At 46.5% G+C, this 144,179-nt stretch overlaps 1 protein-coding gene across 1 annotated transcript; it reads right to left on the bottom strand.

Annotated features, from left to right (window-relative positions):
- Window positions 1-53,810: 53,810 nt before the first annotated feature.
- LOC143975937 (uncharacterized) lies at window positions 53,811-139,841 on the bottom strand. Its single transcript, XM_077478469.1, has 4 exons — window positions 139,484-139,841; window positions 73,892-74,180; window positions 66,243-67,061; window positions 53,811-54,212 (listed from the first exon to the last, which is right to left on the bottom strand). The coding sequence occupies exons 1-4, from the start codon at window positions 139,828-139,830 to the stop codon at window positions 53,811-53,813; spliced, it is 1,857 nt and encodes a 618-aa protein (XP_077334595.1). The 5' UTR covers window positions 139,831-139,841.
- Window positions 139,842-144,179: the final 4,338 nt, after the last annotated feature.

Genomic DNA, 144,179 nt, shown 5'->3' with positions numbered 1-144,179 from the left:
TCACCCCTGTATAATTTGTTTTGTCGTCCATCTTTTTTCATCTCACTTGCTGTTGTCTCCTTCCGTTTGCAAGTAGGAGATGTTTGTAAATTGGATGTTTGAAAGTAGGGGCCTGCCCTATATGCTCTGCAGAAATAGCAGAACAAGGTGTTGGTTTTGCAACAACATTGTAAGCCCTCAAAGTGACTCTTGGTGGCCGCTGGAGCGCCCTGCTGTGAACGATTATATCAAGAATTGTAATTACATGCCATTGTTGAACAGTGGTAGAAAAATTGACCTTTGGTGGTTGTGGTGCTGGTGCCACAACACTATAAGTCCTCACAGTTACTCTGGGTGGGCACAGGAAGGGGCCCTCCTGTGAAATATTATATCAAGAATTGTAATTACATGTCCCTGTTAAACAGGGGCAGAAAAATTGGGCCTTAGGCACTGGTGCCATCACACTGCAACCTCTGCCATACACTCTAGTTTTATTGCAGGAATTAGCCCTGCTGCAAAGCATTGCATCAAAAATTGTACTTAAACGCCCCTGTTAAACAGGGGCAGAAAAATTGGGCCTTAGGCACTGGTGCCATCACACTGCAACCTCTGCCATACACTCTAGTTTTTTTGCAGGAATTAGCCCTGCTGCAAAGCATTGCATCAAAAATTTTACTTAAACGCCCCTGTTAAACAGGGGCAGAAAAATTGGGCCTTAGGCACTGGTGCCATCACACTGCAACCTCTGCCATACACTCTAGTTTTATTGCAGGAATTAGCCCTGCTGCAAAGCATTGCATCAAAAATTGTACTTAAACGCCCCTGTTAAACAGGGGCAGAAAAATTGGGCTGCTGGCATCATCCAGAACCAAAAATGTCCTTCCAACATATCAGCGGAGGAGGAAGAGGATAGACAATCAACATAACAGGACAGTCACTCAGCATCAGCATAGGCAGTCTTGAAGGGATGTGGTATTTCAAAAAAAATTATTTGGTTACATCAGCTTCAGGTGCTTGGTAGCTGTGGGTGATCCAAGACTGATTCATCTTGATGAAGGTCAGTCGATCAACTGATTCGGTGGACAGGCGCACCCTGTGATCGGTAACGAAGCCACCAGCAGCACTGAAGGTGCGTTCCGAAAGAACGCTGGATGCAGGACAGGCCAGTAGCTCAATTGCATACTGTGCAAGCTCTGGCCAGTGATCCATCCTCAAGACCCAGTAAGCCAGAGGATTTTCAGTGGGAAAGGTGTCCAAGTCTGACCTTGCCCCTAGGTATTCCTGCACCATGTAAATTAGACGCTGGCGATGGGTGCTGGAACCAATCATACCTTGGGGCTGCGGACTAAAAAATTGTCTGAAAGCATCAGTCAGACGGCCACCTTCTCCACCGCTCCTTCTGACTGATGCCTCAGCAACACGTTGTCCAGGACCAGGAGTTTGTGACCTCCCAGTCTCTGGGAACGCGTTGCACAGAGCTTTCTGCAAGGCCTCCCGGAGATGTCTCATCCTCTGCTCCCTCTGCGATGGCAAGATAAGGTCGGCAACCTTACCCTTGTACCGTGGATCAAGGAGAGTGGCCAGCCAGTAATGGTCCCTCTCCTTGATCCGAAGAATACGAGGATCCTTCCGCAGGCTTTGCAGGATCAGGGAGGCCATGCAGCGTAGGTTAGCTGAGGCATTCGGTCCGGAGTCCTCTGGGTCACTAAGGACAACATGATCCGCAGCTACCTCCTCCCAGCCACGTACAAGTCCACGTGTTTCTTGGGACTGTAAATCATCCCTATAAGACTGCTGCTGCTGATGCTGAGTGCCAGCCTCCACCTCCATGCTGACACAATCATCCTCTTCCTCCTCTTCCTCCTCCTCACCCTCTTCCTGTGTGATGGGTGGCACAGCAGGAACACTGTCTGGATAAAGGGGGCCTTGAGAGGCAAGGAAGTCCTCCTCTTCCTGCCTCTGTTCTGCCTCAAGTGCCCTGTCCATTATTCCACGCAGCGTATGCTCCAAGAGGTGGACAAGAGGTATAGTGTCACTGATGCATGCACTGTCACTGCTCACCATCCTTGTGGCCTCCTCAAACGGTGACAGGACAGTGCATGCATCCCTGATCATGCCCCACTGGCGTGGTGAGAAAAAACCAAGCTCTCCTGACCCTGTCCTGGTGCCGTAGTCGCACAGGTACTCATTGATGGCCCTCTGCTGCGTGTGCAGCCGCTGCAGCATGGCCAATGTTGAGTTCCATCTGGTGGGCATGTCACATATAAGGCGGTTCTTGGGCAGGTTCAACTTCTTTTGGAGCTCAGCCAGCCGAGCACAGGCATTAAATGATCGGCGGAAATGCAAACAGACTCTCCTGGCCTGTTTCAGGACATCCTGTAAGCCGGGGTACCTGCCCAAGAACCGCTGCACCACCAGGTTAAGGACGTGAGCTACACAGGGCACATGGGTCAGTTGTCCCTGTCGGAGGGCGGAGAGGAGGTTGGTGCCATTGTCGCAAACCACCATTCCTGGCTTAAGCTGGCGTGGCGTCAACCACCTCTCGGCCTGCCCCTGCAGAGCTGACAAAACATCCGCCCCAGTGTGGCTCCTGTCCCCCAAACAAACCAGTGCAAGCACGGCATGGCATCGTTTTGCCTGCGTACTTGCGTAGCCCCTGCAACGCCTACGGAGCACCGCTGGTTCTGAGGACAGAGCACTGGAAGAGGCCATGGAGGAAGAAGAAGAGGAGGGGGTGGAGGAGAGAGGTGTGTCACAACCAATAGTAGCATTTTGGAGGCGTGGTGTCGACAACCTCCAATACTACTGCACCTTGTCCTGCATCCTTCTCAGCAGCCAGAAGAGTGACCCAATGGGCCGTGAAAGACAGGTAACGTCCCTGTCCATGCCTGCTGGACCATGAGTCAGCGGTAATATGCACCTTACCGCTGACCGCCCTGTCCAGCGAGGCAAGGACATTGCCTTCCACATGCCGGTAGAGAGCCGGAATTGCCTTCCGTGAGAAAAAGTGGCGTTTGGGGACCTGCCACTGAGGAACCGCACATTGTACAAACTCACGGAAGGGGGCCGAGTCTACCAACTGAAAAGGCAGCAGTTGAAGTGCTAGCAATTTAGCCAAGCTAGCATTCAACCGCTGGGCATGTGGATGGCTGGGAGTAAATTTCTTCCGCCGGTCCAGCAGCTGGGGCAGGGACATTTGTCTGCTATAATCGGACGTGGATGTACCACTAGCAGAGTTCCCGGAAGCACTTGGCTGTGACACACCTAATTCTACACCTTCATTCCTCTCAGAGCAGGTTTCAGAGAGGACTGAAGGTCTAGTGGGGTTGGAGATGCCAGCTGATGAGGAGCAAGGAGAGGTCCGCTTTGTTCTTTGGTGTGGGTCTTTGAGGTATGCTTGCCAACGAGCTGCATGGCAGGTCAACATATGTCTGGTCAAGCATGTGGTGCCCAAGCGGCTGATGTTTTGGCCACGTGAGATACGCTTGAGACATATGTTGCAAATAGCAGCGGTGCGATCTGATGCACTCGTCTCAAAAAAGGCCCACACCAAAGAACTTTTAGAATAACGCGCAGAGGAAGCGCTCTGCGCAGAGGAAGCGCTCTGCGCAGGCGGAGCTCTGCGGTGTGATTCAGTCGGTGTGCTGCCCCTAAGCTGGCCCCCAGAGGGCATCCTGCCTCGTTGGACATGTGCCTCCTCCTCCTCCTCCCTCCTTCCAGGCACCCACGTGGAGTCAGTGCCCTCATCATCCCCTCCCTCTTCATCGCTGTAGCAAACCTGGCAGTATGCTGCAGCTTGTGGAACATGACTGCCAGATTGCTGTCCTTCTTGAGCATCCCCTCTCTCTGTGCTCACGCTACTGCCTTCCTCTAGCTGAGTGTCATCATCAGAGCCCACCAAACACTGGGCATCCTCCTGGAGCATGTACCCAACACTGTGCTCAAAGAGTTCAGGAGACTCCTCAGGAGGACGTGGTGGGTCTAGGGAAGGAGTCACTGATGATGACATTGAGAGGAGGGACGACGATGTGTTGGCAGCTGCTTTTCTACTACCCTGAGACTGGGTGAGAGAGGATGAGGAGGATGAAGAGGGCTTGGTCATCCACTCTACCAAGTCGTTGGCATGTTGCGGTTCAACATGTCCAGCTGCAGAAAAGAAGGACAAGCATGTCCCATGGCCACGTGCTGATGACAATGCACCGCGTCCCCGACCAGCACTGTTGTCTCTAGACACAGAGCCTGCTTGCCCTCTTTTATCAGCTCGCGCCTGTCTGCCTCTCCTTGCTGGCCTTCCAGACATGGTAATGGCCTGAAGGGAGTTGGGTAAAACAGTAGTTGGGTAGTTTATATTGTGCTGGAGGCACACAACACCCACTAACTCCTGCAGATGCCTTTTTTATAGAACAGCAGAGTTAAAGGGGTATATACAGATGTATACTGTGCTGTGCTGGAAGCACACACAACTTCCAATAACTCCAGCAGATGTCAATCGGGCCCAAATAGAGAACAGCTATGTAGGTGGATAATAGCGGTATGTACTGGGTACAGAGCAGGCACACAGCACGCACTATCTCCTGAGTGACACTGCTGACTGCAAGCTCTATTGTTAAAGATGGACCACTAGCTATATAGGTGAGGTGAATATCACGGTGTATACTGCGGTCAGGGCACGCAGACAATAACCAGAAAACAGCAGAGTTAAAGGGGTATATACAGATGTATACTGTGCTGTGCTGGAGGCACACACAACTTCCAATAACTCCAGAAAATGACAATCGGGCTCAAATAGAGAACAGCTATGTAGGTGTATATAGTGGTATGTACTGGGTACAGAGCACGCAGACAGCACGCACTAACACTACTGACTGCAAGCTCTATTATTAAAGCTAGATCACTAGCTATATAGGTGAGGTGAATATAGTGGTGTATACTGCGGTCAGGGCACAGACAGTAACCACTACACAAGAGCAAAATAGTAAATCAGCCAAAAACGATTGGTGTGTAACTGTGTTGAAGGTACACAGAACACCCACTGCTTCAGATGCTAACAAACACTACACGAGGCCGCCTGGAAGGCAGCTTTATATAGTGTGGGGCGTGCACTACACAGTCTGAGCTATGATTGGCCACAGGCAGGATGCCTGTGGCCAACCATTGCTCTTCCCGCTACTGGCACTGCGATTGGCCAAGCATGCGGGGTCACAGTGCATGCTTGGCCAATCGTGAGACAGCAATGCATTGCGCCATCGCAGTGCATTGTGGGCCACACGAATTTTGCCGCGAACGGCCCAAACGTTCGGAATTCGGCGAATGCACGAACGACCGATGTTCGAGTCGAACATGCGTTCGACTCGAACACGAAGCTCATCCCTACTAGGGACTTATTGTCATACCCCTTATCTAGGAATCACTGTCTCAAAATATTAGCCTGTGTGTGTTGAATGTGTCCGTATCAGTACAGTTTCGGAGGAGACTGAGAAACTGACTACGTGGGACCGAGCTCAGCCACGATTTGTGGTGGCAACTGTCTATAGGGATGAAACCGTTGCGGTCTGTGGGTTTAAAATACGTTTGAAACCTAAAATGATTATCAACCATCTCTATTTCCAAATCCAGAAAGTGTATCTTACTCGTATTGGCCTCATATGACAATGTAATGCACCTGTCATTGGAATTGAGATATTCAAAAAATGTTCCAAGAGAATCTGGAGTGCCACTCCATAGGAGGAGGATGTCGTCTATGTACGTAGCTCAAAGAACCAATGATGGGTTTTGTTCGGCATAGACGACATCCTCTTCCCACTTAGCCATGAAAAGATTAGCAAGGCTCGGAGCAAATTTGGCCCCCATTGCTCTCCCTCTTTGTTGGAGATTGTAACGTTCATTAAACCAAACATAACTATGTTTAGTGGCAAATTCCAGAAGCTCAATCAAATACTCACATTGAAAGGGTGCCAGAGAGTGTTCACGACCCAAAAAATGGCGGGCAACCTCTATGCCCCTCTCATGTGGTATGCAAGTGTATAAAGACGCCACATCTGCTGTGGCTATGATGTAGTTATCCTGTACCTCATAATAGTGGAGCCTGTGTCCTTCAAATATGATGGAGTTTTTCTAACCAAGGGCTGTAGATAGAAATCTATATATCGGCCTATGCGTGATGTGACCGAATGTTTGCCACTCACTATAGGTCGTCCAGGGGGTTTCACCGGGTCTTTATGGATTTTGGGTAAGTAATATATGGTGGTATTCATGGGACTGTAGGTATCAAAAAGGTCTTTTCTTTTTTTTAATATTAAAGGTCATGATCTTTGGTGATAAGATCAACCAATTGTCTTTTGTATGAGCTGGTAGGGTTATTAGGCAATTCTTTTATATGTACCTGGTTCACTGAGGATTCTGTACATTTCCAATTCATATTGTTTTTCGTCTAAAATGACAATACCACTGCCCTTATCCGCTGGATGTATGACCAGATCCTTCCGGTCACACAAGTCCCACGTCTGAAACAGGCTGACGGCAAATAGGTTTCTCAAGAAGTTTGGCCAAATCTTTAAGCACAAGATCTTTAAAGATCTTGACAGCTGGTGCCACTGGAACAGGGTAAATGAAAAGGGATGGATTAAACCAGGGATCCTCAAACTACGGCCCTCCAGCTGTTGTGAAACTACACATCCCATGAGGCATTGTAAAACTCTGACATTCACAGACATTACTAGGCATGATGGGAATTGTAGTTCCTGAACAACTGGAGGGCCGTAGTTTGAATACCCATGGATTAAAAAGTCCGGAATGGACAGTCCCTGATGTCCCAGCCTGGTAGTTAATTTGAAAATGATTTGATATTAAGTACTGCTGAATATTGATTTTACATATGAACTTGTGAACATCAATGAAAGTGTTAAATTTGTTAAATTTTTTTGGTGGCACATATTTGAGGCCTTTATCCAAGACCGATATCGCGTCCTGAGTCAATGATTTAGTGCTCAGATTGAAAACACCTTGCCCTTCTTTTCTTTCCTCCTTTGTATTCTCCCCTCCCCCCATCTGCACCCTCTCTTGGGTCTGGACTTGTTTTTTTTATGTTGTGTGTGGGCCCTCATGAAAACCCTGATTCACATAGGTATCAGAATTACACTGGTTTTGTGTATAGGGGTATGGCCCATAAATGTTTCTCGTGGGTTAAAAAACGTGCGTGTCCTTAAGTGGAGAAAACCTATTATAAGTGGAGACCGGAGGTGCATTGTAATATTGGGGTTCGATCCCGATCCCTTGATGGAGAGGGATAATAGGGTTGGTTATAGTATTCACGTTGGGGAGAAGTGCCATAATTATAGGAATTACCCTTAAATTGGCCTCTTCCTCCCTTCTTTCCCCGATGGTTACCCCTACCTCTTGCAGAGTTTTTCGGGGTATGGGGATTGTAATAACGTACCATTGGTTGTGAACCTTGGGAATCATTACTATATAAATCATTCCTTACTTGGACTACTCCACTGTAGGACAGTAACTGTTTTAGACCTCCCTGTACCGACACAGAGCTAGAAGGAAATACAGAATCTGTACCTACAGGGGGAGTCGTGTCCATTGGAGGGGAGGTATTCAGAAGTTTTTGCCAATCAAAAACTGTACCATTTTTATAGTCCCCTACATCCCTTGAATACTTTTTCTGCTTATTATATTTCTGGTCCCTGTCCTCTTTCTTGAGATGATTTAACAAGTTGGAGGAGAGAGATTTGTACTCCAGGGAAACTAATCTATGTAAAAATGAATTAAAATTTGAATAGAAAATAATAGAATAGAAATGTAACATGTAAAATAAAATAATTGAATAGAATTAAAAACAGAAAAACAAAAACAATGGAATAGAACAGAACCATTTCCCACAATTTGAATAATTTTACAAAATTACATTTTCAACAGAATACGTTTAAATATCAATAGAAAAGAATAGAATAAAATAGAATTGAGTATTGAGTATATAGGAAAATAAAATAATAGAATATAAAGGAGTAGGCTAGAATAAAAAAGGAAAAAAATAAATATAAAAATTTAACAGGTTTCCAAATTTTGAATTTTTAATAGAATACATTTGAATCTGAATAAGAAGAAGAGAATAGAATAGAATAGAATATAAAAGAATAGAATAAAAAAAATAGAATATAATGGAATAGAAAGGATACACAGTAACCATCTTCCAAAAATCTAATTTTAAATTGAACAAATTTAATTTCCAATGGAATTTTAAGGGAATTTGATTCAAACTTGAATGCAATTTGAATGTAATTCAAATCAATTAGATTTGTCCAAATTTGGTCGAATTGAGTTCAGTTTCATTGAATTTGGAAAATTAAAATCTATTTAAATTCAATTAAACAAAATAAATACATAAAATAAAGGGATATAATAGAAAATAAAAGAATAGAATGGAATAGAATAGAATAAAAAAATAAATAAAATAAAAATAATAAAATAGAAAGAAGATAACCATCTTCTGAAATTTAAATTTCAAATAGAGTAAATTTGAGAGGAATGAATAGAATAAAATAGAAACAATATAATGGTCCTCTGAAAAACGATAGTTTAATAGAATGAATTCAAGTTTGAATAGAATAGAAAATAAAATAATTGTTTCCTCTGAAATTGAATGAATTCAAATTTGAACAAAATAGAAAAAAGAGTAGAACAAAAAATAATAGAATAAAAAATAAAATAATTGAATAGAATTGAAAAAAAATTGAAAAAAAAAACAATAGAACTCTGCAGAGGTAGGCAGAGAAGGAATTACCATTTGGGGTGCACAGGTGAGTAAGGAGGGGATGTACGGAGGTAAGGAAGGTGGATGTAAAGATGAGCAGTGGAGGCAGGTAGAGATAAAGGGGAGGGGGATTAGAGAGGTTTGGGATTATAGGTTAGCAGGGTTTTAGGAGGCAAAGGTGTACTGACAGGGTGGATAAAGATGTAGGTCACATGTAGGGCAACCCATTCATTTCAATGGGCTTCTCTATGTGCTACAAATGTGGAAGAAGGTCCCAAACTTTCAAAATCACACAGTGCCAAGACACATCTCAGCAGATGCACGAGGGTGTCATTAACAATTAATGGCACTGCTGTGTATCTGCTAAAGGGCAGCACGTTTCTGTGGTGTCAGGAAAGCAATTTTGCATTTGTTTCCAACACAAAGAATTGTGAACGCAGGCTAAATGTCTCAGTTACATTGGTGGTCAGTGTAAATCCTCTCATTACATTGGTGCTTGGTGTAGAATGGTGTAGAATCCTTTCATTCACACTAGTGGCCAGTGTGAAGGTCCCCCTTACATTGGCGGTTACTGTGAATGCATCTATTACATTAGTGCTCAGTGTAAACCCCTATTACTTTGGTGGCCAGTGCTAAAATTCCTCTTTATATTGGTAGTCGATAAAAAAAAAATTCAGCATTGTCATTGATCATACCCTCCACCCAGCACTGCCGCTGATCCCAGGAGTCCTAGGATCCCTGGAGTTTTCTGTTTAATAATGGGTCCTTCACCTCCCCAGTCCATGGTGTGCAGGCAGTGAGGAGATGATGTGCTGTAACCTCTAGCAACCAATCAGTAAGCAGTAATGATCTACAGTAACTTCTAGCAACCAATCAGTGAACAGTATTGATGTACAGTAATCTCTAGCAACCAATCAACCAGTAGAAACCATGTGCTGTAACCTCTAGCAACTAATCAATGAGCCGTAATGTGTGTTGTAACCTCTAGCAACCAGTCAGTGAGTGGTAATGACACACTGTAACGTTTGGCAACCAATTTCAATTGATGCCTGATCTGATTCAGTAAACAGGTTTTGAGTCTAGCTGCTATTGTATGTCTCAGAGCAGATGGAGAGGGAAACTGCATGGGGGGGGGGGAAATTTTATGTCCAGGGTCCAATCAATATTAAAGATGACCCTGTGCAGGAGGTCTCCCACTCAGCACAGGCACCATTCAAAGATAGCTTTGCATCTTCTCAATGAATGCAATGTGTTCTCTGACTGAGTGAGGTTGAGTGGTGGGGCAGCGACATCACAATCTCTGTCTCATCCATACAATTTCTGAATGACACCTTTGCTGAGCAGGTGAACTCCTATGTTCAGTAAGTTGCCGGGCAGCTGCTCAGCATGGGCCCTAGAAGCTAGTGGAGATTATTGGAATAGTGGTGTCTACTACAGTGATTTCCAGCTTCCACAGGGACCAACCAGGTATGATATATGCAATGTTACATTGGTCTGAACTGACCTGGTCCTAACTACTGCATGTAAAAATATCCATACTTGGAATTCTTTCTGTACTTGCAGGTTCTTTAAAGTGGAGTTCCACTCAGATTTTTGTTTATTAAAAGTCAGCAGCTACAAAAAGTGTGACTGATAACTTTTAATAAACACTCTCACCTCTGCCACGATCCGGCCATGCGGCCACCACAACCCTTGGTTCTCTCCCTTGGTTCTCTCCGGTGCCGGCATCACAAGTGTGGGCATCCGGCTATGAGAGCTTGTGGCTTCACAGCCGGATGCGCACTGCACCTTCTCAATGGCCGGCCAATCTTCTGGGACCTGTGACGTGACCCAGAAGATTGCAGGGAAGGAGGGGAGAGGAGAATTTCGAGACTCCTAGACAGAAGAGAGAGCTGGGTCAAAACTTAATACCCGCTCCCCCCAAAAAAATAAAAATAAAATTGGACATGCCAAATGTGGCATGTCAGGGGGTTATGAGTCCTTAAAGCAGAAGTTCCAGTTTTGGGTGGAACTCCGCTTTAAGAACTTCAGCCCCTGGAAAGGATTTGCCCCCTTAATGACCAGGCCATTTTTTGTGATACGGCACTGCGTCAATTTAACTGACAATTGCGCGGTTGTGCTATGCTGTACCCAAAAGAAAAATGATGTCTTTTTTTCCCCCACAAATAGAGCTTTCTTTTGGAGGTATTTGATCACCTCTGCCGTTTTTTTTCTTTTGCACTATAAACAAAGAGTGACATTTTTTTCTTTTTGCTATAATACATATCCCCAAAAAAAATATAAAAAACACATTTACTGTATTTATCAGTTTAGGCTGATATATATTGTTCTACGTACTTTTGGTTAAAAAAAAAAAAAAATCGTGATAGGAGTGTATTGATTGGTTTGCACAAAACTTGGGATAGATTTAGGGACTTTTATTTTTTTATTGTTTTTACTGGCAATGGTGGCAATCTGCCATTTTTAGCAGGACTGCGACATTGTGGCGGACAAATCTGACCCCAAATTACACTTTTTGGGGACCAGTGAAATTATTACATTGCTCGGTGCTATAAAAATGCGCTGGTCAATGTAAAAATGGCACTGGCAGAAGGGGTTAACAGTAGGGCACAATCAAGGGGTTACGTGTGTTCCCTGGGTATGTTCTAACTGTAGGGGGATGGGCTAGCAGGGAAATGACAGAGATCACTGCTCACGATCACTGGGAACAGTAGACCTCTGACACGTACCCTGCCAGAATGGGGATCCGCTTATTTACACTGGTAGATCCCCGTTCTGCCTCTGTACTAGGCAAACGTTTTTTTTGTTACAAAAAGGTAAATGTATATTATTGGGATTTTATGTGATAGACCAACACAAAGTGGCACATAATTGTGAAGTGGGAGGAAAATGATAAATGGTTTTCAATTGTTTTTTTACAAATAAATATGTGAAAAGTGTGGCGTACATTTGTATTCAGCCCCCTTTACTCTGATACCCCTAACTAAGATCTAGTGGAACCAATTGCTTTCAAAAGTCACCTGATTAGTAAATAGAGTCCACCTGTGTGTAATTTAATCTCAGTATGAATACAGCTGTTCTGTTAAGCCCTGCTTCCCATATTGCTTTTTATTTATCACGTGATTTTTCTATGTCTTACCATTATTTTTATGGTGTTTTTAAAATTTCAATAAACCTTCATTGGTTGATCTATACTTTGTGGAGCGCCTCCATATTTTTTTCTTTCTTATGTTTGGCATCTGACGAACTTCCTCAGATTAACCTTTGAGAGATTGATTTTGGTTGTCCATCCACCTTGGAGCTGCCAGCCTGGAATCGTGGATTCGGACCGAAGTGGATGTGGATCCAATCCATACCTTGGGGGATACCATCAAGCTGGGCATTCACCATCTTTGGCTATCATAGCCTCTGAAGCTCACACGATGCATTGCCATATTGTATATGTGTCCACCACTCATGGTAAGAGTACCCATCCTCTTGTCTGTATGTCGTAGCAGTTTGATGCAGGAGCCACTGTGATTGCAAACTGGTGCTGGAAGATAAGGCCCTCTAAAGTGGACAGATACCAGTTTATTTGTAAAAAAAAAATTAAAACGATTTATCATTTTCCTTCCACTTCACACATAAATAAATTTATGTTTTTGGTTGTAACATGACAAAATGTGGAAAATGACAAGGGGTATGAATACCTTTTAAAGGCACTGTACACTTTAACTATAATGGCAACTTCTACATAGTCCAAAAGCAGCTTACTAACAAGTACACATTTTACCAGAAATGTTGGAGATCTCTCCTTCTGGACATGGGACACACTCATAGCAACATTCATAAATTGAAGATCCAAACATTTTTCTGCTGCCAGGTAAACAGGGATCTGAGCATCGAGATACCGGAATCTAAAAGTCAGATATTATTATTATTTTGTAGAGGTCCATCAGGTACAATGAAGCTACATTATACAAACTAAAAACAACAGCATATATAAATCCAACACTTCATATATCTGATATGTGCCTGCTGTACCATGTACCGTATTTATTGGCGTATAACACACGGGAAAGTCGTGGGTGCGTGCTATACGCTGATCCCCACTGTCTGTGAGTCTAAAAGACCGAGCGCCGCCGAAAAAGACCGAGCGCCGCCGAAAAAGACCTAGCCGTCTGCTCGGCTCCGCTCGTAGTCCCTCCTCCCTGCTGTTTATGGAGCAAGTGCTGCCGAAAAAGACCGAGCCAACTGTACTGTGTACTCGGCATGGCTCGACTTGCAGTCCTGCCCATACTGGGCGGGACTGCGAGCCGAGCCAAGCCGAATACAGAGTAGAGTCGGCTCTGTCTTTTTCGGCAGCGCTCGCTCCATAAACAGCAGGGAGGCGGGACTATGAGCGGAGACGAGCAGACGGCTCTGTCTTTTTCGGTGGCGCTTGCTCTGTCTGTCTCGGCGGCGGGATATTTAAACATGGGCAAGGCTGCAAACGGTGCTGGGCAAACTGGAAATGACACTGGCAAGCTGCAAATGACACTCTGCAAGGCTGCAAACAGGGCTGGGCAAGCTGCAAATGATGCTGATCATTCTGCAATGATGGACAAGGCTGCAGATGCACACTGATAAGGCTGCATTGACGGGCATTTAAATGTACGTTTTTTTTCCCTTAAACTTCCCTCCTAAAACGTTTTTCCTTAAAATGCCCTCCTAAACTTGGGGAGCGTGTTATATGCCGGTGCAAGTTACACCCCGATAAATACGGTACTTGTATGAGAAAGTGCCTGGTTCTCTTTGTCTTTGTATTGCTTCCTGTGAAATCCCCGGTGTTCTTGCTAGTCCCTCTGCTTTTCTATTAAAAACCAAACACAGTAAGGAGGAGAACACACAGTGGTCAGTTCTCTAGCTGTTCTGGAAGCTCCTCCAATGACCAGACTTGTCCTCACATGCCTCCCCTTGCACAGCCACTCACTGGGAAGACAAGTGCACGGATGTTTCTTCCCACCCTCACCTAAATTTGCAGCTGGAAACAAAGTGTACTGTATGTTATTATTATAAAAAAAAAAGGGGGGGGAGGTATTTATAATGATTTTTATTTCTATACACACGTTTTACCATTCATTTCTATTGAAGCTACAAAGGAAGAGATCTTCCTACCTTCTTCTCAGCTTATCGGAAAGTAGGGATGAGCCAAACACCCCCCGGTTCGGTTCGCACCAGAACTTTCGAACGGGCCCCAAATTTGTACGAACGTTAGAACCCCATTGAAGTCTATGGGACTCGAACGTTCGAAATTAAAAGTGCTAATTTTAACGGCTAATATGCAAGTTACTGTTCTAAAAAGGGTTTGGGGACCTGGCTCCTGCCCCAGGGGACATGGGTCAATGCCTAAAATGTTTTTAAAAATGGCCGTTTTGGCGGGAGAACTGATTTTAATGACGATTAAAGTGAAAAAAAAAGTGCCATATTCCTTTAAATATGGTGCCTGGGGGGTGTCTGTAGGATGCCTGTGAAGTGCCACGTGTTTCCCGTGTTTAGAACAGTCCCTGCACAAAATGACATTAAACGGAAATAACACCATTTAAAACTGCTTGCGGTTTTAAAGTTATATCTGGTTCCTGCAATATTATTGGAAATCATTGAGAAAAATGGCATGGGTAGCCCTCCCTGCCCATTACCAGCCTATTTGGGTCTTGTACGCATATTAAGGGGAACCCTGTACCTATATTTAAAAAAAGGAAATGCGTGTGGCCCCCAGGCCCTATATACTCAGAACAGCAGTATACAGGCGGTGCAAACAAGACAGGGACTGTGTAGGTTTGTTGTGTTAAGTTGAATCTGTTTGTAATTTTCAACTGGTACATTTTTAAAGTGTAGCTCCAGTCAAAAAAACATTTTTTAAGCTTTTTGGAAAACATAGGGAAGGGTTATCACCCCTGTATAATTTGTTTTGTCGTCCATCTTTTTTCATCTCACTTGCTGTTGTCTCTCCCGTTTGCAAGTAGGAGATGTTTGTAAGTTGGATGTTTGAAAGTAGGGGCCTGCCCTATATGCTCTGCAGAAATGGCGGAATAAGGTCTTGGTTTTGCCACAACATTGTAAGCCCTCAAAGTGACTCTTGGTGGGTGCTGGAGCGCCCTGCTGTGAACGATTATATCAAGAATTGTAATTACATGCCATTGTTGAACAGTGGTAGAAAAATTGACCTTTGGTGGTTGTGGTGCTGGTGCCACAACACTATAAGTCCTCACCGTTACTCTGGGTGGGCACAGGAAAGGGCCCTCCTGTGAAATATTATATCAAGAATTGTAAATACATGTCCCTGTTAAACAGGGGCAGAAAAATTGGGCCTTAGGCACTGGTGCCACCACACTGCAACCTCTGCCATATACTCTAGTTTTATTGCAGGAATTAGCCCTGCTGCAAAGCATTGCATCAAAAATTGTAATTAAACGCCCCTGTTAAACAGGGGCAGAAAAATTGGGCTTTAGGCACTGGTGCTGGTGCCACGACACTGCAACCTGCAACGTATAACACGTACAACGTGACTAGAAAAAGGAAGTTCAATAGCCAGTAGCCAACAGCTTCTGTCTCGTAGTTGAATCTGAGCAAGCGTGATTTTTGGCATGTCGGAATTGCATACACACGATCGGAATAACCGATAGAAAGTTATTACATTGGGAAAATTGAGAACCTGCTATCAATTTTTGGCTGGCGGAAATTCGGACAGCTAAATCTCGACGGAGCAATACACTAGCTATATAGGTGAGTTGAATATAGCGGTGTATACTGCGGTCAGGGCATGCAGACAACAACCACTACACAACAGCAAGATCGAAAATCGTCCGAAAACGATCGGTGTGTACTGTGTTGAAGGTACACAGAACACCCACTAACTCCTGCAGATGCCTTTATTATAGAACACCAGAGATAAAGGGGCATATACAGATGTATACTGTGCTGTGCTGGAGGCACACACAACTTCCAATAACTCAGATGGCAAGTGGGTTCAAATAGAGAACAGCTATGTAGGTGGATATAGCGGTATGTACTGGGTACAGAGCACACAGACAGCATGCACAAGCTCCTAACACTACTGACTGCAAGCTCTATTATAAATGATAGATCACTAGCTATATAGGTGAGGTGAATATAGCGGTGTATACTGCGGTCAGGGCGCGCAGACAACAACCACTACACAACAGCAAGATCAAAAATCGGCCGAAAACGATCGGTGTGTACTGTGTTGAATGTACACAGAACACCCACTGCTTCAGATGCCAACACACTACACAAGGCCGCCGCGCTGGCGGCCTTATATAGTGTGGGGCGTGCACTACACAGCCTGAGCTATGATTGGCCACAGGCATCCTGCCTGTGGCCAATCATGGCTTTCCTCGCTGCTGGCGCTGCGATTGGCCAAGCATGCGGGGTCACAGTGCATGCTTGGCCAATCATGAGCCAGCAATGCACTGCGCCATCGCAGTGCATTGTGGGCCGTGAGTGCCACACAAATTTGGTGCGAACGTACCAAAATGTTCGGACTTCGCCGAACGGACGAACAGCCGATGTTCGAGACGAACGTATGTTCGACTCGAACACGAAGCTCATCCCTATCGGAAAGCCTGCATTGAGTTTATTTGGAATAAGCTACGTCCAAGGCTAGGATTTCAGTGACTAACTGCCCCCAAACCCAATGGGGGCATTGGCATCCCCGACATACGAAAATACCAACAAGCTTGTCATCTGACCAGGATTATTGATTGGAATGTACATTCAAAACACAAAGACTGGGTCCACTTAAAACACTCCCTATCTCCATTACCCCTTGTGTGGATAAACTGCGTGGATAAACTACCGACACACTCCCCGTGAATGCCTTCTCCACCTCCTTATCAATCCGGCACTACACTCCTTCTGAAACGCCTGCGACAAACATAAAATCTCATCCACTAACAGTCCAATGACTCCACTCAGACTGAATCCAGAATTTGCACCTGGAGCACACCCCTCCTTCCTGTCAGAGGGGTGGCCATACCCGACAGTTAAAGCAGAACGTTTCTTTATAAAAAAAACGCTTCCTTTCCCAAGCCGAACTAGCAGCAAAAAGGGCAAAAGTCTAATTTCCCTTCTGGACGTATCTCCAAATTCACATTTTTGTTTGACAAACTAAGACCTAAACCGCAGTGGTCTAGAAACCTAACAACATTTGAAGCTCTGTGCCCAAGTGAGGAACCCCAGCGTCATCTGATATCATCCACATATTCATTATTATTCTCAGATCTAACACCATTAAGACATCAGACGAATCCAAAATGGGAATGAGATTTACAAATTGAGCTCACAGATGCTGTATGAGAAAACATGAGAAAACATATACAAATACGTCCACAAGGGAACGGTAAATGTACAAATTCAAGAAAATGCCTTCAAAGTAACATCTAGGTGGTAGAGAACACCCCTAAAGCCCCCCCCCCCCCCGACCTGTTGGAGATGCAATAGCGATATTGGATTGTTACTCTATATCTGGTGGACGTGCCCAAAGATCCAACCTTTCTGGACAGAAAATCACAAAATAATCACTGAAGTAACAACCTACCCCCTAGAACTTTCACCAGCTCAGTTTTTACTCCATCACTCTACCACCCCCAGCCACTCCTATTATCAATCTCTGCAAATGTGCATGGTCAACACAGCCAAAATGTGCATCCCGCCTAAATGCCGATCCCCTAATCCACCAAACATAAAGGAATGGTTTACTTGTATAACTAATACTATGACTATGGAAGAACTACTACACCAAGCAAAGGATACTCCATCAAAGTTCACCACCACTTGGTCATGCTGGATACAACTCATGACCACCGATAAGATCAAAACAATACATGAACGATTAAGCTGACAGAAGATGCCGCAAGATTAAAATGACAACAACTAGGGTCTGATCCCCCAACCTATCCCCCCCCCACCTAAATAATTCCTTCACAACCCCCACAAACAACGACACTGGATCAATCTACTCCCCCCACTTACATAAACGAGGACCAGAACCTTCTCCTTCATACAATCACTCACCACCCCCTACAAATACATACACATATTCTCCCCTTGACACCCATTATTGTACTCGGAGTCAATCTGCGGATAGTATAGGAAAGGAAAAAAAGAGCAACAGAGAACATTGACCTGAGGTGTGCCAGGGTCACTTGGTCAGTATGCCTAAAAGGGGGCAAAAATAAACACAGTAGGATGAAAGCTTAAACAGATTTATAGCAGACTGAGTTAACGTTCAAACTACCAAATTGACAACGCTTATGACAGGACAAAAAGTGTCTCTGGGACATACCCAGAGAAACAAGTTGACCTCCATCTACCCAAATTACAAATAATGATAGCCCGGACCCCCTGGCGCAAAGTCACAGAAGCTGCTCCAATCCTGAATGAATAGCCAAAGAATGCTTAGGGTCTAGACCCTGTTTGGCCAAAAAGGAAAAAAGGTAATGAAGTATGCGTTGAGCTGCGGATAGTGGAGCCCTAGGAAAAGGCAACAGAGGACCAACTCTGGGTTTGTCAGATGTGGCACTGATGAGCTGGTTTAACCAACACTGGGTACCATTCCTTGCCCAGCTCCAAGAACCCAATGACAGTGCCACTTCCCGGTTGCTGCATCTGTGAGCATGCAGATGTAACTGAAAAGGCTGGGGTGACAAACCAGTTGACTGGCCAAAAATATGCAAGACCCTGAGCCAGAAGCTCAACTCCCCTGGCCTTAGGAATCATAAAAGGCCAGATATTGCGCTACCTGAGCGCCAAGCTAGTAAACGACGTCAAAGGAGACCTAGTGAGCATGTCAGATATGTCACGCAAAAATATGACTCGCCATAGGAAGTCTGCTGAGCACAGTAGGAGGGCTACACCTCTAGATCCCTGAGGATGCTTAACTAGAGTGCGTATAAAATAAACAACATGAAATGCTGAGTCTCAGCCAGATACGCCCCGATAGTGCTGTAGGCTGATATGAGTTGGAAGTGGTAAAAAACAGAAAAGCAAATAGGAATTGGATGTTAACCGTCAGGACTAGGAAATGTTGACCGGAAAGCCTGGAAAACATCCCAAGCAGTGAGTCTTCCTGGTATACAAAATAAAGATGTATCGATCAAGGCTGCTGCGTCAGCCCAATGGACCCTAACCCATCACAAATTCTGGAAACCGAAGAAAAGGCATGATGCCGGCATCTGCGTCCGAGACCCAGGCCTACTGGTACCGGCCTAAATGCAGAGAGGGTTCCAGAATCCACTGAAGCCCCTGAGCCCATAGAAAGTGCTGGAGCTGCAATGGGTTGACTTACCAATAGCTCCATACTATTGCGCAACTCCTGGCTGGACGTAGCTAGGAAATTAAGGTAGTGTGGAAATGACACACAACTGGGTCAGTAACATAAGCTGCAAGAAAAATGTGAGCAGACTGAGAAACCTGTGACAGGAATGTAGCTGCATGAAGGAACATGATTGAACGAGAAACATGAGTAGCGCAAGCTGATGAAAACGTGAGCAGCACAAGAAGCAAGGCTGCAAGGAAAAGGCAAACTGCATGAGAGACGCAGGTTGCACGAAAATGTGAATTGATGAACATGAGAAATGAGAGAAACATGGCACAACATGAGAAGCCTGGGAAAAATTAGAGAAACATGAAGCATGAGTTGGCATAGAAACAAAAAAAAATATTGCATGAGAAACGTGAATTGCATGAGAAACTAAATTGCATGAGAAACGTGAGTTTGTACGATATATGTGAGCAGCGTAAGAACAGATGAGGAGACTTGCCACCGAACAAGCCAATTAAAAATGATCACCTCAATCTGTCAAACCCATAGACGTGATGGGTAACCTGTAGTGGAAGAACAAGGACAACCCAGCTGCGTGAAAATGACCAGAGAACATAACAGACAACCCGCCCCCTGACAAGTATGAGGATGTGGGTGCAGAAATTACAAGACCAACAGCGCATGAATGTGAAGCTAATGACAACACCACCCTAGTGTATGCAGTAAGCGAGCCCGAGCAACCTGCAGCACCAAGACAGGAAATTAAAAAACGAACACTCAGGGCTAAGGTACCCACAGACTGTGGTGGGTAGTAGTAAAGGTGTAATGGTGAAAGTGCACATATGATGTATGGGCTACAGGCGAGAAGATTATGGGACAACAATCAATTAAAAACAAAACCTCAGCCTGTATGGATCTGTAGACGTTACAGATCCTTGATGTAACTACAAGCTAACAGGAAATGCAGCAAACGAAGAGGCAATGACATGAATATGTATATGACATGAAACATGGAAAGCGTAAGAAACATAGGAAGTGTGAGACATACGGGAAACTTAAGAAAAACATGGGAAACGTTAGAAATGTAAAACGTAAGAAACATGGGAAAGGCAAGAAACACAAGAAACATGGAAAACATGGGAAACATGACAAACGTAAGAAACATGGGGAAAAAAACGTGAATGAGGCATGAGAAATCACAAATCGCCTGAGAACCGCAAATCGCCTGAGAACCGCAAATCGCGTAAGAAACCGTAAATTGCCTAAAAACAACGTAAGTTGTATGAGAAATGCAAATTGCATAAGAAAAACTGTAAATTGCATGAGAAACATAAATTTACATGAGAAACGTAGATTGCATGAAAACTGCAAATTGAACGAGAAACCGTAATTTGCACGAGAAATGTGAATTGCATGAAAACGTACACCGCATGAGAACGTAAATTGCTATTACCAACAGAAAACGCTCCAGAGCATGCACACGTGTATCCTCCCTTGAACAACCCCAGGATCCAAAAGCACAAGAGCGCTTGACCATGGAAGCAGCACATGCCGTGCTCAGGGGGAGCGATTGGGGATAGTAAAAACATGAAAACCTCACCCAGGAAAGCCCCCCCGAGCCACCATGCTCCCTGCAATTAGGCTGACCCCCCCCTCTGCCCGGGCCGGTACCTGAGCGGGACAGGTGGCATCCGATGCAGGTCCTCCGTTGATGCCACCCGCCACCTACCAGAAACACGACCACCGGGAGAAGGAGAACTGGCAAGATCCTTGCAGCCGACCATGCTGCTACTCTGTTAGCTGAAAACAGGAAGTGATGACGTGACCTGACCTGGAAATGATGTAACTACTCACACGAGAGCCTACGACCACAAGGGAGGAGACAAAGGAGGGCAGGCTTTATGCAGCCTGACTCCTCCTACAAATACAGGCTGACCTGCGGTCAGCCTTACACCTATGACTATGGAAGAACTAATACACCAAGCAAAGGATACTCCCACCACCTGGTCATGCTGGATACAATTCATGACCACCGATAAGTTCAAACAATACATGAACGATTAAGCTGACAGAAGATGCCGCAAGATTAAAATGACAACAACTAGGGTCTGATCCACCAACCTATTCCCCCCACCTAAATAATTCCTTCACAACCCCCACAAACAACAACACTGGATCAATCTACTTCCCCCACTTACAGAAACGAGGACCAGAACCTTTATACTCTCACTCACCACTAGGGATGAGCTTCGAGTTCGAGTCAAACTCATGTTCTACTCGAACATTGCCTGTTCAGCGAACAGTGAACAATTTGGGCTGTTCACAGCAAATTCGAAAAGCCGGAACACCCTATACAAGTCTATGGGAGAAATCTAAAGTGCTCATTTTAAAGGGTAATATGCAGGTTACTGTCCTAAAAAGTGTTTGGGGACCTGGGTTCTGCCCCATGAGACATGGATCAATGCAAAAAAAAGTTTTAAAAACGGCCGTTTTTTTCAGGAGCAGTGATTTTAATAATGATTAAAGTGAAACAATAAAAGTGTAATATTCCTTTAAATTTCGTAGCTGGGGGGTATCTATAGTATGCCTGTGAAGGGGCGCATGTTTCTGGTGCTTAGAACTGTCCCTGCACAAAGTGTCATTTGTGCAGGAAAAAAAGTATTTTAAAATCACTTGCGGCTAAATTGTCGGGTCTCCGTAATACAGAGAACACTCAATGAGTGTTCTCTGTATTAGCCGACAATTCATTCATTCATTGATAAAAAAAAAAAGCGTGGGGGTTCCCCTAAATTCAATTACCAGGCCCTTCAGGTCTGACATGGATATTAAAGGGAACCCCGTGTCAAATTTTAAAAAAAAATTGACGTGGGGGTCCCCCTAAATATCCATACCAGACCCTTTAAGTCTGATATGGATATTAAGGGGAACCCCGCATCAAATTTAAAAAAAAATTGACGTGGGGGCCCCCCTAAAAATCCATATCAGACCCTTTATCCGAGCACGCAACCTGGCAGGCCGCAGGAAAAGAGGGGGGGACGAGAGAGCGGCCCCCCCTCCCTCCTGAACCGTACCAGGCCACATACCCTCAACATTGGGAGGATGCTTTGGGGGTCTGTGACCCCTCAAAGCACCTTGTCCCCATGTTGATGAGGACAAGGGCCTCATCCTCACAACCCTGGCCGTTGGTTGTGAGGGTCTGCGGGCGGGGGGCTTATCAGAATCTGGAAGCCCCCTTTAACAAGGGGACCCCCAGATCCCGCCCCCCCTGTTTGAAATGGTAAGGGCGTACAAAAGTACCCCTACCATTTCACAAAGAAAGTGTCAAAATGGTTAAATAAGACAAACACACTTTTGAAAAATTCCTTTATTAAAAATAAAAAAAAGATTCCAGCGGTGCTAATCCACTCTTGCTATTCAGCGACGGATCTCCGGGGTCCAGCGATGGATGATCATATCCAGCGACGGGGGATCTCTCAGTCCAGCGCTGTCCATACATCCTTCATCTGTCTCCATTGCGGAGACACTGCAGAGATCCCAGTGCTGACGTTTCTTATATTAGGAGGGCGGGGCCCCCCGTCACCTGACCCCGCCCCCTCTGACGCTGGTGAAGGGAGCCAGGGGTTCCCCAGTGACGTATGGGTGACCCCGCCCCCTCTGATGTAACGGAAACCTGCGTTACATCAGAGGGGGCGGGGTCACCCACACGTCACTGGGGAACCCCTGGCTTTAGGTCTGTTCGCAGGTTCTGGTGCGAACCGAACAGGGGGGTGTTCGGCTCATCCCTACTCACCACCCCTTACAAATACATACACATATTCTCCCTTTGACACCCATTCTAGGCTTATCGCCAAATGCTCATACCTGAAGTCGATGATCTTGAGCAAACTAACCACACAGCTCATGAATGTAAAACGAGACATGTTATAGTTACCATATTCTTCTCAAATGACAGAAAGAACATGGCTCAAGACAAGCAACTCCATGTACGATATCTTTTTTTTTTATTATTCTTTTTATTTAATTTTACATTACAAACAGATCATCCAACATTGTCCAAAAAGAAAAATCAAGAGAAACATATTTTTAACATGTTCAACTAAACATCTAAAATCTCTTTTTTAAACGGGTACATTAGATATATTAGCACTCTCCCTGTTCCCTTTACCTCCCATCCCCCCATCTATCCTCTCCCAGTGGTTATTGTACATTTTTTTTTCAGCTTAATTTACCTACCCCCCCCCCCCCCCCCCCGATCTCAACGAACCTACTAAAAATATCATCCACGGGTTTCGGGGGGATGGGAGCGAAGATATCAAGTGAAACAGCCCAGACAGGGAGGTCGTGATAAGATCTGGAAACACTATTCCACCTATGGGGGGGAACCCCAATCTATCCAGCCAAGATCCCCACAATCTTATAAACTTTACTATGATTACCCTGTTTTATAAAAAACACTCTCTCATTTCCTATTGTTGATTTTACCCCTGCTACCTAGGACTCCACTGTCGGGGGTAGATGTGCTTGCCAGTGTTGAACAATCAGCTTCCTTGCCCAGAATAAACATCTCAAGACTGGTTCGACAATGTTTTTAGGGATATTGCCCCCTTCCATCAAACCCAAGAGGCAGACTTTAACCGTTGCACCTAATGCTATCCTAAAAGTTTTGTTAACCACTTAACAACCGGCCCATAGCCGAATGACGGCTACAGGGCGGTTGTTAAACTCTGGGAGGCCGTCATATGACGTCCTCCCAGAATTCCGCTCTCGCGCGCCCCCCTGGGGCGCGCACTCGAGAGCATCCGTGACCGCCGGGTCCACAGGACACATCACGGATCACGGTAAACGGCCGCTCATCGCGGTCGTTTACCACGTGATCGCTCTATCAAATGACGGAGTAATCACTTGTAAACAAACCCTCCCTCCCCCTCTCTGTACCGATCGGTACAGCGGAAGGAGAAGAGATCGGTGTCAGCAGTGCTGTGGGCTGCATCTGCAGTGCCCACACCGCTGCTCACCGAAATTTAACCCCTCAATTCCCTGCTAATACCCTGCATTACTCTGCATTACTCTGCAATACTCTGCAATACCCTGCAACACTCTGCAATACCCTGCAACACTCTGCAATACCCTGCAACTCTCTGCAATGCTCTACAACACTCTGCAATGCCCTGCAACACTATGCAACACCCGCCAATACCCTGCAACACTCTGCAATGCTCTGCAACACCGGCCAATGCCCTGCAACACTCTGCAATGCTCTGCAACACCCGCCAATATCCTGCAATGCTCTGCAACGCAATACTCTGCAACGCCATACTCTGAGATACCCAGCCATACTCGGCCATAGTCGGTGATACCCTGCAATACCCAGCCATAGACACCCCCCCCCCCCCCCCACCGCCCTCCGGTGCTTCTACCGACTCGCCAATACGATCAAAGCCAGAATCTTTTTTTTTTTTTTTTTCAGGCTTCCCAGCTTAGAGGTGAGATGCAGGGTCTTATTGACCCCATATCTCACTGTAAAGAGGACCTGTCATGCCATATTCCTATTACAAGGGATGTTTACATTGGAATAAAAGTGATCAAAAAATTTATTTTTGGGTAAAAAAAATGTCAAACTAAAATAAATAAGTAAAATGAACAATACATTTTTATTTTTTTTAAAGCGCCCCTGTCCCCATGTGCTCGCATGCAGAAGCGAACGCATACGTAAGTCCCGCCCACATATGAAAACGGTGTTCAAACCACACATGTGAGGTATCGCTGCGAACGTTAGAGCGAGAGCAATAATTCTAGCCCTAGACCTCCTCTGTAACTCAAAACATATAACCAGTAAAAAAAAAAAAAAAAAATCGTCGCCTATGGGGATTTTTAAGTAGCGACGTTTGGCGCCATTCCACGAGCATGTGCAATTTTGAAGAGTGAGATGTTGGGTATCTATTTACTCAGCGTAACTTCATCTTTCACATTATGCAAAAATTGGGCTAACTTTACTGTGTTTTTTTTTATTTTTTTTATTTTTTTTAAGCACAAAACTGTTTTTTTTCCAAAAAAAAAGCATTCAAAAAATTGCTGCGCAAATACCGTGTGAGATAAAAATTTGCAACGACCACCATTGTATTCTCCAGGGTGTTTGCTAAAAAAAACATATATAATGTTTTGGGATTCTATGTAATTTTCTAGCAAATAAATGACGATTTTTACATGTAGAAGAGAAATGTCAGAATTTTCCTGGGTGCTCCAGAACGCCTGATGGCGCTCCCTGCATGTTGGGCCTCTGTATGTGGCCACACTGTGTAAAAGTCTCACACATGTGGTATCGCCGTACTCGGGAGTAATAGCAGAATGTGTTTTGGGGTGTAATTTGTGGTATTCATATGTTGTGTAAAAAAAAAAGTAAAAAAATCTTGATTTTGCAAAGAATTGTGGGAAAAAATGAAAACTTCAAAAAACTCATCATGCCTCTTACTAAATACTTTGGAATGTCTTCTTTCCAAAAAGGGGTAATTTGGGGGGTATTTGTACTTTTCTGGCATGTTAGGGTCTCAAGAATTGAAATAGGCCGTCAGTACTTCAGGTGTGATCAATTTTCAGATATTGGCACCATAGCTTGTGGACTCTATAACTTTCACAAAGACCAAATAATATCCACCAATTTGTACTTATTTTTACCAAAGATATGTAGTAGTATAAATTTTGGCCAAAATTTATGAAGAAAAAATTACTGATCTGCTAAACTTTATAACAGAAACAAAGAAATTCTTTTTTTTACAGAATTTTCTGTATTTTTTCTTTTATAGCACAAAAAATAAAAAAAACGAGCGGTGATTAAATACCACCAAAAGAAAGCTCCATTTGTGTGAAAAAAAGGACAAAAATTTCATATAGGTCCAGTGTTGCATGACTGAATAATTGTCATTCAAAATGTGAGAGCACCGAAAGCTGAAAATTGGTCTGGTTATTAAGGGTGTTTAAGTGCCCAGTGGTCAAGTGGTTAATCTCATCTATTACATTTATCCAATATCTAAATAGCTTTGGACACTTCCAAAGCATGTGGATAAAATCCCCAGTAGACCTACATCTTGGGTACTGGTCATTGTCTTGCCATCCCAGCTTGAACATTTTTTTTGAAGTATAATACATTCGATAAAAAAAATACAGATGTACGATATCTACTATATAAACATTAGCCTCATGTTAAGAAAGGTTTGGAAAATGATATTTTAAATGATCTTTTAACTATTTTAAATTGATAAGTTTATATTTCAATTAAGATTGCGGCTGCATCCGCTCACGCGTGTTGAAAAAAATCTGTTTGTGACTCTGTATACTCTTTATATGCAAGCGCAATAAAATCTTCTTTAGCCAGGCCTCTTTTTCAGATTTGGCGTTTACATGTTTAAAAACGTTTTTTTTTGCTAGAAAATTACTTAGAACCCCCAAACATTATATTTTGTTTTTTTTCTAACTAGAGAATAAAATGGCGGTCATTGCAATACTTTTTTTCACACCGTATTTGCGCAGCGTTCTTACAAACGCACTTTTTTGGGAAAAAATTCACTTTTTTGAATAAAAAAATAAGACATCAGTAAAATTAGCCCAATTTTATTTTTATATTGTGAAAGATAATGTTACGCTGAGTAAATTGATACAAAACATGTCACGCTTCCAAATTGCACCCGCTCGTGGAATGACAAACTTTTACCCTCAAAAATCTCCATATGCGACATTTAAAAAATTCTACAGGTTGCATGTTTTGTGTTGCAGAGGAGGTCTAGGGCTAGAATTATTGCTCTCGCTCTACCGATCGTGCCGATACCTCACATGTGTAGTTTGCCCGCCGTTTTCATATGCGGGCGCTACTCACATATGCGTTCGCTTCTGTGCGCGAGCTCGTCGGGACGAGGGGGGGTTTAAATTTTTTTTTCTTCTTGTTTATTTTACTTGATTTTATTTATTTTTACACTTTAAAAAAAAAAATTAATGGATCACTTTTATTCCTATTACAAGGAATGTAAACATCCCTTGTAATAGAAAAAAAGCATGACAGGTCCTCTTAAATATGAGATCTGGGGTCAAAAAGTCCTCAGATCTCATATTTGGACTTAAATGCAATTAAAAAAAAAAAGTAATTTTAAAAAATGACATTGAAAAATATATACCTTTAAGAGGTATGGGCGGAAGTGACGTTTTGACGTTGCTTCCGCCCTCCTATGGTATAGAGACGAGTGGGGGCCATATCCGGCAATCTCCATACCCGGCCATCGACAGGACCCAATCGCCTCCTCCGCTTCCGACGGCTCCGATAAGCGGCAGAAGGCGCGAGAGGGTGGCGGAAGGGGGGTGGCACCTCTCCCGCCATCGATAACAGTGATCTTGCGGTGAACCACCGTTATCGTACACAGGACCGCCTCCTGTAAAGAGGGATACCTCGGTTGTGGCAGCAAAAAGGACGTATATTTACATGAGGCGGTCCTTAAGTGGTTAAAAAAAAAAACAAAAAAAAACAAAGGGAGAGATTAGAGTCAGTTAGGAAATTGTACTTTAATTCTTATTGCTAGCTCTTGGGCCATCAACTCCTTTTTGTTTTGTTTTCCTTATGATAGGGTTTTTTTTTGTTCTTAATTATATTTTGTGGGTGCTTCAAAGTCACTTTAAGCTGCTGTGCTATCTATAGTGAAACTTCTTTTTCATGTTTTGGTGTAAAGCTTCCCTAAAAATAAATGGGCAATTGTTTTATGAAGTTGATATTTTGGGGATCATTTTGGGGGTATATTTTAACTCTTGTTTAAGGGGGTACTATTATGGGGTTTTCTTTAAATGTGGGGTATATTGGTTTATTTTGTTCTTTGTTAGGGCCTTTTTCAATATTTTTATTAATTCAAAGTAAGACGCTCTTGTCAAAGTACAAGAAGTACACCATAACGTCTTATGCCGCATACACACGATCGGATTTCTTGTCTGAAAAAGATATGACGGCTTTTCCGATGGGATTCCACTCAAGTTTGCCTTGCATACACACGGTCAGGCAAAAGTTTGCTGAAATTATGACTCTCAAGAATGCGGTGACGTACAACACAACGACAAGCCGAGAAAATGAAGTTCAATGCTTCGGAGCATGCCTTGAATTGTTTCCGAGCATGCGTAGGAATTTTGCACGCCGGAATTGCCACAGACAATCGCATTTTCTGATATGAACTTTTCCCAACCGAAAAATTGAGAGCATGCTCTCAATCTTTTGCTGGCTGGAATTCCGCCAGCAAAAGACTGATGGAGCATACACAGGGTCGCATTTTCCAACGTAAAACTCTCATCGGTCTTTTGCGGGCCGAAATTCCAATCGTGTGTACGTGGCATTAGAGTACAGGACAATCACATATCAAGACATTGTCAAATACAATAGTCAGATGGCATGGGAAGGCATGCTAGCTGGTATACTAAATTGTGAGCAAAAATTAAGACAGTAGTGCGGGGTTAATGACTGATGGTATACATTAAATAATAATGCCTGCTAGGCATTGAGAGTCTGCACTCACAGGATGCCTGAGGAACCACGTAAAGTTGTTTTGCAGTTAAAAGTTCTTTAACCTTAATACATCCTCTGCTTTAAGGTAAAAAACCTTTAAGCCCTTGTACACACGGTCGGAGATTCCAAAGAGATGTGTCCGATCGGACCATTTTGTCGGATATTCCGACTGTGTGTCGTCTACATCGGACTGTTTCCGTCGGAGTATCCGACGGACCAAGTTTTCCAACTTGTTGGTAAAATTTTCCGACAAAATGCTCCGATCGGACATACTCCGATCACGTGTAGAGAATTCCAATCGGACAAAGTGCCACGCATGCTCAGATCAAATTCCTACACCAAAGCTATTGGCTACTAGCGTGAACGTAGTCCCGTCGTAACGAAATAACGTCATCACGTCAGATTTTCCGAAAACGTTGTCAGACCGTGTGTGTGCAACAGTTTCGGACAAAATCCGTTGGACAAAATCCGACGGATTTGGTTGTCGGAATCTCCGACTGTGTGTACAAGGGTTTACATGCAGCTCACCCCACAACCTCCTTTAAATACTCACCTGAGCCCGATCTTGGTCCAGTACTGTCTGCAGGAACCATTGGCTCCTGCTGCTGTCCATCTAAACCTGTAAGCAGAGAGTAGGGGGTGGGGCCAAGCTTGGTTGTATGTCTGAATAGATGCATTCAGCCTGGATGAGGAGTGAATCCACATGAGTGACACTCAGCAAGATGAACCAGAAGCTCTGGCAGAGGCCCTGAGAAGATGAGGATTGGGGCTGCTCTATGCAAACCCATTGCACAGAGCAAGTAAGTATAACATATTTTATTGAAAAAAAAATTAAAATGTTTACAATCGTTTTAACAGGCGAAGCATAGAGAAGAAATTGGAGGGGAAGGGCGAGTTACGGAGGGTCCACAGAGGTTACATGCTATTAGCCGGGCAAGAAAGAGGGCTAAGGGCTTTTTCTATTTTTTATTTTGTGTTAATAGGGCTTTTTTGAAGTCTTTAAGTGCAGCATTCCCTGCTTACTGACCATCTGTTCATGGATCTACCTTTTGAAAGAAAAAAAGTGTAAGAACAATGTACACCTAATCCACCTTATGTTATATCACTCAAATTCACAGGGCCATCTCTCTTATTTACATAGATTAAAGGTTAGGCATACGCCAGTTAGGCCTTATTCCTGAATAAAACTATATGACTGCTAGTCACTTTAACTCTTTAACTACTGTATCTCCTGTAGTATCTTTATTGTTGTTGTAAAGTTCCAGGCTGTGGTCTTTGTCTCTGGTAATTTTAGGCCTGACCATGCTACTTAAAAATTGTTGTTGGCCAATTTTACACTGTTGTGGCATCTGCTGTCTCTTAATTCTTGTAGCATCTTACCTTTACATAGGCTATTCCCCCTTCGGTCCATCATCAATGTAAATACAGTTAAATCACACTTGTTCAATAATAATAAAAAAGGAGTAAATGTTGTCAAATCATAGCCAGAGTTCAGGAACCGGAAAATGGATAGTCAGGCAAGCCAAAACGTTAGGGAGCCAGAGATGAGCGTAGTAGAACAGCAAGCAGGATCTGGAGCCAGAAGGAATGTCAGCTAAACAAATCTTTAACAGGAACGCAGAAGAGCATCTCTAGAGATGTGACCAAAGTGAAGGCAGAGATCATCTGGGCTGGACGGCTTAAGTATGCAGGACTAAGGAGCAAGATATCATCAACAGGTTAGTCACTGTGGAGAGACAGGAGCTGGCAATTAGCTGACAGCTGAGTGGCCAACTTATAGAAGGAAGGGCTGAGCCCAGCCCTGACAGTACCCCCTCCTCAATAAACCTTCACCCTCAGAGGACCACCAGGCTTGAGGGGAAAACATCTATGGAAATCACGGAGGAGGACAGGGGCATGCATGTCCGATGATGAGACCCAAGAGTGTTCCCCCAGCCCGTACCCTTTCCAATGCACCAGGTACTGTATGTGCCTACTGAACCTACGGGAGTCAACAATGGACTGTACTTCGTACCCCTCATGGTTCTCCATCTGTACAGGATAAGGACGAGGCACCGAGGTGGTAAAGCGGTTGCAGACCAAAGGTTTTAATAAGGAGACATGAAATACATGCAAGATACGCATATTAGAAGGAAGGTCTAACGTGTAAGCCACTGGGTTACTCCTGCAAAGAATACGGAAAGGCCCAATAAACGGAGGTGCCAACTTCAGACAGGGAACACAAAGTCGGAGGTTGCTAGATGACAGCCAGACCCTGACCCCAACCTGGTATGAAGGTGCAGGCAGGCGTCTGCTGTCAGCATGGGCTCTGTACCTATAATTAGCATGTCACAAAGCCTCCTGGGCTTTTGCCCAAGTTGAACGAAGACCAAGGAGATGCTCCTCTAACACAGAAATACTCTGCAGAACAAATTAGTCAGGCAACATGGAAGGTTGGAAACCATAATTTGCCATAAATTTGGACAGTCGGGAAGCAGAATTCAAGGCACTATTGTGAGCAAACTCCGCCCATGGTAAGAGGTCTGACCAATTGTTGTGATGGTGAGAAAAATAGCAACGTAGGAATTGCTCCAAGGACTGATTGGCTAGTTCTGTTGCCCCATTAGACTGCAGATGATATGCAGAGGAGAAAGCAAGCTGGATTCCCAACTGTGCACAAAAGGCTCCCCGGTACCGAGACACAAACTGACTACCCTTGTCCGAGACAATCACCTTGGGTAGCCCATTGAAGCGAAGGATCTCCCGAGCAAAAATGGAAGCCAGTTCCTTAGAAGTGGGCAACTTCTTAAGTGGAATACAATGGGACATTTTTGAGATGCGATCAACCACCATAAGCATAACTGTGTTGCCCTGGGAGTTGGGTAACTCCACAATGAAATCCATAGACAGGTGGGTCCAGGGCCTTTCTCCACTGGTATGTGTTGTAGGAGTCCCACTGGAAGGTGTTGAGGAGTCTTACTCTGAGCACACACGAAACAGGCAGCTATAAAGGCGGTTAAATCACCACGTAGACTAGGCCACGAGAATTGTTGGGAAATGGCTCAAAAGAGTTGTTTCTTCCCACGGTGGCCAGCAGCCTTGTAGAATTATAAGTCTGGAACACGGCAGTACGGAGACTCTCTGGGACAAAGCAGCAGTCACATGGTTTCTCAGGAGGAGCAAGGACCTGAGTAGCAAGAATTTTGTCACCCAAAGGAGAAGTGAGACTGGTGAAAACCGTAGCCAGAATACGGTCAGCAGGAATCACAGGAACCGGAACCGACTCCATCTTGGAAGTGGAGGAAAGTTGTTGTGACAAAGCATCAGCCCTTACATTTTTAGTACCAGGTAAGAATGAGACAATGTAGTTGAAACTAGACAAGAATAGAGCCCATTGTGCCCTTATGTGAGAGAGACATTTTGCCTCAGACAAGAATGTGAAATTCTTATGGTCAGTAAGAATGAGAACCGGAACAGTGGTTTCAGGGCTAAAATTATCTCTAACAGCTCTCTGTCACCAATCTCATAATTGCATTCCGCAGGTGACAATTTCTTGGAAAAGTAGTCACAAGGATGCATAGCGCACTCAGAGGTAGAACGTTGAGACAGAAGGGCACCAACTCCAGTCTCAGAAGCATCAACCTCAAGGATAAAAGGTAATGTAGGATCAGGATGTGCCAACACAAGAGCAGAAACAAAGGCAGCCTTGAGACTCTCAAAGACCTTAATGGACTCCGGAGACCACCTCTATGGGCTACTGTGCTTTCTGGTCATATCAGTCAGGGGCTTGACCAGAGATGAGAAGTTACAAATAAACTTCCGATAATAGTTGCCAAAGCCAAGAAAATGCTGCCATGGATGTAAACCCACAGGTCGGGGGCCATTGTAGGACTGATTAAAGTTTCTCTGGGTCCATCAAAAAAACAGCAGTGGAAATGACATAACCCAGGAATTTAACCAGTGGCGGCTGGTGAAGTTTTTGGATGGGGGGGCGCCAGACCCCGCCCATCATGACCCCGCCCATCATTTTGGCCCCTCCCACTTCTCATAAACCATGCCCCTTATGTAATCTGAAAAAAAAATTGGCGTGGGTTCCCCCCTCCGAGAGCATACCAAGCCTTTAGGTCTGGTATGTATTCCAAGGGGAACCCCCTACGCCGAAAAAACGGTGTGGGGGTCCCCCCAGATCCACACCAGACCCTTATCCGAGCACACTACCCGGCCGGCCAGGAAAGGGGGTGTGGACGAGCGGGCGCCCCCCCTCCTGAGCCGTACCAGGCCGTGTGCCCTCAACATGTGGGGGTGCCTTGGGGGAGGGGGAGTGTGTGGCCCCCCCACCCCAAAGCACCTTGTCCCCATGTTGATGAGGACAAGAGCCTCTTCCCGACAACCCTGGCCGTTGGTTGTCGGGGTCTGCGGGCGGGGGTCTTATCGGAATCCGGGAGCCCCCTTTAATAAGGGGGCCCCGGATACCGGCCCCCCACCCTATGTGAATGAGTATGGGGTACAATGTACCCCTACCCATTCACCTGTGAAAAAAAGTACAAAAAAACACAACACCGGGTTAAAATATTTTATTGCACAGCTCCGGGGGTCTTCCGTCTTCGGGGGTCTTCTCGCCGGACTCCTCCGCTATCTTCTTGTAGCTCTTTTGCTAGCGGAGGAGCCTGGCTTTCTTCCTCGCCGCCGGCCTCTTCTTCCGACTTCGGGGGTCTTGTCCCCCTCTTGTTGAGGGCACGTGGCCTGGTACGGCTCAGGAGGGGGGGCGCCCGCTCGTCCCCACCCCCTTTCCTGGCCGGCCGGGTAGCGTGCTCGGATAAGGGTCTGGTGTGGATCTGGGGGGACCCCCACGCCGTTTTTTCGGCGTAGGGGGTTCCCCTTGGAATCCATACCAGACCTAAGGGCCTGGTATGCTCTCGGAGGGGGAACCCATGTCAAATTTCTTTTCAGAAATTTGGCGTGGAGTTCCCCCTTCAGAGCTCATTCTCTGATTGGCCACGGCAAAAGTCGCCTGGCCTGGGGAAACCTTTCTGGCTGTGAAAGCTTTTTTTCCATTCATTCAGCTAAATGCATGAACATTCTCAACAAAGTAGAAACTAGAAAGCCTTTATGCGGTGACTCACCTCCTGCCTCACTGTCTTGCAGCTCCGCTCGGGCTGAGGAACGGAGCTGCCGACGTCACTTCCGGGTTTCGTGAAGCAGCCGAAAGCCGGAAGTGACCTGCCTGTCTAAGAATGACAATGCTCCCGCCCGTAGAATCACAGTGATTTTACGGGCGGAAGCTAGTCGGCGTTCTGCAGTGCGCCGCAAGGCGGGTTTTTAACCCGCAAATGAAGCGCCATGGATGCAATCTTGTGATTGCTTCGACGTGGCGCTTCTCATAGTGCACTGTGACAGGCGCCACAGTACACTATGTTAAATTGTTAAATTACATTTTTTTTTTTTTTATGTCTTAAAGGGCCCGTTTTTTTTTTTAACTTTTTTTTTTTTGTACTTTTTTTTTTTTTACACCTAGGGAGAGGGGGGTGGCGCCCGGGCGCCCCCTATGGGCGGGCCACCACTGAATTTAACCTGTTCATGATGGAATTCGCACTTCTCCAAATTACTATAGAGATTACGATTGAGACCCCTATAATCAATACATGGTCTCAGATCACCACTCTTCTTCTTCACAAAGAAGAAACCAGCACCAGCAGGATATGAGGATTTGCGGATAAAACCTCAAGAAAGTGCGTCTGCAACATACTTCTCCATGGCCTTATCCTCCAAGACCGACAAAGGGTAAACCCAGCCACGAGGGGATATGGCACCAGGTTGAAGGTCAATTGTGCAATCATATGACCGGTGTGGAGGCAAACTACTGGCTTGACCTTTGTCAAAGACATCGCTAAAATCATGGTACACCTCTGGCAGGAGAGTGAAGAGGTGCACAGGACCTTGGCAACCTTCTGGAAGCATGTCTTACTGTATTGTGGCGACCAAGAGAGAACCTCAGCATGGAGCCAATCAAAAGAGGGGTTGTGCCTCTGTAACCAAGGATAACCAATAACCAGCGGAAACTTAGGTGAGGAAATAACTTGGAGATGGATTATCTCATGGTGAAGAGCCCCTACGGCCATGGACAATGGAACAGTCTCATGAGTCACTCAATGGCAAGTGGAGTGTCATGAAGCTGCAGAGGAATCGAGTGCTTTGATACAAAGGCAGCATCAATGACCAGGCCTGCAGCCTCAGAGTGGATTAGAGCCTGTATCTTAATTGACAACTCAACCCAAGAAGGGGTAAGCAAAACCAGGGGCTCGTCCTTCTGGATAACTGGGGATGAAACAATGCCACCTAAGGACAGGACCTCAAGGTTCAGGCACTCCCTGGACCGGTAGGACAAGACTTCAAAAAGTGACCTGTCTGGCCACAATAAAGGCACAATCTCTCCCTCCTCCTAAGGGTACTCTCATCCACAGAGAGACTCATGAAGCCCAAGTGCATGCGCGGGTTCATCTTCACAAACCAACTCGGTACCAGGAGGCATGCGAGGTGAGGGAGGCAAGGGTGGGACTGCAAAGTTCGGAGACAAATGTACAGGAGGCTTCCGCAAGCGCTCCTTAAAAGGAAGTCCTTCTCTGAGTCTGGAGTCAAAGAGGATGGCAAACGTGATCAACTTCTCCAGCTCAGTGGGTATATCTCAGTCTGCTATCTCATCCTTGATGGTATCTGAGAGACCATAAAAAAAACAGACAGGAGGGCCTCATTGTTCCAAGCAACCTCTCCTGCCAGAGTACGTAATTTAATGGCGTAGTCGGCAACAGTTCTCATACTTTGTTTGATCTACATGAGGCACTTGGCAGCAGAAACCAAGCATGCGGGAATGTCAAATACTCTTTTAAAAGAAGCCACAAACTCAACTCAAGACAACAGGTTTTTGCATCTCCCATAGAGGGTTTGCCCAGGCCAAGGCTCTCTCAGAAAGCAAAGGTATCACAAAACCTACTTTGCTTCTGTCCGTGGGAAACGCCTGGGGCAGCATTTCAAAGTATATCTCAATCTGGTTGAGAAACTCTCTGCATTGGACTGTATCACCCCCAAATTCCAGGGGGAAGTGGAGCAGAACCAGACATAACTCTTATAGAGGTAATACTCAAGGTGGGTCCCTGCACAGATACTGGAGAAGCAGCAGGGACAGCCTGCAACACAGTGGGAGATTCCAGGTGAGCCATGCGACTTGCGATGGCAAACTGATCCATGTGGTGATCCTGCTCATCCAATCTGTAAAAAATATTACCATTAAGTGGATTAACTGCATCTTCTGAATTCATGGCCTTCGCCTACTGTCAGAAACCATGAAACAAACTAGGACAGAAGTAAAGTTAAGGCCCCTTTCACACTTGTGCTGCTCCAAAGTCGTGCGATTTTGCCATAATTTCAATGCCACGATTTTGACAAGACAGTCATACGACTGTGAATCAGACTTTGCCCCATGAATTGAAGTACGACTTCAATGAGCATGGATGCAACTTTGATTACCAAATAACTAGAGGGAACTCCTCCCCAGTTTAACTGGCAGGGGTTCCCACTTCATGAGCATACCAGGCCCTTTGGTCTGGTATGGATTTTAAGGGGAAAGCCCATGCTGAAAAGATGGCATGGGGTCCCCCCAAAATCCATACCAAACCCTTATCCGAGCACCAGTCTGGCCAGTCAGGAAAGGGGGTGGGGACGAGTGAGCGCCACCCCTCCTGAGCCCTACCAGGCTGCATGCCCTCAACATGGGGGGTGGGTGCTTTGGGGCAGGGGGCCCTACGCCCCCCCACCCCAAGGCACCTTGCCCCCATTTTGTTGAGGACAAGGGCCCCTTCCCTGGCCGTTGGTTGTCGGGGTCTGTGGATGGGGGGCTAATCGGAATCTGGGAGCACCCTTTAATAAGGGGGCCCCCAGATCCGGCCCCCCACCCTATGTGAATGAGTATAGGGTACATCGTACCCCTACCCATTCACCTGGGGGTAAAAAAGCGTCAATAAAAACAACACACTAGACAGGCTTTTAATGTAATTTATTAGGCAGCTCCGGGGGTCTCTTCAACTTTGGGGGTCTCTTCCGACTTCTCTTTTCCCACTCTCTGGCCTCTTCTCCCACTCTCCGGTGTCTTCTCCCACTCTCCCGTGCCTCCTGCCGGGCTCCTACGCTATCTTCTTCCAGCTCTTTTACTAGCGTTGGCCCGGTCTTCTCCATCGTCTTGTTCCCTCTTCTCTTCTTCCAATGTTGACACAACACTCTCTCCCGCTGTAATGCCCTGTGTGCGGTGCGCACCTATTTATATAGGCATGGGGCATGGTCACCAGGTGATGTCATGGGACAAGTTGTATAAGTGTGAAAGGGGGCTAAATCACACCTGTTTAATAATAATAAAAAAGGGAAACAGAGTAAACATAGTCAAAACATAGCCAGAGTTCAGGACCCGGAAAAGAATAGTCAGACAAGTCAAAACGTCAGGGAGCCAGAGATGAGCGTAGTAGAACAGCAAGCAGGATCTGAAGCCAGAAGCAAGTCTTTAACAGGAACACAAGAGAGTGTCTCTAGAGATGTGACCAAGGCGAAGGCAGAGATCATCTGGGCTGGACGGCTTAAGTAGGCAGGACTGGCGAGCAGGATATCATCAACAGGTGAGTCACTGTGAAGAGACAGGAACTGAAAAATAGTCGACAGCTGAGCGGCCAGCTTAGAGAAGGCATGGCTGAGCCCAGCCCTGACACCATGCTCACATGCAGGACTTTTGCATGCACAGTACACAGCGGACACTATCCGATGGGGGACTGTATATGATAGAACACCGGCAACAAGTGTTTGGCACTTGTACATGGGTACTACTACAAAAAGTAAGTACAGACATTGATCCACTGCTATTTGGCGGGAAGTTCCTCTTAATACTCTAACTAACCTCAGCCTTCCTTCTATTCCCTTCTCCCTACCCTCCAACATGCTCACACTAATCTTTGTTATAACCTTTCTCCTCAAACTCTCATTTCTTTATCCCCCCCTCTCCAGCCCCCAACCTTTACATATCTCCCTCTCTTCTTCCCACTCAATATCACTCCCCTTACCACCTCCTGCTCATTCTAAGCCCATGCAGTATCACCATGTCCATTCCACCACAGCATCTGCCTCCCTATAAATCCCATTCCCGCCTTACCACCCTCACCCTTCTACTACTCCTAACGTCTGGTGACATTGCACCAAACCCCGGCCCCCCCACACCCAATTCCCACCCCCAAAATATGCTGTCTACCTCCTCCAACAGTCATAACCCCCACCTTCTCATCCCAATTCCCCTAATTATACGAATCGGCCCCCCTCTTTCATGTGCCCTCTGGAATGCCCGCTCAGCCTTCAACAAACTAGCCTCTATCAATGACCTTTTCCTCTCCAAATCCCTTAATCTATTTGCTATAACTGAAACCTGGCTCCAGGAATCTGACACTACCTCTCCAGCTGCTCTGTCCCACAGTGGCCTCCTTTGGACACAATCCACCAGACCCAGTGGACGAAAAGGAGGTGGCGTTGGACTTCTCCTCTCCCCACAATGCACCTTTCAAGTACTTCCCACACCTTCCTCTCTTTCCCACTGCTCTTTCGAAATGCACTGCATTCGTCTTTTCTCTCCAGTTTGTCTGAGGGTCGCAGTTATTTATCAACCTCCTGGACCAGTGTCACACTTTCTGGATGACTTCTCTGCATGGCTACCCTATTTTCTCTCATCTGAAGTACCTGCTATCATCCTAGGTGACTTTAACATTCCAATCAATGTTAATACTGCTACCACTTCTCAATGTTAATACTGCTACCACTTCCTCCTTTTTCACTCAACCTAACCTCCTCTTTTAACCTAACACAATGGACAGAAACCACCACTCAATCCAACGGTAACACACTCAACCTAATATTCTCCCATCGCTGCACTCCCTGCAATTTCTCTAACACACCCTTTCCTCTCTCTGATCACAACCTTATCCTTTTCACTCTCTCCTTGTCTCCTACATCCCCTGCTGCCAACCTACAAACCACTACCCGCAGAAACCTTCGCAACCTCAACCCTTCCCTTTTTCATTCTGCTACGCGATTTTTTTCGGCGTTGGGGTTCCCCTTTAAGTCCATACCAGGCGGCGGGGCCCGCGAAGGAGACGTCTGCGAGACACGCTCGAAATGGGCAGACTTTTCTCCGGGCGGGAACAGTCTGCTCATTTCGAAAGTACAGCGGACTGGCACACACACGGGCGGACTGTCCGCTGAAACAAAGTTTCAGCGAACAGTTTTACGGAAATTCCGTAAGACTTTGTTCGTCAAACAGTCCGCTGAAACTGTCCGCTGAAGCCCACACACGAGCGGACTGTCCGCTGAAACACTGTTCAGCGGACAAAGTTGGGCGAACAGTCCGCCCGTGTGTACGCGGCCATAGAGAAACAATATACCTGGGCTGGGGGACATGAATAGAGTGCTAAAATTGCTGATAGGAAGTGGCCATGAAACACACATTTCTTTAATGCCTGTTCTAGGTAACCCCAATGGACTCTATCGAATGCCTTCTCTACGTCCAAAGAAAGAAGCAGAGAAGGCACTCCATAGGATTCTGCATGATGGATAATATTGATGATTCTGTGGGTTTCTTATAAGTTTGATGTCCTGTTTGATCAGGATGTATCAGGTTTGGAAGTATATCTAATAGTCTATAGCAGTGGTCATCAAGCCTGTCCTCGGGGCCCACTAACAGGCCAGGTTTTATGTATTACCTTGGGGAGATGCAGACTAGAATACTGCAATCACTGAGCAACAAATGATATCACCTGTGATGTATTTCAGTTATCTTGCAAACCTGGACTGTTAGTGGGCCCTGAGGACAGGGTTGATGACCACTGGTCTATAGGCTATTGCCTCAGCATACAATTTAGTGCCGTGGTTAAAGGGAGAAATTGGGTGGAAGTTTTGGGGAGTATTAGGTTATTTGCCTGGCTTCAGTAGGGTGATAACCAATGCTTATAACATCTCCTGGGGGAACGAGGCTAAGGAGACAGCATCATTGAACATAGGGACTATATGCTCAGTTAGTAGGTCTTTAAACTGCTTGTAGTATTCCCCAACAAAGCCATCAGGTCCAGGAGCTTTGTGGTTGGGCTGAAGGGCCTGGTAATGTAATTTGGGGGAACCTCCACACATTATTTTTTTTACATTTTGGTTTGGGGTTCCCCTTAATATTCATACCAGACCCAAAGGGCCTGTTAATGGACTGGGAGGAATCCCATCAATGCAGCCTCGCCATTCCCATCATTGCAGCCTAACTGTGCTCATGAATGCAGCCTCCCAGTGCCCACCAATGCAGCCTCCCTGTGCCCATCAATGCAGCCTCACTGTGCCAATATTTTTAGCTTCATAGTGCTCATCAGTCCAGCCTCAATGTGGCCACCAATGGAGCCTCTCTGTGCCCATCATTGCAGTCTCACTGTGTCCACCAACACAGTCTCACTGTGCTCATCAATGCAGCCTCACTGTGCCCATCATTGCAGACTCACTATGCCCATGAATGCAGTCTAACAGTTCCCACCAATGTAGCCTCCCTGTGCCCACCAATGAATCCCCCCCTGTGCCCACCAATGCAGCCTCTCTGTGCCAATCATTGCAGCCTCACTGAGCCCATCATTGTAGCTTCATGGTGCCCAATAATCCAGCCTCATTGGCCCACCAATGCAGCCTCTCTGTGCCTATAATTGCAGCCTCTCTGTGACCACCAATGCAGCCTCACTGTGAGCACAAAAGCAGCCTCTCTGTGCTCATGAATACAGCCTCACTGTGCCCACCAATTCAGCCTCACTGTGCCCACCAATGCAGCCTCACTGTGCCCACCATTTGCAGCCCATGAATGCAGCCTCACCATGCCCATGACTGCAGCCTCACTGTGCCCACCAATGCAGCCTTCCTGTTCCCATCAATGCAGCCTCCCTGTGCCCATCAATGCAGTCTCACTGTACCAATAATTGTAGCTTCATAATGCTCATCATTCCAGCCTCACTGTGCCCACCAATGCAACCTCTCTGTGCTCATCATTGCAGCCTCACTGTGCCCACCAATGCAGCCTCACTGTGCCCACCAATGCAGACTCACTGTTCCCACCAATGCAGCCTCACCGTGCCCACCATTTGCAGCCTATGTGTGCCCATGACTGCAGCCTCACTGTGCCCATGACTGCAGCCTCACTGTGCCCATCAATGCAGCCTCACCATGCCCACCAATGCAGCTGAACTGTTCCCATCATTGAAGTCTCACCTTAGTGTGCCCATGAATGCAGTCTCACTGTGCCCACCAATGGAGCCTCCCTGTTCCCACCAATGCAGCCTCCCTGTGGCAATCATTGCAGCCTCACTGTGCCCACCAATGCAGTCTCTCTGTGCTCATCATTGCAGCCTCACTGTGCCCACCAATGCAACCTCTTTGTGCTCATCATTGCAGACTCACTGTGCCCACCAATACAGCCTCATTTCGAGCACCAATGCAGACTCATTGTGCCCCCCAATGCAACCTCTCTGTGCCCATCATTGCAGCCTCACCGTGCCCGTGAATGCAGCCTCTTTGTTCCCATCAATGCAGCCTCCCTGTACCCACCAATGCAGCCTCCCTGTATCCATGAATGCAGCCTCCTGGTGCCCACCAATGCAGCCTCTCTGTGCTCATGATTGCAGCCTCACTGTGCCCATCAATGCAGCCTCACTGTACCAATAATTGTAGCTTCATAGTGCCCATCAATGCAGCCTCACTGTGCCCACCAATGAAACCTCTCTGTGCTTATCATTGCAGCCTCACTGTGCCCACCAATGCAGCCTTCCTGTACCCACCAATGCAGCCTCACTGTGCCCACCAATGCAGCCTCCCTGTGTCCATAAATGCAGCCTCACTGTGCCCATTAATGCAGCCTAACTGTGCCCTCCAACAGAGCTTCACTTTGCCCACCAATGCAGCATCACTGTGCCCACAAATTCGGCTTTGCTGTACCCACCAATGTAGTTTCTCTGTGCCCATGAATGCAGACTTACTGTGCCTACCAATTGCAGCCTATATGACTGCCAATTTCAGCCTCTCTGTGCCCACCAATTGCAGCCTATGTGTGTCCCCCACTGCAGCCTCTGTGTTCCCATCAATGCAGCCTCTATGTGTCCCCCACTGCAGCCTCTGTGTGCCCATCAATGCAGCCTCGCCGTGCCCATCATTGCAGCCTTTCCGTGCCCATGAATGCATCCTTCCTGTGCCCATCAATGCAGCCTCCCTGTGCCCATTAATGCAACCTCCCTGTGCCCATCAATCCAGCATCTCTGTGCCCATCAATGCAGCCTCACTGTGCCAAAAATTGTAGCTTCATAGTGCTCATAAATCCAACCTCACTGTGGCCACCAATGCAGCCTCTCTGTGTCCATCATTGCAGCCTTCCTGTGCCCATCAATTCAACCTCCCTGTGCTCATCAATCCAGCCTCACTGTGCCTACCAATGCAGCCTCTCTGTGCCCATCGTTGCATCCTCACTGTACCCACCAATGTAGCCTCGCTGTGTCCATCAATGCAGTCTCACTGTGCCCATCAATCCAGCATCTCTGTGCCCATCAATGCAGCCTCACTGTGCCAAAAATTGTAGCTTCATAGTGCTCATAAATCCAACCTCACTGTGGCCACCAATGCAGCCTCTCTGTGTCCATCATTGCAGCCTTCCTGTGCCCATCAATTCAACCTCCCTGTGCTCATCAATCCAGCCTCACTGTGCCTACCAATGCAGCCTCTCTGTGCCCATCGTTGCATCCTCACTGTACCCACCAATGTAGCCTCGCTGTGTCCATCAATGCAGTCTCACTGTGCCCATCAATGCAGCCTCACTGTTCCCACCAATGTAGTTTCTCTTGCCCATAAATGGAGCCTCACTGTGCCTACCAATTGCAGCCTCTGTGCCTACTAATTGCAGCCTCTCTTTGCCCACCAATTACACCCTATATGTACCCACCACTGCAGCTTCTGTGTGCCCACCAATTTAAGCCTCTGTGTGCCCATCAGTGCAGCCTCACCAGGCTCATCAATGCAGGCTCACGGTGCCCTTCAATGCAGCCTCCCTGTGCCCACCAATTGCAGCCTAAGTGTGCCCACCACTGCAGCCTCTGTGTGCCCACTAACTGCAGCCTGTGTGTCTACCACTGCAGCATCACTGCACCCACCAATGGAGCCACTCTTTGCCCATCAATGCAGCCTCAGTGTGCCCACCAATGCAGTCCTACTGTGCCCACCAATTTCAGCCTATGTGTGCCCATGACTGCAGCCTCACCATGCCCACCAATGCAGCTGAACTGTTCCCATAAATGCAGCCTCACCTCACTATGCCCATGATTGCAGTCTCACTGTTCCCAACAATGCAGTCTCCCTGTTCCCACCAATGCAGCCTCCCTGTTCCCACCAATGCATCCTCCCTGTGCCCATAAATGAAGCCTCACTGTGCCAATCATTGCAGCCTCACTGTACCAATCATTGTAGCTTCATAGTGCTCATCAATCCAGCCTCTCTGTGCCCATCATTGCAGCCTCACTGTGCCCACCAATGCAGCCTCCCTGTTCCCACCAATGCAGCCTCCATGTTCCCACCAATGCAGCCTCACTGTGCCAATCATTGCAGCCTCACTGTACCAATCATTGTAGCTTCATAGTGCTCATCAATCCAGTCTCTCTGTGCCCATCATTGCAGCCTAACTGTGCCCACCAATGCAGCCTCACTTTGCCCACCAATGCAGCATCACCGTGCCCATCAATGCAGCTTTGCTGTGACCACCAATGTAGTATCTCTGTGCCCATAAATGCAGCCTGACTGTCCCTACCAATTGAAGCCTATGTGCCTGCCAATTGCAGCTTCTCTGTGCCCACCAATTGCAGCCTATGTGTGCCCACCACTGCAGCCTCTGTGTGCCCATTAGGGATGAGCCGTACACTCCCCAGTTCAGTTCGCACCAGAACTTTTGAATGGACTGAAAATTTGTACGAACTTTAGAACCCCATTGAAGTCTATGGGACTCGAATGTTCAAAATAAAAAGTGCTCATTTTAATGGCTAATATGCAAGATACTGTCCTAAAAATGGTTTGGGGACCTGCTCCAAGGAACATGGGTTAATGCCTAAAATGTTTTTAAAATTGGTGGGAGCACTGATTTTAATGACGATTAAAGTGAAAAAAAAGTGAAATATTCCTTTAAATATTGTGCCAGGGGGTGTCTATAGTATGCTTGTGAAGTGCCACATGTTTCCCGTGTTTAGAACAGTCCCTGCACAAAATGACATTTAACGGAAAAAACTGCTTGCGTTTTTTAATGTAATATCTGGTTCCGGCAATATGGATTAAAATCATTGAGAAAAATGGCATGGGTAGCCCCCCCCCCCCCCCGCCCATTACCAGCCCCTTTGGGTCTTGTACGGATATTAAGGGGAACCCCGTACCCATATTAAAAAAAGGAAAGACGTGGGGCCCCCAGGCCCAGGAACAGCAGTATACAGGCGGTGCAATCAATACAGGGACTGTGTAGATTTGTTGTGTTAAGTTGAATCTGTTTGTAATTTTCAACTGGTACATTTTGAAAGTGTAGCTCCAGTCAAAAAAAATATTTTTAAGCTTTTTAGAAAACATAGGTAAGGGTTAGCAACCCTGTATAATCTCTTTTGCCGTCCGTCTTTTTTCATCTCACTTCCTGTTGTCTCCTTCTGTTTGCAAGTAGGAGACGTTTGTAAGTTGGATGTTTGAAAGTAGGGGCCTGCCCTATATGCTCTGCAGAAATGGCAGAACAAGGTGTTGGTGTTGCCACAACATTGTAAGCCCTCAAAGTGACTCTTGGTGGGCGATGGAGCGCCCTGCTGTGAACGATTATATCAAGAATTGTAATTACATGCCATTGTTGAACAGTGGTAGAAAAATTTACCTTTGGTGGCTGTGGTGCTGGTGCCACAACACTATAAGTCCTCATAGTTACTCTGCGTGGGCACAGGAACGGGCCCTCCTGTGAAATATTATATCAAGAATTGTAATTACATGCCCCTGTTAAACAGGAGCAGAAAAATTGGGCTGCTGGCACTGGTGCTGGTGCCACGACACTGCAACCTCTCCCATATACTCTAGTTCTGGTGCAGGAATGAGCCCTGCTGCAAAGCACTGCATCAAAAATTGTAATCAAATGCCCCTGTTAAACAGGGGCTGAAAAATTGGGCTGCTGACACTGGTGCTGGTATCACAACACTGCAACCTCTCCCATATACTCTAGTTCTGGTGCAGGAATGAGCCCTGCTGCAAAGCACTGCATCAAAAATTGTAATCAAATGCCCCTGTTAAACAGGGGCAGAAAAATTGGGCCTTAGGCACTGGTGCTGGTGCCACGACACTGCAACCTCTCCCATATACTCTAGTTGTGATGCAGGAATGAGCTCTGCTGCAAAGCATTGCATCGAAAATTGTAATTAAACGCTCCTGTTAAACAGGGGCTGAAAAATTGGGCCTTAGGCACTGGTGCCACGACACTGCAACCTCTCTTATATACTCTAGTTGTGGTGCAGGAATGAGCCCTGCTGCAAAGCATTGCACCAAAAATTGTAATTAAACGCCCCTGTTAAACAGGGGCTGAAAAATTGGGCTGGTGGCATCACCCAGAACCAAAAATGTTCTTCCAACATATCAGCGGAGGAGGAAGAGGATAGACAATCAACATAACAGGACAGTCACTCAGCGTCAGCATAGGCAGTCTTGAAGGAATGTGATATTTCAAAAAAAAAATATTCGGTTACATCAGCTTCAGGTGCTTGGTAGCTGTGGGTGATCCAAGACTGATTCATCTTGATGAAGGCCAGTCGATCAACTGAGTCGGTGGACAGGCGCACCCTGTGATCGGTAACAAAGCCACCAGCAGCACTGAAGGTGCTTTCTGAAAGAACGCTGGATGCAGGACAGGCCAGGCCAGTAGCTCAATTGCATACTGTGCAAGCTCTGGCCAGTGATCCATCCTCAAGACCCAGTAAGCCAGAGGATTTTCGGTGAGAAAGGTGTCCAAGTCTGACCTTGCCCCTAGGTATTCCTGCACGTAAATCAGATGCTGGCGATGGTTGCTGGAACCGATCATACCTTGGGGCTGCGGACTAAAAAATTGTCTGAACGCATCAGTCAGACAGCCACCTTCTCCATAGCTCCTTCTGACCGATGCCTCAGAAACACGTTGTCCAGGACCAGGAGTTTGTAACCTCCCAGTCTCTGGGAACGCATTACACAGACCTTTCTGCAAAGCCTCCCAGAGATGTCTCATCCTCTGCTCCCTCTGCGACGGCAAGATAAGGTCGGCAACCTTACCCTTGTACCGTGGATCAAGGAGAGTGGCCAGCCAGTAATGGTCCCTCTCCTTGTTCCGAAGGATACGAGGATCCTTCCGCAGGCTTTGCAGGATCCGGGAGGCCATGCAGCGTGGGTTAGCTGAGGCATTCGGTTCGGAGTCCTCTGGGTCACCAAGAACAACATGATCCGCAGCTACCTCCTCCCAGCCACGTACAAGTCCACGGGTTTCTTGGGACTGTAAATCATCCCTACAAGACTGCTGCTGCTGCTGCTGCTGTTACTGAGTGCCAGCCTCCACCTCCATGCTGACACAATCATCCTCCTCCTCCTCATCCTCTTCCTGTGTGATGGGTGGCACAGCAGGAACACTGTCTGGATAAAGGGGGCCTTGAGAGGCAAGGAAGTCATCCTCTTCCTGCCTCTGTTCTGCCTCAAGTGCCCTGTCCATTATTCCACACAGCGTATGCTCCAAGAGGTGGACAGTGTCACTGGTGCATGCACTGTCACTGCTCACCATCCTTGTGGCCTCCTCAAATGGTGACAGGACTGTGCATGCATCCCCGATCATGCCCCAGTGGCGTGGTGAGAAAAAAACAAGCTCCCCTGACCCTGTCCTGGTGCCGTAGTCACACAGGTACTCATTGATGGCCCTCTGCTGCGCATGCAACCGCTGCAGCATGGCCAACGTTGAGTTCCACCTGGTGGGCATGTCACATATAAGGCGGTTCTTGGGCAGGTTCAACTCCTTTTGGAGCTCAGCCAGCCGAGCAGAGGCCTTAAATGATCAGCGGAAATGCACACAGACTTTCCTGGCCTGCTTCAGGACATCCTGTAAGCCCGAGTACCTGCCCAAGAACCGCTGCTCCACCAGGTTAAGGACGTGAGCCACACAGGGCACATGGGTCAGTTGTCCCTGTCGGAGGGCAGAGAGGAGGTTGGTGCCATTGTCGCAAACCACCATTCCTGGCTTAAGATGGCGTGGCGTCAACCACCTCTCGGCCTGCCCCTGCAGAGCTGACAAAATATCTGCCCCAGTATGGCTCCTGTCCCCCAAACAAACCAGCGCAAGCACGGCATGGCATCGTTTTGCCTGCGTACTTGCGTAGCCCCTGGAACGCCTACGGAGCACCGCTGGTTCTGAGGACAGAGCACTGGAAGAGGCCATGGAGGAAGAAGAAGAGGAGGGGGTGGAGGAGAGAGTTGTGTCACAACCAGTAGTAGCATTTTGGAGGCGTGGTGGTGGAACACCCTCCAAAACTAATGCACCTTGTCCTGCATCCCTCCCAGCTGCCTGAGGAGTGCCACAATGGGCCGGGAAAGACAGGTAATGTCCCTGTCCATGCCTGCTGGACCATGAGTCAGCGGTAATATACACCTTACCACTGACCGCCCTGTCCAGCGAGGCAAGGACATTGCCTTCCACATGCCGGTAGAGAGCGGAAATCACCTTCATGAGAAAAAGCGGCATTTGGGGACCTGCCACTGAGGAACCGCACATTGTACAAACTCACGGAAGGGGGCAGAGTCTACCAACTGAAAAGGCAGCAGTTGAAGTGCTAGCAATTTAGCCAAGCTAGCATTCAACCACTGGGCATGTGGATGGCCTGCTATTATCGGATGTGGGTGTACTGCTAGCAGAGGGCCTGGGAGCACTTGGCTGTGACACACCTAATTCTACACCTTCATTCCTCTCAGAGCAGGTTTCAGAGAGGACTGAAGGTCTAGTGGGGTTGGAGATGCCAGCTGATGAGGAGTAAGGAGAGGTCCGCTTTGTTCTTTGGTGTGGGTCTTTGAGGTACGCTTGCCAATGACCTGCAATGCAGGTCAACATATGTCTGGTCAAGCATGTGGTGCCCAAGCGGCTGATGTTTGGCCACACGAGACACGCTTGAGACATATGTTGCAAATAGCAGCGGTGCGATCTGATGCACTCGTCTCAAAAAAGGCCCACACTAAAGAGCTTTTACAATAACGTGCAGAGGCAGTGCCCTGCACAGGTGGAACACTGCGGTGTGATTCAGTTGGTGTGCTGCCCCTAAGCTGGCCCCCGGAGGGCATCCTGCCTCATTGGACATGTGCCTCCTCCTCTCTCCTACCAGGCACCCATGTGGAGTCAGTGCCCTTAGCATCCCCTCCATCTTCATCGCTGGAGCAAACCTGGCAGTATGCTGCAGCTTGTGGAACATGACTGCCAGATTGCTGTCCTTGAGCATCCCCTCTCTTTGCGCTCATGCTACTGCCTTCCTCTAGCTGAGTATCATCATCAGAGCCTACAAAACACTGGGCATCCTCCTGGAGCATGTACCCAACACTGTGCTCAAAGAGTTCAGGAGACACCTCAGGAGTACGTGGTGGGTCTAGGGAAGGAGTCACTGATGATGACATTGAGAGGAGGGAAGACGATGCGTTGGCAGCTGCTTTGCTAGTACCCTGGGCCTGGGTGAGAGAGGATGAGGAGGATGAAGAGGGCTTGGTCATCCACTCTACCAAGTCTTCGGCATGTTTGCGGCTCAACATGTCCAGCTGCTGAAAAGAAGGACAAGTGTGTCCCATGGCCATGTGTTGATGATGACGATGCACCGCGTCCACGACCAGCACTGTTGTCTCTAGACATAGAGCCTGCTTGCCCTCTTTTATCGGCTCGTGCCTGTCTGCCTCTCCTTGTTGGCCTTCCAGACATGGTAATGGCCTGAAAGGAGATGGTGAAACCATCAATTGGGTAGTGTATATTGTGCTGGAGGCACACAGCACCCACTAACTCCTGCAGACGGCAGATGGCTCAATTAGAGAAGAGCTATATAGGTGGATATAACGGTTTATACTGCGGTCAGGGCATGCAGACAACACGCACAATCTCCTACAACTGACTGCAAGCTCTATTAAAAAAGAGCAATATAGCTAGCTATATAGGTGGATATAACGGTGTATACTGCGGTCAGGGCACACAGACAGCACGCACAATCTCCTACAACTGACTGCAAGCTCTATTAAAAAAGAGTAAGATAGCTAGCTATATAGGTGGATATAACGGTGTATACTGCGGTCAGGGCACGCAGATAGCACGCACAATCTCCTACAACTGACTGCAAGCTCCATTAAAAAAGAGAAATATAGCTAGCTATATAGGTGGATATAATGGTGTATACTGTGGTCAGGGCACGCAGATAGCACACACAATCTCCTACAACTGACTGCAAGCTCCATTAAAAAAGAGAAATATAGCTAGCTATATAGGTAGATATAATGGTGTATACTGTGGTCAGGGCACGCAGACAACACCCACTAAAGAAGAGCAAGAATGCAAAATGAAGGTACACAGAAAACCCACTAACTCCTACAGACGCCAACACACTACACAAGGCCGCCACTTTGGCGGCCTTATATAGTGTGGGGGTGTACTACACAGCCTGAGCTATGATTAGCCACAGGCATCCAGCCTGTGGCCAATCATGGCTCTCCTCGCTCCCGGAGCTGTTATTGGCCATGCATGCTTGGCCAATCATTAGCCAGCAATGCACTGCCCACCATTTGCAGCCTATGTGTTCCCATGACTGCAGTCTCACTGTGCCCATGACTGCAGATTCACTGTGCCCACCAATGCAGCCTCCCTGTTCTCACCAATGCAGCCTCCCTGTGCCCATCAGTGCAGCCTCACTGTGCCAATAATTGTAGCTTCATAGTGCTCATCACTGTGGCCACCAATGCATCCTCCCTGTGCCCATCATTGCAGCCTCACTGTGTCCACCAAGGCAGCCTCACTGTGCCAATCAATGCAGCCTCACTGTGCCCATCATTGTAGCCTCACTATGCCCATGAATGCAGTCTAACAATTCCCACCAATGTAGCCTCACTGTGCCCACCAATGAATCCCCCCTGTTCCCACCAATGCAGCCTCTCTGTGCCAATCATTGCAGCCTCACTGTGCCCACCAACGAAGCCTCTCTGTGCTTATCATAGCAGCCTCACTGTGCCCACCAATGCAGCCTCTCTGTGCCCATCATTGCAGCCTCACCGTGCCCATGAATACAGGCTCCCTGTTCTGACCAATGCAGCCTCCCCGTGCCCACCAATGCAGCCTCCATGTGTCCATCAATGCAGCCATCCTTTGCCCATCAATGTAGCCTCCCTGTGCCCATCAATCCAGCCCCACTGTGCACACCAATGCAACTTCTCTGTGCTCATCATTGCATCCTCACTGTGCCCACCAATGCAGCCTCACTGTGCCCACCATTTGCAGCCCATGTGTGCCCATAACTGCAGCCTCACTGTGCCCATGACTTCAGCCTCACTGTGCCAATCAATGCAGCCTCACCATGCCCACCAATGCAGCTGAATTGTTCCCATCATTGAGGTCTCACCTCACTGTGCCCATGAATTCAGTCTCACTGTGCCCACCAATGCAGCCTCCCTGTTCCCACCAATGCAGCCTCCCTGTGCCCATCAATCCAGCCTCACTGTGCCAATAATTGTATCTTCATAGTGCTCATCAATCCGGCCTCACTGTTGCCATCAAGCAGCCTCTCTGTGCCCGTCATTGCAGCCTCACTGTGTCCACCAATGCAGCCTCACTGTGCCCATCAATGCAGCCTAACTGTGCCCTCCAATGCAGCCTCACTTTGCCCACCAATGCAGCATCACTGTGCCCACAAATGGGGCTTTGCTGTGCCCACCAATATAGTTCCTCTGTGCCCATGAATGCAGCCTTACTGTGCCTACCAATTGCAGCCTATGTGCCTGCCAATTTCAGCCTCTCTGTGCCCACCAATTGCAGCCTATGTGTGTCCCCCACTGCAGCCTCTGTGTGCCCATCAATGCAGCCTCTGTGTGCCCATGAATGCAGCCTTGCCTTGTCCATCATTGCAGCCTCACAGTGCCCATGAATGCATCCTCCCTGTGCCCACCAATGCAGCCTCCCTATGCCCACTAATGCAGCCACCCTGTGCCCATCAATGCAGCCTCCCTGTGCCCATTAATGCAGCCTCCCTGTGCCCATCAATCCAGCCTCCCTGTGCCAATCAATGCAGCCTCACTGTGGCAACAATTGTAGCTTCATAGTGCTCATCAATCCGACCTCACTTTGGCCACCAATGCAGCCTCTCTGTGCCCATCATTGCAGCCTTCCTGTGCCCATCAATGCAACCTCCCTGTGCCCATAAATGCAGCCTCCCTGTGCCTATCAATCCAGCCTCACTGTGCCTACCAATGCAGCCTCTCTGTGCCCATCATAACAGCCTCACTGTGCCCACCAATGCAGCCTCACTGTACCCAATAATGCAGCATCACTGTGTCCATCAAGGCAGCCTCACTGTGCGCCCATCAATGCAGCCTCACTTTGCCCACCAATGCAGCTTCACTGTGCCCACCAATGTAGTTTATCTTTGCCCATTAACGCAGCCTCACTGTGCCTACCAATTGCAGCCTCTGTGCCCACCAATTGCAGCCTCTCTTTGCCCCCCAATTACAAGCTATGTGTACCCACCACTGCACCTTCTGTGTGCCCACCAATTGAAGCTTCTGTGTGCCCATCAATTGCAGCCTGTGCGCCTATCAGTGCAGCCTCACCATGCTCATCGATGCAGGCTCACTGTGCCCTTCAATGCAGCCTTCCTGTGCCCACCAATTGCAGCCCAAGTGTGCCCACCACTGCAGCCTCTGTGTGCCCACTAACTTCAGCCTGTGTGCCCACCACTGCAGCCTCACTGTGCCCATCAATGGAGCCTCTCTGTGCCCATCAATGCAGCATCAGTGTGGCCACCAATGCAGCCCCACTGTGCCAATCATTGCAGTCTCACCTCACTATGCCCATGATTCCAGTCTCACTGTTTCCACCAATGCAGCCTCCCTGTGCCCATAAATGCAGCCTAACTGTACCAATCATCGCAGCCTCACTGTGCCAATCATTGTAGCTTCATAGTGCTCATTAATGCAGCCTCTCTGTGGCCATCATTGCAGCCTCACTGTGCCCACCAATTCAGCCTCACTGTGCCCATCAATGCATCCCCACTGTGCCCACCAATGCAGCATCACTGTGCCCATCAATGCAGCTTTGCTGTGCCCACCAATGCAGTTTCTCCATGCCCATGAATGCAGCCTTAATGTGCCTACCAATTGAAGCCAATGTGCCTGCCAATTGCAGCCTCTCTTTGCCCACCAATTGCAGCCTATGTGTGCCCACCACTGCAGCGCCTGTGTGTCCATCAATGCAGCCTATGTGTGCTCATCAATGCAGCCTCACCGTGCCCTTCATTGCAGCCTCACTGTGCCCATTAATGCAGCCTCACTGTGCCCACCAATGCAGCCTCCCTGTGCCCACCAATGAAGCCTCCCTGTGTCCATCAATGCAGCTTTACTGTGCCCATCAATGCAGCCTCTCTGTGCCCATCATTGCAGCCTATCTGTGCCCATCATTGCAGCCTCACTGTGCCCACCAATGCAGCATCACTGTGCCCATCAATGCAGCCTAGCTGTACCCACCAATGCAGCTTCACTGTGCCCACCAATGTAGTTTATCTGTGCCCATGAATACATACTCACTGTGCCTACCAATTGTTGTCTCTGTGGCCACCAATTTCAGCCTCTCTGTGCCCACCAATTGCAGCCTATGTGTACCCACCACTGCAGCCTCTGTGTGCTCACCAATTGAAGCCTCAGTGTGCCCAGAACTGCAGCCTCACGTGCCCATCAATGCAGCCTCACCATGCTTATCAATGCAGGCTCACTGTGCCCACCAATGCAGCCTCCCTGTGCCCACCAATTGCAGCCTAAGTGTGCCCACCACTACAGCCTCTGTGTGCCCACCAACTGCATACTATGTGTGCCCACCAATTGCAGCCTGTGTACTCACCACTGCAGCCTCACCGTGCCCATCAATGCAGCCTCACCGTGCTCATCAATGCAACCTCACTGTGCCCATGGATGCAGTCTCACATTACCCACCACTGCAGCCTCCTTGTGCCCACCAATGCAGTCTCCCTGTGCCCACCAATGCAGCCTCCCTTTACCAATCATTGCAGCCTCACTGTGCCCATCATTGTAGCTTAATGGTGTCCTTCAATCCAGCCTCACTGTGCCTACCAATTCAATCTCTCTGTGCCCATCATTGCAGCCTCTCTGTGCCCACCAAAGCAGCCTCACAGTGCCCACCAATGCATCCTCCCTGTGCCCACCAATGCAGCCTCCCTGTACCAATAATTGCAGCCTTACTGTGCCCATTATTGTAGCTTCATGGTGCCCATCAATCCAGCTTCACTGTGCCCACCAATGCTGCCTCACTGTGCCCACCAATGCAGCCTCGCTGTGCCCACCATGTAGCTTCTCTGTGCCCATGAATGCAGCCTCACTTTGCCCACAAATTACAGCCTCTGTGTGCCCACCAATTGCAGCCTCTCTGTGCCCACGAATTGCAGCAACTCTGTGCCCACCAATTGCAGCCTCTCTGTGCCCACCAATTGCAGCCTCTCTGTGCCCACCAATTGCAGCCTCTCTGCCCATCAATTGCAGCCTCTTTGCCCACCAATTGCAGCCTCTGTGTCCACCAATTGCAGCCTCTGTGCCCACCAATTGCAGCCTATGTGTCCACCAATTGCAGCCTCTGTGTCCACTAATTTTACAATTACAGCATCTGTGCCCACCAGTTGCAGCCTCTGTGTCCACCAATTGCAGCCTCTGTGTCCATCAATTGCAGTCTCTGTGTCCACCAATTGCAGCCTCTGTATCCACCAATTGCAGCCTCTGTGCCCACTGTCACCCTCACCATTTTCTGGATAACATAGCAGTCTCCTCTCTTTATCCTCCGGCGCTCATATGTCATGGAGCTGGGTCTGTGTGCAAGGTCCCGCCCCCCTAGACCGGCTCATGTGATAGGCAGAACACTGATTCAATCTACTATCACATGAGCCGGTCTAGGGGGCGGGACCTTGCACACAGAGCCAGCTCCGTGAAATACGAGCGCTGGAGGAGAGGGAGGAGAGCTCCGCAGTTGCCGCTGAAAGTGGCCCCAGGGCAGGCGGTCTACTGGAAAATTTACCAGTATCCCGGTAGGCCAATACGGCCCTGCTTTGCGGTAACGGATGAACTTGCAGGTTCCTGATGGTACTCTGATCCATGAGGGTTGTATCAGATGTATCAGGAATAATGCTCCATTCCTGCAGGAGGCTCATTCCATTTAGAACCGAGTACACTGTGTGCTTTGATCCATTATAGGTGATGGAGATTTTGGCTGGTGCTATCCTCTGGTACTGGACCTGGTTGTTACGCAGCATCTTGGTGGTGTTGTTGAGCTGTCTGCGGCGACTCAGGGTATGCTGGGACAAGTACGAAAAATATTTGCAGTTGGCCATATGGGTCAGGTAGGGTGCCTAGTGCTCTAATTTTTTGCATGAATTGCTCTTTGACATGAAAGAAGTGAATTTGGAGGACTGTGGCAGAGAGAAATGTAGGTTTTGGCAGCCTGTGGATGGAGTCAATGATCAGCTCAATTTTTTTTGTTTCAGGTAGTATGATTTTGATTAGACCACATGCGTGTGAGGATAGGTCAGAGTTTTGCATCAATTTTGGTATGCCGTGGATTTTGATGTTATTGCAATTGGAACCTATCCTCAATATCCGCAATTTTATCTTTTAACCATTAAGTGTCCTGAGCCTGGTCTTCTTGAGTGTCAATGATGTTGTTCACAGTATTAATAATGTCCCCTATGTTAGCTGCAATATGGGTGACCCTAGTCTCCAGTACATCTATGCTGTGGCCAAATCTTTGCATGAGAGAAAGCATATCAGCTTGTAGTGAGCTTCTTAAGGACATTAGCATATCCTTTAATGTAGTGGCCATCACTCGTTGTGCCATAGTAGGGAAGGCAGCTATGGAGTCAGGCATAGAATTTTGCACTGGCAATGTAGGAGTTAATGAGGTGATAGGGCTTACCTCATAGCTGACTGCAGTGACATCCAGGCACCTTTTTACCTTAGCAGGGCTGCTAGATACTGGGGTACCTGGAGGAGAAGGTGGAGGCTCCATTCCAGTACTCAGGGAGGCTTCTTGGTTCACAACAGAGAGTGCAGACTGCATGGATTGCGTGGGGAGGAGAGCCGTGGATGATTCTTGCAGCGGACTGGCCACAGCGCCATCTTGTCTTCGGCTAGTGGTCAGCTTTTACATGTAGGCCGTCAGATTGTGGAGAGCCAATCCTCCTTCCTCTTTAGTGACATGACCTCCCGGGTGCTGCAGGTGATATCCACAGGCTGAGGTATGTGGTGAGAGATAGCTGGAAGCTGGCCGATGCTTGTACTAGTGGCTGGTGTGAGGAGCTGCTGTTCTAAGCAGCCATCCTGCTCGTGTGACTGTCATGCCCTCCCCCCATATATTTTTCTGAAAGCAAATGACCAATAGAATAACAATAAGGTGCTACAGATTTTTAGGGCACAGTGATGTTTGTGCAAATGTTTATCAAAACAATCATTTTCTCTCTCAGTTGGGGCAATCATTATGGAGCAATCTGTCTCTGTTGGGATAATAATGTGGAGGGGTCTCTGAGAATGCTCCATTTGATTTCTCCCAGAGGAACTGTGACAGGGAGCCTACCCCTTCTCTACATCCAGTAAACAGACCAAAGAGACTGCAGGAAGACAAGGGGCAGAGACTGTGCTGTCACTGCCACCACACACAGCGCTACCAGTGGAGTCTGTACCTTCTCTGGTGAGTGAGCACCATGCCACTGGGCAAGCCAAGCAAGCAGAGTAGCAGAGAATCACAGAGAGGGCAACAACCTAACAACCTGGAGGTATCAGAATGGCCTAGGGGGCAATTGCCTCTTGGTCCAGTAGGCCCCTACCCAGCATAAAGCTAACAGTTTTAATCAGTAGGAACAAGACAACCTCAGTGAACTACTGGCCAATTTCTATCTGCCAGTAATAACAGGGCCTATCACAGCTTGATGAAAAACCATGTCTTGCTGCTAAAACTACCATAGATTATTTTTATTTTTTTAACTTAACTATGTAAGCTTGTCAGTTCTGCCAGTGTATGCTGTCGCTAAGTTTATCTGTGAAAATCGTACTGTTCTGCAACACCACATACAGCATTATGGCATCCCTTAAGAATTCTTTGCCGCCTGGCCACATTTACAAGTACATTCTTGGTAACATATATTGTGGTGAAGTGCACGATGTTGGAATAGGAAACATAAAAGTAGTATCATTCATACTTTTTTTTAGATCTCTAACCAGGAGTGCACTGTATGCATTAACTATCTGGTATGATACGTGAAAAAAAAATAACTTCACTTAATTAGCTTTCTGCTCCTCTAACCAGCAATTACAATGATAGCCCAGACTCGCTTAGTAATACAACAATAGCTGCTGCAGTGTCTGTTGTCAAAAATGGAGAAGTGTAATTCAGAAATATAATGCAATATTGTTTATTTGTATTAAATTTGTTTAATTTTGATGTGTTTTTCTTTTTGTCAATAAAAAAGTGTTCCTTTTTAACACTTCTTGACCCTTAGTTAACCCTTAGCAGCCCTAAACTACATACAGGTAAATTACATACCCTCCATCTCCTATTATCCTTCTATTATTTTCTGCTGTGTTTTCAATTTCTATTTTTTAATTCACTAATAAACTTTTTCAATGTCTGCTTGTTTTTTTTTATTTTTTATTTTTTTAAGCTTTTTTTGTGTTACATTAAAAGTTAGTCAAAAAAAAAAAAAAAAAATCTTACATTTCATTTGTACCAGAACTGTAATTTTAGTATCTTAACAAAAGGAATAAGTTATATTAAAACATGAATGCACGGTCATGCGACGTTGTACCCAAACAAAATGTATGTCCTTTTTTCAAACAAATAGAGCTTTCGTTTGGTGGTATTTTATCACCTCTGCTGTTTTTGCGCTATAAACAAAAAAAGACAGACAATTTTGGAAAATATATATTTCTTTACTTTTTGCTATAATAATTATCCCCCAAAAAATATATAAAAAATAGGGGATAGATTTATGGCATTTATATTATATATACTTTATATATAATATATATATATACAGTGGTGTGAAAAAGTGTTTGCCCCCTTCCTCATTTCCTGTTCCTTTGCATGTTTGTCACACTTAGGTGTTTCGGAACATCAAACCAATTTAAACAATAGTCAAGGACAACACAAGTAAACACAAAATGCAATTTGTAAATGAAGGTGTTTATTATTAAAGGTGAAAAAAAATCCAAACCATCATGGCCCTGTGTGAAAAAGTGATTGCCCCCCCTTGTTAAAACATACTATAACTGTGGTTGTCCACACCTGAGTTCAATTTCTCTAGCCACACCCAGGCCTGATTATTGCCACACCTGTTCACAATCAAGGCATCACTTAAATAGGAGCTGCTTGACACAGTAAGGTCCACCAGAAGATCCTTAAAAGCTACACATTATGCCGAGACCCAAAGAAATTCAGGAACAATTAAGAAAGAAAGTAATTGAGATCTATCAGTCTGGAAAGGGTTATAAAGCCATTTCCAAAGCTTTGGGAATCCAGCGAACCACAGTGAGAGCCATTATCCACAAATGGCGAAGACATGGAACAGTGGTGAACCTTCCCAGGAGTGGCCGGCCGCCCAAAATTACCGCAAGAGCGCAGCGATGACTCATCCAAGAGGTCACAAAAGACCCCACAACAACGTCCAAGGAACTGCAGGCCTCACTTGCCTCAGTTAAGGTCAGCGTTCATGCCTCCACCATCAGGAAAAGACTGGGAAAAAATGGCCTGCATGGCAGAGTTCCAAGGAGAAAACCACTGCTGAGCAAAAAGAACATCAAAGCTCGTCTCAATTTCTCCACAACACATCTTGATGATCCCCAAGACTTTTGGGACAACATTCTGTGGACCGATGAGACAAAAGTGGAACTCTTTGGAAGGTGTGTGTCCAAGTATATCTGGCGTAGAAGGAACACTGCATTTCATAAAAAGAACATTATACCAACAGTAAAATATGGTGGTGGTAGTGTGATGGTCTGGGGCTGTTTTGCTGCTTCAGGATCTGGAAGACTTGCCGTGATAAAAGGAACTATGAATTCTGCTGTCTACCAAGAGATCCTGAAGGAGAATGTCCGACCATCTGTTCGTGTACTCAAGCTGAAACGAACTTGGGTTCTGCAGCAGGACAATGATCCTAAACACACTAGCAAGTCCACCACCGAATGGCTGAAGAAAAACAAAATGAAGACTTTGGAGTGGCCTAGCCAAAGTCCTGACCTGAATCCTATTGAGATGTTGTGGTATGACCTTAAAAAGGCCGTTCATGCTCGAAAACCCTCTAATGTAACTGAATTAGGACAATTCTGCAAAGATGAGTGGGCCAAAATTCCTTCAGGACGCTGTAAAAGCCTCATTGCACGTTATTGCAAACGCTTGGTTGCAGTTGTTGCTGCTAAGGGTGGCCCAACCAGTTATTAGGTTTAGGGGGCAATCACTTTTTCACACAGGGCCATGATGGTTTGGATTATTTTTCACCTTTAATAATAAACACCTTCATTTACGAATTGCATTTTGTGTTTACTTGTGTTGTCCTTGACTATTGTTTAAATTGGTTTGATGTTCCGAAACACTTAAGTGTGACAAACATGCAAAGGAACAGGAAACGAGGAAGGGGGCAAACACTTTTTCACACCACTGTATATATATATATATATATATATATATATATATATATATATATATATATATATATATATATATATATATATATACATATATTATTACTAATGCCAGTGATCTGTGATTTTTATTGGAACTGCAACATTGCAGTGGACAGATCGGACACTTTTGACAATATTTTGGGGATCATTGACATTTATATGGTGATCAGAGCTAAATACAGCCACGATTACTGTATAAATGTCACTGTCAGGGAAGGGGTTAACACTAGGGGGTGATCAAGGGGTTAACTGTGTGTTCCCTAGGTGTGTTCTAACTGTAGGGAGGATGGGCTCAGTAGAACATGACAGAGATCATGTTCTCGATGACTGGGAACAGAAGATTTGTCATGTCACTAGGCGAACAGGGAAATGCCTTGCAGCGAAAAAATCAAAAAATTAAAAGTCAGCAGCTACAAACATTATAGCTGCTGACTTTAAATAAGCACTTACCTTTCTAGGGTTCCTGTAATGTCGGGCGCCAGAGGCCGACCCGTTCCTCAGCTCTCGGATTCCGACGCCGCCATTAAAAGTAAGGGAAACAGGCAGTGGAGCCTTGCGGCTTCACTGCCTGTTTCCTACTGCTCATGTGCGAGTCGCGCAGCATTTTGTGAATGGAGCACACTGTGTTGTGGGACACACACGGTTCCCACAAAACACCGTGCTCCATTCCCCAGAAGACAACGTAAGGAGGTGAAGACAGAAGATCACTGCGGAATAGAAGGGGGAAGATTAGGACGATCTGCCTAGCAACAGCCATTTCTGGTACAAAGTGAAAAAAAAAAAAAAATTTAAAAAATTTTGGAGCCTGTTTATACAATTATTTTTTATTTTTTAGGGTGGACCTCCTCTTTAATTGAACAAGCTGAAGTTAGAAGCTGATTGGCTACCATGTACAGCTGCACCAGATTTCACTTTCTCTAGTTTTAGTAAATTATCCCAATTCATGTATTACTTTGTTCTCTGAAATAATGCAAAGTTATCACTGAATAAACAGGCCCACAGAAGAAATAGTGACATTGCTTTGGTTCATAAGAAGTAGTGATGAGCTGAACTGCTCTGGGTTCTGTTAGGCAGGGGTTCTGTGATCCCTAAGGCTGAGTTCATACCTGCATCCAATTTGCATGGTAGGAGATTGTGACCGGCCCTCTATGGAGCTGGTTCACATATCTTTACTATGGCTCTAATGCTAATTTGCACAGGGCTTCTGTGCTTCTTTTGGTCCATTTCAGGTCCGAACTCAGCACAAAAATCCAGGCTGAAACCGTGAATGGGGAGGTATTGAACCCCTGCTGTGAGCCGTATGCAGCAATAGTGTGAACCCAGCCTAAAGGAGTTTGGATGCCAAACCCAAACCCCATTAAAATCAATGAGGGACAGATCTGTCAAATTAAAAATACCCATTGTCTTGTTTAGTAGATAAAGGAGGGGGGGTGGGGTGGGAAAAAAAATATGGGGTTGCACTGAATGTATTTTTCTGCCAATTTTCACAGTTTTTTTTTTCTACAGCAAGAATGAAAAAAGTGTAGCACCCACCCTCCCCCTGTACATATCAAACCCTGGTACTGGTCTGGTACTGGTTTTAAAATATCATGGGAGTTCCCACAAAAAAAAAATCATTCCGCACCCTTAATCTGAGCATTTAGCTTGGCTGGCTAGGAAAAAGGTGGGGGGGGGGGGGGCATGAGGAAAGTGCCTTGTTAAAGAGAACCCCTCAGACAAAGCACCTTGTCTCCATGTTGAAAAAGACAAGGGCCTCTTCACTTTAACCCTTGCCTAGTGGTTGTGGGAGTCTGCAGGTAGGAGGTTTATCAGAATCTGGAAGCCCCATTTAAAATTTAGGGGGCCTCCAGATGCTGCCCCCCCATGTGAATGAGCATGAGGTACATAGTACCCCTACTCATTTACAAAAAAAAATGTAACTTAGAAATAGACACCCAGACATTTGACAAGTTCTTAATAAAAATAAAATAAAAATTTCCCCAAAAATGTCCCTTGTTGTAAATCAGTCACAATGCCCACCACCAAATGTTATGCGATGACCTGGCTGAGCTGCCATCAGCTATTTAAGAGAAGAAGCAGTGATAGTGGTGACATCATTGACCAAATACAGCCTACCTCACTGCCGAGCTTCCATGTTATGGCTTCAGTGTTAATTTGAAATTGCTGATCTTCTGGAGTCCAGGATGTAAAATTTCCCACATCATTATAAATTACAGTGATATTATCCTTATATATCAAATTTGTTATTTTGTAGTGATTAACAAATTCTCCGTATTCATTAAAAAAAGGTGCCGGCTCATTTAAACCAAATGCATATTTAATTTCTTTTAAATAGTGATACAACTTCAACATGAAAATAGAAAGAGAAAAGTTTGTTAACTAAGGAATAGAAATTTGTCAAATAAAATGTATATTTAAAGTCCAACTCACTCCTGATATCCCCCCTCTGGTCCCACCCTCCACTTGGGTTGAACCTTAATTCCGCAGAGAGGAGTGTCATGTAAAGACTTGGTGCTGAACTCATCTGCATTCTCCTTTCAGTCAAGGGCAGGGATGCCTTGCCACCCTGGGATCACTGTAAATTAGCTAAATGATGCTTACATTCATTAAAGCCAGAAGAAAAATATAATTTCCAGTGACCAGGTGAGTCTTTGCAGGACAGGAAGGATATCATCTGGAGCTTCTTTTTTTGAGGGATGGAATTTTGTGGTTTGTGTCCAATCTGATATCGGCCTTTAGGTCAGAGGGTCCATTCATTAATTGCTCATCTTGCAAGATGCATTTTCCTGACCAGTGAATCTAACCTTTACCCTAGGTTCACATCTATGCAGCTGATAAGTCATTGGTTGTTAAGGACGTGACGGCCGACTTCCCGGCCCACTGCTTAATAACCAGCTATTCTTCACATAGAAATGTACTTGGTCGATCATTTTTCGACCAATCCAAATTCCAATCATACTAAAAATGTGCAATTCATTCAAAAAAGAATAAACAGAACACATTTTAACTTATTTCAATTAAATTCATTACTATTTGTTACTATTTCATTCGGAGACTGAGATACATCCCAATCTCTGAATGACTCAAAATGTGTCAGAATTTGTATTTGGATCAGAGCGAATAGCACGTGTCTAATTTCCACTGATCATCTAGGTCAGTGTTTCTTAACTCCAGTCCTCAAGGCGCACCAAAAGGTCATGTTTTCCGGATATTCCTCAGATGAAACGGTTGTGGTAATTACTAAGGCAGTGAAACTAATAAAATCACATGCGCAAAAAAATGGAAAGCCTGAAAACATGACCTGTTGGGTGCGCCTTGAGCAACAAATTATTGGTTACCTTGCTATATTCTTTTGTCAAATTTTTGTTAATTTACACCTTATCATTTTTTTTTCTTTACTTGCAACTTTGCACCCACAATTTTAGTGACACTTCCACTTAATTACTACTTTGCTAATTAGTACATTATTCACAATGTTATTCATTTTTATACACCAACATCCTTGCATTATCCCGATACATGTCACCACTTTCTCTGTAACCTACGGGGTTTACTATTAATTAATTTTGTAAAATATTATTATCATTAATTATACACATATTTAATACCTTGTTCCCAGATATGTTGGTCTCAACAACAACAATACATCTCAATTCTTGGTGACACCCTGCCATATCTTTGCATTCTTCTACTCTGCCCGTTATCACATCCATATTTATGCCGCTTCAGTTCCAGTGGAGGGATTATGCTCCTGGCTCACCCTGCACCCACCACCGCGCATTGCACTTGCTGTCTGGGTTGGTGAGTATGTTTTGGCTAACCATCTACAAGCATTAAATGTTCATTCACTTATATATTTGTTTATATGGTTAGTATGGTTCATTATTATACTTTTTATATACATTCCATAGGAACTTTTTGGTCACATTAGCTCCCGATGAGTGGGGATACACCCACGAAACGCGTCAAGCTTCTGATTTGATGCCCCAGCTACATCTTATATGGAACCATATTTATTTCATTATTATTTTAAAATAACATTTATATACTAAAACAATTATTTTCTATCTAGTGGGTGCATACTTACCATGTGGGTACATTTGTCGATATCAGGCATGCTGTTGTGGGCACTATTATGCTAAACAAATTAATCTATTTATTATTATCATGCGCTGTTGTATATATATACTATTTATAATGCCTATACTATATTTTCGCCTTTATATACAATGACATTGATACTTTTTATTGTCTTTATATTTAACAATCAATAAACATTCCATGGTGAAATTTAAACATGGTTAAAATTTCCCTCCACTATCCGAGTGCTTCATTTAAAATCCCAATTCCCTTTTATACGTACCTACTACCGGGATGGAGGCACTTAATTGTGCTTCATTTAAAGTCCCAAATCCCCCCATTCTCACATATATATTGGGATGGAAGCACTTGGATATATGGGATGGAATATAATTTATCAATTTAAAGTCCCAATTCCCTTTTATACGTACCTATCCTTGGAGGATTGCTTTTCATAGACACTTGGCAGGTGACGGAGAGGTGATGTGCTGCCTCCTCACTGCCTGTTTTAACCTCCCTGGTGGTATGATTATGTCAGATTTTTGTGTCTCAAAGCAGTACATTGTTTTGCATGGAAATTTGGCGTTTTATATTGTAGACCTGTAATTCTTAGGAATAACTCACTTAAATCTGTCCAAACAAGAGTCTAGTAGACATCCCGGGTATGATAACGTTTGAAACACGGAATCATAAATTATATTATAATAAATAACTATAAATAATTATAACAAATAATAATATAATAATAATAAAATCTATTCAATAATGTAAGCAAATCAAAAACACAGAAATTTGCTCAGTTGCAGAATTGTCGCTGTTGTTACTTTCAGTGACTGATGACGAATTTCCCCACAAAACACTATCACTCAATTCTGCAAGTGATTCTAATTTACTATCGCTGTTTTCTAGCTGGTTTCAAACCGCTTTTGATGTAAAGGAGCACTTTTTGGATGCCATGGAGTATATAGTATATATATATATATTTATAATATAAAACTGCATGCAGGGCACCAGACGAAGCATTAGGGACAAAAGGGATGTGAAATGATTTGATACAGTAATGTAATCTGTAAGATTACAGTGTACTGTATGTATTATGCTTTTCTCACTTTTTAAATCTGGTGCCGGTCTCCGCCCCATGTGTTGTGACACTCGCAGGGAATGGAGCCCGGCACAGTGATAGATTGAGCGGAGGACACAGCCCGCACACACAGCGGGGGGGGGGACATCGCAGGATCCTGGGGACAAGGTAAGTAACTTTGACTGGATCCTGTGATGCAATCCTGGGTGTGGCGTGGGGTTACTGCTTTTGGTAATGAAAATTCACCCCGAGCCACACTCAGGATTACCACCAGGGAGGTTAAAGGAGAAGTATGGTCAAAGTTATTTCGGCCATATTGCTCATATGGGTCACAGGACTGCACTTTGTTCTGCATTCCTGTGACTCAGATTCAGCAGACAGCGGTCTAAAGGCTGATGTCACCTGACACCACAGAGCCCATCCAGGCTCTGGACAGATCCCAACAATATGGTTAGGATCTGCCTAGATGCCTAATCAACAGCTAGTTCAGACTTTCATTGTGCCACTGACAGACTGAGCCATCCGCTACCACCCCCTCCACAGCCCAACACTCCAGTGAGTACTGGAGGGAAGAGCAGAGAGCCGGTGACTGACGGTCATCACTCTGCTCACTGAAGACCAAGAACTGAGCGATCAGCAGTCTTGTGAGAGGTGGTGGGGGACAGCTGCAGGATTCAACCACCACATCACCACATAGGTAAGTATAAATGTTTTTTTTAACCCTTAAAAGCCTTCAACACTGCACTGTATTCATTACACATGATGCAGGGTGGTGTTGGTTGGAGGGTGGCAGTAAAATCACTGTTTGTGTGGCTCCCTTATTGCAAATGTAAATGAGCCCTTACATTGATTGGTGGCATATATATATTTTTATCAGGTTAGAAAAATAAACATTACAGTAACATGAGGGAGGGCATGGTTAGAAGGAAAGCTCACTTTTCACTTTAGTGAGATTTATTGTGTAACACCCACAATATTAGGGCTCATTCACACTACTGGTTAGAGGGTGGTAAAACCATGCAGTTAAGCAGAGTTTTTACCACCCACCTGCTACCCCCTTGTGTAGGCAGTGGGGGGTGGCTGCTTTGCTTCACAGCAGGAATTATACACCCCGTTGCTTTTGCCAGGTGCTAGCACCCACCAAACACAACCCAGTCAAGTAAATGGGTGCAGCTCTGCAGCTCTCATTGAGTGTTCTCTGTATTACGAGAGCCGACAATTCAAAGTGATTTTAAAAGACTTTTTTTCCTTGCGAAATGACACTTTGTGCAGGGACAGTTCTAAGCACGGGAAACATGCGCCCCTTCACAGGCATACTATAGACACCCCCCAGGTATGAAATTTAAAGGAATATTACACTTTTATTGTTTCACTTTAATCATTATTAAAATCACTGCTCCTGAAAAAACAGCCATTTTTAAAACTTTTTTTTTGCATTGATCCATGTCCCCTGGGGCAGGACCCAGGTCTCCAAACACTTTTTAGGACAGTAACTTGCATATTAGCCTTTAAAATTAGCACTTTAGATTTTGAACGTACGAGTCCCATAGACTTTAATAGGGTTCTAAAGTTCACACAAAGTTTAGGTCTGTTCGCAGGTTCTGGTGCGAACCGTACCGGGGGGGTGTTCGGCTCATCCTTAAAGTGGTTGTAAACCCTAAAGCCCCGTACACACGAGAGGACTTATGTCCGACAGACTTCCGAAGGAGTTCTGCCGGAGTTCTGCCGGAGTTCCGACAGAGTTCTGACGGACTTTTCGACTGAGCGGACTTGGCCACACACAATCACACCAAACTCCGACGGATTCGAACGTGATGACGTACGACTGGACTCGAATAAGGAAGTTCATAGCCAGTAGCTAATAGCTGCCCTAGCGTCGTTTTTAGTCCGTCGGAATAGCACACACACGAGTGAATTTTTCGGTAGGAACTGGGTCTGGCGGAGTTCCGTCAGAAAAATTTGAAGCATGTTTCATTTCTAAAGTCCGTCAGACTTTTGCGAATCAAAAGTCCGTTGCAGCCCACACACGATCGAAAAGTCTGACGGAATCATTCCGTCAGACTTTGGATGTCGAAAAGTCCGCTCGTGTGTACGGGGCTTAACAACCAACTTTGACCTACAGATAAGCCTAGATTAAGGCTTACCTGTAGGTCCAAGAAATATCTCCTAAACCTACACAGTTTAGGAGATATTTGCCAAAATAAAGGCACCGCTGTCAACGGCGATATGCCGTGAGTGGCGGCTCCTGTGCGCATGCAAGGGAGTGACGTCATCGCGGCTTCATCGAATGACAGCGGCGGAGCAGCGAGACCCACGGAGACCCACCAAGAAGATGGATGCATAGTAGCCCATTATGCTTTACCTTTGCAGGGAATCAAAGAGGAAGTAAACCCATCAGGGTTTACTTCCTCTTTAATCACTTTAATCACTAATACCAGAAAAGTATAAATTCTTTTAATTTTCTGAAAGTCCTGGAAAAGTCTGTATACTGTACCTTATGTCTGTAATAATGAGGATGCTTATTATATATTTTTTCTTTATAGAACAGATTGATATCATGCAGTGCTTTGGCCATAACTTCTACCGCATAATAAATTCGTGGAGAGAGTCCTTGATGCAGAATATTAAATAAATTTGGATACATTTCTTCTTCCAGAGACCCACAATAGGTAAGTGGACATAATATGGTATTGTTTCTATTTTCTTTGTTTTCAGACATACACTTTGCAATTGATAAAAAAAAGATGGAATCTGATGAATTATTTAAGGTATAAGTCTTGTCAATTCTATCAAAAAAAATTTCTTTATTTGGAATGAATAAAGGGTGTAAATCCAGAGACAAGCTACCATTAAATAATTCGTATGGATCATATGCTGCAGAGCTGAGAGATCTCAGAGGAGGAACAATAAATGTTTTATCACAAATGACATTATTATCAATGAAATAATTATAAAATAAAAAGTTACTGATAAAAGATCCACATAATACAATTACTTTAGCACTGGAGTTTTTAATAACAAAAATTACATTATTTCTAATTTGTTCTTCATTAATGTGAGCATACAAACTAGACCAAAATGAAACTGAATATTCAACACAAATACCATTACTTTTCATGTACTTTATTAATATCTCCTTATCTTTGTCTCCGGCATCATCTTGTGATGCAAATATTCCAACCCACGTCCAGCTAAAATGTTTCAACAACTTAATAACAGCCATATAATGAACATGGTCATTCTGAACTGTCCGGAATACATGAGGATAGAGAAGCCTATTTGTTAGAGAATAGTCCGTAGCTCCATAACTGATCTTCAAAACAGAAAAACTGTCATTATTTTCAATGTTTGTGGACAATATTTGGAAATAATTCCAAAAGGTAAAATGAATTGGGAAATCTGACTAAAGTCTAGACATATAATTGTTTATACTTATTTAATATTTATTAGTTATATTAACCATTTGACCTCCGGAAGATTTACCCCCCTTCATGAACAGACCATTTTTTGCTATACAGAACTGTGTTACTTTAACTGCGTGGTCATACAATACTGTCCATAAATGAAACATATGTAATTTTTTTCCCCACAAATAGAACTTTCTTTTGGTGGTATTTGATCACCACTAGGTTTTTTATTTTTTGCACTATAACCAAAAAAGGCCTAACATTTTTGCAAAAAAAAAGAAAAAAAAAAAAAAACAATCTTTTTTACTTTCTCCTATAAAACATATCCATTAAAAAAAAAAAAAAAAAAATAATAATAATTTTCTTCATGAATTTAGACCAATATGTTTTCTGCTACATATTTTTGGTAAAAATAAATCCCAATAAGCGTTAATTGGTTTGGGAAAACGTTATAACTTCTACAAACTGTTGTATATACTGGAATTATAATTAATACATGTTTTTTATATTTGTAATGGTGGTGATTAGGGATGGGCTTTATGTTCACGTCAAACATGAATTTGACTCGAATATTGGCTGTTTGCCTGTTCGACAAATAGCGAACAATTTGGGATGTTTGCGTCAAATTCGAAAGCCGCAGAATACCCTTTAAAAGTCTATGGGAGAAATAAAAAGTGCTAATTTTAAAGGTTAATGTTCAAGTTATTGTCATAAAAAGTGTTTGGGGACACAGGTCCTGCCCCAGGGGACATGTATCAATGTAAAAAAAAGTTTTAAAAATGGCCATTTTTTCGGGAGCAGTGATTTTAATAATTCTTAATCTGAAACAATGAAAGTGTAATATTCCTTTAAATTTCATACCTGGGGGGTGTCTATAGTATGCCTGTAAAGTGGTGCAAGGTTCCTGTGTTTAGAACAGTCCAAGAGAAAAATGACATTTCTAAAGGGAAAAAAAAAAAAAAATATATATATATATATATATATATATATATATTTATATTATATTATATTATAATAAATTTTTATATATATATATATAGCGCGCTAGCAGCTATAATGAATTGTCCATCTGGAAATACATATAAAAGTTCATTGAAAAAAATGGCATGTATGGGGGTCCCCCCATATTCCATACCGAAGGGTCTGGTATGGATTTTCAGGGGAAGTCCACGCCAATTTTTTTAAAAAAAATTACGTGGGGTCCCCCTCAAAATCCATACCAGACCTGAAGGGTTTGGTATGGCTTTTAAGGGGAACCCCGTGCCAAAAAAAAGGCGTGGTTCCCCCCAAAAATCCATACCAGACCCTTATCCGAGCATGCAACCTGGCAGGCCGCAGGAAAAGAGAGGGGAACAAGAGAGTGCCCCCCCTCCTGAACTGTACCAGGCCATATGCCCTCAACATTGGGAGGGTGCTTTGGGGTAGTCTCCCAAAGCATCTTGTCCCCATGTTGATGGGGAGAAGGGCCTCATCCCCACAACCCTTGCCCAGTAGTTGTGGGGGTCTGCGGGAGCGGGCTTATCGGAATATGGAAGCCCCCTTTAACAAGATCCCCAGATCCTTCCCCCCCATGTGAATTGGTAATGGGGTACAAATGTAACCCTACCATTTCACAAAAAAAGTGTCAAAATTTTTAAAAAGACAATAGATGGTTTTTGACAATTCCTTTATTAATGTCTTCTTCTTTCCCCGCTTCTTCTTCCATCTTTTACCATCTTCTTTCTTCTGGTCTTCCTTTGGTGTTTTTCTTCTTCCTCCATCTTGTTCTTCCCCCGCTTCTTCCTCTCCTCTATCTTCCTCCATTCTTTTCCGTCTATTGTCTTTTTTAACTTTTTTGACACTTTTTTGTGAAATGGTAGGGTTACATTTGTACCCCATTACCAATTCCCACAGGGGGGAAGGATCTGGGTATCCCTTTGTTAAAGGGGGCTTCCAGATTACAATAAGCCACATACTATATACTATATAATATATACTATACTATAGAAACCCCTCAGGTACGACATTTGAAGGAATATTAAAGGAATATTACACTTTCATTGTTTCACTTTAAACATTATTAAAATCACTGCTCCCGAAAAATTGGCCATTTTTAAAACTTTTTTTGCATTGATACATGTCCCCTGGTGGGATCACCTTTAACGGTGTTTGCGTGTTAGAAGTAATTTTTTGCCTGTCCACTTGTTCTGGTGCAAACCGAACAGGGGGGGCAGGTGTTTGGCCCATCCCTAGTGGTGATCAGTGACTTATAGCAGGACTGTGATATTGTGGTGGTCAATATGACATTTTTGACACTTTGTGGGAACCAGTGACACTAATGCAGTGATAAAAATATACACTGTCACTGAACTAACGACAATGGCTGGGAAGGGGTTAAATATCTAGGGCGATCAAAGGGTTAAATGTGTACCTAGCCAGTGTGTATGTGTACACAGTGTAGTGTTTTTATTAAGGAATGTGCTGGATTTTATTCTCTGCTTTGAAAGGAAAACAAAATCCACCACATCCCTGCAGACAAAACAGAGCTCTGCATTGTTTATATATGCAGAGCTCCATCCTGTGCCTCTCCTTGCTGATCAGCGGATGTCGGCGGACATCCATTGGCTGGCACCCACTGAATGGGATCTGCTGTAACTAACCACAGCAAAAGCAGTGCGCAGCAGCATGTGCAAGTGCTCCCTATATGGAAGTGCAGATCCCATAAATATACTGTACAGTATCTCACAAAAGTGAGTACACGTCACATTTTTGTAAATATTTTATTATATCTTTTCATGTGACAACACTGAAGAAATGACACTTTGCTACAATGTAAAGTAGTGAGTGTACAGCTTGTATAGCAGTGTAAATTTTCTGTCCCCTCAAAATAACTCAACATACAGCCATTAATGTCTAAACCCCTGGCAACAAAAGTGAGTACACCCCTAAGTGAAAATGTCCAAATTGGGCCCAAACTGTCAATATTTTGTGTGACCGCCATTATTTTCTAGCTCTGCCTTAACCCTCTTGGGCATGGAGTTCACATGAGCTTCACAGGTTGCCACTGGAATCCTCATCCACTCCTCCATGACAATATCACGGTGCTGGTGGATGTTAGAGACCTTGCACTCCTCCACCTTCTGTTTGAGGATGCCCCACAGATGCTCAATAGGGTTTAGGTCTGGAGACTTGCTTGGCCAGTCCATCACCTTTAACCCTCAGCTCCTTTAGAAAGGCAGTGGTCGTCTCTGAGGTGCGTTTGGGGTCGTTATCATGTATCATGGATTACTGCCCTGTGGTACAGTCTCTGAAGAGAGGGGATCATGCTCTGCTTCACTATGTCACAGTACATGTTGGCATTTATGGTTCCCTCAATGATCTGTAGCTCCCCAGTTCCAGCAGCACCCATGCAGCCCCAGACCATGACACTCCCACCACCATGCTTGACTGTAGGCAAGACACACTTGTCTTTGTACTCTTCACCTGGTTGCCACCACACATGCTTGACACCATCTGACCCAAATACATTTATCTTGGTCTCATCAGACCACAGGACATGGTTCCAGGTATCCGTGTCGTTTGTCTGCTTGTCTTCAGCAAACTGTTTGTTGGCTTTCTTGTGCATCATCTTTAGAAGAGGCTTCCTTCTAGAACAACAGCCATGCAGAACAATTTGATGCAGACAGGCTGACCCCCCCACCCCTTAAACCTCTGCAGCAATGCTGGCAGCACTCATATGTCTATTTCCCAAAGGCAACCTCTGGATATGACGCTGAGCAAATGCACTCAACTTCTTTTTTTAATGACCATGGCGAGGTCTGTTCTGAGTATAACCTCTCCTGTTAAACTGCTGTATGGTCTCGGCCACCATGCTGAAGCTCAGTTTCAGGGCCTTCGCAATCTTCTTATAGCCTAGGCCATCTTTATATAATTTTTTTTTTTTCAGATTCTCAGAGAGTTCTTTGCCATGAGGTGCCATGTTGAACTTCCAGTGACCAGTATGAGAGAGTAAGAACGATAACAACATATTTAGCACACCTGCTCCCCATTAACACCTGAGACCTTGTAACAATAACAGTCACATGACAGGAGGGAAAATGGCTAAATGGGCCCAATTTGGATATTATAACTTAGGGTGAATTCACTTTTTTTTCCAGCGGTTTAAACATTAATGGCTGTATATTGAGGGGACAGCACATTCACACTGTTATAAAAGCTGTACACTCACCACTTTACATTGTAGCAAAGTATCATTTCTTCAGTGTTGTCACATGAAAAGATATAATAAAATATTTACCAAAATGTGAGGGGTATACTCACTTTGTGAGATATTGAATGTGATTCTGAAAAACTGCTATAGGGTGATAGTGAACTGGTTAAAAACTATATTTATCTCTATAATTTACATATATTGGTTTTAAAAACCCCACTGTAGACATGGAATTAGAATTTGCCTGTTGAATTTTCTCAGAATTTTCATAATTTTGGGCAAATTCACAATAAGTTAGAAGGCTGGCCGCAGCCTGAATTTGTAGAAGGAGTCTGAGGGCTATATATCCTGCCTCCTTCTCTTTCAGATCCTTGTCGGCTCATTTCTGGGTCAGCCGACACGTCATTTCCGGATTTAGGGCAGTTTGCATCACTTCCTGTTTTGGCTAGGAGAGCAGCAGCGCGGTCGGCTGCAGGAATCGTCGGTTCCCTCACCCAATGGTGGCAGTTCTCGTAGATGGGGGCGGGTGTCCGCTCAGGTAGGCAGCGGATGGGGGTGTCACATATCGGAACATTAGCTCACCCTTGTCAGCAGGAATCGAAGGCCGGATGCCAGTGCAGGGGGGGTCGGTGTGTGTTTTCCCCGGCTACTCTCCGGGCACAGCACCATCACCAGGTGTGATCGGGGGAGGGATGGAGGGATGGAGGAGATCAGATGACACCAGGCACACTACACACACATTGCTTACTTCCAGATGTACAGTGTCATGTAAGCCAACATAGTCAAAACATAGCCAGAGTTCAGGAACCAGAACAGATAGTCAATCAGACAAGACCAACCATCAGGGAGCCAGAGATGAGCGTAGTAGAACAGCAAGCAGGAACTGAAGCCAGAAGGAATGTCAGCAAAGCAAGTATTTAACAGGAACACAGGAGAGCGTCTCTAGAGATGTGACCTCAACTGGAAGGGGCGCTCCCCACCCTCCCAAGAAGCTTGGTACGCCAGAATAAAAGATGTGGAGCTAATCAAAGAAATGACAGCTAGATTACAGGATAGGTTGGAAATGCACAATAAGGTCTGGGAGGATTGGCATCGCCGAGAGGATGCACCATGAGCCAATGATTGAGATACTACCTTATATTCCCACCTGTTCTTTTTTATCTTATTTTGTAAATCTCTTTATCCCTTCTCTCTTTTCTATCTTTTCTTTTATGTTCTCTCTCACAAATTTCAATTATTATCTAACTCAAAGTATGAATTAGAAATGATCCTGCACCAATTACTGCCACAATGTCTGTACTGGCTATATTCCTGTTCTAGCACTGCCTGGAACTCAATGCGTTCTGTCTATGTTCTTTTACCTGCTGAGATAACTAATAAAGCTGTTATTTGAAAAAAAAAAGTCTTAGATCCAATAAAACTTAGTAGCACAGCTCTTTTCTGCACAGCTTCCAGGGAAAACTCTAACCTGTCAGCAGACGAGTCCCATGAGGATGGATTAGCCACATCAAGTTCCTCCATGTGTCCCAGAGAAGCCATGCTGGAGATATTTATAGATGTGTCTCTAAAACACAAGTTCTGATTCTTCACTCAAGCTGATTACCTGTGCTTCGGCAGTGTCCATTCACTGAAACCCCATCCTTGTCACCAGTTTTATGTATTTTAAAATGTATTTAAACCATCAACATGGACAGACATTTACAGGACCCTTTTACTTAATCCAAGACAGACATACAGAAGCCAAAGATGCTCTAAAACAGTGGTCATCAACCCTGTCCTCAGGGCCCACTAACAGGCCAGGTTTGCAAGATAACTGAAATACATCACAGGTGATATCATTTGCTGCTCAGTGATTGCAGTACTCTAGTCTGCATCTCCCCAAGGTAATACATAAAACCTGGCCTGTTAGTGGGCCCTGAGGACAGGGTTGATGACCAATGGTCTAAAATACATAGCTCTACCAGAACAATAAAAATAACATATTTACAATGCTTCCCCCAACTGGATGGAGAGCAGTATAAAATACTAATACATAACAGTGTGGATACAGTGGGCTCCATGATCTCTTATTGACCAGGGGCCCCATAAGTTGTCATTCCACTCCTGTGGGCCATTGCTAAAAAACTGACCTTGTCATATCTTCCAACAGTGATCCAGCTGGAACCAGCAATGAAGTGTGTGCAGGAGGAGAGTCAAGGAAACTGTATATAGACTGTGTATAGGAAGATGTCCCTGAAACTGCTGCCTACATTTTGTCGCTGAATTCAAGTGGACATCCCATGACCTCCCATCCCTATCCAACTTGTTAACACTCAAAAAATAACAAAAACAGGATCAGGGACTGTTCTCTGACTCTGGAGTGCCTGTGGGGGTTTGGTGTTATAAAAGATAAAAGTATATATGGAGCAGGGAGGAGTTCCGTGCACAAAACAATTATTTTTCACAATAATTTCAGTTGAATTTGAAAATATGTTTTTGTTTCATTGTAGCTACATTTTATTTAAATTTTGCACTTGATGGTCTTGAGGGCAAAGATGAAAGACCTACCTGTGTATATCCATAAATTCCCAATATTTGTGCCATTGGAATTGTTGTAACTGAGTAATGATCTCCAATAAATCCCACCAGTTCAGCTTCTCCAGAACATGAGTAATTAGGGACTGTCTTCTGTAGCCCAGATAAAATGCTTAGAACATCCTTTACAGCCAAACATGGATGTAAACATGAATCTAACACATGAAATCCCAGTGTAATATTGGGCAAAATTTCTGGATTCTGGTTAACATTGTGGATAGCAGAAATAAAAGCCAAAACATTTATAGGTGTTTGTTCTGCACTGTAAAGGCAAAAAAATTTATGGCAGAGGAGGGCACATTTATAAATACCATTACAATTATTTTGATCTTATATTTAGTGACTTTCAATGGGCCTTTTCTGCACCCCTGACAAGACAGGTACTTACCTGTCCTTGTGTCATTGAAATTAGCAAGATATTAACTTTCCTCTGGAAGAAATAGATATTGCAAAATGTCTTCATGGGAAAAGCAGAACTCATCTAAATTTGATCTTACACTTTTAAATATTAGAGATTGAATTTAAATTCAGCAATAATATTCATGTTCAATAAGCAATGAACACACATTTAAAATACAATTCTGACTCACACATGAAGATTGGGCAAAACATACAGTCATGTTTGACAGTTTGGCTTTGCTTTTTAAGAACAAAGTCAACCTATATTAATTAGTGAATACATTGTGTTATGAAGACAGACAAACAAATAATAATAAAAACAGAGAGATGGCAGGAAGCCCCCCCCCCCCCATCCCCAAACTAGGGACTTGTATGTATTATTCCAACCCTCATTCAAACTTCTATCAGACCACATCTTTGTGCTACTCCAACAATTATCATTAGTTTCTAAAGTGAAAATGAGAAGACCCTTATTCTGCATTATAAGCTGTTCCTGCATGACCTCTTTTAAATGGAGATTGAATAAATCCCTGGTCACCACTCAAGGCACATCCCTGTACATCCAAACCACTTACAGAATTTTCTCTTTAACCACTTGCGACCACTGCACACCGATTTACATCAGCAGAATGGCATGGGCAGGCAAAAGTTCATACCTGTATGTCGCTTTGAATTTGCCATCTAGCGGGCTCATGCGGGAGTGTGCCTGCGGGTCCCGTGAGCTCAATGTTGGCGAGTACAATACAGTCCCAGCCTCTTTTATATTAATCCACATGTATATGAGAAATGAGGACTGGATAGTGTGATACCGTTTATAAATATATATATATTTATTCAAACAAAAGCCCTTATGCGGGGTACTCACATGGTACAGGTTATCCAGTGCACCACTCTGTGGCAAGCATAAAAATGTTGGGTGTCCCTTCACTTCAAACAAACCAGCTGCTGACTCCTACACTGTCCTGTCCCCTCCCCCACGCGTTGCAACACAGCGATATGACAAGTCTTCCTCTAGGGGATATGCCCCTAATGGAAAATTTGTATTTGAGGCTGGTGGACTTTACTGGTACCGTAACAATTAAGATACACATATATAAAACAGATAGAATTTTATTGAATTGACATCAACAAACTTAAAACATACAAATTTAAGAGAGTAACTCTGTCTAAACATAAGTGGTGCAACTGAAATAGATGGTAATACCAGTTCAAAAAATCTTAATTATGCTGACATGTTTCGCAGAAATTCACCACTTCTTCAGGAGCATTTGTTTGCATAATAATGTATTAAAGGAACAGAGATAGTGTATAGTACTATAGATTAGAAAAAGAAAAATACATTAATAATAATAAACAGGTTATAACATCACAAAAAATGACAACATATTCACAAAGTAATGGTGAGCACAGTATCCTTCCCGAAATTGATGATGGCCCTTACCCAGAGCAGCAACGTGAGTCACGGTCCAAAAGAGTAGGCCCGCAGCTGTTCTATATACTCCTTTCTTTATAGAGGAGTATTATTACTCTATGTATGCTCTGGGTAAGGGCCATGATCACCTTTGGGGAGGGATACTTTGCTCACCATTACTTTGTGAACATGTTGTCATTTTTTGTGATGTTATAACCTGTTTATTATTATTAATGTATTTTTCTTTTTCTAAGCTATAGTACTATACACTATCTCTGTTCCTTTAATACAGTATTATGTAAACAAAAGCTCCTGAAGAAGCAGTGGATTTCTGCGAAACATGCAGAGCATGTCAGCATAGTTAAGATTTAGTGAACTGGTATTACCATGTATTTCAGTTGCACCTCTTATGTTTAGATAGACAGAGTTGCTCTCTTAAATTTGTAAGTTTTAAATTTGTTGATGTCAATTCAATAAAACCATTTTTATATACGTGTATCTTAATTGTTATGTTACCATTAAAGTCCACCAGCCTCAAATATAAACTTTTTCCCCTGAACATGTGGTATCTGAACACTCAGACGAATCCTAAACATTAATTACCTCCCACCCGACCTATTGTAAAAAAAAAAAATAGCCAAGCAAGAGCACTGCTATTCTGGGTGGATGTCATAGAGCGTCTTCCAAGCGCGCGTCTCCGGTGTGCTCTAGCAGCCGCACTACCATGTGTACATATAGTGTGTATATATATATATATACTGTCTCCCGTTGGTCCCCCTGATCACTGCCACAACAGTACATCAGGATTGGTAAATTTTCAAATACTGTATACATATTGTACAGGGCGCCAAGGTTGGGTCCTGGACGGGTGCTATATAGCACCAGTATTTGGGTTGTGGTCCCTTTAAGGGAGTCACAGTAGACTTCAGGAGATCACCCAGAATGGGTGAAGAATTCCGGGAGTAGTCAATCAGGAGAGGACTGACTCCTCAGTCCTCTCTATTTTAATAGAGAGTTTGTTGGGACCCAGAATTTGGGAAGCTCTCAAGTGATATTCAGGTGGGAAAGAGCCTCCCTCTCTGACCACAGGGATTCAGCACACAGGGGGTTAAGGGCCTCCAGGAAACAGCTCATAAAAGACAGGAAGTAGTGAGGAGGTGGAGGCAGGGGCAGACTGACAACTCATGGGGCCCCCGGGGAATAGGAGATTATGGAGCCCCCAGGCAATCAGAGATCATGGGGCCACACAGTATACACAAACACACACACACACACAATACTGGAGAGGTGGGGCAGCTATAATCTCGGGATTTTTAGACCAAAAGGATGTCGGTAAGGGACATTTCAGAGACAGATGTAAAAAAAAAAAATTTTTACACACTGTCCCTGGTTTTACTGAGGCTGGCAGCCCTGATGGGGCCCCCTAGTGGCATGGGGCCCTCGGGCAGTGCCCGAGTGGCCCAATGGTCAGTCCACCCCTGGGTGGAGATGAGGAGGAGTAGGTGCTTACACCTGTCTGATGAGCTGTGTATCTGTTTGGGAGCTGCTAAAGATTCAGCAAGGACTTTAAACTCTGGGGTGAAGACCCGGCTACAAAACTGTATGTGTTTTTTGTTTAATTTTGCTTTGTACTGAAGATAAGCAGACTTTGTTTCATATTTTTCACTTGTGTGCTGAAGGAAGCCTTATTTTTTATTTGCTTATAAATAAAAACCTTTTGTTTCAAGTTTAAATGGTTTATGCACACGCAAATGGCATGTCGTGGGTGAAGTCAGCTCAGATGCTGCAAGCAGCAGGTAAAGGCGTGGAGGAGGTCATCAGGGCTTTGGCACAAGCCACTGTGACCCAGCACCAAGCTTCAGCAGATGCAAACCGTTGCCATGAGGAAACGATGGCTCAGCAGCAGAAGGCCCTGGCACAGGCTATAGCTGCGCAGCAAGAAAGCACACCGTTGCTATCCGCCCAGTTTACTGCTCAGCAGGAGTCCACTAAAGCACAGGTGGCTGCCATACAGGAGGCAGTGTAGCGGCTGGCTCAGGGACAAGAACAAGATACCGCTGGCAACCAAGTGTCTGTGAGGGCCAGCCATTTCTTACAAAAACTGACACCCAGCAATGATGTAGAGGCCTTTCTCACCACCTTTGAGAGGATAGTGGAGAGAGAGGGGTGGCCCCGTGACCAATGGGTCAGCATTATCTCCCCTTTTATCACCGGTGATCCGTAAAAGACCTATTTTGACCTCCCAACTGAACACATCAGTGACTATGAGTGTCTGAAGGCAGAGTTCCTGGCCCGCCTAGGATTGACCACAGCCGTCCGGGCTCAGAGGCTGCATCACTGGTACAAACCTCACCGACCACCCAGGTCTCAAATGCATAAACTGAAATAGCTGGTTAAAAAATGGCTGCAGCTAGAAAAGCTGTCAGGCCCACAAATGGTGGAACGGGTGGTGATGGACTGGTACCTGTGGTCCCTGCCAGATGCAGCGCTGGGTAAGCCATGGAGACCATGTAACCGCTGACCAGCTGGTTGAGTTGGTTGAAAGGTACACCATGGTGGAGGACCTGCTTGGGCCTGCCAAGCGTCAGGAACCCACACCAAGGTCAACCAGACCAGCCACAGCACCTAGGAGAGAAGCCCTGCTAGACATTGGAACCCGCAACCCTGCACCATCTTCTGCAGAACCTCGGAGGTTGGTTCCTGTCCCAAGGATGGGAGGCCTACAGTGTTGGCGATGTCGGTTCTGGGGGGATACCTGGGCATATTGCCCACTTCAGGAGGAGCCTATGGATTGCGGGACTGGTCGGAGAAGCTTCTTCGATGTGCAAAGAGTGTGTACCATTCATCTTGATCTGGTTGCAGGACGGTTCAAGTGTGAAGTGTGGATGAACCACCTTCCTGCCAAGGTCCTACTGGACTCCGGTAGCATGGTAACACTTGTACATGCCAAGGCATTGGGAGACTTGGCCCCATAAGTAAAACTCTACGCATAGTGTGTATCCATGGGGATACCAGGGAGTACACCCTGGTTCCGTTGACTGTTTCCTATGGCCATACCTCAGTAACACAAAAGGTTGGGGTAGTAAGCAATTTAATACATGATATTATAGTGAGGCAGGACTGTCCACTATTTCTCGAACTGATGGGACTGCCAGCGCAGCCAGGAGAACTAGGGACACTTGGCCTGGAAGAGACAGAGTCTGAGGGATCTGGGCCTGAGACCCCCACAACACACCCCTCTGATATGGAGATACCTGTCACTGATAACGATATTGCAGAGAATGTTAATTTGAATGATAATGATGTTTCTGTTTCAGGTTTAAAAACTTAGTTGATCTGGGGGGGGGGGAGGAGTCTTCCCATTACAAGTTATGCTGGGGAAGGATGACGAGGAGCTCTCCCCATTGTAGTTCCCGGTTGAGGAGGGTGAAGGGGAAACATCCTCAAGGCCAGTGCACCCAGACCTGGATGTACCCAGGGGTGCATTTGGCACCGCCCAGTTGCAGGATCCTACCTTGGTCAATGCTCGAGAGCAGGTTTCTGCTGTTGATGGGGTCTCACAAATGCCAGGAGCTGATCAGAGGTTTTCTCATTTTGCGTTGAAGGGGGACTTGGTTTATCGAGTGGCTGAAAGCCGAGGGGAAACTGCAGTTACTGGTTCCCCAACCATATAGATGGATGCTACTTGATCTAGCCTACAACTAAATACTGGGAGGACACTTGGGGGCAGAGAAAAAAGAGGCCAGTATAACCGACTGGTTTTACTGGCCAGGGATGAAGGCCGAGGTTAAAAGATATTGTGCATCTTGTCCCATTTGCCAGTTAACTGCCCCAGTGCCCCACTATAGAAGCCCTCTGGTACCCTTGTCAATTATTGAGGTTCCATTGGAGCGGATTGCTATGGATCTTGTAGGACCCCTGGTAAAGTAGGCAAGGGGGCACCAATATATATTAGTCATCTTAGACTACGCAACCAGGTATTCAGAAGCAGTTCCTTTGAGGAAAACTTCCTTTATGGCCATTGCCCGGGAATTATTTCAAATGTTTTCACAAACTGGATTCCCCAAAGATATATGCCATGTACACACGATCAGACTATCCGGCGGACCAGAGTCTGTCGGACAATCCGCCCATTAGAAAGAAGTTTTGACTTAAAATAGTCCGCCGGACTCGGCAGTCCAGCGGACAATTCGGTCATCTGTGTGCTAGTCCGCCGGACTTTTGAAATGAACGGACTTGCTCACATGGAGAAAAGCCCATTCATTTTGAACACGGCTCCAGGTAAACGGGACGCAGGAGATCAATGACGCTGCCTCCATGGGCGAGATTGACACTTCGCTAGCCCCGAGCGAGCGCCCCCCCCCCCCCGAGCCGTACCAAGCCAGGTGCCCTCAACATGGGGGGTGCTTTGGGGAAGGGGGGGCCCTGCAGCTCATGGCCATCACTGGTGCATGGCTGGGGGGATACAGAGGACACAGACGATACACCTCCCACAGAGGACAGCTTTCTGTTGCCTCTGGGCAGCCTGGCACACATGAGTGATTACATGCTGCAGTGTCTCCGCAACGACCGCCGAGTTGTCCACATTCTAACTGATGCTGATTACTGGGTGGCTACGCTGCTGGATCCCCATTACAAGGACAAAGTACCATCTTTAATTCCCTCACTGTAGCGTGATCATAAGATGTGTGAATATGAGCACATGCTGGTAGACGCGTTGCTGGTGGCATTCCTACCTGACAGCGGGGGTACAGTGGAAGCATAAGGCAAAGGCAGAGGAGGAGGAAGAGGTCGCCAATGCAGCTGGGCCACCGCTAGCACCTCAGAAGGCAGTGTTAGCATGGCCAAAATGGGGAAAAGCTTTGTCAGTACGCCACAACAACCAGCACCACCAGCTGATATGGAAAGTCTTCGCAGGAGGCAGCATTTCACCAACATGGTGGTGCAGTATGTGTGCACAAGCCTACACTTACTGAATGACGGGTCTGCCCCCTTCAACTTCTGGGTCTCCCAATTTGGCACATGGCCTGAGCTTGCACTTTATTCCTTGGATGTGCTGGCCTGCCCTGCAGCCAGTGTATTATCTGAAAGTGTATTTAGCACGTCAGGGGGGCGTTATCACAGAACCAATGTGGACAAGCTCACGTTCATTAAAATGAACCAGGGATGGATCCCACAGGACTTGTCCGTACCTTGTGCAGACTAGACATTGTAACCGATCCCAATGTAAAAATTTGATTAAAGCCTTACCGTATCCCAGGAGCTCATAGAGTGGCAGTTCCTGAAGAGGTCAAAAAAATGCACGAGCTTGATGTCATTGAAGAGTGGCAGAGCGAGTGGTCGAGTCCAATCGTGTTGGTACCCAAACCCAACGGCACTCTCCGCTTCTGCAACGACTTTAGAAAATTTAACGAAATCTCCAAGTTTGATGCTTATACTGGCAGATTATCCTGACCAAGGAAACCAGGGAAAAAACAGCCTTCTCTACCCTAGAAGGCCACTTCCAATACAAAAGAATGCCATTTGGTCTACACTCTGCCCCCGCTACGTTCCAAAGGGCCATGGACAAAACTTTGCGTGCACATCAACGGTATGCCTCTGTTTATCTAGAGACATCGTCATTTTCAGCACTGATTCGGAGTCCCATCTTCCCCAAGATCAGGCAGTCGTAGACTCCTTGAGAAGAGCAGGATTCACCATCAATCCGTAGAAATGTGCAATTGGGGTGGAGGAAGCCAAGTACCTAGGGTACATTGTGGGTAGAGGGCTGGTGAAGCCCCAAATGAGGACGGATTGGTCATCCACTCTGCCAAGTCTTCGGCATGTTGTGGCTCAACGCGTCCAGCTGCCGAAAATAATGACAAGAGTGTCCCATGGCCACGTGCTGATGAGGATGCACAGTGTCCATGACCAGCACTGTTGCCTCTGGACACAGAGCCTGCTTGCCCTCTTTTATTGGCTTGTGACTGTCTGCTTCTCCTTGTTGGCCTTCTAGACATACTAATGGCCTTCAGGGAGATGTAGCTGCACAAAGCTTGGACGTATATACTGATTATACTGCAGCTAGCAGAATCAACTGCCTGTGTATAGTATTATTACTATGAGAACACAAGCAATTTGGGTAGCTGTGCAGATGATACAGTACGCCAACTGTAATTTCTGCAGCTGCCTGCGGTATAGGACCAGCAGAACATCAGCAATAGTGGTAGATTTAAGTGCACACTGTGCAGATGACACAGTACACCGACTGTAATTAATGCAGCTGCCTGCCTGTGGTATAGGATCAGCAAAACACCAGCAATTGGGGTAGCTTCAAGTGTACACTGTGCAGGTGGCACAATACACTGACTGTAATTTAGGGATGAGCCGAACACCCCCCGGTTCGGTTCGCACCAAAACTTTCGAACAGACCCCAAATTCGTACGAACGTTAGAACTCCATTGAAGTCTATGGGACTCGAACGTTCGAAATTAACCACTTGAGATCCGCGCTATAGTAAAATGACGTGTATAGCGCGGATCTCAATTTCCGGGACTACGTCTATTGACGTAGTCCCCTTTAAGAGTTCCCCGCGCGCTCCCGGGAGCACGCATCGGGGAAAATCTGTGTTGGCCGTGTCCGCTGGACACAGCCAATCACAGATCGCTGTAAACGGCCAATCACAGCGGCCGTTTACAGCGCGATCGCCTCCTCCAATGGGTGATGATCTCAAATGTAAACAAATGAGATCATCACCCATTGCCGAACGTGTCTCCTCACACAGCGATAGCGTGTGAGGAGACCGAAGGTGCTTGTGAGTTAAAAAAGACAGTAAAGTGATAAAAAAACCCACCTGTGCCCAGATCTACCCTGCCAGTGCCCATATCTACCCTGCCAGTGCCCTGCCAGTGCTCAGATCTACCCTGCCAGTGCCCACCTGTGCCCACCTGTGCCCACCTGTGCCCACCTGTGCACCGCCATTGCCCACCTGTGCCCACCAGTGCCCACCTGTGCCCACCTGTGCACCGCCAGTGCCCACCTGTGCACCGCCAGTACTCCATCTGTGCACCACCAGTGCCCGCCAGTGCCCGCCAGTGCCCGCCAGTGCCCATCTGTACCCATCGGTGCCCATCTGTGCCTCAGCAGTGCCCATCTGTGCCGCCTAAGCAGTGCCCATCTGTGCCGCCTCAGCAGTGCCCATCTGTGCCGCCTAAGCAGTGCCCATCTGTGCCGCCTAAGCAGTGCCCATCTGTGCCGCCTAAGCAGTGCCCATCTGTGCCCATCTGCTGCCTTATCAGTGCACATCCGTGCAATAAATCAGTGCACATCTGTGCCGACCTATCAGTGCCCATCTGCCGACTCAGCAGTGCCCATCTGTGCCGATTCAGCAGTGCCCATCTCTGCCACCTCAGCAGTGCCCATCTGCCGCCTCAGCAGTGCCCATCTGCCGCCTCAGCAGTGCCCATCTGCCACCTCAGCAGTGCACATCCGTGCAATAAATCAGTGCACATCCGTGCAATAAATCAGTGCACATCTGTGCCGACCCATCAGTGCCCATCTGCCGCCTCAGCAGTGCCCATCTGTGCCGCCTCAGCAGTGCCCATCTGTGCCGCCTCAGCAGTGCCCATCTGTGCCGCCTCAGCAGTGCCCATCTGCCGCCTCAGCAGTGCCCATCTGCCGCCTCATCAGTGCACATCCGTGCAACAAATCTGCACATCTGTGCAATAAATCAGTGCACATCTGTGCCGACCCATCAGTGTCCATTTGTGCCACCTCAAAAGCGCCCATCTGTGCCACCTCAAAAACGCCCATCTGTGCCACCTCATCAGTGCCCATCAGTGCTACAATGGCTAAACGCGTCTTTTCCGCTGAGGAGGCGTACCAAATTATTTCCGCGGCCGACGAGAGCAACGGGGAGCTCTCCTCTTCCGATTCCTTTTCGGATTCGGATTCTGAAGCCGACGTAACTTATGAGCCAGTCCTCAGCAGTGAAACACTGACTGATGAATCCGAGGAGGAAGATATCCGGCCCATCAAGCGAAGGCGTTCTAGTGAGGCAGTGCCGTCCACCAGCACCGCAGTGCCGTCCACCAGCACCGCAATGCCGTCCACCAGCACCGCAATGCCGTCCACCAGCACCGCAGTGCCCCAGCAAGAAAGGCCAAGTACCAGTGGGGTGTCATCTCAGCCCCAAAGGGTTAGGAGCCATGCTGGCCTTCCCTATGCCCTTCAGAACCCCTTGTGGCTTCCTCCTAATTCAGGAGAGGCCAATGTTCCCCCTTTCACCGCCCAGCCAGGAGTCCAGGTGGACACGGAGAATTTTAGCCCCATCGATTTTTTTAATTAAATTTTTACGGAGGACATGTTGGCGTCAATTGTGGCCCAGTGCAACCTGTATGCACAACAATTTATTTTTCAAAATCCGACCTCCTATTATGCCCGTCCCTACGAATGGAGAGACCTAACGGTGGAGGAGTTCAAGCTTTTTTTAGGCCTCACATTTAATATGGGACTCAACAAAAAAAACCAATTACGTACCTACTGGTCAACCCACCCCCTCCACCACTCACCGCTCTTCTCCGCGGTAATGTCCAGAACCAGGTATCAGATGATCCTGAGGTTCTTACATTTCAGTGACAATTCCCAATGCCTTCCACGAAATGATCCAAATTATGACCGCCTTTACAAAATTCGACCAATACTAAATTATTTTTCTGAAATATTCCCCAAATTGTTTACCCCGGACCAACACATATGTGTGGATGAGTCCCTTATTAAATTTAGTGGCAGGCTTAGGATGAAGCAATTTATGCCCAGCAAAAGGGCCCGCTATGGGGTGAAGGTCTACAAATTATGTGACCGAGCCACAGGGTACACATATTCCTTCAAGGTGTACGAAGGGAAGGACACCCAGCTACAGCCCCCTAATTGTCCGGATTATTTGGGATCCAGCGGAAAAATTGTTTGGGACCTCATATACCCCCTACTGGATAAAGGCTACCACCTCTATGTAGACAACTTCTACACATCTCTGCCCCTGTTCCACAACCTTCACCGGAAGAAGACGCCAGCATGTGGCACTGTAAAAAAGAACCGGAAGGGCTTTCCTCAAAGTCTGGTGAACAAGAAGCTGCGGAAAGGAGAAACCGCAAGTCTAAGAAACAAGGAGGTTCTGGCAGTGAAGTGGAGGGACAGAAGAGATGTGTACATGTTATCTTCTATCCACAACGATACCTTCGTAGAAATCCCCAGAAGGAATGGCCCCGTAAAGAAACCCAAATGTATTTCAGAGTATAATTTGTTCATGGGAGGAGTCGACTTCAACGACCAAATGATGGAACCATATCTGGTCTCAAGACGGACATATCATTGGTACAAAAAAGTAGTAATTTATTTTTTTCAATTGGCCATTTACAATTCATATGTAATTTACAGCAACGCCACCCAAAACCCCAAACGTTTCTTTGGCTACCAGGAGGAAGTTTTCACAGCCCTTTTATTCCCAAACGGCCCACCAGAAAATATCCGATCAGACGTTGTAAGTCGACTCTCCGAGCGCCACTTTCCGGATAAAATTCCCCCCACACCAGCAGGCAAAAGACGCCAAAAAAGATGTAAGGCGTGTACCAAAGCAGGAGTCAGAAAAGACACATCTTATTATTGTGCACAATGTCCTTCCCAACCAGGCCTCTGTATAGGCGACTGTTTTCGGCGTTACCATACTTCAATAAATTTTTAGTGAAGTATGGTAAACATAATCCTCAGTTCCTGCCTTCATACACCTTCACACCCCTTATGCCACTGCCTGCTCTGTAACGGACCCTGGCTTGTTATTTGACCACTCTTATGCCTGCCGATTCTGTACATACCGCTGCCTGATCTGGAACTGACCCTGGACTGTTATTCGACCACGCTTCTGCCTAACGATTCTGTACATACCTCTGCCTCATCTGGAACTGACCCTGGACTGTTATTCGACCATGCTTCTGTCTAACGATTCTGTATATATCTCTGCCTGATCTGGAACTGACCTTGGACTGTTTGACCACGATATTTGCCTGCCTCTTGGACTGATCTTGTATTCTGCAACTGGACTAGTGGGATTCAACACGGGGTCTCACATATGTGAGGGGCTCCAGTATAGTTTTTCTGGAAGAAGAAAACAATTTTCTTTGTTTTCTTATTCCTAGATTAGGGTCTGGAGACTCGGAGGCTTCAAAGAGATTTGGGAGGGAGAAGCCTCTACCCCTATCCCCATTCTGTCCTGAACGAGGCTCTACTTTTGTCTGCTGCCTGTAGGACTTACTGCCATCATGCCGCACTGACCACACCACAAGGACCTGCCTACTACCAGGACCAATATTTTTGGCACTGCTGACATCTCTGCACTAACCCTGGACTGTAATATGGACAGTATCCCTGCCTGCTGCCTGAAAAACTGTGTTCGCTGTTGCTGACCAAGTCCCTGCCTGCTGCCTGGACCAGTGATATCCTCCTGTGGACAACTGCACTTCTAAAACCACAGGTAATCTTTTCTTTACCCTTTGCTCAGCATAATGTATTTGGGGGTGTAATTCTTGGTATGTGCAGGCTATGTGTCCCTGGAACGCCGACGGTGTTTCTTGCATGTTGCGCCTCTGTATTTGGTCAGGCTGTGTAAAAGTCTCACACATGTGGTATCGTTATACTCAGGAGGAGTAGTAGAACGTATTTTGGGGTGTTATTTTTGCTATGTAAATGCTATGCGTTGGAAATATCTTATAAACGGACAACTTTGTGTAAAAAAAAATGCGTTTTCATTTTTTTCCACATTTTCCGAAAACTTCTGGAAAAAAATGAACCATTGAAAAGACTCATTATGCCTCATAGATTATACGTTGGGGTGTTAGCTTTCCAAAATGGGGTCATTTTCTGGACGTTTCCATTGCCCTGGTGTTCCAGGGCCTTCAAAACTGTAATAGGTGGTTGAGAAATGAAATGTGTAATTTATGCTCCTAGAATGCCTGAAGGTGCTACTTCAAAATTAGGCCTCTGTATGTGGTCAGGCTGTGTAAAAGTCTCACACATGTGGTATCGTTATACTCAGGAGGAGTAGTAGAACGTATTTTGGGGTGTTATTTTTGCTATGTAAATGCTATGCGTTGGAAATATCTTATAAACGGACAACTTTGTGTAAAAAAAAATGCGTTTTCATTTTTTTCCACATTTTCCGAAAACTTCTGGAAAAAAATTAACCATTGAAAAGACTCATTATGCCTCATAGATTATACGTTGGGGTGTTAGCTTTCCAAAATGGGGTCATTTTCTGGACGTTTCCATTGCCCTGGTGTTCCAGGGCCTTCAAAACTGTAATAGGTGATTGAGAAATGAAATGTGTAATTTATGCTCCTAGAATGCCTGAAGGTGCTACTTCAAAATTAGGCCTCTGTATGTGGTCAGGCTGTGTAAAAGTCTCACACATGTGGTATCGTTATACTCAGGAGGAGTAGTAGAACGTATTTTGGGGTGTTATTATTGCTATGTAAATGCTATGCGTTGGAAATATCTTATAAACGGACAACTTTGTGTAAAAAAAAAATGCGTTTTCATTTTTTTCCACATTTTCCGAAAACTTCTGAAAAAAAATGAACCATTGAAAAGACTCATTATGCCTCATAGATTATACGTTGGGGTGTTAGCTTTCCAAAATGGGGTCATTTTCTGGACGTTTCCATTGCCCTGGTGTTCCAGGGCCTTCAAAACTGTAATAGGTGATTGAGAAATGAAATGTGTAATTTATGCTCTTAGAATGCCTGAAGGTGCTACTTCAAAATTAGGCCTCTGTATGTGGTCAGGCTGTGTAAAAGTCTCACACATTTGGTATCGTTATACTCAGGAGGAGTAGTAGAACGTATTTTGGGGTGTTATTTTTGCTATGTAAATGCTATGCGTTGGAAATATCTTATAAACGGACAACTTTGTGTAAAAAAAAATGCGTTTTCATTTTTTTTCCACATTTTCCGAAAACTTCTGGAAAAAAAATGAACCATTGAAAAGACTCATTAGACTTCCGGTTCCGGCGCCGCATGGAGTGACTGCTCCTCCACTCAGCTCCCGCAGCGCGACCCTCTATTCGGCTTATAAAATCGGCCGAGCGGTTGGGAAACCACCAATCCACCCTTCTCACAGCCCTCTAAGCCATGGACAAGTTCCTGGAGAAGTCCGGCGCGCGAACGAACGCGGCGCCGCCCGCGACCGCGGCGCGGCCGCAAATTGAGGCCCCGGCTTCGGCCTACTCGGCTACCTTCTCCTCACAGCGCTCTACAGACATGGAGGTGAGCAGTGACCCATCCTCCCCTTGCCCTGCTCATTCCCCACTGACCTCTCAAGCTCATCCACCCCAGGGCACTCTCCCCACATCCCCTGCTGGTGATTCAACTACGGAACGCATTGCCCAGGCCGTGGCTGCTCTATTATCCCCCATGATCTCTGCATCGGTGGAAAAGGCCGTAAATGCAGGCATGCAACAGTTAAAGGCCCAAATAGGCGAACACCACACCAGACTAAATGACCTGGAACACCGCGTGTCAGACATGGAGGAGGAATTGTACCAGGCCCAAGCCACTGAACGCTCCCAGGACAGGACGAACCAATACATCTTACAGAAGCTCGATGACTTGGAGAATAGGGCCAGACGGAGTAACCTGCGATTCGTTGGCATCCCTGAGTCGCTTCAGTCCTCCGAATTATCTGACTTTTGTGCGATCCGCATCCCAGAAGCCCTGGGCCTCCCGGGCCCCTGCACGGTAGAGAGGGCCCACCGTATGGGTCCCGCCGCACCTGAACGCAAATCCCCCAGACCCATAATCGCAAAGTACCTCAATTACTCTGACAAGGCCCTGATCCTACAGAAGTTCAGACAAACCCGTTCTCTTCAACTAGATGGGATCAAGGTCCTGATTTTCGCCGATTATTCCATCGAGGTCTCCAAGAAGAGGAAAGCATTCCAGCAGGTGTGCTCGGAACTTTTCAAAATGCAACTCAAGTTTTCCCTGGCCTTTCCGGCTGTCCTGCGCCTCAAAGCCCCAAACGGCGACCAGCTGACTTTTCAAGATCCCTCCGAAGCGGAGGCATTTCTATGCTCTCTCCACTCGGATTCGCACCCCCACACCCCATCCAAGTCATCATCGCTTAACCGCTCCCTGGACCAACGGAGCCCGCGGAAAGACTCGCCCAAACGGTTCAGGCCCTCTGCCCCGGACCGCCATCCCCGTGACACCCCTCGGTGAGGACATGGCAGTCTCCCTGATTCCTCCTCTGCTCGCCTTTCCGGCGACCCTTTTGCCGGGTTCACCAGACTTGTAAGTTGCCTTGTTAGATTTTTCATTCATCCGACCAGGCAAGGATGGTTGCTCTGCCTGATGCTCACCCGGTTTCTATTATTTTTTTAGGCCCTGTGCCAAGTTATGCTCCTATGTAGCAATCAAACCACCGTTGTTCTGTCTTCCTGGCCACCTCTACATCGACTGACTCTTTGTCCTCGCTTAGACGTGGCCCTGCCGCCATTGCGGCCATTATATATGTTGTAATTTTTGGTCACACTAGTATCATTGTATGTTTCTTTGTTTTTATATGCTCTTTTGTTACATATATTTCTACGGTCCATATTTTTTCTCTTCCTTTTATATATATGCTCCCCCCATAAATTACCCGGTTTTCTTTTTTTTGGGTCTTTTTCCTAAATTGCTTAAGCCGCATATCTATATGAAGCTCCCTCCTTACATGACTTATGACGATATTGTGCTCCCTCTGGACTCACTGTGCAAGACTAGCGCCGTACCATGGCACGTATTCTCTTTTTTTTTTGTTTCTTTTTTTTTTTGGCTCTCCCCTAGCACTTTTTACTGTGCTCATACTCCCACCCGAGTGCTTTTGCTTCATGCCTTGGGTCGTGCACTGGGGGCTGGCCTACACAGTGACTCCATGCGGAAAAAAGCGAAGTTCGCTCCAATGTTTTTGTTTACGTATGTGTTTCAGGTTATTCCCCATCCCCCCTGCCCCCCCACCTATCTTTCCATTGTAGACTACGTCCCCCCTCTCTACGCCACACTTTACGGGTTCCACTGCTACACAAGATTCTTTCTATCCAATCCACAATCTAGCCTACTCGGTCCACCGGCTAGCGTTAAATATACAACATCGGCCCATTTCCCCTTCTCGCCCCCTCTGACATGAACATAATATCCTGGAATGTGAAAGGCCTAAGATCGCCCAATAAGAGAATGAAGATCCTAAGGCACCTAAAAAGATTGAAAACAGACATTGCCCTCCTTCAGGAAACCCACCTATCCGCTCCAGACTTTCATCGCATGCAGAAACTCTGGGTTGGAAAGGTCTTAGGTTCAGATGCCGTTAACCGTAAGGCGGGTGTTCTCCTGCTGATCCATAAAAACCTCCCCTGCGAAGTATTGTCCACACACTCAGACTCTCAGGGCAGGCTCCTCTCAGTGCATATTCGCCTGGGAACCAAAGACCTAGTGATCACTAACGTATACGCTCCCAATAGCCCCGGTAAGTCCTTTTACAGCAATCTGACCTCCTGGCTCCTTCGTTTCACCCAAACCCCCCATTTGGTCGGCGGTGACTTCAATGACATCCTTCACTACGTAGACGACAGATCCCCTCCCCCACGACATAGATTAAAAAATGCTCCCTCTGACACCTCCGTTTTTGCCTCCACCATGGAGTCCCTACACCTTCGCGATTTGTGGCGCCTGTCTCACCCGGCAGACAGGGAATATACCTTTTACTCCCACCCCCATAACATGTTCTCGAGAATCGACTATTTTTTCGGATCCGACGACCTCATCCCCAATCTGTCTGAAGCAGAAATTCTCGACATTGCTATTTCTGATCATGCCCCGATTTTGACTCGACTTGACAACTTAGATCTTCCACCACACCCTAGACTGTGGCGCTTCCCCTCCTATCTCCACAACAATCCTGACTTCCAACACTTTATGGCGATATCCTGGCGCGAATACTCGGAAGCGAATTCCCCCCACTCTGATTCCCCCAACCTCTTCTGGGACGCTGGTAAAGCGTTTCTCAGGGGCCGAATCATCTCTTATGCGTCTTCCTTCAAAAGAAACGCCCTGTCCCATTATAAACGGGCCAGCGCGAGATTACATTTAGCCCAAAGATCCCTCTCCACTACTGACTCCCCCAACAATAGAGCCGAATGGCAGGCAGCCAAGCAAGATTTTGACACTTGGGCGGACACAATCGAACGCGCGAAAAGATCTCAACTTGACGCAACGCTCCACAAATTTGGTAATAAGGCGGGCAAACTCCTAGCGAGGCTATGCAAAGGCGCCTTTCATCCGACGCATATCACCTCTCTCAAAGATACACAGGGTGCCCTTCACTCCACCCCGCAAGCAATTAATAAGGTGATGCTGAACTACTACACGGCCCTTTATGCTCCAGACCCTATAGATAATGCCTCCGCCCGCTCCTTCCTAGATAGTGTGCCCCTAACTAAAGTCACTTCTGAACAATTAGAAGCCCTTAATGCCCCCATCTCACTCACCGAAATCTCCTCCACGATCCGCACACTAACCCCATCCAAAGCTCCCGGTCCCGATGGTTTCACCAGTGAATTTTATAAAACCCTCTCCTCCATCACAGAGCCCACATTACACAAAGTATATAATGGCATCTGGTCCGGTGGCCCATATCTCCCCTCAGGGAACCAGGCTGTTATTAAACTCCTCTACAAAAAGGGGAAGGATCCTCTCGAACCAGGCTCGTATAGGCCAATTTCCCTCCTCAACCTGGATGTCAAGATACTGTCCAAAATAATAGCCACCAGACTAGCTGCCATTATTCCCTCCCTAATTCATCCTGCCCAATCTGGCTTTGTGAAGGGCAGAACTGCCACTTTGAATATCCGTAAGGTTATGCTCGCTTTGGAACATGCAAAAAACAACCCTGATGGGGACTTTGCCATTATAACATTAGATGCGGAAAAGGCATTCGACAATGTCAGTTTTGATTGGCTCTCTATGTCCCTATCCGAAATGGGCTTCAAAGGCCACTTCTGCCACCTTATCAAAGCCATGTATTCCTCCCCTGTAGCTAAATTAGTTGCGGCTGGTGTTCTTTCAGATGAATTTCGCCTGCACAAGGGCACTCGCCAGGGGTGCCCACTCTCCCCGCTCCTCTTTAACATCGCCCTAGAACCCCTGTCCAGATATCTAATACACAAGGCCCCCCTTCACGGTATCCGCATAGGTCAACATGATCTGCGCACCTCCCTCTTTGCAGATGATGTGCTCATTTTTTCGTCGGACCCTGCCTCCGACATGCCCACCATTAAAGAGGTCTTTGACGTATTCAGATCCTGCTCAGGGCTTCGAATAAATTACAGCAACAGCGAAATCCTCCCGATAGGCTCCCATCGTACACCCCCCTGGACGCAACACTCTATCTTCTCACCCGCTAGCTCCCACATCACCTATCTTGGTATTAAAATTGGTAAATTGCCTTCCTCCCTTTACCACCTTAACTACCCCCCTCTGATCACAAAAATTTCTCAGGAAATGGTGAACTGGATGGATCTGCCTCTCTCGCTTCTGGGAAGATGCCACCTTCTAAAAATGGTTAGTTTTGCCAGGCTACTGTACCCACTCCAAACCATCCCTCTGCTCCTTCTCCACAAAGATGTCAAGACTCTAGAGTCAGCTTTTTCTTCCTTTCTGTGGCAGGGCAAACGCCCACGCATAGCCCTAAAAAAGTTGCATCTTCCCAGACACGAGGGGGGTATTAGCTTGCCTAACTTAAGATTGTATAATTTGTCATGTTTGTTACGCACTGGCTTGGATTGGATATCCCAATCCTCCAAATACTCCAACTACTCTATGGAAGCCGCCATGGTCTCTCCACTTTCGTTGACAGCTCTCCTCCACTGTCGGTGGAAATCGGCACCACCACTGCTCCAACACAATCTCCTACTCCGGGACACTGCCATAGCTTGGAGGGAAACCAGGAAGTGCCTCAAGCTCCCCCCTTTTGTTTCCAGGCACCTCCCGATACAGGGGAACCCTACTTTCTCCCCTGGCCTTCTCCACAAGACATTCCACCTCTGGAAAGAGAAGGGCATCACAAGCTTTGCTACACTCTGTGACCTGGACTCTGGCCGCCCTCTGCCTTTTGCTCTCCTAGCAGAAAAGTTTTCCCTCCCACCAGCCCATGCCTTTCATTATAGGCAATGTACCAGCTACTTAAACGGCATCTGCAGAGAGGAACATAAACGCTTCACCTTAACTTTCTTGGACCGTCTGCTCAGAGATGATACCTACAAAATATCGGACGTCTACAAACCTTTGCTCCAGCGATGTTCCTCCCCCCTGACTTCTTCATCTGTCGCCAACTGGAAGAAAGACTTTCCTGACCCGGATCTAGTAGACAAAATTCTGCACGGTCTCAACAAAGTCTACCGACTGACTCCCAACGAACTTTGGAGAGAAACGCAATTGAAAATTGCCCACCGGGCATACCTTCCCTTCCTTCCATCTGCCACTGACCAGGACACCACCAAGTGTCCCCACTGTCTTCTTAACAGGCCCTCGCTGGCTCACCGCTTCTGGTCCTGCTCCTACATCTCATCATTCTGGGATCGGATACTCGCCTACATCTTCAAAGTTACCTTATTGAAACTGCCAAAGGACCCCCTCCTTCTCATCTTTGGTTATTGGGACCCCCTCTTGCTTCCGTGGTCTCCCACCGGTGGCCTCGTGCCCCCTAATTGCACACCTTGCAAACCTTCCCACAAAGACTGGGCTCTCCTCTGCTTGCTACTAGCCAGGAAATCTATTCTGAAAAACTGGACTTCTTCTCTTCCCCCTTCCGTGGATCAGACGCAGAAAGACCTCCTTTCACTCCTCTACAAGGACCGATGCAACGCAAATTTTCGGGACGAAAAAACAAAGTCTCGCTTCTACGCACTGTGGCTCCCCTTCATTCAATTCACTCTCCCCCCGGTAGACATTACCAATCTGGATCACTACACTTTTTTCTACTATGGCGCTTCTCCAGCTGCTCTGGGGATCAGCCCCCTCTCCCCCTCTAATGGCTAATCCGCTCTCAACAACCCACTACCCCCCAGGATCCACTCTACGGAACCCCCCGCCTCTGGGACTAGACACGAGAATCCATGGCTCCTTGCCCCCTCCCCCTCCTTCACCCCCCCCCCCCCCCCCGTTTACCCCCCCTCCTGTTTGCGTCCCTTCCTCCCTTCCCCCCCCCTCCCCCCCCCCTTTTTTATCTTTACTAAATCTTGGGAAATGTCATTTTCTTGGTTAACTCTATATTGCTATTGCAACAACCTTTAGCCTCAGGATCCATCCAGTTATTGTTGGTTTTGTCGCTCTGTTTTACTTGTATTATTACTTGATATTTGATTCCTTTGTTACAGTATGTGCTGTACGATTAATATGTTGCAGTCTTATTCTGCTCTCCCTCTCTCCGCATACCTCATCTGTGATGATGGTCCTACTGTACTGCACTTACTTTTGTTGCATATGTATTATTATGTCTGTTTCATTTCTCAATAAATACTCTTTAAAAAAAAAAAAAAGAAAAGACTCATTATGCCTCATAGATTATACGTTGGGGTGTTAGCTTTCCAAAATGGGGTCATTTTCTGGACGTTTCCATTGCCCTGGTGTTCCAGGGCCTTCAAAACTGTAATAGGTGGTTGAGAAATGAAATGTGTAATTTATGCTCCTAGAATGCCTGAAGGTGCTACTTCAAAATTAGGCCTCTGTATGTGGTCAGGCTGTGTAAAAGTCTCACACATTTGGTATCGTTATACTCAGGAGGAGTAGTAGAACGTATTTTGGGGTGTTATTTGTGGTATGCACATTCCGTGTGGGAGAAATAAGCTATTACAATGAAAATTTTGTGAAAAAAAAAAAAAAAAAAAAAAATCGTAATTTTGCAAAGAATTATGGGAAAAAATGACAACTTAAAATAACTAACCATGCCTCTTACTAAATACATTGGAATGTCTACTTTCCAAAAAGGGGTCATTTGGGGGGCATTTGTACTTTCCTGGCTTGTTAGGGTCTCAAGAATGGAGATAGGCCTTAGTACATCAGATGTGATCTTTTTTTGCAAATCTTTATGATTTGCACCATAGCTTGTAGACTCTATAAATTTCACACAGATCATATAATATGCAAAAATTTGGGTTATTTTTACCAAAGATGTGTAGTAGTATAAATTGTGGCCAAAATTTATGAAGAAAAATTGCTAATTTGCTAAATTTTGTCACAGAAACGAAGAAAAATTCATTTTTTTTCAAAATTTTCGGTCTTTTTTCATTTATAGCGCAGAAAATAAAAAACCGAGAGGTGATCAAATACCACCAAAAGAAAGCTCTATTGGTATGAAGAAAAGGACAAAAAAATCATTTGGTTACAGTGTTGCATGACTGAGTAATTGTCATTCAAAATGTGAGAGCACTGAAAGCTGAAAATTGGTCTGGGACTGAGGGGGGTTTAAGTGCCCAGTAAGCAAGTGGTTAAAAGTGCTAATTTTAACTGCTAATATGCAAGATACTGTCCTAAAAAGGGTTTGAGGACCTGGCTCCTGCCCCAGGGGACATGGGTCAATGCAAAAAAAAGTTTTAAAAACGGCCGTTTTGGCGGGAGCACTGATTTTAATGACGATTAAAGTGAAAAAAAAAAGTGAAATATTCCTTTAACCACCTCAATACAGTGCAGTTACACCCCCTTCCTGACCAGACCAATTTTCAGCTTTCAGCGCTCTCACAGTTTGAATGACAATTACTCATCCAACACTGTATCCATATGAAACTTGCGTCCTTTTTTCCACACAAATAGAGATTTCTTTTAGTGGTATTTAATCACTAGTGGGTTTTTTATTTATTGTGCTATAAATAAAATAAAACGTAAATTTTGTGAAAAAATGCCTTTTTCTTTGTTTCTGTCATAAATTTTTGCTAATTTGTAATTTTTCTTCATAAATTTTGGCCAAAATTTATACTGCTACATATCTTTGGTAAAAATAACCCACATTAGTATATATTATTTGGTCTTTGTGAAAGTTATAGAGTCTACAAACTATGGTGCCAAGCACTGAAAATTGATCACTTCTTATCAGGCCTTCAGTACATCAGGTGTACCTCATTTCTTGAGACACTAACAAGTCTGGAAAGTACAAATACCCCCCAAATGACCCCTTTTTACAAAGTAGACATTCCAAGGTATTAATTAAGTAGCATGGTGAGTTTTTTTAAGTTGTCATTTTTCCCACAATTCTTTGCAAAATGAAGATTTTTTTTTTATTATTATTTTTTTTTACAAAATTGTCATATTATCAGGTTATTTCTCACACACAGCATATGCATACAACAAATTACACCCCAAAATACATTCTGCTACTCTTCCCGAGTACGGCGATACCACATGTGTGAGACTTTTACACAGCCTGGCCACATACAGAGCACTAACATTGATGTAGTACCTTCAGACGTTCTACGAGCAAAAATGACGCATCTCATTTCTCAACCACCTATTACACTTTTGAAGGCCCTGGAGTACCAGGACAATGGAATTTCCCATAAAATGACCCCATTTTGGAAAGCAAACACCCCAACGTATAATCTGTGAGGCATAATGAGTCTTTTGAATGGTTAATTTTTTTCCAGAAGTTTTTGGAATATGTGGAAAAAAATTAAACCGCATTTTTTTTTACACAAAATTGTCAATTTATAAGATATTTCTAACACATAGCATGTATATAGCAAAAATGACACCCCAAAATACATTCTGCTACTCCTCCCGAGTATGGTGATACTACATGTGTAGGACTTTTACACAGCCTGGCCACATAGAGAGGCCAAACATTGAAGTAGTACATTCAGGCGTTCTAGGAGCATAAATGACACATCTCATTTCATTCCTACCCATCACACTTTTGAAGGTCCTGGACCACCAGGACAGTAAAATTACCCACAAAATGACCCCATTTTGGAAAGCAAACACCCCAACGTATATTCTATGAGACATGGGCTGCAAATAGGTACTCGGGTACTCTGAGGGGCTGGAGATAGGTACTCTGGTACTCTGATGGCCTGGTGACAGGTACTCGGGTACTCTGATGGCCTGGTGACAGGCACTCGGGTACTCTGATGGCCTGGTGACAGGTACTCGGGTACTCTGATGGCCTGGTGACAGGTACTCAGGTACTCTGATGGCCTGGTGACAGGTACTCGGGTACTCTGATGGCCTGGTGACAGGTACTCGGGTACTCAGATGGGCTGTGACAGATACTCGGGTACCCTGATGGACTGTGACAGGTACTCGGTACTCTAATGGATTGTGACAGGTACTCGGGTACTCACATGAACTGTGACAGGTACTCAGGTACTCAGATGAACTGTGACAGGTACTCGGGTACTCAGATGGACTGTGACAGGTACTCTGGTACTCAGATGGACTGGAACAGGTACTCGGGGTACTCAGATGGGCTGTGACAGGTACTCGGGTACCCTGATGGACTGTGACAGGTACTCGGGTACTCAGATGGGCTGTGACAGATACTCGGGTACCCTGATGGACTGTGACAGGTACTCGGTACTCTAATGGACTGTGACAGGTACTCGGTACTCTAATGGACTGTGACAGGTACTCAGTACTCTAATGGACTGTGACAGGTACTCGGGTACCCTGATGGACTGTGACAGGTACTCGGGTACCCTGATGGACCGTGACAGGTACTCGGGTACCCTGATGGACCGTGACAGGTACTCGGGTACCCTGATGGGCCGTGACAGGTACTCGGGTACCCTGATGGGCCGTGACAGGTACTCGGGTACTCTGATGGGCCGTGACAGGTACTCGGGTACTCTGATGTGCCGTGACAGGTACTCGGGTACTCTGATGTGCCGTGACAGGTACTCGGGTACTCTGATGTGCCGTGACAGGTACTCGGGTACTCTGATGGGCTGGGACAGGTACTCGAGTACTCTGATGGCCTGTGACAGGTACTCGGGTACTCAGATGAACTGTGACAGGTACTCGGGTACTCAGATGAACTGGGACAGGTACTCGGATACTCAGATGGGCTGTGACAGGTACTCGGGTACTCAGATGGGCTGTGACAGGTACTCGGGTACTCTGATGGGCTGGGACAGGTACTCGGGTACTCTGATGGGCTGTGACAGGTGCTCGGGTACTCTGATGGGCTGGGACAGGTACTCAGATACTCTGATGGGCTGTGACAGGTACTCAAATACTCTGATGGACTGTGACAAGTACTCAGATGGACTGGAACAGGTACTCTGGTACTCAGATGGGCTGTGACAGGTACTCGGGTACCCTGATGGACTGTGACAGGTACTCGGGTACTCAGATGGGCTGTGACAGATACTCGGGTACCCTGATGGACTGTGACAGGTACTCGGTACTCTAATGGACTGTGACAGGTACTCGGTACTCTAATGGACTGTGACAGGTACTCAGTACTCTAATGGACTGTGACAGGTACTCGGGTACCCTGATGGACCGTGACAGGTACTCGGGTACCCTGATGGACCGTGACAGGTACTCGGGTACCCTGATGGGCCGTGACAGGTACTCGGGTACCCTGATGGGCCGTGACAGGTACTCGGGTACTCTGATGGGCCGTGACAGGTACTCGGGTACTCTGATGTGCCGTGACAGGTACTCGGGTACTCTGATGTGCCGTGACAGGTACTCGGGTACTCTGATGTGCCGTGACAGGTACTCGGGTACTCTGATGGGCTGGGACAGGTACTCGAGTACTCTGATGGCCTGTGACAGGTACTCGGGTACTCAGATGAACTGTGACAGGTACTCGGGTACTCAGATGAACTGGGACAGGTACTCGGGTACTCAGATGGGCTGTGACAGGTACTCGGGTACTCAGATGGGCTGTGACAGGTACTCGGGTACCCTGATGGACCGTGACAGGTACTCGGGTACCCTGATGGACCGTGACAGGTACTCGGGTACCCTGATGGGCCGTGACAGGTACTCGGGTACCCTGATGGGCCGTGACAGGTACTCGGGTACTCTGATGGGCCGTGACAGGTACTCGGGTACTCTGATGTGCCGTGACAGGTACTCGGGTACCCTGATGGACCGTGACAGGTACTCGGGTACCCTGATGGGCCGTGACAGGTACTCGGGTACCCTGATGGGCCGTGACAGGTACTCGGGTACTCTGATGGGCCGTGACAGGTACTCGGGTACTCTGATGTGCCGTGACAGGTACTCGGGTACTCTGATGTGCCGTGACAGGTACTCGGGTACTCTGATGTGCCGTGACAGGTACTCGGGTACTCTGATGGGCTGGGACAGGTACTCGAGTACTCTGATGGCCTGTGACAGGTACTCGGGTACTCAGATGAACTGTGACAGGTACTCGGGTACTCAGATGAACTGGGACAGGTACTCGGATACTCAGATGGGCTGTGACAGGTACTCGGGTACTCAGATGGGCTGTGACAGGTACTCGGGTACTCTGATGGGCTGGGACAGGTACTCGGGTACTCTGATGGGCTGTGACAGGTGCTCGGGTACTCTGATGGGCTGGGACAGGTACTCAGATACTCTGATGGGCTGTGACAGGTACTCAAATACTCTGATGGACTGTGACAAGTACTCAGATGGACTGGAACAGGTACTCTGGTACTCAGATGGGCTGTGACAGGTACTCGGGTACCCTGATGGACTGTGACAGGTACTCGGGTACTCAGATGGGCTGTGACAGATACTCGGGTACCCTGATGGACTGTGACAGGTACTCGGTACTCTAATGGACTGTGACAGGTACTCGGTACTCTAATGGACTGTGACAGGTACTCGGTACTCTAATGGACTGTGACAGGTACTCGGGTACCCTGATGGACTGTGACAGGTACTCGGGTACCCTGATGGACTGTGACAGGTACTCGGGTACCCTGATGGACCGTGACAGGTACTCGGGTACCCTGATGGACCGTGACAGGTACTCGGGTACCCTGATGGGCCGTGACAGGTACTCGGGTACCCTGATGGGCCGTGACAGGTACTCGGGTACTCTGATGGGCCGTGACAGGTACTCGGGTACTCTGATGTGCCGTGACAGGTACTCGGGTACTCTGATGTGCCGTGACAGGTACTCGGGTACTCTGATGGGCTGGGACAGGTACTCGAGTACTCTGATGGCCTGTGACAGGTACTCGGGTACTCAGATGAACTGTGACAGGTACTCGGGTACTCAGATGAACTGGGACAGGTACTCGGGTACTCAGATGGGCTGTGACAGGTACTCGGGTACTCAGATGGGCTGTGACAGGTACTCGAGTACTCTGATGGGCTGGGACAGGTACTCGGGTACTCTGATGGGCTGTGACAGGTGCTCGGGTACTCTGATGGGCTGGGACAGGTACTCAGATACTCTGATGGGCTGTGACAGGTACTCAAATACTCTGATGGACTGTGACAAGTACTCTGATGGACTGTGATTGACAGGTACTATGAGGGGTGGTGACAGGTCCTCTTTATTGGGGGGGGCAGGCAGGCAATCAGTGTGATTGGTGTACACTAGGCAGTAACGAGATGTTACCGCAATCTCCTCCTCACACATGATCGGTGTGTGAGGAGGAGAACAACCCGGTAACATCTCGTTACCGCGGTTTGTTTACATTTTAGTGATCGGCTGTGAAAGCATCACAGCCGATCACGTGGGTAAACAGCCGGCCAATGGCTGTTTACCAGCGTCGGTGACGAGCAGTGTTCACGGGGAGCACGCCGCCACCGACGTGCACACGCGCATGTGCAGTCGGGGTGTGACCATCTGTGATCGGCCGTGACTTCATCACGGCCGATCACGTGGTAAACAGCCATAACCAATGGCTGTTCACCTCCTTCGGTGGCGAGCGGGGTCTCCGTGACACGCCGCCACCGAAGAAACAGGGATGCGCGCGCACGATCGCGCGCATTCCCTGTTTAAACGGGAGGCCGTCATATGACACACAATAGGTGCGCCGCCTGGCCGTCATTTGACGGCCGGCGGTCAGCATCTAGTTAAATATCGTGCCTGGGGGTGTCTATAGTATGCCTGTGAAGTGCCACGTGTTTCCCGTGTTTAGAACAGTCCCTGCACAAAATGACATTTAACGGAAATAACGTCATTTAAAACTGCTTGCGGTTTTAATGTTATATCTGGTTCCTGCAATATGGTTGAAAATCATTGAGAAAAATGGCATGGGTAGCCCTCCCTGCCCATTACAAGCCCATTTGGGTCTTGTACGCATATTTAGGGGAACCCCATACCCATTTTAAAAAAAGGACATTTGTGTGGCCCCCAGGCCCTATATACTCAGAACAACGGTATACAGGCAGTGCAAACAAGACAGGGACTGTGTAGATTTGTTGTGTTAAGTTGAATCTGTTTGTCATTTTCAACTGGTACATTTTTAAAGTGTACCTCCAGTCAAAAAAAAACATTTTTAAGCTTTTTGGAAAACATAGGGACATATCACCCCTTTCTAATTTGTTTTGCCTTCCGTCTTTTTTCATCTTACTTGCTGTTGTCTCCTTCCGTTTGCAAGTAGGAGATATTTGTAAGTTGGATGTTTGAAAGTAGGGGCCTGCCCTATATGCTCTGCAGAAATGGCGGAACAAGGTGTTGGTTTTGCCACAACATTGTAAGCCCTCAAAGTGACTCTTGGTGGGTGCTGGAGCGCCCTGCTGTGAACGATTATATCAAGAATTGTAATTACATGCCATTGTTGAACAGTGGTAGAAAAATTGACCTTTGGTGGTTGTGGTGCTGGTGCCACAACACTATAAGTCCTCACAGTTACTCTGGGTGGCACAGGAACGGGCCCTCCTGTGAAATATTATATCAAGAATTGTAATTACATGTCCCTGTTAAACAGGGGCTGAAAAATTGGGCTGCTGGCACGGGTGCTGGTGCCACGACACTGCAACATCTGCCATATACTCTAGTTTTAGTGCAGGAATGAGCCCTGCTGCAAAGCATTGCATCAAAAATTGTAATTAAACGCCCCTGTTAAACAGGGGCAGAAAAATTGGGCCTTAGGCACTGGTGCTGGTGCAACCACACTGCAACCTCTCACATATACTCTAGTTTTAGTGCAGGAATTAGCCCTGCTGCAAAGTATTGCATCTAAAATTGTAATTAAACGCCCCTGTTAAACAGGGGCAGAAAAATTGGGCTGATGGCATCACACAGAACCAAAAATGTTCTTCCAACATATCAGCGGAGGAGGAAGAGGATAGACAATCAACATAACAGGACAGTCACTCAGCATCAGCATAGGCAGTCTTGAAGGGATGTGATATTTCAAAAAAAATTATTTGGTTACATCAGCTTCAGGTGCTTGGTAGCTGTGGGTGATCCAAGACTGATTCATCTTGATGAAGGTCAGTCGATTAACTGATTCGGTGGACAGGCGCACCCTGTGATCGGTAACAAAGCCACCAGCAGCACTGAAGGTGCGTTCCGAAAGAACGCTGGATGCAGGACAGGCCAGTAGCTCAATTGCATACTGTGCAATAGTGATGGACGAACTTCCGACGGGACGTTTCGCAAAAGCGGACCGCAAACGCGGCCGATAGTTTGCGAACCGTAACGTTCGCGGCGGGCCCCATTGATTTCAATGAGAGGCGAACTTTGCAAACCTACAGGTCAAATTTGCAGCCACAAAATAATTACTAGCTGTGCAAACATAGTCCCACCACATGGCCAATGACATAACACATGTATGAGGTGAATCTGGGATCGACAACTACAAGCATTCTTTTTTTATATGTGTAATTGTGACAATTCAGGACTGTGGAGCACATGAAGGCAATGGAGGAGAGGGAAGGTCAGGGTAGGCAAAGAAGAGGGTGCAGGATATAATGACCAGCAGCGTGACATACAGCAATGACACCTGCACCGTGATAGAGTGATCTGACACCAGCACCATGAGAGAGATCACTGACATCAGCAGCGTGACATACAGCAATGATACCTGCACCGTGATAGAGCGATCTGACACCAGCACTGTGATAGAGAGCACTGACATCAGCAACGTGACATAAAGCACTGACACCAGCCATGATATACAGCACTGACGCCAGCTTCGTGATAGAGAGCACTGACATCAGCAGTGTGACATACAGCAATGACACCTGCACCGTGATAGAGTGATCTGACACCAGCACCGTGATAGAGAGCACTGACATCAGCAGCGTGACATAAAGCACTGACACCAGCACCATGATATACAGCACTGACACCAGCACCGTGATAGAGAGCACTGACATCAGCAGCGTGACATAAAGCACTCACACCAGCACCGTGATATACAGCACTGACACCAGCATCGTGATACACAGCACTGACACCTGCACCGTAAGCAGCCCCAGGAGGATGTCAGCATAGCACAGGGATGGTGGGAGCCCCTCATATTAAGCAGCCCCAGGAGGAAGTCAGCACAGCACAGGGATGGTGGGAGCCCCTCATAATGAGCATAGCACAGGGATGGTGGGAGCCCCTCATAATATGCACAGCAAAGGTACAGCCCCAGGAGGAAGTCAGCACAGCACAGGGATGGTGGGAGACCCTCATAATAAGCAGCCCCAGGAGCATGTCAGCATAGCACAGGGATGGTGGGAGCCCCTCATAATAAGCAGCCCCAGGAGGAAGTCAGCACAGCACAGGGATGGTGGGAGACCCTCATAATAAGCAGCCCCAGGAGGATGTCAGCATAGCACAGGGATGGTGGGAGCCCCTCATAATAAGCAGCCCCAGGAGGAAGTCAGCACAGCACAGGGATGGTGGGAGCCCCTCATAATGAGCATAGCACAGGGATGGTGGGAGCCCCTCATAATAAGCAGCCCCAGGAGGAAGTCAGCACAGCACAGGGATGGTGGGAGCCCCTCATAATAAGCAGCCCCAGGAGGATGTCAGCATAGCACAGGGATGGTGGGAGCCCCTCATAATAAGCAGCCCCAGGAGGAAGTCAGCACAGCACAGGGATGGTGGGAGCCCCTCATAATGAGCATAGCACAGGGATGGTAGGAGCCCCTCATAATATGCACAGCAGAGGTACAGCCCCAGGAGGAAGTCGGCACAGCACAGGGATGGTGGGAGACCCTCATAATAAGAAGCCCCAGGAGGATGTCAGCATAGCACAGGGATGGTGGGAGCCCCTCATAATAAGCAGCCCCAGGAGGAAGTCAGCACAGCACAGGGATGGTGGGAGCCCCTCATAATGAGCATAGCACAGGGATGGTGGGAGCACCTCATAATATGCACAGCAGAGGTACAGCCCCAGGAGGATGTCAGCATAGCACAGGGATGGTGGGAGCCCCTCATAATAAGCAGCCCCAGGAGGAAGTCAGCACAGCACAGGGATGGTGGGAGCCCTTCATAATGAGCATAGCACAGGGATGGTGGGAGCCCCTCATAATATGCACAGCAGAGGTACAGCCCCAGGAAGAAGTCAGCACAGCACAGGGATGGTGGGAGCACCTCATAATAAGCAGCCCCAGGAGGATGTCAGCATAGCACAGGGATGGTGGGAGCCCCTCATAATAAGCAGCCCCAGGAGGATGTCAGCACAGCACATGGATGGTTGGAGCCCCTCATAATAAGCAGCCCCAGGAGGATGTCAGCATAGCACAGGGATGGTGGGAGACCCTCATAATAAGCAGCCACAGGAGGAAGTCAGCACAGCACAGGGATGGTGGGAGACCCTCATAATAAGCAGCCCCAGGAGGAAGTCAGCACAGCACAGGGATGGTGGGAGCCCCTCATAATGAGCATAGCACAGGGATGGTAGGAGCCCCTCATAATATGCACAGCAGAGGTACAGCCCCAGGAGGAAGTCGGCACAGCACAGGGATGGTGGGAGACCCTCATAATAAGAAGCCCCAGGAGGATGTCAGCATAGCACAGGGATGGTGGGAGCCCCTCATAATAAGCAGCCCCAGGAGGAAGTCAGCACAGCACAGGGATGGTGGGAGCCCCTCATAATGAGCATAGCACAGGGATGGTGGGAGCACCTCATAATATGCACAGCAGAGGTACAGCCCCAGGAGGATGTCAGCATAGCACAGGGATGGTGGGAGCCCCTCATAATAAGCAGCCCCAGGAGGAAGTCAGCACAGCACAGGGATGGTGGGAGCCCTTCATAATGAGCATAGCACAGGGATGGTGGGAGCCCCTCATAATATGCACAGCAGAGGTACAGCCCCAGGAAGAAGTCAGCACAGCACAGGGATGGTGGGAGCACCTCATAATAAGCAGCCCCAGGAGGATGTCAGCATAGCACAGGGATGGTGGGAGCCCCTCATAATAAGCAGCCCCAGGAGGATGTCAGCACAGCACAGGGATGGTTGGAGCCCCTCATAATAAGCAGCCCCAGGAGGATGTCAGCATAGCACAGGGATGGTGGGAGACCCTCATAATAAGCAGCCACAGGAGGAAGTCAGCACAGCACAGGGATGGTGGGAGCCCCTCATAATAAGCAGCCCCAGGAGGATGTCAGTACAGCACAGGGATGGTGGGAGCCCCTCATAATAAGCAGCCCCAGGAGGATGTCAGCATAGCACAGGGATGGTGGGAGCCCCTCATAATAAGCAGCCCCAGGAGGAAGTCAGCACAGCACAGGGATGGTGGGAGCCCTTCATAATGAGCATAGCACAGGGATGGTGGGAGCCCCTCATAATATGCACAGCAGATGTACAGCCCCAGGAGGAAGTCAGCATAGCACAGGGATGGTGGGAGCCCCTCATAATAAGCAGCCCCAGGAGGAAGTCAGCACAGCACAGGGATGGTGGGAGCCCCTCATAATAAGCAGCCCCAGGAGGAAGTCAGCACAGCACAGGGATGGTGGGAGCCCCTCATAATAAGCAGCCCCAGTAGAAATATGACACCGCTCAACCTCTTCAAACAGGAGGGTACGGGCATATAGTATGGTGTGCTTTTTGGACAAGGAAGTGAGCCAAATGAAGAAAGAAGGTCTGTGTGCTCGATTAAAAAAATCGTTTATAGACATATACATGGTCTTTTATCGGCTCGCGCCTGTCTGCCTCTCCTTGCTGGCCTTCCAGACATGGTAATGGCCTGAAGGGAGTTGGGAAAAACAGCAATTGGGTAGTGTATATTGTGCTGGAGGCACACACAACATCCACTAACTCCTGCAGATGGCAGATGGCTCAATTAGAGAAGAGCTATGTAGGTGGATATAGCGGTGTATACTGGGTTCAGAGCACGCAGACAGCACGCACAATCTCCTACCACTGACTGCAAGCTCTATTTAAAACGAGCAAGATAGTTAGCTATATAGGTGGATATAGCGGTGTATACTGGGTTCAAGGCACGCAGACAGCACGCACAATCTCCTACCACTGACTGCAAGCTCTATTAAAAAAGAGAAATATAGCTAGCTATATAGGTGAATATAGCAGTGTATACTGCGGTCAGGGCACGCAGACAACAACCACTACAGAAGAGCAAGAACAAAAAATCGGCCGATAACAATCCGTGTATACTGTGTTGAAGGTACACAGAACACCCACTAACTCCTACAGACACCAACACACTACACAAGGCCGCCACGCTGGCGGCCTTATATAGTGTGGGGCATGTACTACATAGCCTGAGCTATGATTGGCCACAGGCATCCTGCCTGTGGCCGATCATGGCTCTCCTCGCTGCCGGCGCTGTGATTGGCCAAGCATGCGGGGTCACAGTGCATGCTTGGCCAATCATGAGCCAGCAATGCACTGCGATGGCGCAGTGCATTGTGGGCCCGTGAGCGCCACATGAATTTGGCGCGAACGGGCCATAATGTTTGGAATTCACCAAACGGGCGAACAGCCGATGTTTGAGTCGAACGTATGTTCGACTCGAACACGAAGCTCATCCCTACTGTAATTGCTGCAGCAGCTGCCTGTGGTATAGGATCAGAAGAACACCAGCAATTGGGGTAGCTTTAGGTGTACACTGTGCAGATGGCACAGCACACCAACTTTAATTTCAAGAGCTTCAAAGGAAATTCAAAGACACTGTCTCTCCGTCTATCTTTCTCTCTGTGATGCAACACACTACGCAAGGCCGCTACGCAGACGGCCTTATATAGTGTGGGGCTTGTACTAAACCCCCTGAGCCATAATTGGCCAAAGCCACCATGGCTTTGGCCAATCATGGCTCTCCGTTTTCTCTGCGCTGTCATTGGCCAAAGCTTGCGGGTCATAGTGCATGCTTGGCCAATCATCAGCCAGCAATGCACTGCAATGTAGCAGTGAATTATGGGCCATGACGCACCACTCGAAGACGAGAAGAGAGGAGGGGCCACCGGGGAGCAGCGTGATGACATGAGAGAGAGAACTTACTAGTACAGATGCTTCCTGCGCTACTCTGCATGCTGGCTAAATCTCGATCTACCCGTCAGGCGCCAGCTGTTGGCGGTTGACGGGTAGATCACCACGCACCACAGATGCATCTGAAACCAGCCTACACTGAGCCATCTGCCCACCGGGAAACTCCCGGGAGTCCCGATAGGCAGTTCATCCCTGCCATATGCACAATTACTATCCCTCCAGTCTGCACAATTACTACCACCCCCCCGTCTGCACAATTACCACCCCCCGTCTGCACAATTACCAATCCCATCTGCAGAATTACCACAGTCTGCAGAATTACCACCCCCAGTCTGCAGAATTACCACCCCGTCTGCACAATTATCACCCCGTCTGCACAATTACCCCCCTGAAAAATTACCTGGCAATATCTTCTTTCAGCTGGAAGGTGACCAGGCAACAGACTATATCCTGGGGAGGGTCAGTGTCCTGCGTTCTGGATCTATGCATTCTGTGGCAGCACTGCATATCAATAGACGAGTTTGGTGGTCTGCCAAGTAGGTAGTTGAAAATTGTCCAAACTTCAGACTGACAGTGGGGTCCTTCCACTGTCTTAGGGATCCCCCAGATTCGCAGATTGCGCCTCCATCCCCTGTTGTTCGGGTTCTCAATATGGCAGTGCAGATCAATGAGATGCTGGGTGTGGGAGCTTGAGACCTGCTACACTTGTGTGATTGCCATCTCAGGTACCTCTGAAGTAACCTCCACTGCTTCCAGGCATGACAAAATAGCCTTGATTTCAGTTTTCAAGTCAGAGATTGCTGCTGACAGGATGGTTTTGATATCCAGAGCCAGTGTTTGGAGATTGAATAGGCTGGGGAACTGTCCAGCATTAGGGCCAGATGACCCTTTCCCTGTGTATTCCAGAGATTCAGAAGGTGGGAGGGCTGCTGACCAGGCCTCAGTCTGGTGGCTGTGAAGAGGCCTGTGAGTCAGTATAGTGACACTAGAATATCTCTGGTATATTGCGGCTCAGCTGTGTGCCCAAGTCCTGTAAAGATGGAGTGGCAGACGCACACCTTCTGTTTTTCTCCATCATGCAGAGAATAGGTTCTTGAGTGATAGCTGACAAGCCCTAAGCCACACCCCCACAGAATGATTTTAACCACTTCGCACCCGCGCTTTAGCCAAAAGATGGCTGCAGTGCGGACGCTATCTGCCGGGAGGGCGTCCCTGGACATCCTACCTTTAACTTCCCCTCGGCACGCCGCCACGGGCGCGCATCGGGGAAGTTCTGTGCTGGCCGTGTCCCCCAGACACAGCCAGTCACAGATCGCTGTAAACGGCCAATCACAGCAGCCGTTTACAGCACGATCGGCGTGCCCAATGAGAGATGATCTCATATGTAAACATATGAGATCATCTCTCATTGCCGGCTCTCCCTCCTCACACAGACAGCGTGTGAGGAGGGAGCGATGAACTGCCGCAGAGATGCAGTGGTTAGTGTAAAAAAATAAAAATAAAATGAAAATAAAGTGCCCACCTGTCCCCACTGCCACCTGTGCCCACTGCCCCCTCTGCCCCCACTGCCACCTGTCATCAGTGCCATCTTTCATCAGTTCCATCTGTCCCCAGTGCCACCTGTCCCCAGTGCCATCTGTCCCCAGTGCCACGTATAAGTGCCCTCTGTCATCAGTGCCACCTGTCATGAGTGCCACATCAGTGCCACATGTCATCAGTGCCACATAGTGCCATCTGTCACCAGTGCCACATCAGTGCCACGTGTCATCAGTACCACATAGTGCCATCTGTCATCAGTGCCATTTCAGTGTCACGTGTCATCAGTGCCACATATTAGTGCCATCTGTCATCAGTGCCACGTATCAGTACCATCTGTCATCAGTGCCGCCTGTCAGTGTCACATGCCATCTGTTATCAGTGTCACATGTCATCAATGCCACATATTAGTGCCATGTGTCATCAGTGCCACGTGTCATCAGTGCCACGTATAAGTGCCATCTGTCAGTGTCACGTGTCATCAGTGCCACGTATTAGTGCCATCTGTCATCAGTGCCACGTATCACTGCCACTTTTTTTTTTTTTTTTTTTTTTTTAAATAGATTTTATTGAAAAGAGATAATAGGCACAAGAGGTCAGAAATACAGTAAGATCCCCAACAATCGGGGGGGACTCAGATGTTAACAGAATTTCAAATGAAACATACAACAAGTTCAGTAAGATTGTATATAGGAACCTTCTTGGATTAAAGGGACCAAAAAAAAAACCATATGATCTGAGGGTATAGGCTGCTGGATATGGCGCGACTACTAAGAGTGGGAGGAAGGGGGAGTTGATATATGGGGGGAGTATAAGGAGGACTCGGATCGATCTGCAACAGAGAGCTAAGGAAACATTTGTCCCTGTGAGGTGAGTTGGCTCAACTGTGGGATGGTATCTGAACTCTATGCAAGGGGGGATGGGACCGTTTCAGAGGGGTTCATAGGTAAATGGTAGGGCAAAGTAGGTAGTAGATTTCCAGGTCGCTCCTTGTATGTTCCTGAAGAACTCTGTGGATAAAGGCTGGGATGGCGTCATGTTGGGGGTCTGTGACATGAAGCACAGTGGATTATCTGTGTGCCTGGGTTGGAGTATAAGGGAAAGAGGGGAGTGGGAGATGAAGCTGACACATAGTTAGAAAAACCTGTTTGCCCTTCCGGCCAGATGATCTCCAAGGAGAATCAATATCATGAAAGGTGACACTTTATAGCCAAACCAAAATGCATGAGAACGCTATTTGCTTGCGTCTAGATAATCAGCAGTAGTCTGAAAGTGTTTCCAGCAGGCCCATTTCGTGTTGAATTTAGAGGGGGTATCTCTGGATATGTGAATCAATTCTTCCATTTCAGCCGTTTTGCTGATTCTGATGAACCATTCTTTGATGGAGGGAATCTTGGATGAGCCCCAGTGAACTGGGATGCACTGCTTAGCTGCGTTGAGCATATGCATAGCTAGGGAGCCATGGTAGGTACGTCTCGGCAAAGGCGAGAGGTGAAGGAGGCACTGGGATGGGGTTGGATCAATGTCATATGTGGTAATTTGGGAGGTGATTCTGCATACTTCTCTCCAGTAATCCTGCAGTGAGGGACACGACCACCAGATGTGGAGAGGGGTTCCTCTGTCTTGGTTACATCTCCAGCAAACGTCAGTGGTGTTGGGGGCAAATTTGTGAAGAAGGGAGGGTGTGCGGTACCATCTCGATTGAATTTTGTAACCGTTCTCTTGAACGCTGACGTTTAGAGAACCCCTGTGAATTGTATGGAAGATAGCCTCCCATTGCTCATCATTGATTGGCAATGCAAGGTCTTCCTCCCATCGTTTACATGCAGTGGTAGAACCGGGGCTTACCCCGTCAAAAAGTAGGTTGTGTGTGAGCGCCATTAGATGTCTTTGAGGGGTAGATTGAGTGCACAGGGTTTCGAACGGAGTCAGTGCCCTAGAGCATTGTGAATTTATGTTCAGGGAGCGCAGGTAATGGGCGATCAAGAGGTAGGTCCATGGAGGGATAGGTGGTCTATCAACTGAATTGGCGATGTTCTGAGCGGAAGCAAGTGTCCCCTTCTCAAAAAAGTGGCAGGCGTTCAGTCTGTCTTTAGGCCAATGATCTAGTAAGAAGTCCGGAGATAAGCCAGGCGGAAAGTCCGGATTACATTTGATCGGGGTTAAGGGTCCCGGGGTTGAAGAGATTGTGGTTTGGGAGCAGATCTGCTGGAAGCATTTCAGTGTAGAGCGTATGAGGGGGTGGGAGATGGTAGGGGGGGTTGCGTGGGACAGTTTCATCCAAGGTAGGGAAGCAAGCGGGGAAGAGGAGAAGGAGGCCTCCAGAGAGACCCATTCTTTGTTGGGATCGCGAACATTCCAATCAACAATTCTAGTTAAGTGGACTGCTCTATAATAGTTAAGTATGTCCGGAAAGCCCAGGCCCCCGAGGTGTTTAGGGCGAGCTAGGGTCTTAAGGGAGATTCTAGGTTTTCGGTGCCCCCAGATGAATTTAGAGCAGATGGCGTTATATGTTTTGAAAAATGATGGAGGGACCTGTATAGGTACTGTTTGGAGAATATATAGAAGGCGTGGCAGGACATTCATCTTAAGGACCGCTATTCTGCCAAACCAAGAGAGGGTTTGTTTGTTCCATCTTTCAAGGTCGGCAGTGAGGTTAAGTAGGATAGGAAGGTGGTTTTTAGTATACAGGTCGGCTAGTGACCTCGGGATTTGAGTGCCCAGGTATGTGATGGAGTCATTCTTCCAGCTGATAGGGAAGTTCGTTTCGCATTGTGTTTGGATCGTCTCTGGGAGGGAAATGTTAAGGGCGTAAGACTTGGAGAAATTAATTTTGAGGTTAGAAATGGTTTGAAATTTTTGAAATTCCGATAGGATAATAGGTATCGTGGTAATAGGGTCTGTGAGGAACATCAATATGTCGTCCGCAAAAGCTGCATATTTACATTCTTTAAGTGGGGTGATAATGCCTTTAATATCACTATTTAGGGTGAGAGTTTGGAGGAGGGGTTCCAGAGTGAGGATAAACAAAATCGGGGAGAGGGGGCACCCCTGCCTAGTTCCATTACTGATGGGGAAGGCGTCTGACAGAGTGGCATTAACCCGCACCCGCGCCGAGGGGGCTGAGTATAAGGACATGATCATGGACATCATGTGAGGGCCGAGACCCAGATTAAGGAGGACCGCTTCCATATAGTCCCATGCCACTCTGTCAAACGCCTTCTCCGCATCTAGAGACAGGAAGAAGGCTTTCTGTTCAGTTTGGGTTATCATGTGGTGGATATTAATAGACTTTAGGGTGTTGTCTCTGGCTTCGCGCCCGGGGACGAAACCAACCTGGTCAGGGGAAATAAGGGTTGGAATAAAAGGGAGAAGTCTGTTGGCCAGGATCTTGGCAAATAATTTGACATCTACGTTGAGTAGGGAAATTGGTCTATAGCTGCTTGTGATCGTCGGGTCTTTGTCGGGTTTGGGTATAACTGTGATGTGGGCCTCTAAGGTACTGCGGGGGAGGGATTTGGATGTGGGGACAGAATTGAAGGCTTTAAGGAAAGGAGTTTGAAGTGTTTCAGCAAATAGCTTGTAATAAGCAGAGGTTAACCCATCGGGACCAGGGCTTTTGCCTGGTTTCAATTGTTTGACGGCTTGAAGCCATTCTGTCGCTGAGATAGGTGTTTCTAGTGACTGGAGAGCGTCAGAGGAAACTGTTTTGAGGGGAAGCCTCGAGAGGTATGTCTGAAAGTCATTAAGACGTTTTTGGGGATCTGGAGGGCGTGGGCAGTCAGATTTAAGGTTGTAGAGGGAGGTATAGTAACGCTCAAATTCCCGGGCAATATCGGTATTCGTTTCAAGGGTGGAGCCATTTGGGGAGTGGATGAGGTGGATCGTGTTTTTGGCCTTCTTGGATCTCAGCGCTCGTGCTAACAGGCGACCTGATTTGTTCCCATGTTCGTAGAAAAATTTCTGTGAGAGGGCAAAAGCTCTTCTCGTCTGGTAGCCCAGTATTTCTTGGATCTGGGTGCGAGTATCCAGTAATTCAGTATGTGTGTCTACCGCTAGGGTTTTTTTGTGCTTAGTTTCTAAAGATCTGAGCTTCGTGTAAAGGGTTGTCAGAGCTGCCGTTCTTTCTTTCTTGCGGGCGGAGGCCAGGGAGATAAATTTGCCTCTTATTACGCATTTGTGTGCCTCCCATTGCATAAGAGGGGAAACATCAGGTGTGTCATTGTCTACAAAATAATGAGATAAGCAATCCCTGATCTCCTTTACTCTAACTTCGTCTGTCAGGATACTCGCATCCAGTCTCCATACACTGGTTCGATCTAGTCGTTCAGGGAAGGTAAATAGGGCAGTGATAGGGTGATGGTCAGAGATCGTCATGGGTTCGATTGAGGCCTTGGTTAAGAACTGTAATTCCTGCTGGGAGACTAAAAGATAGTCGATCCGTGAATACCTATTGCGGGGTGTAGAGAAAAAGGTGAAATCTTTGTCTTTGGGGTGCAGCGTTCGCCATGTGTCATGTAACAGTAGTTCATGTAAGCTTTTTCTGATCTGCTTAAGTGCCCGAAACGGTAAGCTGGAGGTCCCGGAGGAGGTATCCAGCAAGGGATCCAGGGGGGCGTTAAAATCACCTCCCAGGATCAGCATCCCTTCAGCGAAGGAGCCTAGCTGGTGCAGTGTCTTCCGAAGAAAGGATACTTGAGAGGTATTAGGGCTGTATACGTTAGCTAGAGTAATCATTCTATTTTTAAACGTTCCTTTGGTAAACAAGAATCTACCATTCACATCTGCAAGAGTGTCTATAACTTGAAAGGCAAAGTGTTTGGAGAGAAGCATGGAGACTCCTTTGCTTTTAGAGTTGGGGCATGTTGCATGAAATTCCACTGGGAAGGCGTGATTGGATAATTTGGGAGTTGATTTTGAACAAAAATGGGTTTCCTGAAGGAAGACAACGTCTGCCTTCAGTTTCTGCATCGTTAATCGCATTTGATGGCGTTTTTCCGGGATGTTTAATCCCTTGGCATTTAGGGAAACCAGCTTCAGGGAGATATTCGTGGACCTTTGTGCTGAAGTGGACATTTTGTTGAAGTCCAGAGGCAAGAGTAGCGGGCGCTGCTCACAGGAGGGGGGGTCTCGGGGAGGGGGGGGGGGTCAGAGAAAGAGGGGGAAGGGGAGAAAAGGAGCGAAGAGGGAGGGAGGAGGGGGAGGGTAGGGGGGAGAGTAGAGCTCGGGATACAAAAAGGAAAGTGGATACCCGAAACAACGGGTAGGAGGGGCGGGAGAAGGGACCAGTGTTTGGGTGGAACCTGGCAACCCTCGGAATTCCGAATAGGGCACCGGTCGGGTCAACACTGACTACCAGCGTCTGTTGCTTGGGGGTGGCGGGCGGAGTTACACGAGTTGGAAAGAGGTTCCGTCACTACGAGACCTAAGGGGGTAATGTGTGGCAATTAGATATGTGACATAGTGTGGGATCGGGGGGGCTCAGTAATAGGTATTAGCATGAAGACCCCTTAACCTGAGTAAGAGGAGGGGGGAGTATCTGAGCTACGTATAGTGATTTAGCCCTAGAGGCGGGAGGTAAAGCTTGAAGAAAAAATGCAATGCAAGTGTAAGTTCGAGTGCAGGATCAAGGCCTAAGGACGGGGAGAGGCAAACTGGGTGGGGACAGGCCATGTGCAGGCCAGAGGAGGCCCGTAGCCTCTAAGCAGGTTGAGTTATGTGGAGGGGGAACTTCCAGCTTGAAGCCCATAGTAGGGGAACAGCGATATGTAAGCACATTCAAACAAGTATAACTAAAACAATCAATAACAGAGGCTCAGAATGGCACAACAAATGCTTTAACGTGATAAACAGATATTGCAATAGTTACAAGAAATAAAGGAGAATGTTTTACCTGGGAGACACGGTATAATTTTACAAAACCTGCGGCAGTCAGAGTTGGGAGTGAGGAGAGGCAAGAAGATAAAGGTAAAAAGGATAAAAAAGGTAAAGAAAAAAGTGAAAAAAAAACAAAAAAGGACTACCTGTGCGTCAGGTAATATATCACCGACGGAGGTTTCTGAGAAGGTGGGTTATTTTCACTCCAGTCATGTGGAACGTGGATTTCCACAAGCAATGCTTCCGACATGCTGTCCGTATAAAGTCCCTCCCGGATAGTAAGGTGTATTCCCTCCCTGCTCTCCCTCTGCCAGCCAGAACTCCTTACTGCAAGTAGATCTGGTGCGTAGGTATGTGGGCGTGTTCCCCCCCTTCCACCAACGTAAAAACATGGAAGTCGGTCAGCTCAGCTCATGTGACTGGGGATCTGTGCTAGTGTTATTTAATCATTTTGGGAAATGGGAAGTATAAACCTCACGTAAAGAGAAAAATAAATACCAAAAATGCAGAGAATTTAGAACAGGATAGCAGGTGTGAAGCAAGCAAAAGTTAGATGATTGCAAGTGCCCCGAAGGACAACAGGCTATTCTTACCATACACCTCACTCCCGACTCCAAAGGAAACAGTGATGCGGTTGGAAACAGTCCATAGGTGAGCTGCTGAGAGCACATATAGGTAGGAAAAAAAAAAGGCAAGTAAGTAAGTAAATACAAACCAAGGGAAAACGGGATATTAAATTAGAAATAATAAAATAAAAGTTTCGGCAAGTAGAGTCCGTGGTGGGTCCAAGTGAGTTCTGTGAGGCCCTCCAGAGAGGCAGAGAGTGGGCAAAACGGGGGTTCCCGCATTAAAAGAGTCCGTGAAAGTGCATCCTTTTCAGGTAGCATCGTTGGAGAGTTCAGTTCAGGATGCGTGGAGGGGGGCCACGAGGAGTAGGGCAATGGGGCAGGGTTTCAAAAGTCGCAACGTAGGTAGGTAAAAGTAAACCGTACAAGTCTGGGGCATGAGGGGTCCTTGCAGAGAGAAAGAGAGAGCGCGGCAGCCTGGTGGGAGGGTTAAGCATATAGCAATGTCTCCAGGCAAAGATGGTATTTGCAATAGTAGAGCGGTTTTGCAATAACCGTCAGCATTTCTAACAACGGGTGCCATATAGCAAACAGAGATAAAGGACGTTGTCTTTAGTTATGGCGGGGCCTGCGATGGGCAGGCGATGCAGTGGGGCTCCCATTTCTCAGCGGGGTGGCGTTCCTTTGAGGGGAGCGATGGTAAGGAGGTTGGAGCGCCTGTCTGCGGCGTCTGCTGACGGCATAGTTACCAGCTTCATCTACTCCTTCCATCGACGCAGCTCTGCGGAGTGTAGGGAATCTGAAATCACTATACCAGTCGGGGAGGTCCACTTGAGGCAAGTCCAGCGCAGTGCAAAAGTGGTCGAGGTCTTCTGGGACTCTCAAGTTTTCCGTGCGGCCCTGGTGAGAAACAGATAGGCAAAAGGGGTACTTCCAGCGGTATGGGATGGCCCTGTTCCGCAGTATTTCCAATAACGGTCGAAGTTCCCTCCTCCGTTGGAGAGTGATGTTAGACAAGTCTTGAAATATTTTAATGGTCACTCCTCTGTGTACAATTTGGTTCCTCTCCCTGGCCTTGCGAAGGATTTCTTCCTTCAGGGGGAAATCGATCAGGCAACACACGACGTCTCTCGGGGGGTCAGTGTCGCGGCCTCTGGGGCGTAGAGCTCTGTGGAGACGTTCAAATACAATCGGGGTGTCTGGGGGTCTTTCGAGGAGGTCGTTAAAGATGTTAATTACCCTCTGGGTTAGGCGTCCAGGGTCTACAGTTTCCGGGATACCTCTTACTCGCAGGTTGCGGTGTCTCCCCCTGTTGTCAAGGTCCTCCATGTGCCTGTTCATGTCCCTTAGATGGACGGCGTGGGATTCAGTGAGCTGTTGCAGCTGGCACAGGGAGGAATCATGGCGGGCCTGAGTGGTTTCAATGTCCTCAACTCGCAGCGTCATGGTTTGGATGTCTGTCCGGAGATCAGATATGGCTGCGGAGAGGGTACGTTTGATGTCAGCAGCTACATTGCGCAAGTCCTCCAGGCTGATCGCCGGTGGATCCCTGGCGTCTGTGTCGGGCTGTGCGCGGAGCGGGCTCCTGCTGTGGGATCGCGGCCTACTCGAGGCCGCGGCTCTGGTGCTGCCAGTAGGCCGGGACCTGAATATGTCAGGAATTTGTCTGGCGGGGGGAGCGTCGGGCTCCGGCGGTGATCGGGATCTCGCCGCTGACATGTTGCGGTGGTGTGGGGGTCAGATGTGGGCAGGAGGATAGCCGATCACTTGCCTGAGCTTATGAAGCAGGGTCTCTTGGACGGGAGCTCCGGGTTCAGGCGGCCATCTCGGAACAGCGCCAAGCCACGCCCCCCGTATCACTGCCACTTATCAGTGCCATCTGTCATCAGTGCCACGTCGGTGTCACTTGTCATTGTCCTGGTGCTCCAGGGCCTTCAAAAGTGTAATAGGTAGTCAACAAGTTAGATGTGTAATTTATGCTCCTAGAACACGTGACGGTGCTCCCTGCATGTTGGGCCACTCTATGTGGCCAGGTTGTGGAAAAGTCCCACACATGTGGTATCGTAATACTCAGAAGAAGTAGCAGAATTTATTTCGGGGCATTATTTGTGGTATAAACATGCCAGGTGAGAGAAATAACCTATTACAATGACAATTTTGTGTAAAAAATGTAAATAAAATAAAAAAATCTTCATTTTGGAAAGAATTGTGGGAAAAAATTACAACATCAAAAAGCTCACCATGCCTCTTACTAAATACCTTGGAATGTCTACTTTCAAAAAATGAGTCATTTGGTGGGTATTTGTACTTTCCTGGCTTGTTCGGGTCGCAAGAAATGAGATAGGCCACCAATACATCAGATGAGATCAATTTTGTGTGATTTGCACCACAGCTTTTAGACTCTCTAACTTTCACAAATACCAAATAATATCCACTAATTTGGGTTATTTTTACCAAAGATATGTAGCAGTATAAATTTTGGCCAAAATTTATGAAGAAAAATTAATAATTTGCAAAAATGTTATCACAGAAACAAAGAAAAATGTGTTTTTTTTCAAAATGTTTTTCATTTATAGCCCAAAAAATAAAAACCCCAGAGGTGATCAAATACCACCAAAAGAAAGCTCTCAAGCATTAAGAGATTGCAGACAAAACAGCAGTATAAAGCCGCGTACACACGACCAGACTTCTGTCCGACAGACTTTCGAAGGAGTTCTGACGGAGTTCTGACAGAGTTCTGACGGACTTTCCGAATGAGCGGACTTGGCCACACACAATCACACCAAACTCCGACGGATTCGAACGTGATGACGTACGACTCGACTCGAATAAGGAAGTTCATAGCCAGTAGCCAATAGCTGCACTAGCGTCGGTTTTAGTCCGTTGGAATAGCATACACACGAGCGAATTTCTCGGTAGGAACTGGGTCCGGCAGAGTTCTGGTGGAAAAATTTGAAGCATGTTCCATTTCTAAAGTCTGTCAGACTTTTGCGAATCAAAAGTCCGTTGCAGCCCACACACGATCGAATAGTCTGCCGGAATCATTCCGTCAGACTTTGGATGTTGGAAAGTCCAGTCGTGTGTACGCGGCATAAGATTGGCCAGCAGCAGATCAATTTCAAATATTATTTTTAAGTCCAAATTGACTACAGGTAAGGAGCAGAGTTGGGGGTTTTACTAAAAGGTTTAGGAGATCACAGAAGATAAAGCAGTGTAAAATTGGCAATCATCAGAACGATAATAAATGGAAATATTAGGACAAATTTTCTGCAGACAGGTAGAGGTTAGTGATGAATGGAATGTACCTGGGCTTGGTGCCGTGAACATTATTGAATTTCATATTTGGAATCTGAATCCCATTGAAATCAATGGGAGCCAAACTTTGGAATTCAGTAACAGCTAATCAAGTTTCATCTTTCAAATGAAGCAATAATTGGGAAACTGTTTTGGGAAACACACCAAAAATAACATCATCAATGCAACAGTTGCATTTCTGGTGCATTTCCATTGAAATCTATTACCGTAAATTGCATGAAAGAAGTCCCCGACCATTTCCAAAAATGCACTGGCCGCAAAACGCAAACGCATGTGAACTAGTACCATAGGAAACTATGTTAAATGGACCGTAGAGTGTTTCTGAAAACTGCAAAATGCTCTAAAAAGGTGTAATCCTAGGGTCAAGGCCAGTTCACACCAGAGTGAGAGGAGAGGCTCTTTACAGGCGCTATGCACGTGTTATTTTTTGCGCCATGGCTCCTGTAAAGCGCCTCCAGTGTGAAAGCAGCCTAAGATATAAAAGATCTTACACTTTCCCAAAACCACCACCCACAAAACTAATTAAAAAGAAGAAAAAAAAAAAAAAAACAATCTCAATAATGTACTTTTTATTTTGCCAGCAGAAACAAAATTCTGTACATTAATTTACTAGCTTCAAAAAAATGTCAACAGTAGAGATGGCCTTGCGGTTCGCCCGGCAGTCGGTTCGCGGCACTTTTGCTCATTTGCGATTCGCCAAACCGGCGGACTTCTGGCGCTGTTCACGGCGGCCATATTTGTTTAGATTGTGAAGAACTTTGACCCATGACACATCCATCATGGGGTACAGGACAGCCAATTGAGACAATTCAGCGCATGGACAATGGGACATACACCCTACCTTATAAATAGACCCGATCTGGCGGCCATTTTACATTCTGTCTTTTGTCAGTGTAGGGACAGGACGCTGTGTGGAGCAAGGACAGTTAGTTTAATCACTAGCTATTACTATTAGGTCCACAAAGGTCCTTTTAAGGACTGGTATAGGCGTACAGTATATAGGGTTGTAATACACTTAGAATATACTTTCTTTCAAAGATACAAAGTATATTCTGGTGCACTGCTGCCGATTGCTGTGCTGCTGATTGCTGAGTGCACTGCTGACCGATTCTGCAGCTGTGTTTTGTCAGTGTAGGGAAAGAACGCTGTGTGGAGCAGGGACAGTCAGTTAAATCACTAGCTATTACTATTAGGTCCACAAAGGTCCTTTTAAGGACTGGTATGTGGTGGGTGTGCAGTATATAGGGTTGTAATACACTTAGAATATACTTTCTTTCAAGTATATAATGGTGCACTGCTGACTGCTGTGCTGCTGAGTGCTGACCGATTCTGCAGCTGTCTTTTATCAGTGGTGGGAGGGACAGTTTGGTGTTTGGAGCAGGGACAGTCTGCAAATCACTAGCTACTAGGTCCACAAAGGTCCTTTTAAGGACTGGTATAGGTGTATAGTATATAGGCTTGTACAGGTATAATATACTTTCTTTCAAATATAGAAAGCATATTATACTTGGCTGCTGTGCTGCTGAGCTGATTGCTGCTCGATTCTGCAGCTGTCTTTTATCAGTGTAGGGACTGAGGGACAGTCTGCAAACCACTAGCTACTAGGTCCACAAAGGTCCTTTTAAGGACTGGTATAGGTGTACAGTATATAGGGTTGTACATGTATAATATAATTTCTTTCAAATATAGAAAGTATATTATACTTGACTGCTGAGCTGATTGCTGCCTGATTCTGCAGCTGTCTTTTATCAGTGTAGGGACTGAGGGACAGTATGGTGTTTGGAGCAGGGACAGTCTGTAAATCACTAGCTACTAGGTCCACAAAGGTACTTTTAAGGACTGGTATAGGTGTACTGTATATAGGGTTGTACATGTATAATATGCTTTCTATCAAATATAGAAAGCATATTATACTTGTACTTGACTGTTGTGCTGCTGAGCTGAATGCTGTCCGATTCTGCAGCTGTCTTTTATCAGTGTAGGGACTGAGGGACAGTTTGGTGTTTGGAGGAGGAACAGTCTGCAAATCACTAGCTACTAGGTCCACAAAGGTCCTTTTATGGACTGTTATAGGTGTACAGTATATAGGGTTGTACACGTATAATATACTTTCTTTCAAATATAGAAAGAATATTATACTTGACTGTAGGGATGAGCTTCGTGTTCGAGTCGAACGTACGTTCGACTCGAACATTGGCTGTTCGTCCGTTCGGCGAAGTCCGAACATTTTGGTCCATTCACGCCGAATTCGTGTGGCGCTCACGGCCCACAATGCACTGCGATGGCGCAGTGCATTGCTGGCTCATGATTGGCCAAGCATTCACTGTGACCCCGCATGCTTGGCCAATCGCAGCGCCAGCAGCGAGGAGAGCCATGATTGGCCACAGGCAGGATGCCTGTGGCCAATCATAGCTCAGGCTGTGTAGTGCACGCCCCACACTATATAAGGCCGCCAACGCGGCAGCCTTGTGTAGTGTGTTGGCGTCTGAAGCAGTGGGTGTTCTGTGTACCTTCAACACAGAACACACCGATAGTTTTCGGCCGATTTTCGATCTTGCTGTTGTGTAGTGGTTATTGTCTGCGTGCCCTGACCACAGTATACACCGCTATATTCACCTCACCTACATAGCTAGTGATCTATCTTTTATAATAGAGCTTGCAGTCAGTAGTGTTAGGAGATAGTGCGTGCTGTCTGCGTGCTCTGTACCCAGTACATACCGCTATATCCACCTACATAGCTGTTCTCTATTTGAGCCCACTTGCCATCTGCAGGAGTTATTGGAAGTTGTGTGTGCCTCCAGCACAGCACAGTATACATCTGTATATACCCCTTTATCTCTGGTGTTCTATAATAAAGGCATCTGCAGGAGTTAGTGGGTGTTGTGTGCATCTAGCACAATATACACTACCCAACTGCTTTTTTACCCAACTCCCTTCAGGCCATTACCATGTCTGGAAGGCCAGCAAGGAGAGGCAGACAGGCGCAAGCCGATAAAAGAGGGCAAGCAGGCTCTGTGTGGACGCGGTGCATTGTCATCAGCACGTGGCCATGGGACACGCTTGTCCTTCTTTTCGGCAGCTGGACATGTTTAACCGCAACATGCCAACGACTTGGTAGAGTGGATGACCAAGCCCTCTTCATCCTCCTCATCCTCTCTCACCCAGTCTCAGGGTACTAGCAGAGCAGCTGCCAACGCATCGTCTTCTCTCCTCTCAATGTCATCATCAGTGACTCCTTCCCTAGACCCACCACGTCCTCCTGAGGAGTCTCCTGAACTCTTTGAGCACAGTGTTGGGTACATGCTCCAGGAGGATGTCCAGTGTTTTGTGGGCTCTGATGATGATACTCAGCTAGAGGAAGGCAGTAGCGTGAGCGCAGAGAGAGGGGATGCTCAAGAAGGACAGAAATCTGGCAGTCATGTTCCACAAGCTGCAGCATACTGCCAGGTTTGCTACAGCGATGAAGAGGGAGGGGATGATGAGGGCACTGACTCCACGTGGGTGCCTGGAAGGAGGGAGGAGGAGGAGGAGGAGGCACATGTCCAACGAGGCAGGATGCCCTCCAGGGGCCAGCTTAGGCGCAGCACACCGACTGAATCACACCGCAGAGCTCCGCCTGTGCAGAGCGCTGCCTCTGCGCGTTATTCTAAAAGTTCTTTGGTGTGGGCCTTTTTTGAGACGAGTGCATGAGATTGCACCACTGCTATTTGCAACATATGTCTCAAGCGTATCTCACGTGGCCAAAACATCAGCAGCTTGGGCACCACATGCTTGACCAGACATATGTTGACCTGCCATGCAGCTCGTTGGCAAGCGTACCTCAAAGACCCACACCAAAGAACAAAGCGGACCTCTCCTTGCTTCTCATCAGCTGGCATCTCCAACCCCACTAGACCTTCAGTCCTCTCTGAAACCTGCTCTGAGAGGAATGAAGGTGTAGAATTAGGTGTGTCACAGCCAAGTGCTTCCGGGAACTCTGCTAGCGGTACACCCACATCCGATTATAGCAGGCAAATGTCCCTGCCCCAGCTGCTGGACCGGCGAAAGAAGTTCACTCCCAGCCATCCACATGCCCAGCGGTTGAATGCTAGCTTGGCTAAATTGCTAGCACTTCAACTGCTGCCTTTTCAGTTGGTAGACTCGGCCCCCTTCCGTGAGTTTGTACAATGTGCGGTTCCTCAGTGGCAGGTCCCCAAACGCCACTTTTTCTCACGGAAGGCGATTCCGGCTCTCTACCGGCATGTGGAAGGCAATGTCCTTGCCTCGCTGGACAGGGCGGTCAGCGATATGGTGCATATTACCGCTGACTCATGGTCCAGCAGGCATGGACAGGGACGTTACCTGTCTTTCACGGCCCATTGGGTCACTCTTCTGGCAGCTGGGAAGGATGCAGGACAAGGTGCAGTAGTGTTGGAGGTTGTTCCGCCACCACGCCTCCAAAATGCTACTATTGGTTGTGACACACCTCTCTCCTCCACCCCCTCCTCTTCTTCTTCCTCCATGGCCTCTTCCAGTGCTCTGTCCTCAGAACCAGCGGTGCTTCGTAGGCGTTCCAGGGGCTACGCAAGTACGCAGGCAAAACAATGCCATGCCGTGCTTGCGCTGGTTTGTTTGGGGGACAGGAGCCACACTGGGGCAGATGTTTTGTCAGCTCTGCAGGGGCAGGCTGAGAGGTGGTTGACGCCATGCCAGCTTAAGCCAGGAATGGTGGTTTGTGACAATGGCACCAACCTCCTCTCCGCCCTCCGACAGGGACAACTGACCCATGTGCCCTGTGTAGCTCACGTCCTTAACCTGGTGGTTCAGCGGTTCTTGGGCAGGTACCCCGGCTTACAGGATGTCCTGAAGCAGGCCAGGAAAGTCTGTGTGCATTTCCGCCGATCATTTAATGCCTGTGCTTGGCTGGCTGAGCTCCAAAAGGAGTTGAACCTGCCCAAGAACCGCCTTATATGTGACATGCCCACCAGATGGAACTCAACATTGGCCATGCTGCAGCGGCTGCACACGCAGCAGAGGGCCATCAATGAGTACCTGTGCGACTACGGCACCAGGGCAGGGTCAGGGGAGCTCGGTTTTTTCTCACCACGCCAGTGGGGCATGATCAGGGATGCATGCACTGTCCTGTCACCATTTGAGGAGGCCACAAGGATGGTGAGCAGTGACAGTGCATGCATCAGTGACACTGTACCTCTTGTCCACCTCTTGGAGCATACGCTGCGTGGAATAATGGACAGGGCACTTGAGGCAGAACAGAGGCAGGAAGAGGAGGACTTCCTTGCCTCTCAAGGCCCCCTTTATCCAGACAGTGTTCCTGCTGTGCCACCCATCACACAGGAAGAGATTGTGATTGTGTCAGCATGGAGGTGGAGGCTGGCACTCAGCATCAGCATCAGCAGCAGCAGCAGTCTTGTAGGGATGATTTACAGTCCCAAGAAACACGTGGACTTGTACGTGGCTGGGAGGAGGTAGCTGCAGATCATGTTGTCCTTAGTGACCCAGAGGACTCCGGACCGAATGCCTCAGCTAACCTACGCTGCATGGCCTCCCTGATCCTGCAAAGCCTGCGGAAGGATCCTCATATTCTTTGGATCAAGGAGAGGGACCATTACTGGCTGGCCACTCTCCTTGATCCACGGTACAAGGGTAAGGTTGCCGACCTTATCTTGCCATTGCAGAGGGAGCAGAGGATGAGGCATCTCTGGGAGGCCTTGCAGAAAGGTCTGTGCAACGCGTTCCCAGAGACTGGGAGGTTACAAACTCCTGGTCCTGGACAACGTGTTGCTGAGGCATCGGTCAGAAGGAGCGGTGGAGAAGGTGGCCGTCTGACTGATGCTTTCAGACAATTTTTTAGTCCGCAGCCCCAAGGTATGATCGGTTCCGGCACCCATCGCCAGCGTCTGATTTACATGGTGCAGGAATACCTAGGGGCAAGGTCAGACTTGGACACCTTTCCCACCGAAAATCCTCTGGCTTACTAGGTCTTGAGGATGGATCACTGGCCAGAGCTTGCACAGTATGCAATTGAGCTACTGGCCTGTCCTGCATCCAGCGTTCTTTCGGAACGCACCTTCAGTGCTGCTGGTGGCTTTGTTACCGATCACAGGGTGCGCCTGTCCACCGAATCAGTTGATCGACTGACCTTCATCAAGATGAATCACTCTTGGATCACCCACAGCTACCAAGCACCTGAAGCTGATGTAACCGAATAATTTTTTTTGAAATATCACATCCCTTCAAGACTGCCTATGCTGATGCTGAGTGACTGTCCTGTTATGTTGATTGTCTATCCTCTTCCTCCTCCGCTGATATGTTGGAAGAACATTTCTGGTTCTGGTTGATGCCATCAGCCCAATTTTTCTGCCCCTGTTTAACAGGGGCGTTTAAGTACAATTTTTGATGCAATGCTTTGCAGCAGGGCTAATTCCTGCAATCAAACAAGAGTATATGGGAGAGGTTGCAGTGTGGTGGCACCAGCACCAGTGCCTAAGGCCCATTTTTTCTGCCCCTGTTTAACAGGGGCGTTTAAGTACAATTTTTGATGCAATGCTTTGCAGCAGGGCTAATTCCTGCAATAAAACTAGAGTATATGGAAGAGGTTGCAGTGTGGTGGCACCAGCAGTAGTGCCTAAGGCCAAATTTTTCTGCCCCTGTTTAACAGGGGCGTTTAAGTACAATGTTTGATGCAATGCTTTGCAGCAGGGCTAATTCCTGCAATAAAACTAGAGTATATGGCAGAGGTTGCAGTGTGGTGGCACCAGCACCAGTGCCTAAGGCCCAATTTTTCTGCCCCTGTTTAACAGGGGCTTTAATTACAATTTTTGATGCAATGCTTTGCAGCAGGGCTAATTCCTGCAATCAAACTAGAGTATATGGCAGAGGTTGCAGTGTGGTGGCACCAGCACCAGTGCATAAGGCCCAATTTTTCTGCCCCTGTTTAACAGGGGCGTTAAGTACAATTTTTGATGCAATGCTTTGCATCAGGGCTAATTCCTGCAATAAAACTAGAGTATATGGAAGAGGTTGCAGTGTGGTGGCACCAGCAGCAGTGCCTAAGGCCAAATTTTTCTGCCCCTGTTTAACAGGGACATGTAATTACAATTCTTGATATAATATTTCACAGGAGGGCCCCTTCCTTTGCCCACCCAGAGTAACGGTGAGGACTTATAGTGTTGTGGCACCAGCACCACAGCCACCAAAGGTCAATTTTTCTACCACTGTTCAACAATGGCATGTAATTACAATTCTTGATATAATCGTTCACAGCAGGGCGCTCCAGCGCCCACCAAGAGTCACTTTGAGGGCTTACAATGTTGTGGCAAAACCAACACCTTGTTCCGCCATTTCTGCAGAGCACATAGGGCAGGCCCCTACTTCAAACATCCAATTTACAAACATCTCCTACTTGCAAACGGAAGGAGACAACAGCAAGTGAGATGAAAAAAGATGGACGACAAAACAAATTATACAGGGGTGATAACCCTTCCCTATGTTTTCCAAAAAGCTTAAAAATAGTTTTTTTGACTGGAGCTACACTTTAAAAATGTACCAGTTGAAAATTACAAACAGATTCAACTTAACACAACAAACCTACACAGTCCCTGTCTTGTTTGCACCGCCTGTATACTGCTGTTCTGAGTATATAGGGCCTGGGGGCCACACGCATTTCCTTTTTTTAATATGGGTACGGGGTTCCCCTTAATATGCGTACAAGACCCAAATAGGCTGGTAATGGGCAGGGAGGGCTACCCATGCCATTTTTCTCAATGATTTTCAACCATATTGCAGGAACCAGATATAACATTAAAACCGCAAGCAGTTTTATATGGTGTTATTTCCGTTTAATGTCATTTTGTGCAAGGACTGTTCTAAACACGGGAAACACGTGGCACTTCACAGGCATACTACAGACACCCCCCAGGCACCATATTTAAAGGAATATTTCACTTTATTTTTCACTTTAATCGTCATTAAAATCAGTGCTCCCGCCAAAACGGCCATTTTTAAAAACATTTTAGGCATTGACCCATGTCCCCTGGGGCAGGAGCTAGGTCCCCAAACCCTTTTTAGGACAGTATCTTGCATATTAGCCGTTAAAAATAGCACTTTTCATTTCGAACGTTCGAGTCCCATAGACTTCAATGGGGTTCTAATGTTCGTACGAATTTGGGGTCCGTTCGAAAGTTCTGGTGCGAACCGAATCGGGGGGTGTTTGGCTCATCCCTACTTGACTGCTGTGCTGCTGAGCTGATTGCTGCCCGATTCTGCAGCTGTCTTTTATCAGTGTAGAGACTGAGGGACAGTTTGATGTTTGGAACAGGGACAGTCTGCAAGTCACAAGCTACTAGGTCCACAAAGGTCCTTTTATAGGTGTACAGTATATAGGGTTGTACACGTATAATATACTTTCTTTCAAATATAGAAAGCATATTATAGTGCACTGTATGCAGTGCTGCTGACCGATTCTCAGTGTAGGGAGGGACAGTTTGGTGTTTGGAGCAGGGACACTCTGCAATTCACTAGCTAGCTACTATTACTACTACCGTATTTGCCGGCGTATAAGGCGACCCGGCATATAAGACGACCCCCTAATCTTACAGGACAAAAAAGGTTTTAAAACTGTACTTACCGTATAAGACGACCCGGCTTCCGAGGCTTCATATTTCTTCCTTCTTCCTGCATTTGCTGGAGCCAATCACGGGGAGCGATGTATTCTATTAATGAATACAAAGCCTGCTTGGATTGGCAGATGCTGTAACATCATCAGCCCGCGCCGCTCTGACTCTCCAAGCCAATCAGAGCAGGCTACAGAGTAGCCTGCTCGGATTGGCAGAAGTCGTTACTCCAATCCGAGCAGGCTTTGTATTCATTTGAATACATCGCTCACCAGGATTGGCTCAGCGGTATATACTGTATGTAGCCGAAGCTACATACAGTATTACCGAACACCCAGCCGGCATCCGAGGGGCTGACCCGGCGTATAAGACGACCTCTGCTTTTTGGCCAATTTTTTTACATGCAAAAGGTCGTCTTATACGCCGGAAAATACGGTATTACTACTACTGGTATAGGTGTACTATTTGGTGTGCAGTATATAGGGGTGTAATACATGTATAAAATACTTGCACATATAGAAAGCATAGTATAGTGCATTTCCACTGTGCAGCATTGTGACTGCTGAGCAGTTCTGCAGCGATACTACAAAGAGTGACAAATGCAATTAAAAAAAAAAGTATTATAACTGGTATGATAGACCAGTGGCCCCCAAAATGACAATTGAAGCGGGGTGTTATATACCTTCTTACACATACATACTGCACTTCTCTAGAGACTTTTGTCACAGGGTCATTTAAAAAATGACAGGCAGAGGAAGAGGCAGGCCCTTCCGCAGGGGTGGTAGGGGTAGGGCAGGAGTAACAGACTTGAGCCAAAGTGGCAAATTGCAGAAGGTGCGTGCGATTACATCAAAGGACGCACCAGACTTGGTTGAGTGGCTCACTCAGCCTTACTCTTCTGCATACTCCTCATCCTCTTGATCTGCACCCTCTTCTTCACTCTCTGCTGTGTACACCCCCATAGACACTACCACCACCACCACCACCATATACCCTCCGCTTGAATCACAGGAATTATTTTCCGATCCATCACAAGACATTGCCCATGCGCAGCCACTCTTGGCATTGGATTAGGAAAAGGAGGTAGCAACAACCGCCACTCAGCAATCTGAAGAAAGTACCCAGATCAGCCCAAGGAGGAGGTTGGTCCCGGTGTTGCTGCCTACTCTGAGATCTCTAATTATAGCAGTGGGGAAGGTGACGTCGATGATAACGTGTCTAGTGATGTCACGTGGGTGCCCACAAGAGAGGAAGAGGAGGGGAGTTCAGAAGGAGATATGGACCAGCAGATAGGGAGGAGAAGCAGGCGGAACTTAGATTGCACAGGAGGGACAAAGCAGACTGCTAATGTATCAGGAGCGAGGCATCAACCATGGACGGTCACATCTGGTGCTCCCAGGACACCGGCACATGGCTCCGCAGTGTGGGCTTTTTTTAACGTGTCCGCTGCTGACAATAGTGTTGCCATCTGCAGCCTTTGCAGTCAATGCATAAGTCACGGTAAGCCCAACACTCACCTAGGAACGACTGCCTTAAGAAGGCACATGAGCTGCCATCACCAAGCCCAGTGGGAGCAATGGAACCCACAAAGCCACACTCCAGGCTCTCACCATCCAGCCTCGTCTTCTACTTATCCTTCTCCTCTCTCCTCACAATTATCCTCCACTTCACCTTCCATCATGCCATCCTCAAGTTTTTTCTGGAAAAAGGCAGGCTTCCGTGGGCCAAATGTTCGAGCGTAAAAAAATGATGACGCCGGATAATCCTCTTTCCCAACGGTTGACGGCTGGCTTTGCAGAACTGATGCCATATGCCAGATGCCTGCCAACTACTGCCATATAAACTGGTGGACTTGGAGGCCTTTCGAAAATTTGTGGCCATTGGAACACCACAATGGAAGGTCCCAGGAAGGATGTTTTTCTCACAGAAGGGCATCCCAGAGCTATATGGCCATGTTCAGCGGCAAGTGAATGTATCTCTGGCACACAGTGTCAGTGCCAAGATACATCTGACCACAGACACGTGGTCTAGCAAACACGGGCAGGGAAAGTATATAGCTTTTACTGCCCACTGGGTGAACCTTCTGACAGCCGTCAAGCATGTAACCCGTGGCACCAGTGTAGATTTGGTTTTACCGCCAGGGACTGCATGCAGGCCTGCCTCTTCTTCTCCTCCTCCTACTCCATCCCCCACCCTCTCCTCCTCAGCTGACTCCTCCATTTCTGCTGCTAGCGTCTATTCCGCTGCGCCGCCCAAGCTCCCCAGAACCTATTCGACATGCCAGGTGAGACGTTGCCATGCTGTGCTGCGTCTGTTGTGCCTGGAAGCCAAGAGCCTAGACTGACAGGTGTCTGACTACATCGGGTTAAATGGCCGATGTGGACACTCTGAGGAGTGATGAACCCCTGGACTACTGGGTGGGCATGGATCTCAGAGGAATTCAACACATGTGACCAGTAGACCATGTATAAGCATTACTCTATAAACAATTTTTTTAATCGAGCACACGGACCTTTTTTCTGCCTTTGGCTCACTTCCTTGTACAAAAAAAGCACACCTTACTATATGCCCATACCCTCCTGTTTGAAGAGGTTGAGCGGTTGAGAGTCATATTTTTGGGTCCCGCAGCGAGTTGCTGGTATCAGTGCTGCTGTCAGTGCTCTCTATCTCAGTGTTGGTGCCAGTGCTCTCTCTCTATCTCGGTGCTGGTGTCAGTGCTCTCTATCACAGTGCTGGTGTCAGTGCTCTCTCTCTATCTTGGTGCTGGTGTCAGTGCTCTCTCTCTATCTTGGTGCTGGTGTGGTGTCAGTGCTCTCTATTTTGGTGCTGGTGTGGTCTTAGTGCTCTCTATCATGGTGCTGGTGTCAGTGCACTCTATCACGGTGCTGGTGTCAGTGCTCTCTATCATGGTGCTGGTGTCAGTGCTCTCTCTCTATCTCGGTGCTGGTATCTGTGCTCTCTATCATGGTGCTGGTGTGGTGTCAGTGCTCTCTATCTCGATGCTAGTGTGGTCTCAGTGCTCTCTATCATGGTGCTGGTGTCAGTGCTCTCTATCACGGTGCTGGTGTCAGTGCTCTCTCTATATCTCATGCTGGTGTCAGTGCTCTCTCTCTATCTCGGTGCTGGTGTGGTGTCAGTGCTCTCTATCTCAGTGCTGGTGTGGTCTCAGTGCTCTCTATCACGGTGCTGGTTTCAGTACTCTCTATCACGGTGCTGGTGTCAGTGATATCTCTCTAGCTCAGTGCTGGTGTGGTGTCAGTGCTCTCTATCTCAGTGCTGGTGTGGTCTCAGTGCTCTCTATCACGGTGCTGGTGTCAGTGCTCTCTCTCTATCTCGGTGCTGGTGTGAGTGCTCTCTATCACGGTGCTGGTGTGGTCTCAGTGCTCTCTATCACGGTGCTGGTGTCAGTGCTCTCTCTCTATCTCAGTGCTGGTGTCAGTGCTCTCTATCTCAGTGCTGGTGTCAGTGCTCTATATCACGGTGCTGGTGTCAGTGCACTATATCACGGTGCTGGTGTCAGTGCTCTCTCTCGGTCTCGGTGCTGGTGTGGTGTCAGTGCTCTCTATCTTGGTGCCAGTGTCAGTGCTCTCTATCACGGTGCTGGTGTCAGTGCTCTATATCATGGTGCTGGTGTGGTGTCAGTGCTCTCTATCTTGGTGCTGGTGTCAGTGCTCTAAATCACGGTGCTGGTGTCAGTGCACTCTATCACGGTGCTGGTGTCAGTGCTCTCTCTATCTCTGTGCTGGTGTCAGTGCTCTCTATCTTGGTGCTGGTGTCAGTGCTCTATATCACGGTGCTGGTTTCAGTGCTCTCTCTCTATCTCGGTGCTGGTGCTGGTGTCAATGCTCTCTATCTCGGTGCTGGTATCAGTGCTCTCTCTCTATCTCGGTGCTGGTATCAGTGCTCTCTATCTCAGTGCTGGTGTGGTCTCAGTGCTGTCTATCATGGTGCTGGTGTCAGTGCTCTCTATCATGGTGCTGGTGTCAGTGCTCTCTATCTCGGTGCTCGTGTCAGTGCTCTCTATCTCGGTGCTCATGTCAGTGCTCTCTGTCATGGTGCTGGTGTCAGTGCTCTCTCTCTATCTTGTGCTGGTATCAGTGCTCTCTCTCTATCTTGGTGCTGGTGTGGTGTCAGTGCTCTCTGTCTCAGTGCTGGTGTGGTCTCAGTGCTCTCTATGATGGTGCTGGTGCCAGTGCTCTCTATCACGGTGCTGGTGTCAGTGCTCTCTCTCTCTATCACAGTGCTGGTGTGGTGTTGCTCTCTATCTCGGTGCTGGTGTGGTCTCAGTGCTCTCTATCACGGTGCTGGTGTCAGTGCTCTCTATCACGGTGCTGGTGTCAGTGCTCTCTATCATGGTGCTGGTGTCAGTGCTCTCTATCACTGTGCTGGTGTGGTGTCAGTGCTCTCTATCTCAGTGCTGGTGTGGTCTCAATGCTCTCTATCACGGTGCTGGTGTGGTGTCAGTCCTCTCTATCTCAGTGCTGGTGTCAGTGCTCTCTATCTCGGTCCTGGTGTCAATGCTTTCTCTCTATCTTGGTGCTGGTGTCAGTCCTCTCTCTCTATCTTGGTGCTGGTGTGGTGTCAGTGCTCTCTAGCTCAGTGCTGCTGTGGTCTCAGTGTTCTCTATCACGGTGCTGCTTTCAGTGCTCTCTATCACGGTGCTGGTGTGGTGTCAGTGCTCTCTATCTCGGTGCTGGTGTCAGTGCTCTCTATCACGGTGCTGGTGTCAGTAGTCTCTCTCTATCTCTATCTCGGTGTTGGTGTCAGTGCTCTCTCTCTATCTCGGTGCTGGTGTGGTGTCAGTGCTCTCTTTCTCGGTGCTGGTGTCAGTGCTCTCTATTACAGAGCTGGTGTCAGTGCTCTCTATCACGTTGCTGGTGTGGTGTCAGTGCTCTCTATCTCGGTGCTGGTGTCAGTGCTCTCTATTTTGGTGCTGGTGTGGTCTCAGTGCTCTCTATCACGGTGCTGGTGTCAGTGCTCTCTATCACGGTGCTTGTGTGGTGTCAGTGCTCTCTATCTCAGTGCTGGTGTCAGTGCTCTCTATCACGGTGCTGGTGTCAGTGCTCTCTATCACAGTGCTGGTGTCAGTGCTCAGTCTCTATCGCCGTGCTGGTTTCAGACAGTGAGGGAGATAGCAGTGGAGAAGCCAATCAGCAGGCAGTGCTAGCACCATGGCTGAGGATCAGCACTGGACTGGCACCTCCGGACCACCGCAGTGGAGCCCTGCATAGGTGGGGGTAAGAGACGGGCAGAGGGAGGGGCTCAAGCACAGGTAGGCACACTGGGTCACTGGCACAGGACTGTGCTGCCCTGACTGTGGCACTGATCATCTCCTGCACCCCTTTCATAGCCTGGCCTGACCTTGCCTCTCCTCCATGGCCTTCATGCACTCCTGAATTGTCAAAATTTCACAGATAAAAAAAGAATGCTTGTCGTTGTCGATCCCAGATTCACTTAATACTTTTGTTATGTCAGTGTCCATGTTGTGGGACTATGTGTGCACAGCTAGTAAGTATTTTGTGGCTGAAAATATGACCTGGAGGTTTTTAAGGTTCGCCTGCCATTAAAGTCAATGGGGTCCGCTGCAAACTTTGCGGTTCGCAAACTTTTGGCCGCGTTCACTGTTCGTGTTCACAAAACGTCCCGTCAGAAGTTCGTCCATCACTAATCAACAGGATATATGGTGTTACATTTAGCAAAACAGTTAGCAATTGGGTTTTAAGGGACCTGCTCATAGGAGCTTACAATCTAAAATTCATCTAAACATTAGAGTGGACATAGCTTTTTTATCTGCAAGATTATATAAACATAATTAACAGTCATTATTCTTACAAAGCATTCCAACTGAATATTAAAAAAGCCACATGTTCAAAATATAACGCCCGCCACCACCCCACAAATCCACACACATACATACAATGGTGACCATGTTCTGCTGTAATCTGCATTTCTGTGTACATGATTAAGCAATGAGATCAAGAAGCGAGTAGAAGGTCAGCACATGCTCCCAAACCATGTTTGCATGGTCAGACAGGAACAATACACACACAACATTGACAGCATGGCCACATAAGTGCACTTTTGATTGAAAAAAATGCACAAGAATTTCAGCAGTTTTCTAAGCATATGCACCTGTGCAGAGTAAACCCTACAATTTTAAATGCCCAAGTCCCTGGGTATGATTAGTGCTAACAAACATTAACATCATTCCCTGGCTGCAATGAGCTTCCAATCTAAAGTCCAAAATGAACTTTCTTACATTAGAGACTATTTTGACAGGAGACAAATAAGATGCCAACATGTGTTTGGATTGTCATGAGAAATCCACACTGGGAGAACATATAAACTTCAAGACAAGTATTGGCATTTTGGGGAATTGAACCAGCAACCCCAGCACTGCTACACAGAATTGCAACCCACTTAGCCAGCCTCACACATGTTCTCTGCTTCTCTGTGGTGTGAATCAGCCCTAAGTTCATAGCCATGCTCAGTGTCACAAGTAATATACAATATCGGCCTAAGTATCGGGACACCTGCCTTTAAATGCACATGAACGGTAATGGCATCCCAGTCTTAGTCTGTAGGGTTCAAAATTCATTTGGCCCAAACAGCTATAACAGCTTAAACTCTTCTGGGAAGGCTATCCACAAGGTTTAGGAGTGTGTCTATGGGAATGTTTGACCATTATTTCAAGTGCATTTGTGAGGTAAGGCACTGATGTTGGATGATAAGGCCTGGCTTACAGTTTCTGCTCTAATTCATCCACAAGGTGTTCTGTTGTGTTGAGGTCAGGACTCTGTCCAGGCCAGTCAAGTTCCATAGAGACATGGATGAGTGAGTTTGGAGTGGAGGAACTTGACTGGCTGCACAGAGTCATGACCTCAACCCTATAGAACACCTTTTGGCAGACTGCAAGCCAGGCAAATGCACTTGAAAGAATGGTCAAACATTCCCATAGACACACTAAACCTTACGGACAGCCTTCCTAGCCTTCCCAGAAGCTATTCTAGCTGCAAAGGAAGGCCAAATCAAATTTTAACCCTACAGACTAAGACTGGGCTGCCATTAAAGGTCATGTGTGTGTAAAGGCAGGTGTCACCATACTTTTGTCTAGATAGTGTATCTGGCAAGATTTACAATGGTTGTGGAACCCTCCTACTCATAAATACTACAATGAGACATAGTTTTAGGACCTGGCAGATGAGATAACTTCTCTTCATGAACCAGCATGTTTAGGAATCAAACCGAGATGCTCAGCGGAAGTTCTAACCCCTAAGCCATGGAGCTACCACATGTGAAAACCTCCTACACATAAATATTGCATTTCTTTGGACATACAGGTGATGGAATGACATTACTCAAGAGTTATTCTTCTTGATTTATTCTGTGATATTTGGTGGTTCTTTGTGGGTCAGTGTAGAATAGTGATATTAGCCTCAATTTTTTGGGGAATTACATTTTGATTTCTGATGTTGGTACACATATCACATTTTTTGGGCTCAAATTATGATTGATCAAATCACTTTTTCACACAGTTTAAAAGCAGATTATTTTTAAATAATATACTGTATTTTTCAGTACTTTTTTGCAATTATATCTTCCTCTAAACAATATTTCCATGTGCAATTCTCAAGGTTTTAGCAGAATAAAGGGATGGGCGCTATTTGGTTTCAGGGAGCTATAGTAAATTCGATTTTGGGAGTATTTTCTCACCAGCGCTATAGTGAATACCGTTTTAGCGCTAATTAGTGCTAATTAGTGCTAATTAGCACTCATTTGTGACACTTATGCCCACGTACACACGTAGCCAACTATCCGGCGGACTTAGTCTGCCGGACTTCCCGCCGGACTGTCCGCCGGACTTTCCGAGCGGGCTACTTGTCCACACACGTCACTTTTTCAGCAGACTAATATGGCGTACTAAGTCCGCCGGACTATCTACCGTACCTTTGAAATGAACGGACTCGCCCACACACGCGGAGGAAAGTCCGCTCATTTTGAGCGCGTCTCCAGGTAGCCGGGGCCAGCAAAGGAGGCGTCGCTGGCCCCATCACCTGGTATGGACTTAAAGGGGAACCCCAATGGTGAAAAAAATCGGCGTGGGGGTCCCCCCCAAGTCCACATCAGACCCTTGTCCGAGCACGCTACCCGGCTGGCCAGGAAAGGGGGGGGCGAGCGAGCACCCCCCCTCCTGAGCCGTTCCAGGCCGCGTGCCCTCAACATGGGGGGTGCCTTGGGGAAGGGGGGCCGCGTGGCCCCCCACCCCAAAGCACCTTGTCCCCATGTTGATGAGGACAAGGGCCTCTTCCTGACAACCCTGGCCGTTGGCTGTCGGGGTCTGCGGGCGGGGGGGCTTATCGGAATCCAGGGGCCCCCTTATTAAAGGCCCCCCACCCTATGTGAATGAGTATGGGGTACAATGTACCCCTACCCATTCACCTTTAAATAAAAGTAAGAAAAACACAACACACAAGGATTAAAATAGTTTATTGCACAGCTCCGGGGGTCTTCTGTCCGTCTTCTTCAGGGGTCTTCTCGCCGGACTCCTCCACTATCTTCTGCTAGCTCTTTTGCTAGCGGAGGAGCCCGGCTTTCTTCTTTGCCGCCACGCTCTTCTTCCGCGGCCTGGTACGGCTCAGGAAGGGGGGCACTCGCTCGTCCCCCCTTTCCTGGCCGGCTGGGTAGCGTGCTCGGACAAAGGTCTGATGTGGACTTGGGGGGACCCCCACGCCAATTTTTTTCGGCGTTGGGGTTCCCCTTTATGTCCATACCAGGTGACGGGGCCAGCAACGCCTCCTTCGCTGGCCCGGGCTATCTGGAGACGCGCTCAAAATGAGCGGACTTTTTGCCGGGCGGGAAAAGTCCGTTCATTTCAAAAGTATGGCGGACTGGCACACACACGGCCGGATAGTCCGCTGAAATGCGAGTCCGACGGAAAGATTGAAGTGCAAAACTACTTTTTAAGTCCGCCGTACTTTTGGGTAAAAAAAGTCTGTTGGAGGCTACACACGGGGGGATTGTCCGGCGGACTTGAGTCCGCTGGACTTTTCCACCAGATTGTTTGATCGTGTGTACGCGGCATTAGTGCTAATTAGTGCAGCAGCGCTATAGTAAATGACCCTCTGTGTGTTCCTGACTTGGAACAGGCAAGCAGCCAATGAAGTTTGGAAATTCTGCCACCCTTTATCAATGTTCCAGGTCAGGGACTGTCTAGCTATTAAATAAAGGATCAACTTCACAATGCCAATATTTACACTCAAAGTCAGAGAAGTGCTTATTGCAATAATTCATTTCCATAAATCATCTATCATGCCACTGTGTTTTTATTTTATTTTTAATCCTTAAAGTACCTTATTCCTGCAGCACTGTTATGTGGTCACATGACAAATGGCAATCACCCCAATCCATAGAATTTGCAGAAAGGTGCACATGGAAGGGCAACACATCACAAACAAACAAACAAAAAATGTGTTTGTGATGTGCATTGCCCTTGTTTGTTTGTGATGGTCACATTATCTTTCTTTGTTCTTTGACATCTACAGGGAAAGATCCTTGGGAGAGGCTTCTATTACTCTGCTGATGTATGTTCTCCACAGTCTGTGTCTGAGCAGTCCTGATTGGCGCTGTGCCAGTCACGTGACTAGAAAAAAAGCCTTTTTTTAAACTTGATGTTTACAAGTTAAAATAATAATTTTTTGCTAGAAAATTACTTAGAACCCCAAACCTTATATATTTTTCAGACACCTTAGAGAATAAAATGGTGGCCGTTGCAATACTTTATGTCACATTTTTTGATTAAAAAATAATATTGTGTGAGATAATGTTATGCCGAGTAAATTGATACCCAACATGTCATGATTCAAAATTGCACACGCTGGTGGAATGGCGACATACTTAGACCCTTAAAAATCTCCATAGGCGACGCTTAAAAATTTCTACAGGTTACCAGTTTTGAGTTACAGAGGAGGACTAGTGATAACATTATTGCTTTCACTCTAATGATCGCGGCGATACCTCACATGTGTGGTTTGAAAACAGTTTTCATATGCTGGAGCAACTTGCGTATGCGCTCGCTTCTGCGCAGGAGCTCAGCGGGACGGGGCGCATTAAAAAAAATTAATTTTTATTTTTACACTGTCCTTTTAAAAAAATAATTTTTTGGGTCACTTTTATTCCTATTACAAGGAATTTTAACATCAATTGTAATAGAAAAAAAAGCATGACAGGGCCTCTTAAATATAAGATCTGTGGTCAAAAAGATCTCAGATCTCATATTTACATGTAAATGCAATAAAAAAAAAGTATTTTTAAAAAAAAAATCCCCTTTAAGACCATTGGGCAGAAGTGACGTTTGAAGTTGCTTGCGTCATCCAATGTTATGGGGACCATCTTTCCCTCACTCAGGTCCATGTCTCAGAGGACCCGATAGGCTCCGCCTCTACCGATGGCTCCAGAGACTACCTGAGCGCAGTGGGAGGGGGCCCTCTTCCGCCCCCAATAAAAGTGATCTTGCGGTGAATCCATCACGGAGACAACTTTTATCAGAAAGAGGACCGTCTGCCATTTAAGAATATGGCAGGATTATGACATCTATCCGCTGCCATAACCCCGGTATTCTACGCCAAAGTACCAAAGTATATTTCTAAATCATAAATATCCTAAAAAATATTTTGCAGCTCCCAATAAATCTTTATTGAACATCAAATGTGTGTTTTTTGTGCATTAATATGGTGTAGGCAGAGCCAAAGATGATTGATACATCCAAGGCTCTTTTTGTTTTACTTTAAAGGTTATAGCCATTACATATAATATATTTAATACTGATTTACAGTATATTAAAACTAAGTTTTTTTTGTGAGTTTCTTAGTGATCTAACCAAGCTGTTCTGATGGTGTGAAGCACAGGGGAGATATTAAACCCCTAATGTCTCCATAAAGAGTACCTGTCACCTGCCCAATGCTATCACATGGGGGATTAATAACCCTTTGTTATGGCAAACAAGGAAAAATACAACCATGAATAAAAAAAAAAAAAAAAAAATAGGTTTTTAAAAAATACAATAAAATGTGTTAAAAAATAAAACAAAATTGCTGTAATGTCTGTTGCATACACGCGCAAACGCACACCCAGGGTGCACACGGGTATATAAACTACGGTTGCACCACATGTGTGAGGTGTCACTGTGAACATCAGAGGGAGCACAATAATTCTAACACAAGAGCTTCTAGTTAATTCTAAACTGATGAGCTGTAAAGGCTTTTAAAGCATAATCTATGGCCATTTTTGGGCACCATCGTTTTTTGCAATATCACAGGCACACGCAATTGTAAGATGTGGCATGTTTGGTATCTATTTATGCAACGCAACCTCATCTTTTATATTTTACAAAAAATGGGTATTATATTGTGTTTTTGCAATACAATTTGTTTTATTACATGTGTTCCTTAAAAATTTGCAACTATCATATTTTTATTTTACATTGCCTCTGCTTTCAGAAAATATATAATGTTCTGGGGGTTGAACGTTTGTGTGAAGGCGGAAGTTTTTTTTTTATCTTAAGGCATTCTATGCCTTAAGATAAAAAGCATTCTGTTTACAGCAGCCCCCCTCGGCCCCTCTAATACTTACCTGAGCCCCATCTCTCTCCAGGGATGTTGCAGCAGTGTCTCAGCTACCCAGGACTCCCCTACTCATTGGCTGAGACAGCAGTGCAGCACCATTGGCTACCACTGTTGTCAATCAAAGTCAGCCAATGAGAAGAGAAATGGGCGGGACCTGGCTCCGTGTCTGAATGGACACACGAAGCTGTGATTCGGCTCGGGTGCTCCAAAAGCAAAGTGCTTGCTATGGGGACACCCAACAGGAGGGAGGGGCCAGGTGCACCTAAGAGGGACCCCAGAAGAGGGGGACCTGGCTGCTCTGTGCAAAACCACTGTACAGGGAAGGTAAGTATAACATGTTTGTTATTTGTAACCAGAAAAAAACAAGACTTTACAATCACTTTAAGTGATTTTATTGCCAAAATGAAGCTTTTTACATGTGTGCAAAAAATGTCTGTGGTGCTGAACTGGTAAAACCTTTCTGTGGAAGGAGACAGAGACAAGCCTTCAAATTAGGAAAGTCAAAATTCTTGAGCCTCATATTGTCCCAGGTTTGTGATCAAGGAATAACTGAAAATGGAGGGTCAGCATTTAGGCCAGGAAACTAATATTTGTAGAAGGAGAGGTCACAGATGACAGTCCAATACTTCCACAATACAGGTTTCTAAACACGTCATTAAAGGCAACTCCTATCTTTATGTCTTTATATTTTCACAGAATCCCTTTAATTTCTTATCACTGAATTAGAAAATGAGAATGTCATCAATTACATTCAAACAAAACAAGAAAAAAAAAAGAGAGAACGAAGGACAAAGAAAAATATAAACTATACTGTAAAATGCAACTTACATTTGACAGTAAAGTGTCCTGGTATTGTTTTCTATACCTGTGTCATGTACAGTAGATGTGGCTATTGTGAACACTCCTCCAATGATAAGATCTCCCTCCTGATAGAAATCCAAATCAAATTCTCTCACTCCAAACTGGACCTTAAAGATCGGTTCTGAGCTCTGAGTCTTGTATATAAAAAATGTCATCCTCAGAACAATCCAGAAGAGCCAGCTTTTATAGGAATTAGGGGAAGATAAGGTTTTGATCTTCATATATGTATAAAATAAAACAATCTCTGCAATTCGGAATATCACAGACTGTGTACATAATTCTGTGACCTGATGCTGAACATTGCTTAGTGACATTCCCACAGTAAGTTAGTGACAATGTAATCATCTCTTCTCTCCTCTCTCTTTTTATGTATTTCTATTCATCATTGTACTGAATATGTTTATTTATTCTCCTTCTACTTTGAGCTGTTTTGCTTGCTGAACTTTCCATAAATGCATCATTTTAAATCTGCTTTATTTTTAATTTCAATTGATTTTTATTGAAGGTTTATACAGATACAAAAATATGTTTGCACAGTGCACAATTGTATAATAAAATAAAATAGAGTACTGTATAGACAGAAAATAAACCCTGAGAGTTATCGAGCGAGGCTTAACTACGTAAACTATCCGGTGAAGACCAGGTAAACCTTAAGTTAAATAACACGAACGAAACAACATCTTAATAGCTATAAAACCCTTGGTTCTGGAAATCCCATAAATGAACGGGGAGGTCGAGCCTCCAGGGCCCAGCACCCCAAATGGGAACTTGCTGTGCCGAGAACCCTGAGACCCCACCTAACCCAGGAACTAGAACCTATGTAACAACATCCTCTGGATTAAGTATCAGAAAATAAATGTCCCGAAACGAAGAATACTGAATTACCTTGGACAAAATGTAACTAAACTGTTTGATCGAGATAAGACTATGAACAATCAGCTTACAGATCTGAGGCTTGAGGTTTATGATCTTATAGAGGGCTTAAACCTCATGTTGTACCTATAATAGGCCTGATAAGAAGCACTAAATCAGAGGTAAGATATATTCAAAAGTAAGAAGAGAGAAAGAAAAGAAGAAAGGAAAAGAAAAGGGATCAAATAAAAGGTAGCTATGAACGAAGTGGTTCTCTCTCACCCTACAGCAACATGGAGTCCCTGGTCAAGGTAGACACTTAGAGGTATATTTGATCCAAGGATCCCATATCACTGTATGTTTGTCTACCGTATCAAGGAAGATGCTTACTGTTTTTTCCTGTACCATGATCCAAGAAATTTTTCTTTTAACCAATCTCAGGGAAACCATAGTTTTTTCCCAGGCCCTGGCAATAGTAAGTTTAGTTCCGACCAGAATAAATCTAATGAGTTGTTGAGTTAATTTAGGGACCCCCAGCAAGGGGAAATTGAGTAAAGCTATTTGAGGCGTTTTGTGAATGGGGAAGGTTGTGATCTTCCGTATAATGTGGAAAACCTTATTCCATATATTCCTGATTTTTGGACAATCCCACCAGATATGTAACATAGAACCTATATGACCACAATTACGGAAACAAAGGGGAGAGGCATTCGGATACATTTTAGCCAGTCTGAGAGGAACCATGTACCATCTCATAAGAATCTTTAAGTTAGCTTCTATGAGAGTCACATTTAGAAAGCCTTTGAAGGCCGTAAGAGACGCCTTATGCCAATCCCCTAAGGACCATTGTTGTTGTAGATCTGTTTCCCATTCTCGCATGAAAAGTGTTTTACCCTCTGCCCTGGTAAGAGAGCGATAGATCACCGATATCCCCCCTTCTGCTCCATGGCTTGACCACACCAAAGTTCGTATTCAGTGATAGAAAGAGGGGGTTCAGCAGAAAGCCCCAAAGACTTTAGAAAATTGTAAATTTGGTGAAATCTGAATTTTTCAGTTTCAGGCAGGTGAAGCTTTTTAATATAGTGTTCTAAAGAGAAAGGACCTGAGGGTGAAATAAAGTGGCCAATCCTATATAACCCTTTATCCAGCCACCAACGGAAGGCCATAATATCCTGCCCTGGAAGAAAGAGGGGATTCCTGAATATGCGGGAAAGTGGTTTCCAGTGAGAGGTAATAAATCGATTATTTTTCAAAGAGTCCCAAAGGGCGATGGAGTGGGAGAGAGTAGGTGCCATAACGGCCGGTCTGGACTTAGGCGCGCTCCATAGGAGGTAATCCAAAGTATGGTTAGGGACCGCCTGTCTCTCCATGAGAACCCAATCTGGCTGGGATTTTTTAAGGTATATATATATATAGTAGACAGTTTGGAGAGTTGCGCCGCCTGGTAATAATAAAGGATGTTTGGGACCCCCAGACCCCCTTGATTTTTATTACGGAAAAGCGTTTCTTTAGAGATTCTATGACCCTTGGAACCCCAAATAAATTTCATGATTCTGGACTGAAAACTACGAATACGGTCCTTAGGGACAGGGATAGGTAATGACCGAAAGAGATACAAAATTCGTAGAAGAAGTGTCATTTTAACCGAATTTACTCTGCCTATCCAGGATAACTTAAGGGTATCCCAGAAGGCCAGATCTTCCTCTAGCTTGCGGAATGTCGGGGGGAAATTAGCTGAGTAAAATTTGTCAATGGAAGCTGTCAGGTGTATCCCTAAGTAAGGGAGAATCGATTCCGACCAATCAAAGCGGAAGTTATGTTTAAGTTGTGAAACAAGTATAGATGGAAGGTTGATATTAAGCACTAAGGACTTGGCATAATTGACCCTTAGCCCAGAGATTCCGCCAAAATCATTAAGGAGTTTGCATATTACTGGGAGCGAGGTGGTCGGAGAGGAAATAAAAAGCAGAACATCATCAGCAAATAGAGCACACTTGTGTATCTTCGATCCACATCTTATACCCTTAATGTCAAGGTTCGCTCTAATTGATATAGCAAGAGTTTCAATGACCATGGCGAAAATCAATGGAGATAAGGGGCACCCCTGCCTTGTGCCCCTAAGGATCGAGAAGGGGTTCGAATAGTATCCCTGCATCTTTATTCGTGCCTCTGGATTCGAGTAAAGTGTGTGAATGATGTTCATTAAGGATTGTACAAATCCCCACTTTTCCAGTGTGGGGAACAGGAAGGACCAGGATACTGAGTCGAACGCCTTCATTAGATCCAGTGAGAGGAGGCACCCCTGTTGAGGGGGACCCCATCCCACTTGGACTGCAACAGTGAAATAATGTCCACGGCCCTCCTTATTTGATCCGGGCCTTGTCTCCCCGGGATAAAGCCCATTTGGTCAGCATGTACGTATAGGCTAATGAAGTTAGATAGTCGATTAGCCAAAAGTTTAGTTAAGATTTTAAGATCGTTGTTGATCAAAGATATGGGTCTATAATTAGACACACAACTGGGGTCCTTCCCAGGTTTGGGAATTACCGTGACAAAAGCTGAATTTAAGGCTTTATCCAGAGGAGAGCCAGATCTGAGGTGATTAAAGAAGCGTGCTAGATATGGGGCTAGAGTTTGCGAAAAATGTTTATAGTAAGGTACTGAGAATCCGTCGGAATTGACTTAAGATCCTTAATGACCCCTTCTATTTCTTCTGCAGAAATTGGAGCTTCCAATTCATCCCTATGGTGATCCTTCAGTGTGGGGATTTGAATTGACTGTAAGAATGAATGAATAGCGTCGGAATGCGAGCCACTATCTGTATTGCCATAGAGGGAGAGATAAAAGTCATGAAATGCATCCAAAATTTTTGGGGGATTCTGGGATAGTGAACCATCTTTCATTCTGATTTTGGGAAGTGAAAACAGTTTGGTTTTAGGGGTAAGACGTCTAGCAACTCGGGTACCAAGACTATTGTTATGTTGGTAAAAGCGTCCCCCCTCCCATCTGAGGTCTTTTTCTGCTACCACAGTGAGTGCAAGATTTAATGCATTACGGGCCACATCTAGTCTGTTTGTTGAGAGTTGTGTGGGGTTATCTTTATGACTTTTGCTTAGGGAAGAAAATTCCCTTTCAAGTTTGTGTATTTCTGCCTTACGAGCCTTACGCAACCTGGTAGATAGTTGGATGAGGACTCCCCTTATGGTGGCCTTATGAGCTGCCCATAGCGTTGAGGGGGAAATGTCTTCCACATCACTGAGGCGGAAGTAATCCTGGATATGTTGTTCTATTTCCGTAACGTGTACAGGGTTGCTGAGAATGGAGGCATTTAGGCGCCAGTGAAACTCGGATCGAGGGATCGAACCTCCCTGAATGGAGAGAAGGACCATGGAATGGTCCGAGCAAGCAGAGTCCCTAATGGTTGATCGATGAACTAGTGGGATATGTTGTTGGAGGATAAAGAAATGATCAATTCTTGCAAAGGTTTGGTGAGGACTAGAGTAATGAGTATAATCCCGAACCCTGGGATTAAGTTCCCTCCAGGCATCGATCAAGCCATAGTGATATAAATGTCTGGCTACCTTAAGGCTCTGCTTAGTCGTACGAACCCTATCCCTTCCGGGGGGACGTGATTTGTCCACCCCAGAGTCAAAAGTTAAATTAGAATCTCCGCCGAATATGACTATTCCTTCCGTTAGTGGAGATAAGGTACTAAGCATGGATTGGAAAAACTGTGCTTGCCCCTTGTTGGGAGCATAATATGAAATAAGAGAGTAAATTTGTTTGTCTATAATAATTTTAAAGAGAATAA

This window comes from Lithobates pipiens, unplaced genomic scaffold, assembly GCF_037356315.1.
Source record: "Lithobates pipiens isolate NorthernLeopardFrog02 unplaced genomic scaffold, aLitPip1_a1.2 Scaffold_13, whole genome shotgun sequence".
Lineage (NCBI taxonomy): Eukaryota > Metazoa > Chordata > Amphibia > Anura > Ranidae > Lithobates > Lithobates pipiens.
The sequence above is the reverse complement of the archived record's forward strand: the minus strand, read 5'-3'. Positions and strand labels throughout refer to the sequence as shown.

Coding starts and splice junctions, on each gene's coding strand:
- LOC143975937 (XM_077478469.1), bottom strand. CDS start 139,830: ATGTCACTAAGCAATGTTCAGCATCAGGTCACAGAATTATGTACACAG. Junction 67,062..73,891: donor GAATTTATGGATATACACAG/GTAGGTCTTTCA, acceptor TCTGTTTTGAAG/ATCAGTTATGGAGCTACGGA. Junction 54,213..66,242: donor CTCATTATTACAGACATAAG/GTACAGTATACA, acceptor TACTTGTCCCAG/CATACCCTGAGTCGCCGCAG.